At 46.6% G+C, this 141,604-nt stretch overlaps 7 protein-coding genes across 9 annotated transcripts; 3 read left to right on the top strand and 4 right to left on the bottom strand.

Annotated features, from left to right (window-relative positions):
- Positions 1–9,414: 9,414 nt before the first annotated feature.
- atp6v1f (ATPase H+ transporting V1 subunit F) lies at positions 9,415–10,971 on the bottom strand. Its single transcript, XM_075472398.1, has 2 exons — positions 10,727–10,971; positions 9,415–9,822 (listed from the first exon to the last, which is right to left on the bottom strand). Exons 1-2 carry the CDS (start codon positions 10,882–10,884, stop codon positions 9,621–9,623), a joined length of 360 nt encoding a protein of 119 aa, XP_075328513.1. The 5' UTR covers positions 10,885–10,971; the 3' UTR covers positions 9,415–9,620.
- Positions 10,972–12,052: 1,081 nt separating this feature from the next.
- lamtor4 (late endosomal/lysosomal adaptor, MAPK and MTOR activator 4) lies at positions 12,053–12,973 on the top strand. Its single transcript, XM_075472399.1, has 4 exons — positions 12,053–12,198; positions 12,312–12,395; positions 12,594–12,711; positions 12,786–12,973. Exons 1-4 carry the CDS (start codon positions 12,196–12,198, stop codon positions 12,881–12,883), a joined length of 303 nt encoding a protein of 100 aa, XP_075328514.1. The 5' UTR covers positions 12,053–12,195; the 3' UTR covers positions 12,884–12,973.
- A 476-nt stretch (positions 12,974–13,449) lies between these two features.
- On the bottom strand, positions 13,450–25,473 carry LOC142385676 (ADP-ribosylation factor 4). The gene is made up of 6 exons (XM_075472400.1): positions 25,226–25,473; positions 24,088–24,168; positions 22,280–22,389; positions 18,772–18,843; positions 18,563–18,688; positions 13,450–13,633 (listed from the first exon to the last, which is right to left on the bottom strand). The coding sequence occupies exons 1-6, from the start codon at positions 25,290–25,292 to the stop codon at positions 13,547–13,549; spliced, it is 543 nt and encodes a 180-aa protein (XP_075328515.1). The 5' UTR covers positions 25,293–25,473; the 3' UTR covers positions 13,450–13,546.
- A 587-nt stretch (positions 25,474–26,060) lies between these two features.
- gcc1 (GRIP and coiled-coil domain containing 1) lies at positions 26,061–29,913 on the top strand. 2 transcript variants are annotated; one of them, XM_075472395.1, is made up of 4 exons: positions 26,061–26,397; positions 26,727–27,127; positions 27,196–27,831; positions 27,964–29,913. In XM_075472395.1, exons 2-4 carry the CDS (start codon positions 26,786–26,788, stop codon positions 29,242–29,244), a joined length of 2,259 nt encoding a protein of 752 aa, XP_075328510.1. In that variant the 5' UTR covers positions 26,061–26,397; positions 26,727–26,785; the 3' UTR covers positions 29,245–29,913. The 2 variants fall into 2 exon arrangements, with proteins under 2 accessions (XP_075328510.1, XP_075328508.1); XM_075472393.1 differs by having other exon boundaries at positions 26,061–26,428; positions 27,964–29,912.
- Positions 29,439–48,343, bottom strand: dennd6b (DENN/MADD domain containing 6B). Its single transcript, XM_075472397.1, has 20 exons — positions 48,124–48,343; positions 47,663–47,701; positions 47,536–47,578; positions 47,340–47,449; positions 45,011–45,091; positions 44,818–44,923; positions 41,336–41,415; positions 40,880–40,942; positions 40,752–40,807; positions 40,546–40,668; positions 40,364–40,459; positions 40,051–40,145; positions 37,952–38,017; positions 37,784–37,848; positions 37,617–37,706; positions 35,920–35,973; positions 35,734–35,843; positions 35,506–35,608; positions 35,359–35,433; positions 29,439–29,679 (listed from the first exon to the last, which is right to left on the bottom strand). Exons 1-20 carry the CDS (start codon positions 48,259–48,261, stop codon positions 29,557–29,559), a joined length of 1,716 nt encoding a protein of 571 aa, XP_075328512.1. The 5' UTR covers positions 48,262–48,343; the 3' UTR covers positions 29,439–29,556.
- Positions 48,344–49,213: 870 nt separating this feature from the next.
- lta4h (leukotriene A4 hydrolase) lies at positions 49,214–64,874 on the top strand. The gene is made up of 19 exons (XM_075472396.1): positions 49,214–49,441; positions 50,408–50,538; positions 50,620–50,740; positions 51,148–51,216; positions 61,229–61,333; positions 61,426–61,478; positions 61,562–61,634; positions 61,730–61,870; positions 61,953–61,976; positions 62,049–62,119; positions 62,201–62,312; positions 62,412–62,556; positions 62,878–62,981; positions 63,171–63,241; positions 63,331–63,385; positions 63,462–63,557; positions 64,263–64,345; positions 64,433–64,537; positions 64,614–64,874. The coding sequence occupies exons 1-19, from the start codon at positions 49,256–49,258 to the stop codon at positions 64,750–64,752; spliced, it is 1,884 nt and encodes a 627-aa protein (XP_075328511.1). The 5' UTR covers positions 49,214–49,255; the 3' UTR covers positions 64,753–64,874.
- Positions 64,875–70,313: 5,439 nt separating this feature from the next.
- LOC142385670 (protein-methionine sulfoxide oxidase mical3b-like) lies at positions 70,314–141,262 on the bottom strand. 2 transcript variants are annotated; one of them, XM_075472391.1, is made up of 33 exons: positions 141,186–141,262; positions 136,789–137,164; positions 136,494–136,701; positions 136,303–136,416; positions 135,834–135,935; positions 134,886–135,041; positions 134,712–134,812; positions 133,781–134,038; positions 133,394–133,509; positions 132,914–133,040; positions 132,733–132,826; positions 129,509–129,656; positions 129,047–129,243; positions 127,657–127,757; positions 127,518–127,580; positions 126,934–127,089; positions 111,113–111,196; positions 110,406–110,483; positions 109,912–110,074; positions 103,159–103,253; positions 102,964–103,030; positions 102,666–102,816; positions 101,698–102,023; positions 78,553–79,155; positions 78,406–78,470; positions 73,666–73,746; positions 73,003–73,053; positions 72,678–72,914; positions 72,485–72,578; positions 72,349–72,399; positions 71,818–71,917; positions 71,637–71,710; positions 70,314–71,520 (listed from the first exon to the last, which is right to left on the bottom strand). In XM_075472391.1, the coding sequence occupies exons 2-33, from the start codon at positions 137,050–137,052 to the stop codon at positions 71,336–71,338; spliced, it is 4,710 nt and encodes a 1,569-aa protein (XP_075328506.1). In that variant the 5' UTR covers positions 137,053–137,164; positions 141,186–141,262; the 3' UTR covers positions 70,314–71,335. The 2 variants fall into 2 exon arrangements, with proteins under 2 accessions (XP_075328506.1, XP_075328507.1); XM_075472392.1 differs by lacking the exon at positions 111,113–111,196.
- Between the last annotated feature and the right edge of the window lie 342 nt (positions 141,263–141,604).

The raw sequence follows: 141,604 nt of genomic DNA, 5'->3' as shown, positions 1-141,604 counted from the left end.
AAATTTATGCCATGCTGTCTAATAATGTTACCTAATGGAAGCATGTATAAAGTGAAAAGAATCGGTCCAAGCACAGAACCCTGAGGAACTCCATGACTTACTCTGGTGTGTGAGGAAGATTCTTCATTTACAAGAACAAACTGAAATCTATCAGATAAATATGACATAAACCAGCCTAATGCAGTTCCTTTAATCCCAATAACATGTTCAAGTCTCTGTAATAAGATACTGTGATCGACCGTATCAAATGCAGCACTGAGATCCAAGTAACAAATCAACAAAATAAAAATCAATAGAAAGTAAATGTAAATTATAAATTAGTTTTCATAAACCTATTTATTTTGTCAAATATTTATAATATACATATATATTATAGATGGCCCTGTGATGGACTGGTGGCCTGTCCAGGGTGTACCCTGCCTCTCGCCCATTGACTGCTGGGATAGACTCCAGCCCCCCCGCGACCCGACTGACGGATTCAGCGGTATAGAAAATGGATGGATGGATAAATATTATAGATATATATGTAGAGATGTAGATATATCTGAGGGATCCAGGTCCAGACTTATCAACAGGTGATGGCTAACCAACGCATTGTGGTCAGAGGAGACCACCACAATGGGACGTAGTGATTCCAAGAGACAGCAACATCAAGAAGAAGGAACACGAGAAGACCAAAAGTACCACGGGCCGAAGGAGGAGGTTGATAAGATGTTGGAAGTGGTACCATTGGTGATTGGAGCACTCAGGAGCAACTAGGAGAGTTGCTCCAACAGATCCCAGGTACAGATCCCAGGTATAGATCCCAGGTACAGATCCCAGGTACAGATCCCAGGTACAGATCCCGGGTACAGATCCCGGGTACAACAGCAGAGTTCTGGGAACTGCTCAGATCCTGGGGAGAACCTTCAAGCTCCCAGGACACTGGTGATGGACCTGAACTCAGAAAGAGGGGCGTACCGCCCACCATGAGGGCCGAGTGAGGAGGTTTGGTTTGGTTTCACACACACACACACACACACACACACACACACACACACACACACACACACACATAGTTCACCTGCATCCACAGAGTGGGTGAGACAGAAACATGACGTCTGTGAGGTTTAAACTTTATTGATACAAACAAGCAAGTTTGAAGTACATTTAGATTATGTGTGGACCAAGAAACCAAAACCTGATTGGTCTGTCTGTGATTGGTCAGTCAGAAGTGGGCGTGTCTATGAGATCATTTCCCAGGTCCAAAGGGATCAGAAGAAGACTGCCCGGCTGTTTCATCTCCTCCAGACTGAAGATCGTGACCCAGATTCACCAGAGCACAGGTACCCAACCTGCAGGGGCCCGCATCTGCACGTGATCTGCAAAATCAAGACATCGGTCATTTAAATTACTGATCAGTGCTGGGAGGAAAGGCTGCATCCGATGTCGATGCATCAATACTTTGACTCGACGGGTAATCTGGTATCTATGACAGACACACTTTGGAGAATTGCAGCAGCTCTTCATCATGACTGTCACTCAGATTGTTTTGGGTCAGAGGGGAACTTTCCACACATTATCCAAGCAAACACTCAGTTTGAATGAGTGGGTTCATCATTTTTATTCATTTAGTTTGTCCAGAACTGGTTCATGAGGGTCAGAACACCTGGTTCTGGTCTGGAGACCAGATTTTACAGCCTCACGGTTTCATGATGTTGGTGTTTCAGATGAGATCTGAAAGTCATGTGACCTGTACAGCTGAAGCATCCACATCATCGTCAGTTACCATGGAGACAGGATTTGAAAGTCTCATTCACAGGAGCAGCAGCTGAGGCTCATGGGTAAGTAGTATGAGAGCCTGATGACGCCACGCTGCCACCTGGCGGCCTCTCTGAGTCACTGCATTCAGCTGCAGAAGATGAGGGAGTCCCCCAGGTGGCTCCCCCGGTGATGTGGAGGAGCAGCTGAAACTTTGGAACTTTGCAGACTCTGGGTATGGAAACATATCTCGGGAGTAATGGTCAGAATCTAGCTCAGGGTTGCTGCTGTGTTTTTTTAGTTTGAATCTCAGAGTCGTGCTGTGTTCATGTTTGGATTTAAACGTTTGGAGATGAAGAAAATAATCTGATTCCATGATGAAGATGAGGAGAATCATCTAAATTTCTTCCCGATGCCAAATGGGTCGGTTGTAGCCGGCTGTCTCATCTCCACGCTGCAGGTTGTCAAAGAGGATGTGCACCTGACAGGTGGACAGGAAGCAGCCTCCCCGCCGGGTGAAGCTGAAGATGGGACAGTGAGGAAGAGGAGCATAGGTGACGTCATGTAGGTAATGAGGATCAGAGTTGGGTCACTGATCTCAGAGCTGCTGGGTGGCACGTGTGCTACACCTGCTTCCACTTCCTGGTTGCGGTTAAAACAGAGCACGGACAGAAAGGAGGCACAAGGCACACACACCGCAATCAGTCACAAGATGTGATTGGCAGACAATTTCATGAACTTCATGACTGCTTCAAATGTTTCCCCACCCTCCCCCACCCCTGTAGTAAACATCAATGTGAGGAGTCTGAAGGATGAGTGGAGCCGGACGCCATGTTTACCCGACGACATGTTGGGTTGGGTTGGGTTGGGCTGGGCTGGGTTAAGGTTGGGTTGGGCTGGGCTGGGCTGGGTTAAGGTTGGGTTGGGTTGGGTTGGGCTGGGTTGGGCTGGGCTGGGTTAAGGTTGGGTTGGGTTGGGCTGGGCTGGGTTAAGGTTGGGTTGGGTTGGGCTGGGCTGGGTTAAGGTTGGGTTGGGCTGGGTTGGGCTGGGCTGGGTTAAGGTTGGGTTGGGTTGGGTTGGGTTGGGTTGGGCTGGGCTGGGTTGGGCTGGGTTGGGCTGGGTTGGGCTGGGCTGGGTTAAGGTTGGGTTGGGTTGGGCTGGGCTGGGTTAAGGTTGGGTTGGGTTGGGCTGGGCTGGGCTGGGTTGGGCTGGGCTGGGTTGGGTTGGGTTGGGCTGGGTTGGGCTGGGCTGGGTTAAGATTGGGTTGGGTTGGGCTGGGTTAAGGTTGGGTTGGGTTGGGCTGGGCTGGGTTGGGTTGGGTTGGGTTGGGTTGGGTTGGGTTGGGTTGGGTTGGGCTGGGCTGGGCTGGGTTGGGCTGGGTTGGGCTGGGCTGGGTTAAGGTTGGGTTGGGTTGGGCTGGGCAGGGTTAAGGTTGGGTTGGGTTGGGCTGGGTTAAGGTTGGGTTGGGTTGGGCTGGGCTGGGTTAAGGTTGGGTTGGGTTGGGTTGGGCTGGGCTGGGTTAAGGTTGGGTTGGGTTAGGCTGGGCTGGGTTAAGGTTGGGTTGGGTTGGGTTGGGTTGGGCTGGGCTGGGTTAAGGTTGGGTTGGGCTGGGTTGGGCTGGGCTGGGTTAAGGTTGGGTTGGGTTGGGCTGGGCTGGGTTAAGGTTCGGTTGGGTTGGGCTGGGCTGGGTTAAGGTCGGGTTGGGTTGGGTTGGGCTGGGCTGGGTTAAGGTTGGGTTGGGTTGGGTTGGGCTGGGTTGGGCTGGGCTGGGTTACGGTTGGGTTGGGTTGGGCTGGGCTGGGCTGGGTTAAGGTTGGGTTGGGTTGGGTTGGGTTGGGCTGGGTTGGGCTGGGCTGGGTTAAGGTTGGGTTGGGTTGGGCTGGGCTGGGTTAAGGTTGGGTTGGGTTGGGTTGGGCTGGGCTGGGTTAAGGTTGGGTTGGGTTGGGTTGGGTTGGGCTGGGCTGGGTTGGGCTGGGTTGGGCTGGGCTGGGTTAAGGTTGGGTTGGGTTGGGCTGGGCTGGGTTAAGGTTGGGTTGGGTTGGGTTGGGTTGGGCTGGGTTGGGCTGGGCTGGGTTAAGGTTGGGTTGGGTTGGGTTGGGCTGGGCTGGGTTAAGGTTGGGTTGGGTTGGGTTGGGCTGGGCTGGGTTAAGGTTGGGTTGGGTTGGGTTGGGTTGGGTTGGGCTGGGCTGGGTTAAGGTTGGGTTGGGTTAAGGTTGGGCTGGGTTGGGCTGGGCTGGGTTAAGGTTGGGTTGGGTTGGGCTGGGCTGGGTTAAGGTTGGGTTGGGTTGGGTTGGGTTGGGCTGGGTTGGGCTGGGCTGGGTTAAGGTTGGGTTGGGTTGGGTTGGGCTGGGCTGGGTTAAGGTTGGGTTGGGTTGGGTTGGGCTGGGCTGGGTTAAGGTTGGGTTGGGTTGGGTTGGGTTGGGTTGGGTTGGGCTGGGCTGGGTTAAGGTTGGGTTGGGTTGGGTTGGGCTGGGTTGGGCTGGGCTGGGTTAAGGTTGGGTTGGGTTGGGTTGGGCTGGGCTGGGTTAAGGTTGGGTTGGGTTGGGTTGGGCTGGGCTGGGTTAAGGTTGGGTTGGGTTGGGTTGGGTTGGGTTGGGCTGGGTTGGGCTGGGCTGGGTTAAGGTTGGGTTGGGTTGGGTTGGGCTGGGCTGGGTTAAGGTTGGGTTGGGCTGGGCTGGGCTGGGTTAAGGTTGGGTTGGGTTGGGTTGGGCTGGGTTGGGCTGGGCTGGGTTAAGGTTGGGTTGGGTTGGGCTGGGCTGGGTTAAGGTTGGGTTGGGTTGGGCTGGGCTGGGTTAAGGTTGGGTTGGGCTGGGTTGGGCTGGGCTGGGTTAAGGTTGGGTTGGGTTGGGTTGGGTTGGGTTGGGTTGGGCTGGGCTGGGTTGGGCTGGGTTGGGCTGGGTTGGGCTGGGCTGGGTTAAGGTTGGGTTGGGCTGGGCTGGGTTAAGGTTGGGTTGGGTTGGGCTGGGCTGGGCTGGGTTGGGCTGGGCTGGGCTGGGTTGGGTTGGGCTGGGTTGGGCTGGGCTGGGTTAAGATTGGGTTGGGTTGGGCTGGGTTAAGGTTGGGTTGGGTTGGGCTGGGCTGGGTTGGGTTGGGTTGGGTTGGGTTGGGTTGGGCTGGGCTGGGCTGGGTTGGGCTGGGTTGGGCTGGGCTGGGTTAAGGTTGGGTTGGGTTGGGCTGGGCAGGGTTAAGGTTGGGTTGGGTTGGGCTGGGTTAAGGTTGGGTTGGGTTGGGCTGGGCTGGGTTAAGGTTGGGTTGGGTTGGGTTGGGCTGGGCTGGGTTAAGGTTGGGTTGGGTTAGGCTGGGCTGGGTTAAGGTTGGGTTGGGTTGGGTTGGGTTGGGCTGGGCTGGGTTAAGGTTGGGTTGGGCTGGGTTGGGCTGGGCTGGGCTGGGTTAAGGTTGGGTTGGGTTGGGCTGGGCTGGGTTAAGGTTGGGTTGGGTTGGGCTGGGTTAAGGTTGGGTTGGGTTGGGCTGGGCTGGGTTAAGGTTGGGTTGGGTTGGGTTGGGCTGGGTTGGGCTGGGCTGGGTTACGGTTGGGTTGGGTTGGGCTGGGCTGGGCTGGGTTAAGGTTGGGTTGGGTTGGGTTGGGTTGGGCTGGGTTGGGCTGGGCTGGGTTAAGGTTGGGTTGGGTTGGGCTGGGCTGGGTTAAGGTTGGGTTGGGTTGGGTTGGGCTGGGCTGGGTTAAGGTTGGGTTGGGTTGGGTTGGGTTGGGCTGGGCTGGGTTGGGCTGGGTTGGGCTGGGCTGGGTTAAGGTTGGGTTGGGTTGGGCTGGGCTGGGTTAAGGTTGGGTTGGGTTGGGTTGGGCTGGGTTGGGCTGGGCTGGGTTAAGGTTGGGTTGGGTTGGGTTGGGCTGGGCTGGGTTAAGGTTGGGTTGGGTTGGGTTGGGCTGGGCTGGGTTAAGGTTGGGTTGGGTTGGGTTGTTTTGGGTTGGGTTGGGCTGGGCTGGGTTAAGGTTGGGTTGGGTTGGGTTGGGCTGGGTTGGGCTGGGCTGGGTTAAGGTTGGGTTGGGTTGGGTTGGGCTGGGCTGGGTTAAGGTTGGGTTGGGTTGGGTTGGGCTGGGCTGGGTTAAGGTTGGGTTGGGTTGGGTTGGGTTGGGCTGGGCTGGGTTGGGCTGGGCTGGGTTAAGGTTGGGTTGGGTTGGGTTGGGCTGGGCTGGGTTAAGGTTGGGTTGGGTTGGGTTGGGTTGGGTTGGGCTGGGCTGGGTTAAGGTTGGGTTGGGTTGGGTTGGGCTGGGTTGGGCTGGGCTGGGTTAAGGTTGGGTTGGGTTGGGTTGGGCTGGGTTGGGCTGGGCTGGGTTAAGGTTGGGTTGGGTTGGGTTGGGCTGGGCTGGGTTAAGGTTGGGTTGGGTTGGGTTGGGGTTGGGGTTGGTCGGTTCTGTTTGTTTCATTTTATCTTTAAACTGGTTTGTTATCTTTAGATTTTTATTGTTGTTGCTGTTATATTTTCCTGCTGTTGTGAGATCAGACAGAGCTCATAAGTCCCTGAAACACACAGGTGTGCAGCATACTCACATGAATATGGCAGCGGTTATGTTCTGGTCCTGTCTTTGTCCAAAGTCCCTGAGAAAACACAACTCACTTATCAAACTGGATTAATTTTTTCTGTCCTGAAACAGGTCAAATCAGTAACTTTTCTTATGAGCCTCTGTATTACTCAGGTTTACACACTGAACACCGACCTGGTGAAATTCGATGAGTTGTTGACGTTCTGATCAAACTGGACTGGGAAGCTGAAACCAGAACCAGAACAGGTTTGTAAACAGAATGGTGAAGCTGATCTGAGAACATGAATCTGACCCACACCTGAAGTTCTGGGTTCAAACATTGTGTTGTTCTGACACCTGAGACCAGCCCACTGTTCACATGTTGGTGTGTGCGTGCGATCATATCATTCAGTTGGATTAACAAGCTTTCAGAAAACAGAGCTCAGTCCATGATGCTCATGTGGTTTCACACATACAGCCTTTTGGGTCACCCATAGTCATGTGATCAGTCCGCAGCACACTGTAGAGGTGGGGATAACAGTGTTTAGCTCAAAACAAGCATCCTTATTGGTCCAGACACATGATGGGAAGCTTCGGAACAAGTGACCCAAAACATGAGCCTGTCACATAAGTGCTTCTGACTTCTTTTCTGTCCGAATGAAACATTCTAGATGTTTTTATGACTTCATGTGTTGTTCCATTCAAAGGTGAAATCTTTTGTTCTCATGGTTTAAGATTTATCTCTGAGCTGATTTAACAGTATCTCAGGATTGGACCTGCGTCCAACCAGTATTTTACAAGAAAAAACATCAAACTGATTAAAAACAAGCTGAAACCAAGAGACACCAGAACATGAAAGACCTGATGGGACTCAAGTTGAACTCAAATTGTTACAGGAATGTTGTTTTATTGTCTTATTGATCCAACGAAGACGTTTCAGCAGAGTAACCTCTGCTGTCTCTGACCTTTGATCACCTGAGGATGAGTCAGTGTTTTCATCATCTCACTGTTTTCAGTCAAAGATGGAGAATGTAAAGAGGTCAAATAAATCCTCTAAAAAAAGATTCCACCTGACTCACCTGGTGGCGTTTGTCAGGTTGTCACCAAGCAGGTCCACCTCGTCACGCCTGCAAACAGAACAACGTTTCAGTGATCAGAGGACTGGATCCTCTTCTGGGGAATTTATTGATCAGAACCACACAGAGACATGAACATTTCAGCATGCAGGGAAATTCCCAATGACCTCAGTCTGTGAGATCTTCTTCTACCTCCTGATATCATTCTGTGTGTATGTGGCCCAAACCCAATCTGTATCTGGGGCCTGCTGTCTGAGAATGCTGCTACATCTTAATCATGAACAGAGTTCATTTTGGTCCTAAACAACATGTGGTTCCAGCCGTGTCACGGCCCTGCTACTCCTACATAATCCCCCCTGAAATCACTTATCAGTGATTCAATAAAGAAATAACCTAAACTCTCACAACACATAGTTAACACCAAATTATTAAAACAAACTAAAACAATCCATTAAAACATGTTCACCTAGAACTGAAAATCATAGTGTGACCGTAAACCCTGAACCATAAAATAAACACTATCAAATCTCAGAATTAATACTATGTGAACCCAAAAAATGTTTAAGACCTTTAACATCACCATCAGGTTTGTCCACTGTTCTCTGCGCATAGAAGAAGGGTAAGGGTTAGGGTTAGGCTGGGTTAGGCTGGGCCGGCTGCTGCTTCTGTATCTCATGTTCATATTCACAGGGAAATTCTCCTATAACCATAACCCTAACCCCCCGACCAACCACTTAATTACCTTTCAGTGCCCGAGGTCCCGCTCTGAACAGTTGGCTCACACCAAGGGTAACCCTAACCCGGGACATATGTGTGATCGGCTATGATTGGTAACTGGTAAACTTAAAACGATAGAGAACCGAACAACACTCAGAGCATTGAGGAACGTCACAAACACTAAACACAACATTCAACCATGACATGAACGCATGTGACCCTGTGGTGAAATGAGACCCTGCAGGTCAGGCCTCACCTGGAGTGCTCAGGCAGAGCAGGAAGAGGACCAGCAGAGACGCACGCCATCACCACCATCATCAGCACGGCGGTCACCATCATGGCGGTCAGAAGCAGAGACCGAGCAGACTTCCTCCGACAGACGCAGCTCTGCTCTTATAGCGTCAGCAGCTGCTCTGAGGTCAGCTGGAATCAGTTTCCACATCACAACCCAAACAGCTCCGTGTTTTCTCTCCTTCACTGAAGGTCCCCGAGCTCTTTTTATCGCTCAGTCCATTTATCTGACCGGAAAGGTCCCTTTGAGAAGGAGACCTCCTCCTCCAGGGAGTTTAGATCCAGACTAAAATACAATTTTACACAAAAGTTTCACATCAATAGAAATTCTAAAAAATGAGCTGAATCGATGTTTCTCCTCCAGTTAAAAACTATGTGAAACAAGAACAGGTTTCATGTATAAGGAGCCAGAAGAGAAGAGTTTCATCAGGTCTGAGTGCAGCCCGGGACATTTAGAAGGATTCTAGCTGTAGATCTCCGGTGAGATGGAAGTGGAAGGTTATTCATCATTCTGCAGAGGCGTGTGGGCCCAGGCTTTATTAGATTCACTTACAGAGCAGACACTTTGTTCAGTGAGGTCACAGAGCAGTTTGTGGCAGCTTTGCATCAACCTGGTTCCGAGCGCATGGCGTCGCCTTCCCAAGACGGGACTTTTTCGGATGTGGCTGAAGGAGACTCAGTGCTGTTCTCAGCTCACATCTGCAGCTCCAACCTCGTCCGTCTGTTGTGATGTTTGCGTTGCTATGGAAACAGCTTCCAAACACGTCAATCAGAATAAATGGATGGTCTCTTAAAGGCACAACTTGTGCGCTTTGAGGCGTTTGTGTCCATCTCTGCATACAGCCATGAACCCTTTCCATTTCTCTAGAGTTCAAGAATAAAAAAGATTTCGTCGTGTTTTCTGTAGGTGAGTTTGTTCTTTTTTTATTGCTTCTGCTTTGGCTTTAGCTTACATTTATCTTATTTCCATTTTCTGTATTTCAGCCAAGCTGATTTGAGTTGAATTTAAAAGCTGGTTTCCTCCTGTTTTCTTTAGTTTTACCGACTCATTTAGAAGAACTCGGTTAGTTTAGACCAACCGTACCGACACAGCGAAGAAAACAACTTCACCACCAGGAACATTTTTATTTCATCCAACATCTTTTATAAGTTAACACATCTGGAACAAACACTGAAGAGAGCAAAAACAGCAGGTTTAATCTGAGAGGAAGGAAAACACAACGAGACCTAATCACATGAGCCTCCACTTCCTGGAAACAACACATCATGCAGAACACAACATCTGATCTCTGGAGGGGGCAGGGGGTCCCACAGCTCTAACGGAAGTCTTCGGCACAGAACATGCCCTTAGCGCGGCGCAGGATGGAGTCCTTGGACGCGTCGTAGGGATGCTCTTTGGACGGGATCTCCAGCACCGCCGGGATGGACTGCATATGCGCGTCGATGGCGTGGCGGATCATCTCAGCGATGAACTGGTTGATCAGGATGATGCCGATGTCGTTCCGTGCCAAGAAACTCCTGCAGAGAGGAAGAGGTTCAGTCAGCGACACCAGACTCCACTCAGATCCATTCATGCTGGTTCAGGTCATGATTCATTATCAGGAGATCAAAGCAAGACCGCTGGAAACCAGAAGTACTGATGCTCAAAAATAGAAACTCCATTAATATTCCTGTCAGCTGAACAACTAACTACCGTTTAATCACGAGAACAAAGGGTCTTTCCTATAAATGAAACATCTTTCAACTCAGACACTGAAATGCTCAGGACGGATTATTTTTATTCTTTAAAAACTAAAAAAAAAAGTATCTTTGTGTAGTTATATAGTGGTGTAATGACACTGCTAACAGGGATATGGTTCTTTCTCTTTACACCTGCAGTGCAGACGATGAATTCATGTTCACAGACCTGAGGACGGTCCTCATGTTGGAAAACCTTCAAGTCATTTCACACTAACACAGCACCAAACTGCCTTAAAGTTTTACCCAATTCACCATTACCTTCATGATTAAAGGCCTGCATTGGTGTAAAACTGATCAGAGATGAAGTTGCACCAGACATTAACGACCACTAAAATGTTTTTTTTTTTTATTGACTTTGGCAGAGTACAGAGAAGTGACAGAAAGAACTCAGAACAAATTCCTCTGAATCTCATGGATGAGTTCTTCTAAAAACACCACATTTCTGAATGGAGTCTGGTTGGAGATTCGGGCCGCTCACAGTTACACAGCAGAAGGACATGTTGGGTCCAAACAAACCAGACTCCATTCAGAATTTCATCAAAATAACGTGCTCGGTTCTGAAGACCACGGCAATGACGTCATCGTTCATGTTGATTATCAAGATTCTACAACACGTGACAGTCACTTTAAAATGAGATAAATAATCAGATGTGCGTGCGCGCGAGCATGTGAAGGGCCTCACTTGAACGTCTCCTCGATCTCCGTGATGCTCGTGTCCTTCTCCACCACCAGGAAGTTGGGTTTCCGGTTCTTGTTCAGTTCACCGATACCGCCGAGCAGGAAGCCCGTGCACGTGTCCTCGTCACCGATAACGGCGATCAGCTTCCCGCGACCCGCCATCACTCGCTGTTGTCCTGTGTCACGGAGCAGAGACGCTTCACTGTCCGACGGGCTGCGGTCATGTGAGCAGGTCAGCTGACCGTCACTTCCGCTGGTGGGAGGAGCTTATCTGTCATACGTCACTGATGTTAACTCATCACATGTTATTTTTAAATTGCTGATGAGTTTAATATTTAGTAACGCTTCATTCAAGTGCTGTATGTGAATCTGAGCTTCACAGCGTCACTCACCATGAAGGAGCACAGATTATAGATTACAGATTATATTTTATCTGTGTGAAGGAGGGGACCGTGAAACTCCGCCCACTTTGATAAACCAGCTCCAAACAAGCAGACCGCGCACACGCACGCGCACTCAGACTGAAGAATCTCCTGTTCGGAGCTGCTGTCACAGCCCTTTTACAGACAGCCGTTCCACTTCCTATTCGCCCCGTTATAAAAAAAATGGCTGCAGTTCAGTTGATTTTCTCTGGGGGCGCTGGCGAGCGAGTGCAGAATGACCATTTTCCATAGGGCTGGCGCTAATAACTCAAAAAATGTCCCCGCTAGCGGCTGAAACCTGAAAATAATACTGTGATTTCTGACAGAGGGATGTGGATTTATATCGAAAGTACAATAACCTGGGAGTTATGGCTTTCTGTTTTCTTACAGGTCTGGCATTTGCGAGTCAGTATCCGCTAGCATCTAGCTAACGGAATCTGAATAACGCACGGCTGATTACGACCGGCTGCTTTACGGCATTCGTCTACTGTGCCAGAGTGCTAACCTGGTGCTGCTAACAACAACCAAAGCTAAACCAGAGGCTAGTCAGAGAGTATGTAAAAGGGCTGTGCTGAAATCTGTAACTATTTGAGCTAACCCCTCTCTGCTAGCTCAGCGCTTAGGACTGACCATGCCGTAAAGTGATGCCACATGCGTGACGTCACTCGGGATGCAATACTGACAATAAATGTGTATTTTAAACAAATCTAGTGAGTCTAAAAAATCAAACCAAGTGCCGTTTGAAAGGATAATTTATCCTGCCTTTAGGAAAATTAAAATGAAAAAATATAAAAAATTCTATCAAAAGCAATGGCTGCATCTAAGGTGGATTTCATAGTATCACCAGAGAGTTCGGCGTGCTCTGCACTGCTTCGTTGGCGCCCCTAGAGTGCAGTACCACCCGGAAATAGCCGCCAGTTTTCCCTCTCCTCATAATAGAGACTCTCTGCTGCTGTGTTTAACAACGGCTCGTGAAGGCGTCAGCAGTCACGTGAGGATCACAGACGGAAATGCAGCAGAGCCGTTAGTTTGTAGGAACAACAGAAGAAAAATGGTGAGTTTGGAAAGTTTAGCGACATTTTCACAACATTTATCACTCTGAGGCGTTGACGGGACTCAGACTGCGTAATTAGCCTGTTAGCAGTTAGCTTCCTGTTGTGGTTCCAGGCGACGGCGGCGCTGACTGCGGGTCTGGAGCGGATTCCGGATCAGCTCGGCTACCTGGTCATCAGTGAGGACGGAGTTCTGGCTGTGAGTGTGAACATGACGTCACGTTCCGTCCGTTAACTGTCCGGTGACGCTTCCAGTGTTGGACAAAGTGATTATTGATGATTAATGAAGTATTTTCCTGAACACAGTTTGGTTGTTGAGCTCTGATTAAAGGCTCGAGGCTTAGCTGCGGCGTTTGGAGCGAAGTGGTCGCTGATTGGTCGCTACTCACCTGTGCAGTCTGCAGGTGAGCTGGAGAACGATGAACACACAGCAGGTGTGATGATGCAGATGGTTCGGACAGCCAGTCGCTTCAGGTTACCTGGATCAGCGGACCCGCCCTTCAAGCGCATGTCAGGTAGCGTAACCACCCTGTGACGTCAGTCAGGTGCGTCTCAGCTGACAGACCGTCTCACCTGTGTCTGTGTGCAGTGGTTCTGGAGGACTTCGTCTACACGGTGACGGTCTCGGGTCAGAAGGTGTTCGTGGTCAAACGTCACAACAGCCAGCACGAGCCAATCAGCGTGTAGAACCGTGTCAGGTGGTGATGAAGACGAGCCCAGCGGCTGATGTCATTTCTGTTTGTGTAAACTTTGTGTAAAATAAACAAGTTGAAACTCTGTAGTCTTCATCAGTTTAAGTTCAAACTGTTCAATTAATCAGAACCAGCAGAAACAGGATCAGAACCAGCTGAAGTCAGACTAAAGGCTCCATGGACCTCATGTGCACCCCCTTATGTGCAGCAGTTGGATTAAAACCATATCCAGCACCACAGAATAAGAAATCACACAAACACAGGTGAGAAGAAAAAAACCTTTATTGCATCATCAACGTCTCTGCGTTTCTTCTTCTTCACATTAATAAGGAATGACGAGGCCGTCAGGTGCGGCTCTGTGGAATGAGTCAAACTGTCACCTGCCATAAGCCCCGCCCCTCCTTCCCCACAACATCCCGTCACATGACCTGGAGCTAAAACATGCAAATTAAAAGAAAATAAAGTGATCTAACAAACATCTGCAGAAGAAGAAGACGATGGGAAACCAGGCGAGCTCCGAGTCCATGACGACATTTCCTCCTACAGACATAATTTAAAAAAACAACAAAAAAAACCAGGAACAGTCCTGTGAAACGCTCCTCTTCCTGTTTGTACACGGTGACATCACTCTGCTGCTTCCCGTTTCCTGTCAGGTGGTCTAACGTTTCGACAGCTCATTGGACAGCCAGTCCAGACCCTCGTACAGACCGGTACCCTGAGTGGCACAGGTGGCCTGGACGTGCCACTGAAACAACAAACAAACAACACGTTTGAGTCCTCCGGGTAAGCAACATAAAGACATGAGCTGCATTCGGACAGAAGTTCTAAGAACGCAGTTCTAATAATATAATAAATATATTATAAATAATATATATAAATATATAAGAATAAATAATATAAGAACTGCCCTCCCCAGGGGAACTGTTTCAGTTTGCATTCGCATGAGTCGGGACCCTGATGGACCTTGATGGGACGCTTTACTTTAGCGCCACACTCAACAACAAAACAAAACCCGCGAAAAGTAAGGAGAGAAGAAAACTCAGTAGCCGTCTTCGTAGCTGCAACAGTAGTTTTTAAAAATGACGGGGCCACAAGAAGCGGGAATAGGAGGGTTTCAGTTACGTCATCACGGGAGCGCGCAAATTTAAGTTGGTGGGCAGGAAGTTTGACTACAGCAGCACCAACATGGAGATGAGTGAATATTGTAGTGATTTGGAGCCGGCATATAGGGAAAGGTATTATGCGTTAGTTGAGAAATACATTGGGCGTGACCCATACTTAATGAAAATGTCCGAATTTTCGCAAGACCGGAACGATTTGCCAAATATAGAGGCTGTGGACATGACGAGCTACCTGGTTCTCCAGACGTCTTACTACACCAAGCAACAGATGAAGGCCCACAAAAGTTTGGAGGCATACAACTATTACCACAGCGGATGGATCAGCAAACTCGGAGTAAAACGTCTACAGAATGATTGTGTTTTGGTGTTGGCCAGGGTAAGTTTGTTTTCTGTGTTGTTTATGGTGCATTATCCCAATAGAAAATACAGTGTGTAGTGCAGGGCTGGGCAGTAAATCAGAACTTAACATGTTGAACGCCGAGCTGTGAATGTTGGTACTCAAATAACAATCAAAAATGATTTGATAAAATGCCGAGATCCAAATATCCAAATGCTGACATTGTGTCTTTGTTAGCCTAATGCACAAGAGAGAGAGAGCGAGCGATTCTGTTGTCATGAACCTGGGAGCTAATGTGCGCTGTTAGCACTTAAGCACTTCGTGGATACTACTGAAACGTGAAGATTGTGACGACGTGACAAATTTGTTTGGTTTAGATCAACCACTCTCAGAGATCGCATGAAACACCGATGGCGGTGTCTTAGCTCTGTGTTTGGGTAACCCAGCTTGACCGTCGGAGCCCAGTCCACTGACTCAGTAGCCAACAACGCGCTGGGGCAGCCTTCAAAACAAAGCCCAAACGTAGCCCGTATTACTTTACTGTTGACTGGCATTTAACAACATAATACTTTACTGCACTACTACTAAACATTTAGATTTCGCTCATACCTTTGACGAAGTGGTCACCGCAGACACGAGCATTTGCAGATTCAGCCCCTCCAGTCTGTAAACGTAGGTTAACTATCCACTTTTTGTGGGGTTGTTCTGTGAGTTTTTTTCCATTTCTCACCTCTATGGGCGATTACCTTAGGTACTCTATAGTAACCCTTTCCCTTCTCTCGGTTAGACCGATTGCTACATCCAAAAACGGCACAAAACTGAGGCATTTTGGGCAAAAAAGTGGCAGACAAAACACAGGGTTTTCAATGGGATCCAGCTCCAGTTGCCCACCACTTAGGTTCGCGCGCTTAGAAAATACAGATGTGTTCCAGATGTGGAACCTAGAACAGAGCCAGCTGAGGAGAAGGAGCTAAAATGGTTCCAGGAACTGAGGGCCGGGGTCCCTAGTTCCTGTGTGTTCGAATGAGGGAAAAAAAATGGCCCCGTTCCTGAAAAGGTTACAAGAACTGCCAAAGGTTCCTACAGTGGGAATGTGGCTTATCTCCACAGAGGAACCCTCAGCTCTTCTTCAGTTTTTATTGTTGGATTGGACAGACTGGACTCAGGCATAGGTCCTGGATCTTAACTAAATAGTTCTAGTGGGTCTCCATCGACCCGTGGTTCTTATCTGGAACCAGTTTCCTGCTCAAAGTTGGTTCTGAGGATTAGTTCTGTAGACCAGCAACTGGTTCCAAACCAGACCTGGACCAGCTTAGTCTAAGAGGGAACCAGCGGTTCCGGATAAAAATCTTACCAAGCTCTGGTAACCGGATGGTGTCGTGGTAAGATTTCATGTGGCAGGCATGAAAATGGGTCAGGGGTTAAAAAGGTGAGAAGAGCGCGCGCGGCCCAGGGGGCGGGGTATGACGAGCTTTGTTCACCAACACTGTTTCACAACCGGCACTGCCACCTTCCCTTGCAACTGCTGCCTGATTAGATCTGGGCCCTGAGTTGCCTGGCTCGGCCCTGCTTGTTCTGGGATCAAACTATGCAAACTATGTGTTGAAGCAATAGTTTCCAGCTTCTTTTTGTGGATGTCGGTCTGCACATGAGCCATCAAGGCATGGCTGCCCTTATTGCCATAGTTGATCTCCTTCTGGCAGAGGACACACCTGGCCAGTTTGTTTATTTTATGGAAAACATCCCCTATGTTGAAGGACACCTCCTGCCCCTTCACGCAAACCTTTCCCTCAAGTTTGACCCAAGCCCATCTCCAGCTGCACTTGATCCCTGAGTCTATCTGCTTCACAGCTGCAGCATCCTCCTCTGTTAATACACTCATCCTGCAAGAATATTTTGTGTTAGTTCAAATGGAACATCAGTATTAACTGTAAACAGGGCTCGAAATGAACTTTTTTCACCACCACCCAAAATGACAAGAAGATATTAATGTTACTAGCCAAACACAAAATGGCTAGTACGTTTTATTTTCTACCAGCCACACTGAGCTTAAATTTACCACCTTTGGGCCAGTGTTAAAAGAAGAGCTGGTTTCTGTAACATGGTTACCCAGATGTCAGAACAGTAATTGGTCGTAAGTAAATGTCACTCTTAATTTAGATTAGTGGTGTGGTGTCATAACACTAGCACTTTTGAGAGCAAATAGAATGGCCAATCACTGTTTCTCACATTTGGGTAGAACTAACCACTGGACTACCAGATATCATTTCACCCTGGTGTTTAATTTAGAGCGAGACGGGCGGTGTTCGCTATTTTTAGGCGGCTTGAAACCATTACATTTCAATGAATCAATAAATAACATTACTGGCGACCAGTGTTTCTGTTACGTAGCGTTAAAAACAAGCTTGACACTAACTGTATTAACAATCAGGGCCGTAGCCAGGATTTTGGAATAGGCGAGGTCCAATATATATATATATATATATATATATATTTTAAATTATATAGTTTTTAATATATAGCAGTGTTGCACATTGAGGCTAGTAGCAAAATAAACCATTATAATGTAACAAGAACCCATTGCTAAAAAGAACCTGATTATTTCCCAATGCAAGCCTATAGAAATGTTTGGTACAAGCAAAGGCCATTTGGCCAGGCATAGAGTAAGGCTAACTAACCAATATAAAAAATAGAGTTAAATATAGATGGATAGATGCATATTGTAGGCTATAGCTGTTGCTAAACAACCTATAAAGATTTATGGGCAATATTGAATTCATTACTAAATTGGATGTGAAAAATAGTCTCCAGCCTACATAAATGTGCATTGCTATAACAAGGTGCTCTTTCAAAAGCGCACCTATGCTTCTCTGCTTCTTTATTCACGAACCATACATGACACCGATATAACAATCATATCATTCTAAAGAGCTCGAGCTGAGCTTTCCGTCAGTATATAGCAATCGCCGCTGCACTGCAGAGTGGCCGAGGAAATCGTTCGTCAAATTCGTCTAATTTTTCTATTACTGATTACTGGTATGCAGCTACTATGTTGACGGTACTTTTCTCACCGAATACGGGGCGCACACGTGTTATACACACCGTTGGAAAGGGCAGAAACAGACCTTTCAAATGGTACCACGCACTCACACATTCACGAAAGTGATGTCAACACAAACGTCAATTGAAACGTGTATGCGAAAACCGAGATTAAAAAAAAAATAATTTAAAAAAATCCCTGAAAATTACCGAGGTCCAGACCTCGCTTTCCTCATAGCTGGCTACGGCCTTAACAATATCGAGCGAACAGGAGCTAATCATTTCTACCGGAGCTTTAGCTAGCTCTCACGGTGTTCAAGACAAGTTGTAGCGAACAGTGACTTAACCCATGTCAAGAGAGCTCCTCAGTTGAAAAAAAAACAAAAAAACAATCTCGGCTTTCTAACTATCAAAAAACGCCCAAATCAAGTCTGCTGTTTTTTAAAACCATCCAGCGTGAACAAGGAATTTCTCCATTCAACACCACTGAGCTTAGTTTCCATATGACTCGTCTCGCAAAAGCAGGCTAGCAGGTAACAACTAGTATTTATCATCTGCAGCAGTCATGAGCCAGATAACGTGTTGCCCTAAACTTGATTTTCAGCACGCATGTTAGAATAACATTTATGTGCACATGTTTGCCACAGTAAGCGAGTTACCTCAACACGTAACAGCAACACAACCGTGCGACTTTTCCATTTAGCAGCTTTCACCCTAAAACGTGTTGTTCAGATCCAGAGCCATTGCGGATTATTCCATCAGTCAGTTTAGATCCAGCGGGAAATGAGTTGCCATGTCAATCAATAAAAATGTGACTTTGCTGTCTGAATCAGTGGAATACTCGTAAGCGAGGACTGGCAACCAGGAGTGGGTTGTACCAGCTGATCAGAAAAGAACCGCTATATATAATAGCTATTAATCTCGATTGGCTGTAACCATTTGTAGCCTATACCCCCCCCCCCCAAAAAAAAAAAAAAAACTCTTCAGATCTACACGATTCACACAAGTCACCTATTTTGGGACCAAAACGGCGAATTTCGCCGAAAGGTGAGGAATTATCATGCCTGATGTGGGTGATCCCCCTACCTGTCCTTCACCTAGCCCTAGCCCTGGGATAAACGCGCCTGCCAAATGCATAAACATACATACAGATGATTGATTATCGATCAGTTCTTACGGTTCTGCTGCGCAGGCTGTGCAGGCCCAGTTTGTCGGTGAGTTCGCTGACCCCCATGGCGTTGGGAAGATCCTGTTTGTTAGCAAACACCAGAAGCACTGCCTCCTTCAGCTCATCCTCCTGGATCTGAGGAGTCATATGATTTCAGTGTGACTGAGCTGCTGATCAATGAAGCCATTGATCTGTTAAAATATCAATGTGGAACTTACCATCTTGGAGAGCTCCTCTGCTGACTCAGCAACTCTCTCTCTGTCGTTACTGTCCACCACGAAGATCAGACCCTGCAACGGAACCACACGCCGATTAATTCAGACCCGCAACAGTGTCCTGTCGCCACGGCCCGCCGGGTCTCACCTCGAGTGTCCTGTCGCCACGGCCCGCCGGGTCTCACCTCGAGTGTCCTATCGACACGGGGAGCCGGGTCTCACCTCGAGTGTCCTATCGACACGGGGAGCCGGGTCTCACCTCGAGTGTCCTATCGACACGGGGAGCCGGGTCTACCTCGAGTGTCCTATCGACACGGGGAGCCGGGTCTCCTGTCGAGTGTCCTATCGACACGGGGAGCCGGGTCTACCTCGAGTGTCCTATCGACACGGGGCGCCGGGTCTCCTGTCGAGTGTCCTATCGACACGGGGAGCCGGGTCTACCTCGAGTGTCCTATCGACACGGGGAGCTGGGTCTCCTGTCGAGTGTCCTATCGACACGGGGAGCCGGGTCTACCTCGAGTGTCCTATCGACACGGGGAGCCGGGTCTACCTCGAGTGTCCTATCGACACGGGGAGCCGGGTCTACCTCGAGTGTCCTATCGACACGGGGAGCCGGGTCTACCTCAAGTGTCCTATCGACACGGGGCGCCGGGTCTACCTCGAGTGTCCTATCGACACGGGGCGCCGGGTCTACCTCGAGTGTCCTATCGACACGGGGCGCCGGGTCTCCTGTCGAGTGTCCTATCGACACGGGGAGCCGGGTCTACCTCGAGTGTCCTATCGACACGGGGCGCCGGGTCTACCTCGAGTGTCCTATCGACACGGGGCGCCGGGTCTCCTGTCGAGTGTCCTATCGACACGGGGCGCCGGGTCTACCTCGAGTGTCCTATCGACACGGGGCGCCGGGTCTCCTGTCGAGTGTCCTATCGACACGGGGCGCCGGGTCTACCTCGAGTGTCCTATCGACACGGGGCGCCGGGTCTCCTGTCGAGTGTCCTATCGACACGGGGCGCCGGGTCTCACGTCGAGTGTCCTATCGACACGGGGCGCCGGGTCTCACGTCGAGTGTCCTATCGACACGGGGCGCCGGGTCTCCTGTCGAGTGTCCTATCGACACGGGGCGCCGGGTCTCCTGTCGAGTGTCCTATCGACACGGGGCGCCGGGTCTCACGTCGAGTGTCCTATCGACACGGGGCGCCGGGTCTCCTGTCGAGTGTCCTATCGACACGGGGCGCCGGGTCTCCTGTCGAGTGTCCTATCGACACGGGGCGCCGGGTCTCCTGTCGAGTGTCCTATCGACACGGGGCGCCGGGTCTCACGTCGAGTGTCCTATCGACACGGGGCGCCGGGTCTCCTGTCGAGTGTCCTATCGACACGGGGCGCCGGGTCTCACGTCGAGTGTCCTATCGACACGGGGCGCCGGGTCTCACGTCGAGTGTCCTATCGACACGGGGAGCCGGGTCTCCTGTCGAGTGTCCTATCGACACGGGGCGCCGGGTCTCCTGTCGAGTGTCCTATCGACACGGGGCGCCGGGTCTCCTGTCGAGTGTCCTATCGACACGGGGCGCCGGGTCTCACGTCGAGTGTCCTATCGACACGGGGCGCCGGGTCTCCTGTCGAGTGTCCTATCGACACGGGGCGCCGGGTCTCACGTCGAGTGTCCTATCGACACGGGGCGCCGGGTCTCCTGTCGAGTGTCCTATCGACACGGGGCGCCGGGTCTCACGTCGAGTGTCCTATCGACACGGGGCGCCGGGTCTCACGTCGAGTGTCCTATCGACACGGGGAGCCGGGTCTCCTGTCGAGTGTCCTATCGACACGGGGCGCCGGGTCTCCTGTCGAGTGTCCTATCGACACGGGGCGCCGGGTCTCCTGTCGAGTGTCCTATCGACACGGGGCGCCGGGTCTCACGTCGAGTGTCCTATCGACACGGGGCGCCGGGTCTCACGTCGAGTGTCCTATCGACACGGGGCGCCGGGTCTCACGTCGAGTGTCCTATCGACACGGGGCGCCGGGTCTCACGTCGAGTGTCCTATCGACACGGGGAGCCGGGTCTCCTGTCGAGTGTCCTATCGACACGGGGCGCCGGGTCTCCTGTCGAGTGTCCTATCGACACGGGGAGCCGGGTCTACCTCGAGTGTCCTATCGACACGGGGAGCCGGGTCTACCTCGAGTGTCCTATCGACACGGGGCGCCGGGTCTACCTCGAGTGTCCTATCGACACGGGGCGCCGGGTCTACCTCGAGTGTCCTATCGACACGGGGCGCCGGGTCTCCTGTCGAGTGTCCTATCGACACGGGGAGCCGGGTCTACCTCGAGTGTCCTATCGACACGGGGCGCCGGGTCTACCTCGAGTGTCCTATCGACACGGGGCGCCGGGTCTACCTCGAGTGTCCTATCGACACGGGGCGCCGGGTCTCCTGTCGAGTGTCCTATCGACACGGGGAGCCGGGTCTACCTCGAGTGTCCTATCGACACGGGGCGCCGGGTCTACCTCGAGTGTCCTATCGACACGGGGCGCCGGGTCTCCTGTCGAGTGTCCTATCGACACGGGGAGCCCGGTCTACCTCGAGTGTCCTATCGACACGGGGCGCCGGGTCTCCTGTCGAGTGTCCTATCGACACGGGGAGCCAGGTCTACCTCGAGTGTCCTATCGACATGGGGCGCCGGGTCTCCTGTCGAGTGTCCTATCGACACGGGGCGCCGGGTCTACCTCGAGTGTCCTATCGACACGGGGCGCCGGGTCTACCTCGAGTGTCCTATCGACACGGGGCGCCGGGTCTACCTCGAGTGTCCTATCGACACGGGGCGCCGGGTCTCCTGTCGAGTGTCCTATCGACACGGGGCGCCGGGTCTACCTCGAGTGTCCTATCGACACGGGGCGCCGGGTCTCCTGTCGAGTGTCCTATCGACACGGGGAGCCGGGTCTACCTCGAGTGTCCTATCGACACTGGGCGCCGGGTCTCCTGTCGAGTGTCCTATCGACACGGGGCGCCGGGTCTCCTGTCGAGTGTCCTATCGACACGGGGCGCCGGGTCTCCTGTCGAGTGTCCTATCGACACAGGGCGCCGGGTCTCACGTCGAGTGTCCTATCGACACGGGGCGCCGGGTCTCCTGTCGAGTGTCCTATCGACACGGGGCGCCGGGTCTCACGTCGAGTGTCCTATCGACACGGGGCGCCGGGTCTCACGTCGAGTGTCCTATCGACACGGGGAGCCGGGTCTCCTGTCGAGTGTCCTATCGACACGGGGCGCCGGGTCTCACGTCGAGTGTCGTATCGACACGGGGCGCCGGGTCTCACGTCGAGTGTCCTATCGACACGGGGTCTCTGGTTCAGTTTGTTCTCTTTTTGCAAACTCGGTGTGATGTTCCCAGTCGGCTGTTCGTCTCATTCATTGAGTGACGGCTGCTCCCAGTAACCAGCTCAAATATGAAGCTTGCACTCTGAACTCTTCACCCACCAAGTTCTGGTCATGTGACCGGATCAGGAGTGCACCTGAGTCTCACCTACCTGTGTGTTCTGGAAGTAGTGTCTCCACAGAGGTCTGATCTTGTCCTGACCGCCGACATCCCACACTGTGAAGCAGATGTTCTTGTACTCCACCGTCTCTACGTTGAAGCCTGAAACACACACACCAGGTGACATGTGAAACACCTACTGAGCATGTGCAGACCAGCAGCTGGCCTCTGACAGACTTTAAATCTGAGTTTACTTCTTCTCCTCCTCCTATAGTTTACAGAGAACTGAACACCGTTTCTGGGGTTCCACATGTTTCCACTCTGGGGCCACTTTCATCCTCAGAATTCCCGACACTCGATAGAATTTCCCTTGGAATCAATCAACCAACCACCCATCCCTGCAGGTGTTTTCCAGCTCAGTACCTATGCTGTTTCCGGGATGTGAAGAACGTAACGTAAATGTGAGGAGGCGAAACGAAATACAGAGATATCTGTAATTCAGTTGTGCCAAGTTAGGGCTGCACGATTATGGAAAAAAAAAAAATCATAATCACGATTATTTGGATCATAATTGAAATCACGATTATTAATCATGATTATGGAACAACGATAAACAACTGAATTTTATTGCACTTCTTTCCAAATAAAAAAAAAATTTCAGTGCAGAATGCAATTTAAAAAATCACGAAATGAAATCTAGCTAAGAATGTACTATGTAAGGAATAAACAAAATAAAACTGAAATGCAATTATTATTGCACAGTCTTTGCACAACACCTACTTTTGTTGGACATCACTTGACACCACTGCTGGCTGCACTAGTGACGAGCTGCGCGCTTAACTTGCTTGTGGATCAGTTAGGCGGCGTAACGAATAGGTCCATGTTCGCCCCCTGGTTGTTGGCGGACTACTGGTTAAATGCTTGCATGCTAGAGTATAATGCAACTGAACCCGCATTAAGAAAATAAATGAACGCATATTGTTTTGAGAAGCAAAACGCTTTATTTTTTAAACCCCAGCCAACTAGCCGGACTACCTTCATCAACGCCAAAGCGAGGCTGGAACTCTGCTCACAGGACGCAGCAGGGGGTAAGAAAATGTTCAGAAATGATGTTGCTGATATGGGATGTCATACAGCTTCATATCAAAAGAGGCGAACTATCCCTTTAAAGATATCTCAAACTGGAATTACTACGAGTCATAATTCAGGCAAACCCCTACACATGAATGGCAAAAGTGACGTCATTTGTCCGAGCAAGAACGTAGTTGTGGATATCAGTTCTGTTCTTCTTGACTTGGAAAACTGAATCACAGATATCTACAATACAGATAAAGTCTGGCTTTTAAATGTTGAAATGTGCGGCTGCCAGGCAGCAGGTGTGCAGCCAACACTGAGCATGACACATCCGTGCGAGTTAAACCAAGAAAATGATTTGCATGGAGTTGCTGGAGGAATCGTTCAGGCCCCCAGCAGGTAGAGAAATCCCACAACATCCCCCATGTGGAGTAAACAGAATCCTTCTCATAAACAACAACTTTAATCTCAGCAGCCTCCAAACTGCAACAGTCTCCATGGAAACGCTCCCCGCATCATTCAGAATCACATGACCTCAGAGTACCTGACGTTGGTTTTCATGTTTCCTGCATTGGGCTCCAAGTCATTTGTGCTTGAAAAGAACAAAGAGAGCTTGTGACTGAAGAGCAGTAGCCAATTACAGGGCTTCTGTGTAATCTACCTGGACTCCTGACCTCAGACTGATTCAGGTCACCCGTCCCTCTGCAATAAAGACACACCTGGAGGTGAGTCCATGCAGCTGTCCAGCCTGACAGGAAGCCCTGTCCTCATTCAGACATTACTCACCAATAGTTGGAATGGTGGTGACAATTTCTCCGAGCTTCAGCTTATAAAGGATTGTTGTTTTTCCAGCTGCGTCCAGACCAACTGAAACAAGAGGGAGACACACAGCTGGATTTAAACACAGAAAACAGCTGGGTTTATGCACAGAAAACAGCTGGATTTATGAGGAGAAAACAGCTGGGTTTATGCACAGAAAACAGCTGGATTTATGCAGAGAAAACAGCTGGATTTAAACACGGAAAATAACTGGATTTATGCATCAAAAACAGCTGGATTCAAACACGGAAAACAGCTGGATTTATGCATCAAAAACAGCTGGATTTAAACACAGAAAACAGCTGGATTTATGCAGAGAAAACAGCTGGATTTAAACACGGAAAATAACTGGATTTAAACACAGAAAACAGCTGGATTTATGCATCAAAAACAGCTGGATTCAAACACGGAAAACAGCTGGATTTATGCATAGAAAACAGCAGGATTTATGCAGAGAAAACAGCTGGATTTATGAGGAGAAAACAGCTGGATTTATGCACAGAAAACAGCTGGATTTAAGCACAGAAAACAGCAGGATTTATGCAGAGAAAACAGCTGGATTTATGAGGAGAAAACAGCTGGATTTATGCACAGAAAACAGCTGGATTTAAGCACAGAAAACAGCAGGATTTATGCAGAGAAAACAGCTGGATTTATGAGGAGAAAACAGCTGGATTTATGCACAGAAAACAGCTGGATTTAAACACGGAAAAGAACCAGATCCAAACCCAGAGGAAACTGGATCTGGATCTAAACCAGTTTCACAGTGATACACTCATTGTAAACAGTATTGTGATTAATGTCAATAAGAATAAAATATTAACATAATTGAGGTGAATGTAAACAAACTGCTTTTGACAGCTTTAACTGGCTGTCCTTCCGTTAGCTCGGACTGATAGCATCTTGTAAGTAGCCTAATTAGCTTCTATGTCTTTCCTATTTTCCCTTAAAAGCGGTTCAACTTTGACCGGTGGAGACTTCGTGACTCAAAACGGAATAAGTCGGTCCTCCTAAAACAACATTCGGGCAGCGGAGCGAGTTTTCAGCCGTTCGCCGGTGCCTGGTCGGTCGGTTCGGAGCTAGTTAGCCTAGCCGCGGTGCTCACCCATCAGTATCCTCATCTGCTTCTTCCCGAACAGCCTGGAGAACAGAGACGAGATGGTCAGACCCATGTTCACGGAGTCCCGGGAGCGGCGGGGGAGTAGAACCTGGCGGCGGGGACTGAGACCCGTGTAGTCCAGAGAAGCTGCTGTCAGAGCCGCGGGACGGGCGCAGGGCGGGCGGAGACGGGCGGACTGAGGGCGCAGCTCCTCCTCGGTGCCACGTTCAGGCCAACGCGGAATAATTGACGTCACTACTTTGAAACAACTTTATAAACAGCACAGATGACAATGCTGCGTTTGTGGTCCAAAGAAAATAGTGTAAATGTGGCTTTCAACAGATGTAAATATATACAATCACAGTGCATTTGAAAACAAAAAAAAAGGTTTATTCTCATAAATCTTCACAGTTTCGTTATAATCAGTAAAGAGACCCGTTTGCTTTAAGTTTGTATTTAAGTGCCCAAGCTGAATGATGTACATTTGAGCTGTACCGTTGTAGCATTCCTAGATCTCACCTGTCCTTATGTGCACCTGACAACGTTTTAAAGATGGACCTGGATCCGTCTAATTGTTCTACATCTTTATTTTTATTTGAGTCTGATTTCCTCGCAGGATGTTGTTTGTTTTTGGCTGGTTGTCTCTCCTTCTCAGCCAGTTTCAGGTGTTGGATAAAAATGTGTTGCAGCAACATTTCAACAGAAATTGGGAGGAGATGAGGAAACAATCTGCATGAGTGGGGTACTGACAGAAGCCGACAGAAGCAACAGGGCAAACAGGGCAGGAGGCAGGACGCCCCTCAGCTACTGATTGGTTGTGAAAAGTCACATGAGGAAAAATAAACAGAGGAACATGTTTTGTGTGCACACATCGTTTCTGAACGTTTGATCTTGAGGACAATGACAAGGTGGTATCGTTTTAGCTTATTCTCATAAAATAGCAGAACAAAGCTTTGTTTGTTGGCATCGAGTGGTAATTTCCTGACTTCCGCGAACACAGCCTTTAACTCACGCTCGTCCACTTCCGGTTTGGAGGAACATGGAGGCTGTTGACAACAGAATCTGGGTTTCTTTTGAATAATTGGAGGATTTCCATCGTCAGATGAGTTATTGATCGGTTTGTTATCGACACATTTTTGGGTTGTTTAGTTCTGCGTCAGATGTCAGCGCGTGAAGAGGTAAAGTGGGTGTGAAACGGCGAATTTTCCGGTAAGAACCGGAACAAACCGGCTAAAGTTTACACTCGGCTTCAGACTGTATGGACTGAATGTGTTCGTGGTGCTTTAAGCTCCGTTAGTCAGACGGGGAATTCCCGGACATGAAACACATGAAACAGGCTGAATGAAGCGGGCTGAGGGTGAAGCCGGGATGTTTGAGCTGTTGATCTGCTTGGTGTCTTTGATAAATATGATAAAGAATGATAAATAAATCCATTCTGATCTGATCATAGAGATGAGTCAAACTGCTGACGTGCAGTTTCTGAAGAATCTTTGCTCGTTTCTCTCAGGCCCAGTGACGCTGGTTCAGATTACGGCACCGGTCTGATCTGAGCCAGCTGGCAGAGAAATGGACAAGTTGGGGATGAGTTTCGGAGGCGGTCCCGGCAGGAAGGAGCTGCTGGACACCGTGGAGGCCCAGAAGAAGCAGCTGGTTCAGTACCAGACCCGCTTCAAGGACGTGGTCCGGGCCTACAAGAGTCTTCTGAAAGAGAAGGAGGCGCTGGAGGCCAGCCTGAAGGTTCTGACCGTGACCCAGGACATGGGTCTGACCCAGCGGGACCCCGGCGCGGGCCCGGAGCTGCCGGAGGACGGCTGCTCGCTGCACAGCGAGGACAGCGTGGACACGGCGGCGTCTGTGGACCAGAGCGAGGAGGACCAGGGAGACCCGGCTCAGAGGTCCAGCTCCACGGTACGTTGGGGCGTCAGAGAAACTCAGGTCACATGACCACCAGTTTAACGTGAGCTTTGTTTCCGCAGACGCTGAGCGCGGAGCCCGCCACCGAGGGGGCGGAGCACCTGCAGGCCACACCCACCCCCGGGACAGAGGCGGACCGCCGTGTGGCCCAATTAAAGAGCCAACTGAGCACGCTCACCGGCGCCCTGACCACGGTGGCGCAGGAGAAGTCCCGGATGGAGGCCAGTTTTCAGGCTGACAAGCGGCAGCTGAAGCAGGAAGTGGAGGAGCTGCAGGAGCGCTTGGACGCCGCGGCGACGCAGCAGGAGGCGGAGCTGCGCGCTCTGCAGCAGCAGCTGGCGGAGAGCCGCGCTCGCATCATCACGCAGCAGCACGAGCGCGAGCAGGAGCAGGGAGACCACGCCCAGCAGCTGCGGGAGCTGCAGAGGATCCTGCAGCAGGAGCGGGACCTGCGGCAGGACGCCGAGCGGCGCCGGCAGGACGCCGCCGTGCTCGCCTCCTCACAGGCCGTGGACCGGGGGCCGGAGTCTGAGGCCCACCTGAGCCAGGTGAAGGAGGAGAGAGATGAGCTGTGGAGGAGGCTGCGGGCCGCCGAGGAGGACCGGAAGAAGCCGGACCCCAGAGTGGACCACCTGCAGCAGGAAGTGCAGGAGCTGAAGAACTACATCCAGCGGCAGATCCACAGCGAAACCCGCAAGGTGAGACCAGAACCACCAGGAACAGTTTTAACCTGCTGTAACAGGCCCGGGTCAAAAACTGAACCCAGAGTCAGTGTAAAGCAGGAGGTTCAGATCCAGAACCAGACTCAGAGGTGTGTGTGTGTTTTGCAGGTGTGTGAGGCGGAGGAGCGCACCCGTGAGCGCGCCGAGGCGGCGGAGCTGCGGGGTGCCGGGCTGGAGCAGCGGGTGTCGGAGCTGTCGGAGCTGCTCGGGTCCTGCGAAAAGGCCCGGCAGCGGGACCAGCAGACGGCTCAGAGACTCCGAGACCGGGTCCTGCAGCTGGACACGGAGAACAAGACGCTGGCCATGGCCGCCTCCAGCAGAGCGGCCGGCGAGCTCGGCCTGGACGAGTCACAGCTGGACGTGACGGCGCTGAAGGACAAACTGCAGACGGTGAAGAAGCTGCTGCTGGCTGCTCAGAGGAACCCGGACCAGAACCTCCGGGACCAGAACATCCAGGACCTCGCCGACACGGAGGCGGAGCCGGGCGAGGACAAGGCCTCGGCGACGGCGTGCCAGCAGGAGCTGCGGCAGGTGAAGGAAGAGTTTGAGCGCTACAAGCTGCGTGCACAGGTGGTGCTGAAGAACAAAAACGCCAAAGATGGCTGCCAGGCCAAGGAGCTGGAGGAGGTCCGGGACCAGCTGTCCGAGCTGCGCGAGAAGTACATCAACCTGAGGATCCAGAGCGACGAGGCCGAGGTCCGCTGCCGCCGGCAGCTGGAGGAGCGGCAGCAGCAGGCGGGGGGGCTGCAGCACGCCCACCGCCAGGAGCTGGAGCGGGCGGAGGCGCTGCACCGTGACCAGCTGCTGCGCCTGGAGGCGGAGCTTCACAAGCACCGGGAGCGGACCATGGCGCTGCTGGAGGAGAAGGACCGGGACCTGGAGAGGCTGCGGGCCGCCATGCTCAGCTGCAGCCGCAGCTCCAACGAGCCGGCGTGCGACAGCGCGCAGGAGGCCGGCTCGGACGGCGAGGCCGACGGCATCGGCCAGGCCCTGCGGCGGGCCGCGCCCACCGAGTCCACGCTCCTGCTGTACGCCGAGCAGCTCGCCCGCAAGGAGGTGGACGTGGGCGGCCTGCGGCGGCAGAAGCACCGGCTGGAGGAGGACCTGCACCAGCTGCAGGCCAAGCTCCTCGCCAACGCCGAGCGGCACGACGAGGAGACGGCGGGGCTGCGGGCCCGGCTGGACAAAGTGGTCCGGGACCAGAACCGGGAGGGCGCCAACATGGAGTACCTGAAGAACGTCATCTACAGGTTCCTCACGCTGCAGGACGCCAGCGGCAGGAAGCAGACGCTCGGCGCCATCTTGACCATCCTGCACTTCAGTCCGCAGGAGAAGCACGACGTCATGAGGCTTCAGGGGCCCGCCTGGTGGGGCCACGGCCGCCGCTGAGACGGCTTCAGGGCCCGCCGGTGAGACGCCCCAGGAGGCGGCAGAGAGGAAGTCACCTGTGAGGACCTCAGACTTTTGGCCACCCATTAAAGGATGTTTGTGAACACTAAACTTTAAATAAAGCTGCACACCTGAAACTGTTGTGAGTTAATATCAGCGAGGGATCCATGAGTCAGGAGTGACATCACTTCCTGTCAGAAAACATGTGATTCACTTTTATTTACAAATAAATGTTTACAGAACAAGGTAAAGAAAAACAACGCGTTACATTCTGTGAGGTCCGATGATGGACCCGACCCGGGCATCATCAGGTTAGGGTGGGCCGAGGACCGCCTGCAGGTCCTGCGGCAGCGAGCTGATGATGGAGGCCACGAAAGCTTCCAGTTTGTTCAGAACGCCGTCTCTGACCTGCAGCTGCTGCCTGCGAGCTTTAATCTGAAAAACACAAACAGCAAGTGGGAAAACCACTTCTTCCACATTCAGAGCTTTTATTTTTTTTTAATCTTAAAGAGACAATCAGGAATATTTCCAACTAAAACTGAAATAAAGCTTTTAGCAGAATCCTTCAGTCCTTCAGAAACAGCTGGATCCAAACCCAGAAAACAGCTGGTGCCTTACTTATGGAACGAAATATTTAGGCAATAAGTCAAGTGTAAATAATTAAAGTTAAATGAGAAACTTTTTGTTGAGACATTAATTTACTTCGTTCAATCTTCATTTTACAGAAATGAGGCCCAACGTACTCCTCCCTCTTTCAGGTCTAAAGTTTTCCATTTCAGACATAAAAACATCATCTGCTCCTCAGCAGGTGATAAAACTCAGTGAATCCAACCTCAGATCAGCATATCACACCGTCTCATTATTTATGGAACAAAACCTGAGAGTGAAAAACTAAGTGAACCCTTCCTGCTTCCACAGGAACTCAGAGGGTAAGAAGCAGCTGCTGCTGATCAATGCTCTGATTCACTGATCAATGCTCTGATTCACTGATCAATGCTCTGATTCACTGATCAATGCTCTGATTAACTGATCAATGCTCTGATTAACTGATCATCAGTCAGTGTGAGCTGCTCTATAAAAGCAGAAGTTCTGAAGCATTCAGGTGTGTGTTAACATGATGCAAAGGAGGAAAGACATCAGCAACGATCTCAGAGAAGCTCAGAAACCCAAGAGCTACATCTCAGACTCTGCAGGCCTCAGTTAGCATGTTAAAGGTTAAAGGTCACCCCAAGGTCAGAAACCCAAGAGCTACATCTCAGACTCTGGAGGCCTCAGTTAGCATGTTAAAGGTTAAAGGTCACCCCAAGGTCAGAAACCCAAGAGCTACATCTCAGACTCTGCAGGCCTCAGTTAGCATGTTAAAGGTTAAAGGTCACCCCAAGGTCAGAAACCCAAGAGCTACATCTCAGACTCTGCAGGCCTCAGCATGTTAAAGGTTAAAGGTCACCCCAAGGTCAGAAACCCAAGAGCTACATCTCAGACTCTGCAGGCCTCAGTTAGCATGTTAAAGGTTAAAGGTCACCCCAAGGTCAGAAACCCAAGAGCTACATCTCAGACTCTGGAGGCCTCAGCATGTTAAAGGTTAAAGGTCACCCCAAGGTCAGAAACCCAAGAGCTACATCTCAGACTCTGCAGGCCTCAGTTAGCATGTTAAAGGTTAAAGGTCACCCCAAGGTCAGAAACCCAAGAGCTACATCTCAGACTCTGCAGGCCTCAGCATGTTAAAGGTTAAAGGTCACCCCAAGGTCAGAAACCCAAGAGCTACATCTCAGACTCTGCAGGCCTCAGTTAGCATGTTAAAGGTTAAAGGTCACCCCAAGGTCAGAAACCCAAGAGCTACATCTCAGACTCTGCAGGCCTCAGTTAGCATGTTAAAGGTTAAAGGTCACCCCAAGGTCAGAAACCCAAGAGCTACATCTCAGACTCTGCAGGCCTCAGTTAGCATGTTAAAGGTTAAAGGTCATGGCAGCACAGTTAGAAACAGGCTGAACAGGTGTGGCTTGTGTGGAAGGGCTGCAGGAGAAAGCCTCTTCTCTCTAAAAAGAACATGGCAGCACAGCTTAGGTTTGCAAAGCTGCATCTGAACAAACCACAAGACTTCTGGAACAATGGGCCTCATGCAACAACTGTTTATACGCACAGATTTGTTCTTAAATCATGCGTACTAGTGATTTAAGAGAATTTACGCATTCATCAATCTTTTCGTATTTTACGTTTTCTTTCAGGTACGAACAGAATTTACAGTGATCCAGACCTGTCGTAGGAGTTTCCTAAAATAGCCCGCTGTTATTCCAATCAAGTTAGCTTGACTAATGGCTTGAATATTTAATTACTTTGAAGCAAACATAAATAAATATATACGCTATACCCCATAATGATGCTGACATTATTCTGTTTGACTTCAATTATGCACTAATTGAAGGTTCATTTGACTCTGTATATAACAAGGTCAATGGGAAGCGTAACCAGCGGCTGACTTGCTGCTTTTGGATGCCTTAGGGCGTCAGGCTCAGACCGTGTAGTAGGGCTGCACAATTAATCGAATTTTAATCAAAATCGCGATTTTGGCCGCGACGATTATGAAAAATGAAAATCTTTTTTTACATTTATTTTCTTAATGCGGGTTCAGTTGCATTATACTCTAGCATTCAAGCATTTAACCAGTAGTCCGCCAACAACCAGGGGGCGAACATGGACCTATTCGTTACGCCGTCTAACTGATCCACAAGCAAGTTAATCGCGCAGCTCCTCACTAGTGCAGCCAGCAGTGGTGTCAAGTTCAAGTGGTGAGAGCAGAGTGGTAGTGATATAAGGGAAGACAAAACTGGTGGTGAGGATGATTGAAATGACCGAGAGCCAAGCTGAAGCTGCGGCAGAAGTTAAGCCCACAGCCGGTCTCTCTGGTGAGAAGGACGCGCTCGTCCCTCGAAGGGGCTCAATTTCGGCTGTGTGGAGCTACTTCGGATTCAGGGCTAGCGATGTCCAACAAAAGCAGGTGTTGTGCAAAGACTGTGGAAGAGTTGTGTCGGCACCGCAAGGCAACACAACTAATCTGTATAACCATTTAAAGAAGAACCATGTTGAAAAATACAACAAATGCATGAAAAGCAAAGTTTCACAAATGCCCCATCCCCATGCCACTGCCCAGATGCAGACAACCATAAATGCCACCCTGCACCGTGCAACACCATATGCGGCAACATCACAAAGACACGCGGAAATAACAAAAGAAATCGCAATTTATTTAGCCAAAGCCATGGCTCCAATAAACACCGTTGACAATGTGGCATTCAAACAAATGATCAAAACGCTGGACAAAAGATACGAGATCCCGTCCAGAAATTTCAGTTTTATTTTGTTTATTCCTTACATAGTACATTTGTAAGCCTGCCTAAGCGTCATGCTATTGCCTTTATGCAATAATAATTGCATTTCAGTTTTATTTTGTTTATTCCTTATATAGTACATTCTTAGCTAGATTTCATTTCGTGATTTTAAATTGCATTCTGCACTGAATTTTTTTTTTTTTTTAAAGAAGTGCAATAAAATTCAGTTGTTTATCGTTGTTCCATAATCGTGATTAATAATCGTGATTTCAATTATGATCCAAATAATCGTGATTATGATTTTTTCCATAATCGTGCAGCCCTACCGTGTAGATATCCTGGAGACAGACGAATGGCTGACATCACGATTTAGATTGCCAAGCACTGTGCTGCTACAAATATGCAGCTTGCTGGAGCCACGACTCCAGAGAGAAACACGCCGATCAAACCCAATTCCACCACACGTCCAGGTCCTCACCACCCTTGGATTTTTGGCCACGGGAACCTTTCAGAGGGAGATTGGAGACAGATCGGGGGTGTCCCAGTCCTCTGTGAGTCGTGCACTCCCCTTGGTCATCAAAGCTCTCATCAGTTTATCACCCATGATACATCAGATTCCCATACGCCGCTGTCCAACAAGTACAAATTAAGAGGGACTTTCATGCCGTGGCTGGACTGCCAAACGTAATCGGAGCAATAAGCCGCTTTCGGACAGAGTAGTTCTAAGAACGCAGTTATCAGAACTGTCCTACTCGAATTTGGTTCTGATAACTGTCCTTCCCCAGCGGAACTGTTTCAGTCTGCATTCGCACATGAGTCGGGACCTGATAGGGACTGATGCGGCGCGCGCAGCCGTCTGCGTCAGTGACGTGTTACTTTAGCCGTTTAGCGCCACATTCAACAACAAAACAAAACTAAACAAAACCTGGTAAAAGTAAGGAGAGAAGAAAAAACAGCACCAAGGAGCTAACATGGAGAGCGGGGAGGCCACCGTGTTCATGGTCTGCATGATGGTGATATTAATCATGGACAATCACATCAGGCGTCTAATATCGAGGCTGGAAAAGCTCACAGAGAGAGTCAGGAGATACTTTTTCATTTCATGAAGGAAGAAAGGAGAGCAGAGCGCTGCAGACAAATGAGACCAGTGTAAGTTTAACTTATTAAACACCCGCCGGTTGTGTCTGTGTGGTATGATGAAACATTTCAGCCGTGATAGCATGACATGGGGCGTAGCTACCGACCACCAAACACCTCCGTCAGATGCGTTCTATAGAACCATGAAAAGACCCGACCTCAGAGAAGGAGCTGAAATGGTGATAGGAACTAAGGGAGAAAGCCCCGAGTTCCTGTATGTCCGAACACGGGAGAAAACGGCCCCGCGGATTAAAAGGTTATTAGAACTGCCAAAGGTTCCTACAGTCCGAAAGCGGCTATTGACTGCACACATATACGCATCAAAGCCCCCGTGAGCTGAAGGCCAGGTCGGTGTGTCTCCATACAGCGGGGGGCAAACTGCTCTATAGCCCAGAGAAGGCATGCCAGATTTGCACAATACCGCCATGAACGAGGGTCTCCACCTGAACCAGCCCAGGCAGACCAGAAGGTGTGGTGCCAGAAGACCCCCCTCATGGACCCCCTATCAAAGTGCCATCATGATGAGGCAACAACTGATTGCACGGCTTTAGTTGCAGACATCGAGCACCTGCCCAGGGCGAGACCTTTTTTTTTAAAGCCATTTTCATATCAAACCATTTCCAGCGCACTGCAGCTGACAGCTGTGGACTGTAAGGACCCCGTGGTCCCGGTTCCTGCAGACCACTCCTAACCCCAGCAGGTGGTTAGGAGTGGTCCTCTACATTTACGGACGACAGTGAAAACCTCATCAGAACGTCTGTAAACAGCTGGAAACGTGTCCCTGCTGTGTTTGCATCCACATCACTGAGAACACTGCAGCAGAGTTAGTCTCTTCAGTGGTCGTTGTCAGCACACCGTGGGCCATCTCATTCAGGAGATCATGTGATTACCACCTGGCTCTCCTCAGAGGCGGCCATGACAACAACTGAGGGAAATCTGTTGACCGCAGTTTTAGCAGCTGGGGCAAAATGGACTCCTCGTCAGTTTGTCAAATGGCCAAGCACTGGCATACCAGACACTGGATAGAAGATAAAATGCCCAACCGAGCTCTTCTGGCATCTGACACAAGGTTACGAGCAGGAATGGTGGCCACAACATTTACATCGGTGGCAGCTCGGTGTAGATTTGACTTTGACTCTGCATGTGATCTGAATCGTTCTAACATGAAAAGCCTTCGTGTACAAAAGCTTTTAAAGATCTTGATGTGCTGTTGAAGGAAGTGGGGCACTCTGTTTTATCTGCAGTGCAAACCTCACAAAATACCTTGTTGTTCCATAAACCAGCCAGGGCAATTCCATTTTCCTCGTCGTCTTTGTCTTCAACGTTGCTGCAGCTCAGCGGGGCACAGCTGGGGGCACAGCTGGGGGCACAGCTGGGGGGCACAGCTGGGGCTACAGCTGGGGGCACAGCTGGGGGCACAGCTGGGGGCACAGCTGGGGGCTACAGCTGGGGGCACAGCTGGGAGCACAGCTGGGGGCACAGCTGGGGGCACAGCTGGGAGCACAGCTGGGAGCTTGAGCAGTGTATGCTCGGTCAGACAGACTTTGGCATCAATCCCACAGCGGTGCTCGGCATTGGGAGAATGGGCGCCTGTGCACTGTGTAATACATCTTGTGTTGTTAACTCGGCCCTTCTTCATCTCCCCACTCACCAGCTTCTCTTTGAGCTTCAGGATCAGATCCACATTCTCCACCTCAGACTTGTCTTTGGTCCAGCTCAGCAGGTCCTGCAGAGCACACGACAGGCTGTCAGAACTGATGCGGCCCACACTGACAGGTGTTACAGGGCAGCAACTTACAGCGTCGCAGATCACCTCCAGGTGGAGGCTCTCCAGCTTCTGCGTCATCTCTTTGTGTCGCTGGCGATACCAGCCGTCAAAGTTGGGCGACCTGAAGAACTTCCTGAGACCAGAGAAAGCAAGAAGAAACACGCAGATCACAGATGTGCGGTTAGCCGACACCTCCACTAAAGCAAAGCCACGGACATCAACAGAAGACGCCACCACATCTGAACCGGCGGGACTCACCTGTACAGACCTATCCAGTCACCTTTGAGCATGGAGGTGAGCTGAGGCCCGCTGTGGTCCAGAGTGGACATGAACTCGTCCTGACTGAAGGGACGAACCTGAGGAGGAGTCTGCCAAAGGAAAACATTCAGTCTACCGGGGATGACATCACTGTGACATCAGCACCACGATCCACTTCCTGTTTACCTTCCAGGGCGTCACAGATCTCTGCAGCGGCATCAAGCTCGCCATGTACCGCTCCTGTCAGACAACACACATGATCCACTGTGCGGTGATTGGATGAGAGTCTTTACATCATTACTTTATAAAAAGCATTAGCTCAGGTTCCACCCGAAAGCTCCACCTGTCCCAGTTCCACCCGAAAGCTTCACCTGTCCCAGTTCCACCCGAAAGCTCCACCTGTCCCAGTTCCACCCGAAAGCTTCACCTGTCCCAGTTCCACCCGAAAGCTTCACCTTTCCTGGTTCCACCTGAGCTGAAGGTTCTACCTCTCCTGGTTTACCTGAGCTGAAGGTTCTACCTTTCCTGGTTCCACCTGAGCTGAAGGTTCTACCTTTCCTGGTTCCACCTGAGCTGAAGGTTCTACCTTTCCTGGTTCCACCTGAGCTGAAGGTTCTACCTTTCCTGGTTCCACCTGAGCTGAAGGTTCTACCTGTCCTGGTTTACCTGAGCTGAAAGTTCTACCTGTCCTGGTTTACCTGAGCTGAAAGTTCTACCTGTCCTGGTTCCACCTGAGCTGAAGGTTCTACCTTTCCTGGTTTACCTGAGCTGAAGGTTCTACCTGTCCTGGTTTACCTGAGCTGAAGGTTCTACCTGTCCTGGTTCCACCTGAGCTGAAGGTTCTACCTGTCCTGGTTTACCTGAGCTGAAGGTTCTACCTTTCCTGGTTCCACCTGAGCTGAAGGTTCTACCTGTCCTGGTTTACCTGAGCTGAAGGTTCTACCTGTCCTGGTTCCACCTGAGCTGAAAGTTCTACCTGTCCTGGTTTACCTGAGCTGAAGGTTCTACCTGTCCTGGTTCCACCTGAGCTGAAGGTTCTACCTGTCCTGGTTTACCTGAGCTGAAGGTTCTACCTGTCCTGGTTTACCTGAGCTGAAGGTTCTACCTGTCCTGGTTTACCTGAGCTGAAAGTTCTACCTGTCCTGGTTTACCTGAGCTGAAGGTTCTACCTGTCCTGGTTTACCTGAGCTGAAGGTTCTACCTGTCCTGGTTTACCTGAGCTGAAAGTTCTACCTGTCCTGGTTTACCTGAGCTGAAGGTTCTACCTGTCCTGGTTTACCTGAGCTGAAGGTTCTACCTGTCCTGGTTTACCTGAGCTGAAAGTTCTACCTGTCCTGGTTTACCTGAGCTGAAGGTTCTACCTGTCCTGGTTTACCTGAGCTGAAGGTTCTACCTGTCCTGGTTTACCTGAGCTGAAGGTTCTACCTGTCCTGGTTTACCTGAGCTGAAGGTTCTACCTTTCCTGGTTCCACCTGAGCTGAAGGTTCTACCTGTCCTGGTTTACCTGAGCTGAAAGTTCTACCTGTCCTGGTTTACCTGAGCTGAAGGTTCTACCTGTCCTGGTTTACCTGAGCTGAAGGTTCTACCTGTCCTGGTTTACCTGAGCTGAAAGTTCTACCTGTCCTGGTTTACCTGAGCTGAAGGTTCTACCTGTCCTGGTTTACCTGAGCTGAAGGTTCTACCTGTCCTGGTTTACCTGAGCTGAAAGTTCTACCTGTCCTGGTTTACCTGAGCTGAAGGTTCTACCTGTCCTGGTTTACCTGAGCTGAAGGTTCTACCTGTCCTGGTTTACCTGAGCTGAAGGTTCTACCTGTCCTGGTTCCACCTGAGCTGAAAGCTTCACCTGTCCTGGTTCCACTCTTGCCACCTGTCTGGTTTCTCACCAGAGGGATGATGAAGCTCTGCGTCAGCTCCAACAGGTGTCTCCTCAGGATGGCGCTCTGCACCTCTGACGGTCTCTTCCTCTGGATCCCCTGCAGATCAACAGAAACAGCTCTGAGGTGCTGCATTCAGACCCCCCTCAGCTGTGTTTACCCAAACAATTGCTGACCTTTAACAGTCTCTTGATGAGGATCTTGTCTTTATGTAGAAACGTCTTGTAGGCCGTGTAGATCCCTACACACACACACACACACACACACACACACACAAAAACGTGCCATACAACAAGCTGCAGGTAAGAAGAGCTGCTGCAGAAAGATGTGTCAGGTGGTGTTACCTGGTTTGGTGTCGAGTGTCTTCAATTTGGACAGTTTCTTTACCTTCACCTGCTTTGGTAGATCACCTGAAAGTGGACAGACACACACATCCAGTTGTGTCTTTATCCAACAACCACAAAGACAACACAACTGCACCTGTTCTTCATACCTGGACAACTTAAAGTGTCCCCACTATGTTTATGTTTCTGCAGACGCTTTTATGCAAAGCGACTTAAAAATGAGGATATAACGTCAAAGCTTACATCAAAGCTAACAATAGGCTACATGGAAGGAAACCACCAGTCAGACTCTGTCAGAGGTGACAGAGATAGAGTGCAGGCATAGAGGGAAGTACAGGGTCAGTGCAGGGTAGGAGATGCTCTCTGAAGAGCTGGGTCTTCTATAGTTTCTTGAAGATATTCAGGGACGCCCCTGTTCTGGTAGCGCTCGGCAGGTCATTCCACCATCGTGGAACGACACATGAAAAGAGTCTGGATTGTCTTAAGCGTGATGTAGGCACTGCTGGACGACAATCCTGTGACAACTGGAGTGACCGAGCGTTACGTAAGCCTTGTGAGAGCATTCAAGTAGATGGTAGCCGTTCCATTAAGGACTCTGTATGATGCGGGCGGCTAAGGGTAGCCAGTGGAGCTCAACGAACAGAGGGGTGACATGTGATCTTTAAGGCTGATTGATGACCAGACGCGCCACTGCGTTCTGGACCATCTGCAGAGGTTCTATTTCATCCCTACTGACCGCCAGAGGGCGGTGCTGAAAGCACTGAATGTCCCCCGTTCGAGTAGTAATACCAACAGAGTCACACCTGTGACATGTCGGATGATCAATCAGAGGCTATATAGCCTGACGTCATCCGATGCTGTTGTTACCTTGTGGCCAAACACTGCATTCCTGCCTAAAGTGTTATCTCGTTCTCATTGCAAACGGCCTTTGAGATTGGTACGATTTCAGCCTGTCAGAGGGAACTGCCGATGGGTCTTAGTCATTGTGCCCAGTGAGGGCACTGGAGGCATAAATAGCAGCCACTGCTGCTATACGACGCTCAGACCAACTGTTCTTGTGTTATGGGGCCCTAGTTTAGGCTGTCCTCTTTCTAAGCCTTCTTTCTGCAACGCCTCTCCCTTTGGCACTCTACCAGGAGCGTCTCCGCTTCCTGGGCAGCGTTGAGAGGGGTTCCAATGGAAGCAATATGTGCTGCTGCATCATGGGCTTTCCCGAGCACATTCACCAGATTTTACAGGGTTAATGTGGCCTCCCCTCATCCTCTGGACCAGGTTCTGCTGCAAGGGTCCTCTGGGCTTTTTCAGCGAGGTCTTTGCTCTGGATTCCTTGTGACATTGCTGGTATTAGTCATTCAGTGCTTTCAGCACAAATTTCGTGTGTATGCATGTATGCATGACAATAAATCTGATCTTAATCTTAATATGTTGAATGACCGACCAGTGAGGTACAATTCAAACCAGGAGTGTGCTCTTCCTGTGATACCCATGCCAGAGAATATGGACAAAAGGATACAATGGTTGTCAAAGGCAGCCGATAAACTTACACTAGCAGACACACAAGGCTCTTCCGTGCAGTTTCATTATCTTTCAGTGTGCCGTAGTGAGTTTTTGAAGCTTTTGCTTTAGTGAGAGGACCGCCCACCGAGAGGACCGCCCACCCAGTGTTAACCAAGGACTGGTTTCAGAGAGGGGAGTGACCAGCCGTTCACAGCCCGATTACTCCGATTGATTTCTGATGACCAAACCGAGGCTACTAGACAAGAGGTTTCATGCACGGATGGGTTTCACTCACTTGCTCAACAGCAAAGATTGAATGAGCAAAAAAGCTTAGAAAAACTTAGACTAGCAGCTACTCAAGGCTCTTCCGTGTAGTTTCCATTAAGGGGCAGACGGCAGTTTAACGTGTTCTGACAAAGGGTTAGGGTTAGGGTCAGGGTCAAAGGTTGCCTGGAGCAGGTCTGACCTGCTGTAACTGGTGAACTGAAGAGGTAAAACATCGCAACAGATGGAAAGATTTAAACAAGTAAGGAGTGAATGGCAGGAAGCCTGAAGAAGAAAAACAAATAAGGTGAAGAAGAAGAAGAGGAAGAGCCCTTTACCTGCCATCTTTATCTCTCCCAGTCTGACGATGTGAGGCCAGTTCTGGAACGTCTTGATGAAGAACGGGTTGGTGACGCCCAGAACCACGTTCGGCCTGAAAAAGAAGTCCAGGTGTGGACATGTGAGATAAATGTGTGTGTTGTGCAGGTGTGTGTTGTACAGGTGTGTGTCGTGCAGGTGTGTGTCGTGCAGGTGTGTGTCGTACAGGTGTGTGTCGTGCAGGTGTGTGTCGTGCAGGTGTGTGTCGTACAGGTGTGTGTCGTGCAGGTGTGTGTCGTGCAGGTGTGTGTCGTGCAGGTGTGTGAGGCTTACGGAGCCTGAGTCCTGGTCGTGTACTCCCTGAACTCGCTGTCATGGATGGTGAAATAAGGACGAAAGTCGCAGCAGAACTTCAGAGGACTGATGGAGCTGCGGGTGGGAACACTCACAAAGTAACCATAGAAAGAAACGCTGCTCTCTGATTGGTTGCTAAAGGCAGATTAAACTCATGTTACCTGATGAGAGCCAGCACGGTTTCTGAGGACAAGGTTGGAGACGGCGCCATGACTACCAGCGGTTCACCGAGCAGCGTGAGCTCCCAGAGCATCTGCAGGTGGATCAGAACCGACTGGAAACACCTGCGCAGGACACAGGTGAGACTGAGAGCCACCTGCGACACTAATCACATGACAACCAATCAGAAGCAGGAAGCAGCACTGACCTGAAGAGGTCCAGCTCGTGGATGGAGGGCAGCAATGTGGGAGCCAGCAGGAGGTTCTGAGGAGAGAAGAACTCATGAGCAACAGAACCCAAAGAGACAGAACAAGAGGGTGAGGTAACAGTTCTGACCTCTGGGGTCATCTGTCTGACCGGACTTCCTCCTGGTTTGTCTGTTTTTGAAGGAATCATCACCTGAAACAATGAAAAACAAACCTTAAACAGTGTGTCATTCACACTCACATCTTTACACTCTATGCCGTGCTTTGTCATAGGAACACTTCCACATCACTGGGGATCGAACCGCCACACAACTGGTTGGTGACGACCGCTCTACCAGCTGAGCACAACGGCTCCCATCTGAGCTCGTCTGAACGTGGTTACTCTGAACTTTACTTTGTTGGTGTGGTCTCAGATCTATTTATTATCTAAAGTCCTGAAACACCTGGCTGCATGATTACCTGTTCACCTGCCAATCAAACTGAACGTTTCCTCAGGTATTTGAGGTGTGCAATGGGGATGTTATTTCCAACACACCTTCTGTAGTGGTCGTATGTCCTCACCTGTAAACCACACCCACTCTCTCACCTGTAGGATGACACCCATCACAGGTAGGTTGAGGGTGGATCCCGGTGTGGGCGCAGGCCACTGGTCGATCTCATTACACACTGAGGAAGAGTGGAGTAAAAATACTGATGTAACATCAGCAACACCAGGGGGGTATTCCTCGAAAGTAGCTAAAGAAAGCCAGGCTATAGCCTTTATTTGAAATATTACTGTCATACAATTATGTTTGGACGAATAGTAAATTGTTGTTTAGGTTGAGTACAGGGCGATTGCCCTAAGATGGGACGTGGCCTTTGGTTTTTTTTATGCCCCTACCTGCTCTGCATCCAACAGGCTAATTCGATAAAGTGAATATAAAAGGAATATGAAAGGAAAACAGCAGCATATCAATCAAAATCAACACTTTATTTATCCCAAGTAAGGAAAGAAAAGGCACAAAGTGTAGGGAGCCATAGTCTGTACAGGCACACACACACAAACACACACACACACGGCTACTCCACCTCTACGTTGCTTTACATTTAGGCCCAACTATAGCCTTGAAAGACGGTCAATTTTGTATTGCATTTGGTAGGCCTATTGCATGATATATGCCTACACCAAGAACATAATCCCTACAGTAAGTAGGCCTATTCATTATAGCGATCAGGAGATTCAGTAGGCAACAGCCAACGGTGAAGATACAGTTGTGACGAGAATGTGAGGGGGGAAATGCATTAATGCCATGTCAGATAAGTAACTTTTAGCTTAAAAAAATAAAGTCTATTATTTCCTTCATAGCTGCAAAATGTAGGTGAAGGCAATTCCATATTTGTGTCAGGTGTGTTAGGATGCAAATGGTTTCACACCTAAGCCATCCCCCCACCCTCCGCCACAGCCCCCACGACAATGGCTTTAAAAGCACCCTTGGTCAAAGAATTACTTCATTCATTCGACAATGGTTTCCTGCGTAGTGTGCGACTCTGCAGTAACGAGCAGACAACAGACTATGGCTCCCTACACTTTGTGCCTTTTCTTTCCTTACTTGGGATAAATAAAGTGTTGATTTTGATTGATATGCTGCTTTTTTCCTTTCATATTCCTTTTATATTCACTTTATCGAATTAGCCTGTTGGATGCAGAGCAGGTAGGGGCATAAAAAAAAGCCTATTGTCCAACGAATGTGGTGGTTTCAGATCAGTCACCCTTTCGATGACAATGCATGCTTATCTTATAAATCACTATTTTAATTCTCACAAACCGCGCGAATCTAACGGGCTTCTAAATAATTACAGTATTATTGTCCAATGAATGTGGCAATGCGGATGATTATTTCCACAATTTTATGAATTTATAAATCACCATTTATTAAATAAAAAAAACGTTTCCACACTAAAGTTGGTTATTAAATAATTTACCATAGTTATGTAGGCTACCCAGACAGACCAGTAGAGCTGACTTATATCTTATAATAACGAATGTACAGTAATAAAGATTTCAGCTGCTCAGGTAGCCTGGCCTAAACGACTGCAGGGGGGCCTAAACGACTGCTCCCTGTGGCCTAAACGACTCCTCTGTCGGCCTAAACAACTGCGGCCTAAACGCCAATGGCCTAAACGACCTGTATCCCTTCTTACACTTGCTCTGACTTAAACTGCTACTGTGTCAATGCTAAATTATGAAAAGAAGTTCTAATATAAAGGTCACAACAATAAGGATCAAAGGAAATATGTGTCCCTGTACAGGTCCCTCACTGTGTCAGGACAAACTGAGTCCTTTCAGGCACTGGAACCTCCAGGGACTCAAGGAAGAAAAGACTTCAGCCTGAAAAGTTGTCCACAAGACAAAATGTATAAAATATTAACTATCAAATTTAAGGTGGCTCTGTCAGAAATCAGCCATGGTGCCTGAGAACTTTAAGCAATGAACCTGTATTTAATTTGGCCAAAGGTCATTTCTATCCGTGCCCTTGTTTTAGCATGTGCATGTGCATGTGCATGCCCTTGTTCCTGGATCAGGATATGGCGTGAGGAGGTACGGCCAGCATGCATAGCCTCTGTCCCCAAGCAGGACACCATTGAACTCTCCTGCAGAATAAGAGAAATGTTGGATGGATATACATGTGTTCAGACTTGGCAATTTGATGCAATATGTGCCTTATATGGCTATCTATAATAAAGTATGACGAGCACTTTAAATTCCTTAAGATGACCTCTACACCTGACCTCTCATTACATTACCAAAATTCTGCCTATGCTACACCTTACTTGAAAAGTACACTCCTTCAGGTAAGTAAAATTCTCGCGCCTTGTGCAAACCTCTGTGCCAGTGAGGATGCTCGGAAGATCCTAGAATCATGAACTGATCCCGGCCATTTAGCCTCAATGTAGGAAATGAAATGAGCTCCATTACAGATCATCTGTATGCACGGAGGATAGGAGTCAATGATGAGCTTTCACAGGGCATAAATGTAACATTGCTCAGCATTACTCAAAGGGGTTGATGTGACAATGTTTAAATCCAGCCTGAAAACAGTTCTATTTAGATGTGCATATGACACCTGAAAGTATTTTCACTGCACTCTTCACTTTTAAATTAATGAATTAATGATTTTTTTGTTTTTTGGAATGATTTTATTGCCTTCTTGTGATTTTATGTAGCTGTAAAGCACTTTGAATTGCCTTGTGTACGAATTGTGCTCTACAAATTGCCTTGCCTTGGATGCATACATGGGTACATTGTAGTGCACCGATAACATTAGGGAAGCCTGAGGGAGATGATGAACTTAATGCAAATACTTCAGCCAGTAGGTTGTTTTACATTATCAGCTACTGTAAATGTGGAGCAGCAGCCTGAAAGGACAGAGGTCATATTTTTAATATGGTATGATGTTTTAATTCCTGCGTTTTATCTGATATCTTGTTTGTACAGTGTCCTTGACTGTTTTGAAAGGAGCTGTCAATAATTTGTATCATTAACATTATTACCTGTCCCCCATTTTTCTGAGTCTGGTCCTACGTGGGTGTAGATCGGATGTTTGTTAGGTATTGATTAGTTTTAATGAATAGCCTACCATGTTCTCTCTCATTTAACTTCATGTTCAATACGTGTGTATAGTTGCGTTTCTTTAGCTGCACTGGCACCGACTGATTGATTTTTCGAGACAGTGAAGGTGGTGATATGATAACCACAGTTTTTGTTTCGTTTTTTAGACAAGACATGAGTTGCGGGAGCGCAGAATTCTAGGTGAACATTTCTTTCCGGAGTCCGTTTCAGCCGGTCGGACATTTTTTGAGTTGCAGCTAAGTTAAGCTTCAACTTTAGCCTGCCCGCGACCAGGCTAGTTCAGCAGCATAAACTACCATGGTTACTCAGCGGGCGTTCAAATAAGCCACCTTTATGGAACGGAACTCTCGCTAAATTTAGCCAGAAGTAGCGAAATAGGCCAGGCTTTCCGCTAAGCCAGCTTCTAGGAATACCCCCCTGGTTGGTTTACAGTTATGATGTAATTATGACATCGTCACCTGCTTCCAGACACGGCTCAAGCTTCTCAAAGAACTCAGGTGCGATGATCTGCAGCAGCGAGTGAAACAGGTGAGTGTACGGCAACCTGGACACTAAGACCAGGGACTGAAACACAGACAGGAACACATGACCATCACATGATCAGAGCCAACAAAAAAAACATTACATCTCAGGTGTGAACAGGTTAGTTACCTTCTGGAAGTAGCCTCTCTTCACTGAGACGTCCTTCACCTGTCTGAAGTAGACGTAACCGAAGAAATGAGCAGTTTCTCTCTAAGGAGACAAGAGGAGACACACCTGAAGAAAAACACCAGAGAGGACCATCCCACCTGCTTTAACTTCCTGTTTACAGACGAGGACCATCACACCTGCTTTAACTTCCTGTTTAGAGACGAGAGGACCATCCCACCTGCTTTAACTTCCTGTTTAGAGACGAGAGGACCATCCCACCTGCTTTAACTTCCTGTTTACAGACGAGGACCATCACACCTGCTTTCACTTCCTGTTTAGAGATGAGAGGACCATCACACCTGCTTTAACTTCCTGTTTACAGACGAGGACCATCACACCTGCTTTAACTTCCTGTTTACAGACGAGAGGACCATCACACCTGCTTTAACTTCCTGTTTACAGACGAGGACCATCACACCTGCTTTAACTTCCTGTTTACAGACGAGGACCATCACACCTGCTTTAACTTCCTGTTTACAGACGAGAGGACCATCACACCTGCTTTAACTTCCTGTTTACAGACGAGGACCATCACACCTGCTTTAACTTCCTGTTTACAGACGAGAGGACCATCACACCTGCTTTAACTTCCTGTTTACAGACGAGAGGACCATCACACCTGCTTTAACTTCCTGTTTAGAGATGAGAGGACCATCACCTGCTTTAACTTCCTGTTTACAGACGAGGACCATCACACCTGCTTTAACTTCCTGTTTACAGACGAGAGGACCATCACACCTGCTTTAACTTCCCGTTTACAGACGAGAGGACCATCACACCTGCTTTAACTTCCCGTTTACAGACGAGAGGACCATCACACCTGCTTTAACTTCCTGTTTACAGACGAGGACCATCACACCTGCTTTAACTTCCTGTTTACAGACGAGAGGACCATCACACCTGCTTTAACTTCCTGTTTACAGACGAGGACCATCACACCTGCTTTAACTTCCCGTTTACAGACGAGAGGACCATCACACCTGCTTTAACTTCCCGTTTACAGACGAGAGGACCATCACACCTGCTTTAACTTCCCGTTTACAGACGAGAGGACCATCACACCTGCTTTAACTTCCCGTTTAGAGACGAGGACCATCACACCTGCTTTAACTTCCCGTTTACAGACGAGAGGACCATCACATCTGCTTTAACTTCCCGTTTACAGACGAGGACCATCACACCTGCTTTAACTTCCCGTTTACAGACGAGAGGACCATCACACCTGCTTTAACTTCCCGTTTACAGACGAGGACCATCACACCTGCTTTAACTTCCCGTTTACAGACGAGGACCATCACACCTGCTTTAACTTCCCGTTTAGAGACGAGGACCATCACACCTGCTTTAACTTCCCGTTTACAGACGAGAGGACCATCACATCTGCTTTAACTTCCCGTTTACAGACGAGGACCATCACACCTGCTTTAACTTCCCGTTTACAGACGAGAGGACCATCACACCTGCTTTAACTTCCTGTTTAGAGACGAGGACCATCACACCTGCTTTAACTTCCTGTTTACAGACGAGGACCATCACACCTGCTTTAACTCCCTTTTTACAGACGAGAGGACCATCACACCTGCTTTAACTTCCTGTTTAGAGACGAGAGGACCATCACACCTGCTTTAACTTCCTGTTTACAGACGAGAGGACCATCACATCTGCTTTAACTTCCTGTTTACAGACGAGGACCATCACACCTGGTTTAACTTCCTGTTTACAGACGAGAGGACCATCACACCTAGTTTAACTTCCTGTTCACAGACGAGGACCATCACACCTGCTTTAACTTCCCGTTTACAGACGAGAGGACCATCACACCTGCTTTAACTTCCTGTTTACAGACGAGAGGACCATCACACCTGCTTTAACTTCCCGTTTACAGACGAGGACCATCACACCTGCTTTAACTTCCCGTTTACAGACGAGAGAACCATCACACCTGCTTTAACTTCCTGTTTACAGACGAGAGGACCATCACACCTGCTTTAACTTCCCGTTTACAGACGAGGACCATCACACCTGCTTTAACTTCCCGTTTACAGACGAGAGAACCATCACACCTGCTTTAACTTCCTGTTTACAGACGAGGACCATCACACCTGCTTTAACTTCCTGTTTACAGACGAGAGGACCATCACACCTGCTTTAACTTCCTGTTTACAGATGAGGACCATCACACCTGCTTTAACTTCCTGTTTACACCTGTGATGATGCGATGCCACCATCTTCAGGTAAGTCTGAACTTTACAACACTGCAGATTCTGAGTGAGTCTCAGGTTTGTCTTACCTGCAAGGTGATGGGGGCATCTCTGTCGTATACGTTGTCTCTGAATCTGGACACTCTGCGACCGACCGACTGACGAAACCTAAAGGTGAACTGAGTGTCCCCGAGGCATCCTAGGAAGAAAATTTAAAATCACTCCCAGACTATGTGACCTCTGACCTCTCACCTCAAGGACACATTGAATGTTATCTGATTTTACCTGAGTATGAGTCAGGAAAGGACAGGTAGCAGATGCTGGTTTTCTAACAACAGACAAAGGAAATATAATCTGTGAATCTGAGATTAATAACATGAGCACCACAAATGATAAGATTTTTGATAATCACCTCTTTCTCTGTGAGTTTCACGTCCTGAGGATAAACCAGCTGAAAACACAGAGAGAGCGAAGACTTCAACCAAACTTCATTCATAATTCTGCTGATTCAACTCTTCTCAGTCTCACATTTCAAACTGGAAAAAGCTGGAAAATCACCAATATCAGGTGAGGAGATTATTACATTTTGAATTGATTTTGCTGCCTGCATTAATGCCGAAGTCCAGAGCAGACGTGCTGCCTGTTTACAGTTTCATGAGTCTTTTCTGAACCCAAGCACATTTGTTTAAAGGGCGACTGCATCTAAAATCGGCCTGAGGATCAGCAGTGATTCGGTTGTCCTGTGCTGAATGATGAAACCTCCGCATCGTCTCCTTGGATTAAGTGATTGATTATCTGATTTATCTGCTCTCTGATATCTGCTGATCCATAACCTTATTGATGACTGATGCTAAATGTGCTAAGCTAACGTACCTCGATAGCTTGTCCGAGCTCCAGGTCGAAGGTAACGACACACAAGCACTCCAGCCAGGACGAGAAGCGCGCCCACGCGCCCCAACTGTCCGCCTCCTCCTCGAGGTGGGAAGAACCGGAACCGTCCAACGGGTTCATCACAGCCGGCTGTAAGGTGCTGCACCGCCGGGGGGCCAGCTCCGTTCCTCCATCAGCAGCACCAGAGGAGGCAGAGAGGGAGCGGGCCCCCCCTGCTGGAGGGCCGCGGAACAACAGCCAGGTTCTGCTGGGTTCTGCAGGGTTCTACTGGCTTCTCCTGGGTTCTGCAGGGTTCTGCTGGGTTCTGCAGGGTTCTACTGGGTTCTACTGGCTTCTGCTGGGTTCTACTGGGTTCTACTGGCTTCTACTGGCTTCTGCTGGGTTTACTTCAGATTATAAAGTTATTTTTCTCAGTTTTGGTTAATTATTTTTCTATTCTCTTTTAAAGCAATACAATGTAACTTCTCAAAAAGCCCATTATGGAGCTCCCCCTACAGGCTTGGAGGTAATGTACGGTTACGGTCTCTTGCTTTGTCGGCCTCTCTCTTTCTCTTCCTTGCTTCATCAGTCAACGTCTTCGTCTGTTTCTTCGGTGCCTCTGCCATGATGATCGTACTGACAATGTTGCGCTAGCTTAGCCTTATACCTGGGAGCGTGAGAGGGGTCTATTTGTTTTTGCGGTAGGTGTGCCAGAAAGCAAGTCGAAGTACTTCCGCTCAGCTCCCGGGCCGGTCCAGCAAAGTTACATAGCGCAGTTATTCCAACTCAGACCCCCGAAGGGCATAGGAGACAGGCCAATCGTAATATTAAAACTCATTCTAGCCACACAATTTTTTTCAAGCTGTTATTTTAAGGTAGAAATGTTACATAGTATTGCTTTAAGCAAACTAACATTTGGGTGTTGTTTGTTTTATTATTTAATTATTCATATTTATTATTATTATCATGAATAATAGGATGAATTATCTGCAGCTGATGTCAGACACAGACTCACAGATCATATCTTCCACACATGAACCCTGGGCCGTTTTATTGTGAAAAGGCCGATCCGGATGTGTGAGCAGCGGCTTCCGGTAGTTAAGCGGGCGGTGTGTTCGTGTGTCTGTGCGCGTGTATGCCGCCTCAGTCTCTCCGCGGTTACCGGACGATCAACATGTCGGACCCCTGCTCCTTCTCCTCGTGCTCCAGCTGTCTCACCAGACACCTGAACCTGCTCCTGCACGTGGACTTGGACAGGCACGTGATCAGGGGGAAGGTGGCGCTGACGGTGGAGGCACTGGAGGACCGCTTCTCTGCTCTGGTAACGTAAACCGGTGCACCGGCCTGGGAGCTTTCCCGTTCCCTGTGCGGCCCGCGAAGTGCTCAGTAGGTCAGAGCGATGAGGCTAAAACCCGCTGAAATCTACATGGAGTCTGGCGTGTGTTGGAACAGCAACACACAGGTTCTGTTGTCGAACTTTAGTCCGGTTCTGAGCTTCATTCTGCGGCTGATGAGCGCAGGTTCGGCTGTGATTATAAAGTCTCCCCATCCCTCAGGTGTCTCTCAGATTTTACATTTGATTTCATCTGATTTAATAACTGAAGTCTTGAGTGAAATTGTACATTAGGACACATTAAAATGCTGCTTTTTAGAATGGAGTTTGGTGGATTGTGTGATGTTGGACTTTGACTTGAAGGCTGAGCTGTCAGAAATGAAAACTGGTCAGGACGTCTTAAGAGATTCATAAAGATAAGGACCCTTCAACTGCTGTGTTTCTTAAACGGGAGTTTTGAATGTAATGAGTTGATAACAGTTTGGCTGATATATGTTATAAACGTTCATCTTTTATAAATGACAAACTATCACAAAGTTTATCTTTGGTGTCGGCATGGAAACAGAGAAAGAAATGTTAAACCGTCTTGCTTTTGCAGGACATTTGGCTCCAGAAGTATATATTCCTGCTGGATGAGTGGATTTGGTGTTGGGGTTAACATGTTAGGGCAGGTGTGTTCACCTGGATCTGAGAGCAGACTGATGTGTCACCTGAGAAAAGCACAAAATAACATTAACTCTCCATAACATGTATAAATGAGGTATGTTTGACAAAAATACATCAAATAAAGAAATATTTTCACTGAAGTTTGATGTGGTGGAGAAAGAAGAAGGCTGGGCTGTCTGCCTTGACCTGGACTTTGTTCTGCTCAGACAGGTGTTCACACAGGTGGCAGGTCAGCTGACTCAGCAGGTGTGACGCTCATTAATGAAAGTTTCTTATTATCTGCTGCAGACTTTGGACACCAAAGACCTCAGCGTCGTCTCAGTGTCGGCCAACCAGCAGGCAGCCCGCTTCAGTTTGGGCCCCAAACACAGCTTCAAGGGGACGCCGCTGAAAATCACGCTGCCCTTCGAGCTGTCCAGGTGAGCCTGCCATCCTGCCGCTCTGTTCTCTCATATTTGTTCGAGTAAACTCTAACCTGTGTGTCTGTCTGGACCAATCAGGGGGCAGCATGTTATCGTGGAGGTGGCCTACGAGACATCTCCGTCGGCGTCGGCGCTGCAGTGGCTCACACCGGAGCAGACTGCGGGGAAGAAAAAACCCTACCTGTTCAGCCAGTGTCAGGTGAGACTTTGACTCACCTCTCAGACCACATTCATGGTTTGTTGCAGAGTGGTTTACTGTAACAGACTGATGGGAAAGTGCTAGAATTACAGACAGTAAAGAGATCAAATTGGGACAGTTGGATGTAAAAATAAAGATCTTTAAGTGCTTCATCAGTCTGGTAAGAAAGTGGAAGGAAGTAAGCTCAACTTCCTCTCTACGGTTTCCCTCCTCAATTGTTGACACACAAAACTTTGTGAAACTACAACGTTGGTCAACAAACTGTTAATTTCCACAGAATTCTGTTTCTTCTTGTTCTAAACCGGTTTGAAGCGGTTTCTCCATCACAGGTCATCCTGCAGTTTGTCTGAACTGAACAAGAACCTCTCCATGAAAACACTGAGTTGTGTCTTTGTTCTGTCTGACAGGCTCATCACTGCAGGAGTATGATCCCCTGTCAGGACAGCCCGTCAATCAAACACACCTACTACTCTCAGGTAACACACACACACACACAGCTACTCAGGTAACACACGTTTTGTTGACCAGTGAATCAAGTTGATTTTTGTAGAACCAACCTGGACAGAAACATTCCCCATCCTGAAAGTCTGGAGTTAGACTACCTGTCTCTCAGGTGTATGTATCTCTCAGGTGTGTGTATCTCTTTCAAGCGTGTGTATCTGTGTACCTCTCTCGGGCGAGTGTACCTGTCTCTCGCTTGCGTGTGTATCTCTCTCACTGGCGTGTGTACCTCTCTCACTGGCGTGTGTACCTGTCTCTCGGGCGTGTGTATCTGTGTACATGTCTCTCGGGCGTGTGTATCTCTTTCAAGCGTGTGTATTTCTCTCAAGCGTGTGTATCTCTCTCAGGTGTGTGTATCTCTCAAGCGTGTGTATCTCTCTCAAGCATGTGTATCTCTCTCAAGCGTGTGTATTTCTCTCAAGCGTGTGTACCTCTCTCACTGGCGTGTGTACCTCTCTCGGGCGTGTGTATCTGTGTACATGTCTCTCGGGCGTGTGTACCTCTCTCACTGGCGTGTGTACTTGTCTCTCGGGCGTGTGTACCTCTCTCACTGGCGTGTGTACCTCTCTCGGGCGTGTGTATCTGTGTACATGTCTCTCGGGCGTGTGTACCTCTCTCACTGGCGTGTGTACTTGTCTCTCGGGCGTGTGTACCTCTCTCACTGGCGTGTGTACCTGTCTCTCGGGCGTGTGTATCTGTGTACATGTCTCTCGGGCGTGTGTATCTCTTTCAAGCGTGTGTATCTCTCTCAGGTGTGTGTATCTCTTTCAAGCGTGTGTATCTGTGTACCTCTCTCGGGCGAGTGTACCTCTCTCACTGGCGTGTGTACCTCTCTCTCGGGCGTGTGTATCTGTGTACCCATCTCTCGGGCGAGTGTACCTCTCTCACTGGCGTGTGTACCTCTCTCTCGGGCGTGTGTATCTGTGTACCTGTCTCTCGGGCGTGTGTACCTCTCTCACTGGCGTGTGTATCTGTCTCTCACTGGCGTGTGTACCTGTCTCTCGGGTGTGTGTATCTGTCTCTCACTGGCGTGTGTATCTGTCTCTCAGGCGTGTGTATCTGTGTACATGTCTCTCGGGTGTGTGTACCCGTCTCTCACTGGCGTGTGTATCCGTCTCTCAGGCGTGTGTATCTGTGTACATGTCTCTCGGGTGTGTGTACCCATCTCTCACTGGCGTGTGTATCCGTCTCTCAGGCGTGTGTATCTGTGTACATGTCTCTCGGGTGTGTGTACCCGTCTCTCACTGGCTTGTGTATCTCTCTCACTGGCGTGTGTATCTCTCTCACTGGCGTGTGTATCCGTCTCTAAGGCGTGTGTATCTGTGTACATGTGTCTCGGGTGTGTGTACCCGTCTCTCACTGGCGTGTGTATCTCTCTCACTGGCGTGTGTATCTCTCTCTCTGGCATGTGTACCCGTCTCTCAGGCGTGTGTATCTGTGAACCCGTCTCTCAGGCGTGTGTATCTGTGTACATGTCTCTCACTGGCGTGTGTATCTCTCTCACTGGCGTGTGTATCCGTCTCTCAGGCGTGTGTATCTGTGTACATGTCTCTCACTGGCGTGTGTATCTCTCTCACTGGCGTGTGTATCCGTCTCTCAGGCGTGTGTATCTGTGTACATGTCTCTCGGGCGTGTGTACCCGTCTCTCACTGGCTATTATCTCTCTCACTGGCATGTGTACCCGTCTCTCAGGCGTGTGTATCTGTGTACCCGTCTCTCAGGCGTGTGTATCTGTGTACCCGTCTCTCAGGTGTGTGTATATGTGTACCCGTCTCTCAGGTGTGTGTATATGTGTACATGTCTCTCGGGTGTGTGTACCTGTCTCTCACTGGCGTGTGTATCTCTCTCACTGGCGTGTGTATCCGTCTCTCACTGGCGTGTGTATCCGTCTCTCAGGCGTGTGTATCTGTGCACCCGTCTCTCACTGGCGTGTGTATCTGTGTACCCGTCTCTCAGGCGTGTGTATCTGTGTACATGTCTCTCGGGTGTGTGTACCCGTCTCTCACTGGCGTGTGTATCCGTCTCTCAGGCGTGTGTATCTGTGTACATGTCTCTCGGGCGTGTGTACCCGTCTCTCACTGGCGTGTGTATCCGTCTCTCAGGCGTGTGTATCTGTGTACATGTCTCTCGGGTGTGTGTACCCATCTCTCACTGGCGTGTGTATCCGTCTCTCAGGCGTGTGTATCTGTGTACATGTCTCTCGGGTGTGTGTACCCGTCTCTCACTGGCTTGTGTATCTCTCTCACTGGCGTGTGTATCTCTCTCACTGGCGTGTGTATCCGTCTCTAAGGCGTGTGTATCTGTGTACATGTGTCTCGGGTGTGTGTACCCGTCTCTCACTGGCGTGTGTATCTCTCTCACTGGCGTGTGTATCTCTCTCTCTGGCATGTGTACCCGTCTCTCAGGCGTGTGTATCTGTGAACCCGTCTCTCAGGCGTGTGTATCTGTGTACATGTCTCTCACTGGCGTGTGTATCTCTCTCACTGGCGTGTGTATCCGTCTCTCAGGCGTGTGTATCTGTGTACATGTCTCTCACTGGCGTGTGTATCTCTCTCACTGGCGTGTGTATCCGTCTCTCAGGCGTGTGTATCTGTGTACATGTCTCTCGGGCGTGTGTACCCGTCTCTCACTGGCTATTATCTCTCTCACTGGCATGTGTACCCGTCTCTCAGGCGTGTGTATCTGTGTACCCGTCTCTCAGGCGTGTGTATCTGTGTACCCGTCTCTCAGGTGTGTGTATATGTGTACCCGTCTCTCAGGTGTGTGTATATGTGTACATGTCTCTCGGGTGTGTGTACCTGTCTCTCACTGGCGTGTGTATCTCTCTCACTGGCGTGTGTATCCGTCTCTCACTGGCGTGTGTATCCGTCTCTCAGGCGTGTGTATCTGTGCACCCGTCTCTCACTGGCGTGTGTATCTGTGTACCCGTCTCTCAGGTGTGTGTATATGTGTACCCGTCTCTCAGGTGTGTGTATATGTGTACATGTCTCTCGGGTGTGTGTACCTGTCTCTCACTGGCGTGTGTACCTCTCTCACTGGCGTGTGTATCTGTCTCTCACTGGCGTGTGTACCTGTCTCTCGGGTGTGTGTATCTGTCTCTCACTGGCGTGTGTATCTGTCTCTCAGGCGTGTGTATCTGTGTACATGTCTCTCGGGTGTGTGTACCCGTCTCTCACTGGCGTGTGTATCCGTCTCTCAGGCGTGTGTATCTGTGTACATGTCTCTCGGGTGTGTGTACCCATCTCTCACTGGCGTGTGTATCCGTCTCTCAGGCGTGTGTATCTGTGTACATGTCTCTCGGGTGTGTGTACCCGTCTCTCACTGGCTTGTGTATCTCTCTCACTGGCGTGTGTATCTCTCTCACTGGCGTGTGTATCCGTCTCTAAGGCGTGTGTATCTGTGTACATGTGTCTCGGGTGTGTGTACCCGTCTCTCACTGGCGTGTGTATCTCTCTCACTGGCGTGTGTATCTCTCTCTCTGGCATGTGTACCCGTCTCTCAGGCGTGTGTATCTGTGAACCCGTCTCTCAGGCGTGTGTATCTGTGTACATGTCTCTCACTGGCGTGTGTATCTCTCTCACTGGCGTGTGTATCCGTCTCTCAGGCGTGTGTATCTGTGTACATGTCTCTCACTGGCGTGTGTATCTCTCTCACTGGCGTGTGTATCCGTCTCTCAGGCGTGTGTATCTGTGTACATGTCTCTCGGGCGTGTGTACCCGTCTCTCACTGGCTATTATCTCTCTCACTGGCATGTGTACCCGTCTCTCAGGCGTGTGTATCTGTGTACCCGTCTCTCAGGCGTGTGTATCTGTGTACCCGTCTCTCAGGTGTGTGTATATGTGTACCCGTCTCTCAGGTGTGTGTATATGTGTACATGTCTCTCGGGTGTGTGTACCTGTCTCTCACTGGCGTGTGTATCTCTCTCACTGGCGTGTGTATCCGTCTCTCACTGGCGTGTGTATCCGTCTCTCAGGCGTGTGTATCTGTGCACCCGTCTCTCACTGGCGTGTGTATCTGTGTACCCGTCTCTCAGGCGTGTGTATCTGTGTACATGTCTCTCGGGTGTGTGTACCCGTCTCTCACTGGCGTGTGTATCCGTCTCTCAGGCGTGTGTATCTGTGTACATGTCTCTCGGGCGTGTGTACCCGTCTCTCACTGGCGTGTGTACCCGTCTCTCAGGCGTGTGTATCTGTGTACATGTCTCTCGGGCGTGTGTGTATCTCTTACTGGCGTGTGTATCTGTGTACATGTCTCTCGGGTGTGTGTACCCGTCTCTCGGGCGTGTGTACCCGTCTCTCACTGGCGTGTGTATCCATCTCTCACTGGCGTGTGTATCCGTCTCTCAGGCGTGTGTATCTGTGTACATGTCTCTCGGGTGTGTGTACCCGTCTCTCACTGGCGTGTGTATCTGTGTACCCGTCTCTCAGGCGTGTGTATCTGTGTACATGTCTCTCACTGGCGTGTGTATCTCTCTCACTGGCGTGTGTATCCGTCTCTCAGGCGTGTGTATCTGTGTACATGTCTCTCGGGCGTGTGTACCCATCTCTCGGGCGTGTGTACCCGTCTCTCATTGGCGTGTGTATCTCTCTCACTGGCATGTGTACCCGTCTCTCAGGCGTGTGTATCTGTGTACCCGTCTCTCAGGCGTGTGTATCTGTGTACATGTCTCTCAGGCGTGTGTATCTGTGTACATGTCTCTCACTGGCGTGTGTATCTCTCTCACTGGCGTGTGTATCCGTCTCTCAGGCGTGTGTATCTGTGTACATGTCTCTCGGGCGTGTGTACCCGTCTCTCGGGCGTGTGTACCCATCTCTCGGGCGTGTGTACCTCTCTCTCGGGCGTGTGTATCTGTGTACCTGTCTCTCGGGCGTGTGTACCTCTCTCACTGGCGTGTGTACCTGTCTCTCGGGTGTGTGTATCTGTCTCTCACTGGCGTGTGTACCTGTCTCTCGGGTGTGTGTATCTGTCTCTCACTGGCGTGTGTATCTGTCTCTCAGGCGTGTGTATCTGTGTACATGTCTCTCGGGTGTGTGTACCCGTCTCTCACTGGCGTGTGTATCCGTCTCTCAGGCGTGTGTATCTGTGTACATGTCTCTCGGGTGTGTGTACCCGTCTCTCACTGGCGTGTGTATCCGTCTCTCAGGCGTGTGTATCTGTGTACATGTCTCTCGGGTGTGTGTACCCGTCTCTCACTGGCTTGTGTATCTCTCTCACTGGCGTGTGTATCTCTCTCACTGGCGTGTGTATCCGTCTCTAAGGCGTGTGTATCTGTGTACATGTGTCTCGGGTGTGTGTACCCGTCTCTCACTGGCGTGTGTATCTCTCTCACTGGCGTGTGTATCTCTCTCTCTGGCATGTGTACCCGTCTCTCAGGCGTGTGTATCTGTGAACCCGTCTCTCAGGCGTGTGTATCTGTGTACATGTCTCTCACTGGCGTGTGTATCTCTCTCACTGGCGTGTGTATCCGTCTCTCAGGCGTGTGTATCTGTGTACATGTCTCTCACTGGCGTGTGTATCTCTCTCACTGGCGTGTGTATCCGTCTCTCAGGCGTGTGTATCTGTGTACATGTCTCTCGGGCGTGTGTACCCGTCTCTCACTGGCTATTATCTCTCTCACTGGCATGTGTACCCGTCTCTCAGGCGTGTGTATCTGTGTACCCGTCTCTCAGGCGTGTGTATCTGTGTACCCGTCTCTCAGGCGTGTGTATCTGTGTACCCGTCTCTCAGGCGTGTGTATCTGTGTACCCGTCTCTCAGGTGTGTGTATATGTGTACCCGTCTCTCAGGTGTGTGTATATGTGTACATGTCTCTCGGGTGTGTGTACCTGTCTCTCACTGGCGTGTGTATCTCTCTCACTGGCGTGTGTATCCGTCTCTCACTGGCGTGTGTATCCGTCTCTCAGGCGTGTGTATCTGTGCACCCGTCTCTCACTGGCGTGTGTATCTGTGTACCCGTCTCTCAGGCGTGTGTATCTGTGTACATGTCTCTCGGGTGTGTGTACCCGTCTCTCACTGGCGTGTGTATCCGTCTCTCAGGCGTGTGTATCTGTGTACATGTCTCTCGGGCGTGTGTACCCGTCTCTCACTGGCGTGTGTACCCGTCTCTCAGGCGTGTGTATCTGTGTACATGTCTCTCGGGCGTGTGTGTATCTCTTACTGGCGTGTGTATCTGTGTACATGTCTCTCGGGTGTGTGTACCCGTCTCTTGGGCGTGTGTACCCGTCTCTCACTGGCGTGTGTATCCATCTCTCACTGGCGTGTGTATCCGTCTCTCAGGCGTGTGTATCTGTGTACATCACTCTCGGGTGTGTGTACCCGTCTCTCACTGGCGTGTGTATCTGTGTACCCGTCTCTCAGGCGTGTGTATCTGTGTACATGTCTCTCACTGGCGTGTGTATCTCTCTCACTGGCGTGTGTATCCGTCTCTCAGGCGTGTGTATCTGTGTACATGTCTCTCGGGCGTGTGTACCCATCTCTCGGGCGTGTGTACCCGTCTCTCATTGGCGTGTGTATCTCTCTCACTGGCATGTGTACCCGTCTCTCAGGCGTGTGTATCTGTGTACCCGTCTCTCAGGCGTGTGTATCTGTGTACATGTCTCTCAGGCGTGTGTATCTGTGTACATGTCTCTCACTGGCGTGTGTATCTCTCTCACTGGCGTGTGTATCCGTCTCTCAGGCGTGTGTATCTGTGTACATGTCTCTCGGGCGTGTGTACCCGTCTCTCGGGCGTGTGTACCCATCTCTCGGGCGTGTGTACCCGTCTCTCACTGGCGTGTGTATCTCTCTCACTGGCGTGTGTATCCGTCTCTCAGGCGTGTGTATCTGTGTACATGTCTCTCGGGCGTGTGTACCCGTCTCTCACTGGCGTGTGTATCCATCTCTCACTGGCGTGTGTATCCGTCTCTCAGGCGTGTGTATCTGTGTACATGTCTCTCGGGCGTGTGTACCCGTCTCTCGGGCGTGTGTACCCGTCTCTCACTGGCGTTTGTATCTCTCTCACTGGCATGTGTACCCGTCTCTCAGGCGTGTGTATCTGTGTACCCGTCTCTCAGGCGTGTGTATCTGTGTACATGTCTCTCACTGGCGTGTGTATCTCTCTCACTGGCGTGTGTATCCGTCTCTCAGGCGTGTGTATCTGTGTACATGTCTCTCGGGCGTGTGTGTATCTCTTACTGGCGTGTGTATCTGTGTACATGTCTCTCGGGTGTGTGTACCCGTCTCTCACTGGCGTGTGTATCTCTCTCACTGGCATGTGTACCCGTCTCTCAGGCGTGTGTATCTGTGTACTCGTCTCTCAGGCGTGTGTATCTGTGTACATGTCTCTCACTGGCGTGTGTATCTCTCTCACTGGCGTGTGTATCCGTCTCTCAGGCGTGTGTATCTGTGTACATGTCTCTCGGGCGTGTGTACCCATCTCTCGGGCGTGTGTACCCGTCTCTCATTGGCGTGTGTATCTCTCTCACTGGCATGTGTACCCGTCTCTCAGGCGTGTGTATCTGTGTACCCGTCTCTCAGGCGTGTGTATCTGTGTACCCGTCTCTCAGGCGTGTGTATCTGTGTACATGTCTCTCACTGGCGTGTGTATCTCTCTCACTGGCGTGTGTATCCATCTCTCAGGCGTGTGTATCTGTGTACATGTCTCTCGGGCGTGTGTACCCGTCTCTCACTGGCGTGTGTATCTCTCTCACTGGCGTGTGTATCCGTCTCTCAGGCGTGTGTATCTGTGTACATGTCTCTCGGGTGTGTGTACCCGTCTCTCGGGCGTGTGTACCCGTCTCTCACTGGCGTGTGTATCCATCTCTCACTGGCGTGTGTATCCGTCTCTCAGGCGTGTGTATCTGTGTACATGTCTCTCGGGCGTGTGTACCCATCTCTCGGGCGTGTGTACCCGTCTCTCACTGGCGTGTGTATCTCTCTCACTGGCATGTGTACCCGTCTCTCAGGCGTGTGTATCTGTGTACCCGTCTCTCAGGCGTGTGTATCTGTGTACCCGTCTCTCAGGCGTGTGTATCTGTGTACATGTCTCTCACTGGCGTGTGTATCTCTCTCACTGGCGTGTGTATCCGTCTCTCAGGCGTGTGTATCTGTGTACATGTCTCTCGGGCGTGTGTACCCGTCTCTCACTGGCGTGTGTATCTCTCTCACTGGCGTGTGTATCCGTCTCTCAGGCGTGTGTATCTGTGTACATGTCTCTCGGGTGTGTGTACCCGTCTCTCGGGCGTGTGTACCCGTCTCTCACTGGCGTGTGTATCCATCTCTCACTGGCGTGTGTATCCGTCTCTCAGGCGTGTGTATCTGTGTACATGTCTCTCCGGTGTGTGTACCTGTCTCTCACTGGCGTGTGTATCCGTCTCTCAGGCGTGTGTATCTGTGTACATGTCTCTCGGGTGTGTGTACCTGTCTCTCACTGGCGTGTGTATCCGTCTCTCAGGCGTGTGTATCTGTGTACATGTCTCTCGGGTGTGTGTACCTGTCTCTCAGGCGTGTGTATCTGTATACATGTCTCTCGGGTGTGTGTACCTGTCTCTCACTGGCGTGTGTATCTCTCTCACTGGCGTGTGTATCCGTCTCTCAGACGTGTGCATCTGTGTACCTCTCTCTCAGGTGTGTGTATCTGTGTACCCGTCTCTCAGGCGTGTGTATCTGTATACATGTCTCTCGGGTGTGTGTACCCGTCTCTCACTGGCGTGTGTATCTCTCTCACTGGCGTGTGTATCCGTCTCTCAGGCGTGTGTATCTGTGTACATGTCTCTCGGGTGTGTGTACCCGTCTCTCGGGCGTGTGTACCCGTCTCTCACTGGCGTGTGTATCCGTCTCTCAGGCGTGTGTATCTGTGTACATGTCTCTCGGGCGTGTGTACCCGTCTCTCACTGGCGTGTGTATCTCTCTCACTGGCATGTGTACCCGTCTCTCAGGCGTGTGTATCTGTGTACCCGTCTCTCAGGCGTGTGTATCTGTGTACATGTCTCTCACTGGCGTGTGTATCTCTCTCACTGGCGTGTGTATCCGTCTCTCAGGCGTGTGTATCTGTGTACATGTCTCTCGGGCGTGTGTACCCGTCTCTCACTGGCGCGTGTATCTCTCTCACTGGCGTGTGTATCCGTCTCTCAGGCGTGTGTATCTGTGTACATGTCTCTCGGGTGTGTGTACCCGTCTCTCGGGCGTGTGTACCCGTCTCTCACTGGCGTGTGTATCCATCTCTCACTGGTGTGTGTATCCGTCTCTCAGGCGTGTGTATCTGTGTACATGTCTCTCCGGTGTGTGTACCTGTCTCTCACTGGCGTGTGTATCCGTCTCTCAGGCGTGTGTATCTGTGTACATGTCTCTCGGGTGTGTGTACCCGTCTCTCACTGGCGTGTGTATCCGTCTCTCAGGCGTGTGTATCTGTATACATGTCTCTCGGGTGTGTGTACCCGTCTCTCACTGGCGTGTGTATCTCTCTCACTGGCGTGTGTATCCGTCTCTCAGACGTGTGCATCTGTGTACCTCTCTCTCAGGTGTGTGTATCTGTGTACCCGTCTCTCAGGCGTGTGTATCTGTATACATGTCTCTCGGGTGTGTGTACCCGTCTCTCACTGGCGTGTGTATCTCTCTCACTGGCGTGTGTATCCGTCTCTCAGGCGTGTGTATCTGTGTACATGTCTCTCGGGTGTGTCTACCCGTCTCTCACTGCCGTGTGTACCCGTCTCTCACTGGCGTGTGTATCTCTCTCACTGGCTATTATCTCTCTCACTGGCATGTGTACCCATCTCTCAGGTGTGTGTATCTGTGTACCCGTCTCTCAGACGTGTGCATCTGTGTACCCGTCTCTCAGACGTGTGCATCTGTGTACCCGTCTCTCAGGCGTGTGCATCTGTGTACCCGTCTCTCAGACGTGTGCATCTGTGTACCCGTCTCTCAGACGTGTGCATCTGTGTACCCGTCTCTCAGACGTGTGCATCTGTGTACCCGTCTCTCAGGCGTGTGCATCTGTGTACCCGTCTCTCAGGTGTCTGTCCCTAAGGATCTGGTGGCCGTGATGAGCGCTGTGAGAGATGGACAGGAGACTGATCCTCAGGATGCCACTCGCATCATCTACAGGTTCAGACAGCCAGTAGGTGTCGTCCTCTTCTTCTTCACTTCATATACACAACATCATCGTCACCTGAGCTCAGGTATAAATGTCCCTTCCTCCCCCGCTTTCAGGTGCCCATGCCTTCCTACCTGATAGCCATTGTGGTTGGAGCACTGGAGAGCAGGTAGTGTCTGTTTAACCTGTTTAGTGATGTCATTGTGTTACCTGTGCAGGTAACAGTATTTCTTTGTTCTGACTGGTTGACAGGCAGATCGGTCCAAGGTCCAGAGTCTGGTCGGAGAAGGAGTTTGTGGATAAAGCAGCATTTGAGTTCTCAGAGGTAAGTCACCATGGCAACTGGGCCAGGCAGCTTAACTCGGCTAATGCAGCGATAGCTCATAAACTCATCTGAGCTGGTGTCCACCTGTCCATCAGACTGAGACAATGCTGAAGACGGCTGAGGACCTGGCTGGACCATATGTGTGGGGTCAGTACGACATCCTGGTTCTTCCTCCTTCCTTCCCGTACGGCGGCATGGAGAACCCTTGTCTCACCTTTGCCACGCCCACCCTGCTGGTAAACATAAACGAATCGGCTGACTTCTCACTGCATCATGTGACCATTGTGTTGATCAGGCGTATCCTGTCTCTTTTTCCAGGCTGGAGACAAATCTCTGTCTAACGTGAGTAAATGATCACCTGATGCCACACCTGTTGCTTCTCATGTTGCACAGTCTCATTTTTCTTCCACTTAGGTGATCGCCCACGAGATCTCTCACAGCTGGACCGGTAACCTGGTGACCAACAAGACCTGGGAACACTTTTGGTAAACAAGCAAACAAATGAAAATGAGTTTGGATCCTGATTTTGGGCTCAGTGTTTCACATTCAGGTGGTTGTGTCTTCAGGCTGAACGAAGGTCACACGGTCTACCTGGAGAGGATGATTGGCAGGTCTATGCAGAGTGAACAGTTCCGACAGTTTAAAGCCATGGGTGGCTGGAAGGACCTGCAGGACTCTGTGAGGACCTGAACTCTGCCTTCACCTGTTTGTACACAACATGTACCAACTTTGTACTGTTACCTTTTCCTGCTCTCACCTGTGCATTTCATCCCTTAGGTGAAGACCTTTGGAGCCAACAACCCTCTGACTAACCTGGTCCCCAGTCTGCAGGACGTTGACCCTGACGACGCCTTCTCCTCCGTGCCCTATGAGAAGGGCTTCGCTCTTCTGTATCACCTTGAAGAGCTGATGGGAGGGCCAGGTAACACCTGTACACCCACCTGTGCTGTACGCACCCACCTGTGCTGTACGCACCCACCTGTGCTGTACGCACCCACCTGTGCTGTGCACACACGCCTGTACACACACCTGTGCTGTACACCCACCTGTGCTGTGCACACACACCTGTACACACACGTGCTGTGCACACACACCTGTGCTGTACACACACACCTGTACACACCTGTGCTGTGCGCACACACCTGTGCTGTGCGCACACACCTGTGCTGTGCGCACACACCTGTGCTGTGCGCACACCTGATATGTGCTCCTGCGCTGATACACCTCTGTTCGTTTCCCTCAGAGGTGTTCATGGGTTTCGTGAAGTCGTACATTCAGCTCTTTGCCTACAGCAGTGTCACCACAGATGAGTGGAAAAACTACCTGTTCACCTACTTCAAAGACAAGGTGAGGAACGCACTCAGGTGAGATCACAGCAACCCTGTTTTCCATGATGAGGTGTTGTGTAGCAGTTAGAAAACAGACCACCATGTTTCTGTTACAACCAGCAGAAACCTTGTAGAACGCTCCAGAACAAGTAGGCGTTATAAAGTGAGCATGTGGCGTTCAGGAATCAAACAAGCTGTCGTTTCTCAGGTTGACATCCTGAACAAGGTGGACTGGAACAGCTGGATGTTCACACCTGGGATGCCTCCTGTCAAACCTCAGTAAGTGGATCCAGTCAGACCTCATCTGGTCTCTGAGTCCTCATTTAATCCTGATCTGCCTGTTCTGATTGGTCATCATCATGTTTCAGGTACGATACTACTTTGGCTGATGCCTGCATCGCTTTGTGTCAGAGGTGGATTAAGGTAAGACCTGCACCGGCGATGGACCTGTTCCTGTTGATTTATGATCTGTTTAAAACTTTCAGTCCGTCCCCCTTAGGCCAAAGACCAGGACCTAAACAGCTTTAACGAGTCCGATGTGAAGATGCTGTCATCCCACCAGGTCGTAGAGTTCCTGTCACTGTTGCTTCAGGAGGTACAACACCCCAGCTCATCACAGTCTACTCCGTGCTCCTGTAAACTAAACTGCTTCCTGTCCCTGTAAACTAAACTACTTCCTGTCCCTGTAAACTAAACTACTTCCTGTCCCTGTAAACTACACTGCTTCCTGTCCCTGTAAACTAAACTACTTCCTGTCCCTGTAAACTACACTGCTTCCTGTCCCTGTAAACTAAACTACTTCCTGTCCCTGTAAACTACACTGCTTCCTGTCCCTGTAAACTACACTGCTTCCTGTCCCTGTAAACTAAACTACTTCCTGTCCCTGTAAACTAAACTACTTCCTGTCCCTGTAAACTACACTGCTTCCTGTCCCTGTAAACTAAACTACTTCCTGTCCCTGTAAACTACACTGCTTCCTGTCCCTGTAAACTAAACTACTTCCTGTCCCTGTAAACTAAACTACTTCCTGTCCCTGTAAACTACACTGCTTCCTGTCCCTGTAAACTAAACTACTTCCTGTCCCTGTAAACTAAACTACTTCCTGTCCCTGTAAACTACACTGCTTCCTGTCCCTGTAAACTACACTGCTTCCTGTCCCTGTAAACTACACTGCTTCCTGTCCCTGTAAACTACACTGCTTCCTGTCCCTGTAAACTAAACTGCTTCCTGTCCCTGCGGTCCACTTCAGTTCTCCACAGTCCACTCTGACTCACCAAGGCTTTTGTCCTTTGTTCTTTAGGATCCGCTGCCTCTGACTCATGTGAAGAAGATGCAGGAGGTTTATCAGCTGAATGCCTCCACAAACTCAGAGATCCGCTTCAGGTGAATCTTTCGACAGCCAATGGTTTCCCTTAATTTAAGCCCCTCCTCCTCATGAAGCCTCTTGGTGATCGGTTGTTCTCATTCCAGGTGGCTAAAGCTGTGTGTTCGGTCCAAGTGGGAGGAAGCGGTTCCGCTCGCGCTGAAGATGGCCACCGAGCAGGGAAGGATGAAGTTCACCCGACCACTCTTCAGGTATTCAGACTGAACCCAACATTGGTGACTCTTCATATTACCCATCCAGTGACTCATGATTCTTGTTTCCCTTCAGGGAGGTTTGTAACTTTGATAAGTATCATGATGAGGGTCTTCGAGTCTTTGTTGCTCATCGAGCTGAGATGCATCCCGTCACGGCTGGACTGGTCGCCAAGGACCTGAAGGTGGACGCTACCGGCACTGCCAGTCAGTAAGACCTGGCACCGGTCTGCGAGACCAGTATTAAACTAGATCCAATAGGCAGTCACAGGTTTCAGTATGAAATGTTTAATCTGACAGAAAAATGATTTTATACAGAAATAAACTTGGACCTGAACTCTGTGTGGTGTCATTTATTCAGAACTCAGAAGTTTATTAAAGGGGAACTGCGGTATTTTCAACATTAAGCCTCTTTTCTGAGTCGTCTGCAATGTTTTAGAACCCCCCTCACCGCTTTTTTGATGTTTACTGCTGTCTCCGGTATTTGCCTAATTTTGATTCATCTCAACCTGCTTCAGAATGGCAAGTCATATGCATGTCCATAAAGGTCCGTTTTCAAAATCATCAACTCACCGGAGTGGTTACTGGTGTGCACTGGTAATCCATATCACATTTCGTTGCGAAAAGTTGCTTCTGTCGTGTTTTATTTGGCAGCTCGTTCATGCTCGCACTATTTTCTTAGCGGTGGCGGAGTAATATCAACGAACATCCAGTACAAAATGTCAAATAAAACACGACAGAAGCAACTTTTCGCAACGAAATGTGATATGTATTACCAGTGCACACCAGTAACCACTCCGGTGAGTTGATGATTTTGAAAACGGACCTTTATGGACATGCATATGACTTGCCATTCTGAAGCAGGTTGAGATGAATCAAAATTAGGCAAATACCGGAGACAGCAGTAAATATCAAAAAATCTTTTTCACGTTTTTGGTGTTAGTTCTGAGTCTCCCCGCTGTGGGGAGTACACACTAAGTGCCAGCAAGTGTCAGAACCTCTGTTTCAAGTACTCCCCTTTTTTGAATATCCCCCAGAAAAAGTGCCAATCCGTTTTTGTGAAAAAGTGATGTCACTTTTTCAGCAATCGCCCCCCACACCCAAATCCACAGCCACTCCGTTTCAGACACGCCCCTTCGGCGAGAAACAGGAACTGGTGAGCCTTCCAAGGCTGATAAAGCGGACTACGATCCCGGAAAGCAATGTTCGCGATCAATGGCTTTTATTTATTTTTAACAGCATCCCCAGTACATACAACCGCCGACTTTCCCTTTGCTCTGCGCATTTCACGGAGTACAGTTTCACAAAGCTTGCACGATTCCGAGCAGGCTTCAGTCGGAATTTAATGCTCAGTAGAGGGTCAGTTCTAACAGGGACAGACAGACTGCAGCGAGCTGTGCACTCCGCTGAGAAGCTGATCGGCTGCAGCCTCCCATCTATCCATGACCTGCACGTCTCCAGGACTGTGGGGCGAGCAGGTCGGATCACAGCTGACCCTTCTCTATTTGCACCGCTCCCCTCGGGCAGGAGGCTTCGGTCCATTCGGACCAGAACCTCCCGTCACAAAAACAGTTTTTTCCCCTTGCAGTTGGACTTATGAACACTTCATAATCACCTCATAACCTGCCCCAGTCACTTTACCATCATTAAAATTGCACTAATGAAGCTGCACTGTTGTTGCTCTGTATATTGGATACTGTGTATTGTTGTACACACCTTGTACATTTTATATTCATATATTTTTATTGTTTATTTTTTATTATTATATCCTATGTTACATGTTTGCACCTTACGCCGCAGCAAATTCCTAGTTAGTGAACACTGTTCACTAACAATGGCAATAAAACGAATTCTGATTCTGATTCTGATGAGCTTTCTTTTCAGTCAGTGTATTACTCTATAGCTCTGTTTTCAGTGAGAGCAAGGGCAGCCAATCAAGCAACGGCAACCGAATAGCGCCAACACCTACCTGCATTTCATAATGAGGTTGCCAGATAAGCTCTGAAACGACGCCAATAAGGGCAAACGACGCATTCTAAACCCAGCATAGTAACAGCTGTTTCAGAGAGCCTTTTAGGGAGGTTCTGAGCCATTACAAACCTAACCAATTTTTTTTGGGCTACATATCACATCACAGAACAAGGATTAATGCCCCTTTCTCTATCACCTTTAATGTTGAAAATACCGCAGTTATCCTTTAAACGACTGAAGTGAGAACATTCACAGATTGAAATATATAGGAATATTCTCTTTTAGATTTGTGCTTTACCCGAGTGCTTCCATTATCTGCCAGCATCATATTGAGACTGCACACAAAAAGAGAGAATTTCAGTTTCAATGGGTAAAGCAGTGAATAAAACGGTGATCCACAGCAAAATTTCTGCCAAACTGTCAAACAAACAGTAATTTCTGCAGATGTAACAACTTCATTCAATTCAAACGAGGATTAAAAACATCCATCAGGTAGTTTTAGTTGTAAATGTTCACGAAACGAGCCAAAGTCGATCTGAAGCCATTTTTCCTGCATTGATCCTCAGACAGCTGAGGGTCAGCGTTCCCAGAATCAATAAATAATCTGTGGAAAACTTCACATTAAAGATGTCAAAAAACAAAGTTTCTTTTATCATTTTTAACTTTTCTACACTAAACGAGTAAAAACATCTTTCAATGTGTTGATTTTATGTATAAAACACAAGTTTGATCAATAAGCCGAACATATCAAAGTAAGACTGGATAACATCAAGATGTCAAGTTTGTTCAGATCAAATACCAACGAGAAAAAAGGGACCCTAAATATGATTTTAAACGTTTCTAAAGTCTGAGCAGATCTTAGACGAATCAGTAAGTTGCTTTCCAGATTGGGAGCAGCCTCTGGATCTGAGAACAACTAATGGCAGCTGGTTGGTCAACATCAGAGTTCCAGCTGCCAAAAACCTCTGAAAGAAGCTAGTTTTACCAGCTGGTAGTGTTTGTCAAACAAATGTAAAAGAGCTGTCAAAAAGATGATTGTCAGGGTCATCCTCATGCCATGATGTCACTTTGGTTTTGGGATAAAGGAAATTCAAATCTGTCCGTTCTTTGATTTAATCTCAACTGTCCAATGCAGCTGACATTAAAACTTTTCTTTTAGTTTTTATAGGCAGATTAGTTTGTTTCTAAATGAGATGAGACTAACCACAGAACCTGTGAGGATGCTGTGAAACTAAAAGCTGCATCAGTGTAAAATGTGAGACTGAGGAGGGGAGTATGTTTTTCTGTTCTTCTGATAAAAGCTGCAGCGTGTTTAAAAGCAGCCTGAATGATCAATGAGAGGATTTACAGAGTGATCAGGAGGCGACTCGGACATCACAGAGAGAGGAAGATCCAAACAGGAAGTTACCATCGACCTTCAGTTCAGCCTGACAGGACGCTGATCGTTCCTCTTTCTGCCTTCGGCTCAATCTTTCATCACCCAAAAGTCTGTTAGTATGAAACAACAGGGGAGTTGGGAAATGTGTTGGATAGCAAGAACAAGAAAAAACCCAGAGGTCAAAGGTCACTGCCAAGAAGAGGCAGTTCAAGATGGATTTTATGGGGGAGAGGAGAGAAAGGAAACAGACGATGGTTAGAGACTCTCCACATGTGGAACTTTGGTCAGATGAGACAAAAACGGAAGTTTTTAACATCAGCGTGATTAAAAAAAACAAAACAAGCACAGTGAAGCATGGTGGTGGCAGCATCATGCTGCAGGGATGTTTTCCATCAGCAGGGAAACTGTTCAGAACTGAGGGGACAAAAAAAAAGCTGTTTCAGTCTTCCAGAGATGTGAGACTGGGACGGAGGCTCAGCTTCCAGCAGCACGAGGACCCTCAGCACTGAGGCCTCAGGGGGAAACCTTTCAATGTTTCAGTCTGAGCTCAAAGAATCCGGGACTCACAGACTGCTGAACACCAGCAGAACTCACATGTATTCAGCTGTGACACTTACACAGAGTCAAGTTTTCTTCATTTTTTTTACACCTAAAACATGCTGCGGTTGGCGTGTCGTGTTGATGAAATCCACCAAAAGTCCACTTAAGTCCCAGTAAAACAAAGTAACAAATAAAACCACTGTATGAGCTTCTTTTAAAACACTGACAGTTTAAGATGGACACTCCAGAAGAAGTTATTTATTACACAACATAAGAAGTCAGAGTTTCATGACAATACATCACACAGGTTATTGATCACATGGCAGGTGAGGCAGAGGAGGTAAGGCAGACAGCAGCAGGTCACATGATGTTCCTGGTCAGCTGACACATAAAAAAAGAGTCCTGCTGCTGTGGTTACGTTGTTGTACCATGTTACAAAAAATGTTTGTTTAATCAACAAAATACACTTAAAGTTGTTGCAGAAAGTTTCACTTTTCCTGATATTTTTCATGTTACAACATGAAAATGTGTCACCAAACCACTGGTTCTCATAAATGCCTTTGCACCCCAAGTTTATAGATTTGGTCAGGGTTTCTTTACCCTTTATGCAACAATTGTTATACCCAGAGGGTTTACAGACCGAGCTTCAAGCATTTTATGAATCTATGTAATCATCTATCCATTTTAAATTAGATCCCAAGCAAAGTAAATACTGGGCCCACAGAGGGGAGGTTCAGTAGCTGATAAAAGAGCAGTAAACTCATCCTGATTCAATCAAAGTTTATCTCAGAATGCCAGTGGTCCAGTTTGATTCCCAGCACCAGTTTGCATGATCCATTTAACCCTGAATCCTTTACACGGTTTGTCATAAAGGCCTTGGTGCTGAGAAACTAAGTGAATCAGACTGTTAGATGTCATTATGGATGATGCTTGTATATATATACGGTGGCTCTGAGAGGTCAAACAACTGTGAAAAAAAGAAAATGAAGCCTGTTCTGAGGACTTTAAAACTGGATGTCAGTGTATAAATGTGAAATGATGTGACTTTGTACATATTGTTGAACATTCAACAATTTCAGACTACAACAACAAGCTTGTGTGCAAAGACTTTCCCTGTTCATCAAACTTTGAACGTCAAATTACCACCACAAATAAACCGTTCTCTTTTCCTGTGGACACTATGTGATTATTGATTGGCTGGTGGATCTTCAGAGAAATCTAATCAATCAGAACTGCACAGATCAGGCAGAATATTTAATTCAAGGAACATCAGGTATAAAAGGATGAGTAAGGTGAATTTTATCAGCTTCTGTCTCTTTAAGGCCCCCTCCCTAAAAGCCCACTGTTTTTATTGGCTGCCTAAGCCTATAGAGGGCCAGCATCCAATGTGTGAAGCTCTCAATCAACTGACAAAAAGGGAAAAGCTTAACCCGCGTTTGTGAAATCAACTAAAAGACTCCCAATTTATTAGAAACCAATTAATTAAATTGGTTCCCCAGCTGCTGGAGGCAGTATTCCACAAACAGCTGACAACACAATAAATGTCTCTGTCATTAATTTTACAACAAAGCTAGCTTGGAGGTGTTACTGTAGCTGTTAGCATTAGCATCCTGACTTGCATCATGTTAGCATTTCGCTCTCCATGTCAGTGTTAGTCCGAACTGCAGTGTTATATCCATCAACGTTACATTGATAAAGATAAAGATTCCTTTATTGTTGCTATACGTAGGCATAGAACAGTGAAATAGGGGTGTGTGCTGGTCTGTGGCTGTTTCCAAGGTCCGACTCCTCCCCTTCTGGTCCATTTCAGCCAATCATGGTTCATACCTAGGCAAAAAAGGACCAGTGATCTGCACTTCTGTGCCTATTGGTCACTTGGTTACCACTAACACCCTGTCTTTGTGTAGGTCATAGACTTTTGCTATGTTGGTTGAAGACATTTTTATGTAAATCATTGTTTAAGTTTTTTTCTTTGTTTTTTAATTATTAGTTCAGATTGGCCTTGTTGGGGAGGGCTGTCACTTTTGTTGATTGCACCTGTGTTCTCCTGTTTACGTTGAATTTAGGGAGTTCAGTTGGAGGTTTGTATATTTTCCATTCCTTTATGGCTTAGTCAGTAATGCTTTTAATTTACAGTTAGCTACTTTTGTTTGTTGTGTTGACCTCAGCTCTCCCTGAAGACGTGGAAACTTTCTGTTTTAAAGTACGAAGTGAAAAGAACTGTCTTTGAAAAGAATATAACAAAATAAAGGTAAACTGCAAGGCTGTCTCCTTATGTTCCCTGTAAAGGATGAAGTTACTCCTTTCCCCCCTGTACACTAGCCTGAGGATGTTACATAATCCTAGACAAGGAACATAAGGGATAAAGTTCTTACTTGGGGTACGAGAGGTCTTGGGTTCATATCCCGGACGAGACCCCAATCACTTGACATCCCCAGGAGAAATCTCCTCTTTTAAACATATTTTAAATATTAACAGCCAAGACAAACTTAATAAAAAAGTCTATGGGCTACACAAAGACAGGCTGTAAGTGGTAACAAAGTGGCTAAAAGGTGCAGAAGTACAGATCCCTGGTTCTTTCATTGTCAAGTCATGAGCCATGATTGGCTGGAAAGGACCAGGAGGGGAGGAGTTGAACCTAGCAACAGCACAGCACACATCAGTGTAATACTGATGGGATGTAACATAGCAACGTGACGTTTCAAACCTGAACCGCAGATGCACTGCTGATGGAGCCAAACCTCCACCGAATGCAATGCCGAATGCAAATCATACATTTACCAAACAAGAAGCAGTAACATACCACCTCTATCAGGTCCACGTTTTGTTCTGGTTCTAACTGTCCAGGAGTCTGTTTTTCATCCACATGAGTCAGGTTCGGCTGGGTTTCAGTCCAGTTCAGACCAGTTTCAGGCCCAGCTGAGCGTCAGTCCATCGCCTATCATGACCTGCTCAAGGTCCTGGTCTTCCTGGCACTCCTGTAGCCGTTGCTCCTCCAGCAGGGACACCAGAGCATCCCTCTGCTCCACCACATCCAACATCTCCTCCAGGATCAGACGCTCCTCGGCCAGCTGCTCCTCCCCCTTCAGGTGGTCTGCACACATAGCAGGAGGACAGCTTCATTTTCAACACACACACACACACACACACACACACACACAGGTGTTTTAACATCTTTAAAGATGGCCAATAAAGCTGAAGTCCCATTACCATCCACAGCCATCCTCTCTCTGAGCTCCTGCTGCAGCCGACTCTGTCTGTCCTCCAGCTCCAGCTCACGAGCACTGAAACAAAGACACAACCATGTCCAGATCCACAAGTCCGATTCATCTAAACATATCGCAGGAGCTTCTTCCCGGTCTGAGCCGCAGATAAAAGGCCAAATACTCACAATATGATGAGTTCAGACTCATATCGAACCAGAGAGTTCTTCTGCTGGACCAGCCGGAACCACTGCTGCATCAAAGCCGGATTATCCAGTTTGCCCAGTCCTGCGCAGACAGGCACACGTGCTTTCACGTTATTATGACAAGACACCCGGTACCTTACGGTGACATGGAAACAGCACAAACGCCACTCTTCTTTGTCCCATGAAGTCGTTTAAAGCTCGGCGGACCGTTTACAACATAAATCAGACTGTGGTCATTACGAATGAACACATGAACGTGTTTATGAACCGGGTTCACAGATCAAGTCATTTCTCTGCAGACTCAGGTAGTAATGATCTCTCCTAAAGAAAAACAAAAAAAACTAAAAGAGGCCGTGGCAGACTGATTCAGGGCAGGAACTCCTGACCTGTACGGGTCAGATCAGTCATGTGATAAACGCACAGAGAAGCTGCGCAGCACAGACGCTGTGATGTTAAACACCTGATCCGCCCACAAAGACTGTCTATAATGGTAAACAGGACAGGTGAACTCACCTCCCAGGTGAAGCTCCACATCTGGACTGGAGCTGGAGTCCTCCCAGTAGTCTGACAGAAACAGAAACTCAGGTGGGTTCAGGTGGACACAGTTACTCTCAGCTGGTCTCTCTGCCTCCATATTGTGTGTTTGTACCTGCTTCTCCCCGAAGAGCTTTCTCCACCATCACTCCTCTCTCCTCCAGCTGTCTCTGCTTCTCCTCCACCTGCTGCAGCTGCCTCTGGATCAGCTGAGACAAACAAGACACAAGATCACAGAACTTCCTCTGAACCGGACTCTGTCCTATCTGATCCTGGACTGGACTCTGTCTGTCCTCAGGTAAACTCACCTGAGCCTTATGCAGTCTCTTCAACTGTTCTTGTTTGGCTTGTCTTCGAGCAGCTCTTTGAACCCTTCTTGTGATTTTGGCGTCCAGATCTTCTTCCTCTTGCTCCTTTTGGAACATGGTCTCCCTCACACTCAGACTGGATGGCTCCTTTGGCGGGACCAGGATGCCCACCACCTCTGTGGGACAGGAGGACTGTCCGTCAGAGTCCCAGACCTTTTTTTTTTTTAGGGGCTGCCTCTGGAAACGACAGTGTGAAGATGTTCCATTATATAACCTCCCAGACAGGACCACCACACCCCTCAAAGAGGACCAGGGCTATCTGTACCTTGATGGCGTATGATCGTCTAAAAGCCAGAGCGTGAGGAACATATGCCGGCTGAGAGACGTGAAGAAGACACATGGAGGAGAAAAAACAGTGAGTGAGCTACAGGAATAAGATGTGTGCAGCTTTAATTATTTTTATTTATTTATTTTATTTATTTATTTATTTATTTTACTTTGGAAGTTCAGGGGCCATGTGACTGTGGTTCAGGGAGCAGGTGAGGCACACGTGTGGATCTATAATCTATAATCATTGTTTCTGCCTTCAGCCACAGTAGTGTGGACAGAAGACGACTGTAGACCAGCCAGCTCGGGCTGGCGTCACAGAAAGTGTGAATAAAGTCTGCATCGAGCTTAAGCTGGATCTGTTGCCTTTTAAAGAGAGTAACTGGGCCGCTAAAACATCCAAGACTGGAAGTAAGAAACTTAGGGTCCAGAGTCCAACTTGAACCTTGAAGTCAGTAGAGACAGTAGAGAACATGTCAGGTTTGAATGTTCGAATGTCTTGAATTGTTGGGTTGAGACAAATGAAATTAAAATCTTAAGTGATAACAGATAACAGATTTCATCTGAAGTCGGAAGTCTTGATTCCAAGAGTCAAGATCATCTGAAAACCCAACAACCACCACAACATGAAACCCCGCTATGTTGATCAGTCAGCTGGTACCTCTTGGTTCTCCTCCTGTTCGTCCTCCTTCACAGAGACTTTCTGGATTTCAGACACGAGGTCAAACAGCTCCAACTGCAGCTGCAAACATCAAAGGACACTTCAGTTCACACAAACTGCCTCCCCCTGAGTCTACATCCAGGTCTGATGCCTCTGATAACACCGAGATACAAGCCGGAGATACGCGATGATGAGGGATGAGCATCGCTCTTCAGAGTAGACTTCACATAAAGCATTGATTGAAGGTAATTTGTTTTTTTAAGAGAAAAAAGAGTATATCGCTGTTATCACCTGCTGGGTGAACAACAGCCAGCAGAGTGTCAGCACAAACATCAATTATCCATTAAAACGATGATATGAAACCCACATGTTCTGAGTGTGCTGGTGTGCCCCCCGGTGGTAGAAAAGTAGTACTGAAACCTTCTTTGTGAGCACGAAGTGGAAATGTTGGATTGACAACCCAACCCTGGTTGGTTAGTGATGACTTACTTATGCTGCAATATGTGCAATACAGTCATACAATCTGATTGCTCTGTAACCTTTACCTTTAACTTTTACTATTTCTATATCATTTAGTTATCTTTAGCCTTGTGTCTTTTTGGGTACTCTAAGCAAGAGCTCCTGAACAAAATTTCATTCTTGATTCATGAGACCAAGGTGGGTGTAAACATGGCAGCTGGACCCAGTTGAGACCATCTGGGGTGTGTGCTTGGTGATGTGCTGTTTGAATGATCATGACATTAGCCGCTTTCGGACAGACCGTTCTAAGAAAGTAGTTATCAGAACTACCCTCCTCGAATTTCGTTCTGATGACTATCCTTCCCCAGCGGAACTGTTTCAGTCTGCATTCGCACGTGAGTCGGGACCTGATAGGGACTGATGCGCCGCGCGCAGCCGTCTGCTTCAGTGACGTGTTAGCCGTTAGCCATTTAGCGCTACATTCAAACACAAAACAAAACGGTAAAAGTAAGGAGAGTTGAAAAAACACCACCAAGAAGCTAATATGGAGACCGGGGAGGCCCCCGTGTTTATGGTCTGCATGATGGTGATATTAATCATGGACGATCACATCAGGCGTCTAATATCGAGGCTGGAAAAGCTCACAGAGAGAGTCAGGAGACGATACTTTTTTATTTCATGAAGGAAGAAAGGAGAGCAGAGCGCTGGAGACAAATGAGACCAGTGTAAGTTTAACTTATTAAACACCCGCCGGTTGTGTCTGTGTATGAGTAAACATTTCTGCCGTGATAGCATGACATGGGGCGTAGCTACCGACCACCACACACCTCCGTTAGATTCGTTCTATAGAACCATGAAAAGACCCGACCTCGGAGAAGGAGCTAAATAGTTATAGGAACTAAGGGAGAAAGCCCCGAGTTCCTGTATGTCCGAACACGGGAGAAACCGGCCCCGCGGATTAAAAGGTTATTAGAACTGCCAAAGGTTCCTCCAGTCCGAAAGCGGCTATTGACCTTCTGGACCAGTACCTGGTACTCTTTTTTTTCTTTTTTTCTCTTTCTCTTATTTCTCTTTTTTTCACGCCCTCTTGAACTCTCTCTTCAAAGTTCTTTTCAACTTTCCCTTAAGGTACTAAGGGAAAGTACTATCGGTCTCGTGCCGGTATTTAGCCTTAGATGGAGTTTACCACCCACTTTGGGCTGCATTCCCAAACAACCCGATTCCGAGAAGACCGGACCCCGGCGCGACGGGGGCCGTTACCGGCCTCACACCGTCCACGGGCTGAGCCTCGATCAGAAGGACTCAGGCCCCCGAGTGACAACGGGCAAGCGGTCTTCCATACGCCACATTTCCCACGCCCGCCAGTCGGACGGGGATTCGGCACTGGGCTCTTCCTTCTTCGCTCGCTGCTACTGAGGGAATCCTTGTTAGTTTATTTTCCTCCGCTTAGTAATATGCTTAAATTCAGCGGGTCGTCTCGTCTGATCTTAGGTCGTAGTCGAATGGGTCCTCCCCCGCCTCCGGAGAGGCAGAGGGGAGGTTTGGCGTGGCTCCCGAGGAGGGAGGCTCACGGAGCTCTGGGTAGAGTCGGGATTCCCCGACGCGCCGGGGGGGTGCCCGGAGGGAGCGTCCCCGCGTCGCCCCGGACCGACCCCCCGCTCCCCAATCCCCCACTGGAGCGGCCCGAGCCCCTGAGCGCACGCGTCGTACCTGGTAATCTTATTGATGGCATCGACCTTTTGGACCAGTACCTGGTACTCTAATGCCCCTTTTCCACCGCCGAGCTAGCCCTACTCTACTCGGTTCGATATAGCACGACACTACACTACACGACACGGCACCAGTACCATTTCCTTTTCCACCCAAACTGTGACCTGGAAGTGGGCGGAGTCGGCCCGGTCACCACTAACGTGACGTCGGTTTCAGGCGACTACAAAGTGTCACGCCGCGGTTAGTCAAAAGTAAACACAATGATGGAGTGTAATGTGTAATGCAGTTGACAATTCATATTGTTTAGTTAAACCAAGCTCTTTATTAAAAAGACCGTACAAAAGTAAACAGCAGGAGTTGTCTCAGGAATGCAGATAGCAGCTGTTGCCTCAGCTGCAGATTGCGATGCCAGTGTCGGTTCTGAAGCCTGCGGGATTGGAGGATCTTCGCTGACCTCAGCAACCGAACACTCATCGGTTGCACAAACCGAGTCTTGAGGGAAAAAAAAGAAAAAGTGTGAACATACAAAATGCATACACGTAACCGCATAGGTGAGACACTGTGCTAGCCTTCCAAAACAGCGTTGTTTGCTAGCTCACTCAGAACAACTTACATGAGACACCTGTGTAACTTTTTACACAAGTTAAAGACTGAACATGTATTTGTTACGATATAAAACATGCATTTGTTAAGATATAAGCGTTGCACCGAGGGGATAAGAACAACACTTACCATTTTCCATCGCCTCCAACAAAGACGTCGCCGTATCCACGCCACCGTAAATGCCGTCCATTTGGTCGAACCACTTCCATGTCTTTCGGTTTGACCCACTCCGGCTGTTGTGGTCCTCTACCTGCCGGTAATCACTCTTCAGCTTATCTCGGCACTGCTGAGAATTCCGGTGATAGCCATGGTTAGCCATCAGCTTGGCTATATCCTGGAACACCTTCTCATTTCGTGTCACTCCGTCCAGTTCCTTCTGTATGCGGTCCTCGGCCACCACACTCAGAGAGGTCTGCACCTCGCTCATCGTCCATGGGTTGGCTTTCCTTCTCTGGTCTTCCATCTTCGCAATTCTGTTTATTCTCTGTTGCTCTCGCAGGTGTGTTTTCATAAATGGCGGGTGATTATTTAAAGCTCCCCAAGCTTCGTAGCGTGTATGACGTAATTTCAACTGACCAATCAGTGGACAGCACTGATCACGTGACGTTTTAGTATCGGCTAGTACCGACTAGACCCACCTCTGAAGCAGGTACTAGCCGGTACTAAAAATCGGAACGGGTCCCACCTTCAACCCGCGATGGAAAAGCTCCCAATCAGGGTAGAGCTGTACCGTTACAAAAATGTTCGGTGGAAAAGGGGCATTATTGATGGCATCAACCTTCTGGACCAGTACCTGGTACCAGTGCCGGCTCCTGACATTTTTTTTTAGGTAGTGCAATCTCCAGTCTGTGAAAGCTGCATCAGAGTGTGCTGCGTGAAGCTGAACCGATTGCACTGATGAAAACCTGTTATGTTCCCACGCAGGAAATAAAATGTCCAATCGTCCAGAAACTCCTTGTCTTCCTTAAATAAACACGACGCAGAGTCACTTTGGTTATTTGGTCTTCCAAATAACCAAAGTGACTCTGCAATTTCCCCCCGTTATGTCCATAAGTACCATAAAAGTCCATAGGACTGAGGTATATTTGTCTAGGTAGCATAATTTATAGTAATAATTTTTAATAATTTTTTGTTATTTTTGCATAATTTGCCAATCAGTTAATATTACACCTTAACATTTATTTATTTATTTTCCTCATATTGTTCCAGGATTCTATGAATTAAGTAAACACATAAGCTCTTAATGATAAGATTCATTAAATTTTCATTCTAAAGAATCATCAGATACTACCTGGAAAAATAGCAGGGTTGGTGGAGCCCTCGGTTTCATCTTTGCCTCGCAAGGCTAGCTCGAAAATCCCGCAAAATTCTTCCAAACTTCCTTCTCCGCATTAGTACGATGACTAAAGGGTACTTCTTTCAGAAACACTACCGTATTGTTGCACTCGACACTCACCATCTTCTTCGTAGAATGTTCATGGTCCCGCGCAACAGACATATGACGAAAGCACGTTGTGCGTCATTTGTGCGAGCACATAACCCCTCATAGAAAATGTATTGGGAGCATAATTTCTGAAAAAAACTGACGTACCATTCATGTCAATGGGAGATTTCTGGTGCAAATTCGACCCTGACAGAAATCGCCCCAAATGGGCGTGGCAACACCAGGCGCGACCTTAATCTGATTGGTCAATGACATATACAACCAGTTTGCCTACAGTAGATCAGTCCCGCCTTAGCAACTAGATAAAAAAAACCAAACCTCTGCGTTTGGTAGTCCGTCGCACAAATCGCCCCTATGAAGGAACCGCCGCTGCCTGGTACTCTTATTGATGGCATCGACCTTCTGGACCAGTACCTGGTACTCTTATTGATGGCATCGACCTTCTGGACCAGTACCTGGTACTCTTATTGACGGGTTCAGGTCACATAAAATCTGTTTGGCTGGTTTGTGTCAGGTGGACTTACGTTGTTTCTGGGCCTCAGTGAACATCTCTGCAGCAGTGTTGACGTGTCCAGATCAGACTCCTCTCCTGTCACATCGGATACAGGAAATACTGTTATTACATGGTCATGACAGCGCACGGTCTGGCTAGTTTGTCATGACTTCGTCACCTGTAACTCTCCTCTGACTGGCTGTTCCCCTCTTCAGCGGTTCTGCAGGTAAAGTTCTGCCCCTCTTCTTCTGCTCCTTCCAATTTCCAGGAAACACCGTCTTCCACAGGGCTCTGGCTCCGCCCCCTCCAGGAGGAGGAGCCTCTCTGAGCCCTTTGAGGCTGAGAAGGAGAGCCCCGCCCCCAGTCTGCAGAGGAGTTGGGAGGAGGTGAGGGGGGAGACCGCATGCTTCTCTATGCTTTCTTCTCTTCCTCATGCTCTCTGACCACTCCTCCACCGGCCCTGCCTCCTGATCCTCTGACTCCTCCCCCCCTTCCAGCAGGAGGAGGGGCTTCTTCTGAGTCAGTTCAGGGGTGATGTCATCCAATGAGCCCCGCCCTCCGGCAGCAGGTCCACGAGTAAGTCTCTGGGCAGCTCTCTCCATGATGATGACAGGTGAGAGTGGAGTTCTGGTGAACTCAAGGTCGGGGGCGGAGTCAGAGGAGGTGACAAAGGAAGCGGTGGAGGGCGTAGCTGCGTCGGTCAGAGTCACAGAGGAAGGTGTAAAGGAGGTGGAGTCAGAATCTACAGGTGTGCCAGAGGTGTGAGGAGGAAACTCCTCTTCTGAGGGGAGACAAAGAGAAAAGGAGGAAGGAAAGGGAGTTAATAGGAGTAAATTAAAAAAGTTAAAAAGGAACAAATACTCTGAGACACACGAAAAATACAACCCATGAAGTTAGAAAGCTGTGACAGAATTAAAAACTAATAAATTGAAAACCCAGAAGGATTCTTGCATTTAGCATTTTACTGCAGACAGAATAAATTCAACATCCTTCATGTTCTGTCTGCATTTCATCTGTTAACAAACATCATTTCTACATCTCAGACCTGCAACATGTCCCATAAAAGTCAGGACAGAGAACCTTCTCCCACTCTGTAACGTTTCCTTCTCTCGCTCTGTGACGTTTCCTTCTCCCGCTCTGTGACGTTTCCTTCTCCCGCTCTGTGACGTTTCCTTCTCCCGCTCTAACGTTTCCTTCTCCCGCTCTGTAACGTTTCCTTCTCCCGCTCTGTGGCGTTTCCTTCTCCCGCTCTGTAACGTTTCCTTCTCCCGCTCTGTGACGTTTCCTTCTCCCGCTCTGTAACGTTTCCTTCTCCCGCTCTGTAACGTTTCCTTCTCCCGCTCTGTGACGTTTCCTTCTCCCGCTCTGTGACGTTTCCTTCTCCCGCTCTGTGACGTTTCCTTCTCCCGCTCTGTGACGTTTCCTTCTCCCGCTCTGTGACCTTTCCTTCTCCCACTCTGTGACGTTTCCTTCTCCCGCTCTGTAACGTTTCCTTCTCCCGCTCTGTGACGTTTCCTTCTCCCGCTCTGTGACGTTTCCTTCTCCCGCTCTGTGACCTTTCCTTCTCCCGCTCTGTGGCGTTTCCTTCTCCCGCTCTGTGGCGTTTCCTTCTCCCGCTCTGTAACGTTTCCTTCTCCCGCTCTGTGACCTTTCCTTCTCCCGCTCTGTAACGTTTCCTTCTCCCGCTCTGTGACCTTTCCTTCTCCCGCTCTGTGACGTTTCCTTCTCCCACTCTGTAACGTTTCCTTCTCCCGCTCTGTGACGTTTCCTTCTCCCACTCTGTAACGTTTCCTTCTCCCGCTCTGTGACGTTTCCTTCTCCCGCTCTGTGACCTTTCCTTCTCCCGCTCTGTGACGTTTCCTTCTCCCGCTCTGTGACGTTTCCTTCTCCCGCTCTGTAACGTTTCCTTCTCCCGCTCTGTGACCTTTCCTTCTCCCGCTCTGTGGCGTTTCCTTCTCCCGCTCTGTGACGTTTCCTTCTCCCGCTCTGTGACGCTTCCTTCTCCCGCTCTGTGACGTTTCCTTCTCCCGCTCTGTGGCGTTTCCTTCTCCCGCTCTGTGGCGTTTCCTTCTCCCGCTCTGTAACGTTTCCTTCTCCCGCTCTGTGACGCTTCCTTCTCCCGCTCTGTGACGTTTCCTTCTCCCGCTCTGTGACGTTTCCTTCTCTCGTTCTCCCGCTCTGTAACGTTTCCTTCTCCCGCTCTGTAACGTTTCCTTCTCCCGCTCTGTGACCTTTCCTTCTCCCGCTCTGTGGCGTTTCCTTCTCCCGCTCTGTGACGTTTCCTTCTCCCGCTCTGTGACCTTTCCTTCTCCCGCTCTGTGACGTTTCCTTCTCCCGCTCTGTGACGTTTCCTTCTCCCGCTCTGTGGCGTTTCCTTCTCCCGCTCTGTGACGTTTCCTTCTCCCGCTCTGTGACGTTTCCTTCTCCCGCTCTGTGACGTTTCCTTCTCCCGCTCTGTGGCGTTTCCTTCTCCCGCTCTGTGACGTTTCCTTCTCCCGCTCTGTGGCGTTTCCTTCTCCCGCTCTGTGACGTTTCCTTCTCCCGCTCTGTGACCTTTCCTTCTCCCGCTCTGTGACCTTTCCTTCTCCCGCTCTGTGGCGTTTCCTTCTCCCGCTCTGTAAGGTTTCCTTCTCCCGCTCTGTGACGTTTCCTTCTCCCGCTCTGTAACGTTTCCTTCTCCCGCTCTGTAACGTTTCCTTCTCCCGCTCTGTGACGTTTCCTTCTCCCGCTCTGTGACGTTTCCTTCTCCCGCTCTGTGACGTTTCCTTCTCCCGCTCTGTAACGTTTCCTTCTCCCGCTCTGTGACCTTTCCTTCTCCCGCTCTGTGGCGTTTCCTTCTCCCGCTCTGTGACGTTTCCTTCTCCCGCTCTGTGACGCTTCCTTCTCCCGCTCTGTGACGTTTCCTTCTCCCGCTCTGTGGCGTTTCCTTCTCCCGCTCTGTGGCGTTTCCTTCTCCCGCTCTGTAACGTTTCCTTCTCCCGCTCTGTGACGCTTCCTTCTCCCGCTCTGTGACGTTTCCTTCTCCCGCTCTGTGACGTTTCCTTCTCTCGTTCTCCCGCTCTGTAACGTTTCCTTCTCCCGCTCTGTAACGTTTCCTTCTCCCGCTCTGTGACCTTTCCTTCTCCCGCTCTGTGGCGTTTCCTTCTCCCGCTCTGTGACGTTTCCTTCTCCCGCTCTGTGACCTTTCCTTCTCCCGCTCTGTGACGTTTCCTTCTCCCGCTCTGTGACGTTTCCTTCTCCCGCTCTGTGGCGTTTCCTTCTCCCGCTCTGTGACGTTTCCTTCTCCCGCTCTGTGACGTTTCCTTCTCCCGCTCTGTGACGTTTCCTTCTCCCGCTCTGTGGCGTTTCCTTCTCCCGCTCTGTGACGTTTCCTTCTCCCGCTCTGTGGCGTTTCCTTCTCCCGCTCTGTGACGTTTCCTTCTCCCGCTCTGTGACCTTTCCTTCTCCCGCTCTGTGGCATTTCCTTCTCCCGCTCTGTGGCGTTTCCTTCTCCCGCTCTGTAAGGTTTCCTTCTCCCGCTCTGTGACGTTTCCTTCTCCCGCTCTGTGGCGTTTCCTTCTCCCGCTCTGTAAGGTTTCCTTCTCCCGCTCTGTAACGTTTCCTTCTCCCGCTCTGTGACGTTTCCTTCTCCCGCTCTGTGACGTTTTCTCCCGCTCTGTGACGTTTCCTTCTCCCACTCTAACGTTTCCTTCTCCCGCTCTGTGACCTTTCCTTCTCCCGCTCTGTGACGTTTCCTTCTCCCGCTCTGTGACGTTTCCTTCTCCCGCTCTGTGACGTTTCCTTCTCCCGCTCTGTAACGTTTCCTTCTCCCGCTCTAACGTTTCCTTCTCCCGCTCTGTGACCTTTCCTTCTCCCGCTCTGTGACGTTTCCTTCTCCCACTCTGTGACGTTTCCTTCTCCCGCTCTGTGACCTTTCCTTCTCCCGCTCTGTGACGTTTCCTTCTCCCGCTCTGTGACGTTTCCTTCTCCCGCTCTGTGACCTTTCCTTCTCCCGCTCTAACGTTTCCTTCTCCCGCTCTGTGACGTTTCCTTCTCCCGCTCTGTGACGTTTCCTTCTCCCACTCTGTAACGTTTCCTTCTCCCGCTCTGTAACGTTTCCTTCTCCCGCTCTGTAACGTTTCCTTCTCCCGCTCTGTGACGTTTCCTTCTCCCGCTCTGTAACGTTTCCTTCTCCCGCTCTGTAACGTTTCCTTCTCCCGCTCTGTGAGCTTTTCTGCATCAATGCTGCCAACCCAGAAGTGGAAATGAATCCAAGCCCATCCCATCCCAGAGCCTGGCTGCAGGGACTGCTTGCTGACAGCAGGCTGGATGCTCCTTTGGCTCTTTGCTCCATTTCTTCCAACAAAGATCTGGAACACTGATGGCTCTGACCACAGCACACGTTTCCACCATGTGACGCTCCATCCCAGACGCCTCCGAGCCCAGAGAAGTGGAGGCTCCATCCCAGACGCCTCCGAGCCCAGAGAAGTGGAGGCTCCATCCCAGACGCCTCCGAGCCCAGAGAAGTGGACGCCGCCTCTGGACCAGGCTAATATCAGGCTTCTTCTCTGCACAGTAAAGTCTGTGAATGGAACTCTGGATCGTAGTGCTGGACAAAGGTTTCCCACAGTAATCCCTTGTCCGTGTGCTTCTATCAGCTGCTGATGAATGAGGGTTCTTGATGCGGCGCCGTCTGAGGGGTCAGAGATTTTTATATCTTTTATGTCAACATTAGCTCTAAATTTCCCTGTACCAACTTTTTGGGAACGTCCCAGCCAGCATAATGTTTAAATTTGGGCTGCAGATAAGGGTCCCAAGTGGGTTTGTCCGAAGTTTCCACGGTGGCCCCACCTGTGTTTGTCCATATGGGTTTCAAGTTGCTGTGTGGCTTTAGTTGGACATGTGAACATTCTTTTACTTTGTGTGATGTTTTTATCTGTATTGCCTTTGGAATAATTTAAGGCTTAGGGTTACCCTAACCCTTCAAGTTGCACTTTGAAACCCATATGGGCAAACACAGGTGAGGTCACCGTGGAAACTGCGGACAAACCCACTTGGGACCCTTATCTGCAGCCCTAATTGAAACCTTATGGGCCCCACATGGACATGCTGGTTGGGGTGTTGCAGGTGTAAAAAGTCACGAGACAAAACATGAAATATCCTCAGTTTATACTGTCTGACATGAAATATAAGTAAAAGGAAATGGAAGGATCACTGTGGTATTATCATCATCATTATTAATATTATTATTCGTTTTTCTGATTTGGAGTTATACATTTCTTATAATAATTCATAAAACTGAACTGATAAACTAATGTAGAAACAGTCGGGAAGTAAAAAATGTGATGATAATGTGATAAAACATTAAAAACATCAATCAAACCAACAGAAAAGACTGATATAAATAAATAGTGAGCCTTGAAACATCTCAGGAAACTGCAAATCAGATTATATTCAATCGACTCTCATTTCTTGTTTCTCTCAGCTTTGATTGATTGAATGTGAGGCGACTAATGAACTAATGTGAAATGCAAAGTCTGCAGACCTTCTACGATTAGATCTGTAACACTCTGAAAGAGACTGAAAACCCCAAAATACGAGCTCTGTAAAGATCTTTTTCAAAAAATGTTATACTTTAAAAAGTGATGAATGTGGGAAAAGTGATAAATATTGAATAATATTTATTACTTGTGAATGTGGAATAAAAAGCTATAAATGTGGAATATAGTGGGATAAATGTGGAATAAAAAGTTATAAATGTGGAATAAAATGGGATGAATGTGGAGGAGGAGCATGCGCGTGGCAGGTTGATAGAGTGGTGCGAGACGCTGTCCATGACAATTGCATAGTTTAAATTGCATATCATATAATATCATACTGGCGGAGTTAGAGGAGTTGGAAAGTTTTATCGACAAGTATTACAAAGAAATGTCAACAAGGAAAGAACCCGAAAACAAAAGAGTGCGTGCTGAATTTTCAGTGAACCAGAAATGGCAGAGATAACTTCAGCTGACCGCCTCCTGCTGAACAACATTCACGAGCAACTTGATCAACTTAAAAAACTCGATTTGCTACAAGATATGAGTAAAGACATTCACGAACTGAAAACATCAGTGGAATTCACAAACAAACTAACTGAGGATCTAAAGTCGGAAAACGCTACTCTGAAGTCCAACGTGGATGTATGACAGGTGGAGGTTGGTAGGCTGTCAAATGAAAACAGGGCTCTGAAAGAAGATATCCTTGACATACAATGCAGAAGCATGAAGAACAATATTATCATTATGGGCCTGAAAGAACAAGAAAACGAAACATATGCGGTGACTGAAAATATTGTCAAGGCTTTCATGAACGAAGATTTGAAGATGGCCGAGGATCAATTAGCTGAAGTCACAATTGAAACCACCCATCGTGTTGGCCAGGTGAGAGACGATGGAAAACCTAGGGCAGTGGTGGTGAAGTTTGCGACTTTCCAAAAGAAACAGGAGGTGTTAGGCCAGGGTAACAAGCTCAAAGGGTCACACTATTCCATGTTTGAACAATTCCCTCGGGAAATCGTGGACAGAAGACGAGTGTTGGTGCCAATCATGAAGAAACACAAAGCCCGCAGAGAAAAGACGCGCCTGGTCGTGGACAAACTATACATCAATAACCAGCTGTTCAGAGATCCCGAAGTCACGCCATGGTTGTTGTGAGTAGCCTACTCTAAAGCTTCTGCGTCATAACAGCGCTGGTAAGTGACATTTACAAATTATTCTGGATGATGAAGGCCACAAGAATAAAAAGTGAACTGTGGAACTGATTCTAACCCATTACAACCTAACATAGCCTATGTGATGGGTTTATTTAAAAAATGGATATGGCTCAGCGTCGAGCGGCTTTTTCTTTCTCTTTTCTATTTTCCTTTTGCTGTTTTGTTCTTTAATTTCTCTTACTTTATTTTTTATTACTCTCTTTTTTTCCTTTCGATTGAATAGACTTCTTTTCTCTTTTTGCGATTTTTTTTCTGTTTCCTACTTTTATTCTTCTATTTCTCTCTTTTCTGTTTTGATAGATATGTGTTTGTGTATGATGATGAAATTGTTTGGGTGGGGGGTGGTTAAGGAAAGGGGTGGGGGTGGGGGAGGCCAAAGACATGTGGTTGCAGAAAGAAAATCAGTATTCCTGGTATCTATTTTTCCTTTTTGTATTTTTTCTTTTTACTTGGAATCTTTAAAAAAATCAATCTATCTAGATAGATATGGGAACTAACATACAAATAGCTAGCTATAATGTTAACGGATTAGCAAACAAGAGTTTGCCAAATCTGACCAGTGATGACATGTTTAGCCGCATGTCGTCCTACAATCGCTGGTTGTCTAGATGGTGTCCAGCAAACAACGTGGGCTACATAGATAATTGGCAATCTTTCTGGAGAAAACCTGGTCTGATGAGGAGAGACGGCATCCATCCCACTTTGGAAGGAGCAGCTCTCATTTCTAGAAATATGGATGAATTTATTTGCCACCCTAAAACATGACAACCCAGGGCTCAGACCAGGATGCAGAGTTGTAGTCTTACACACTTCTCTGCAGCTTCCCACCTGCTGCTACCCCCCCAATCGATTAACACAAAAGGAGCAAATCCTCTTGTGCAAAAAGAAATTATTAAAACAAAAACTTTAACTGAACAAAAACATCAAACTATTAAATGTGGTTTGCTGAATATCAGATCTCTCCTTTCGAAGTCTCTGTTAGTGAATGAGTTGATTTGTGATCATCATATTGATATATTTAGTCTTACAGAAACCTGGCTGCAGCAGGAGGATCATGTTAGCATCATGTTAGCATCATGTTAGCATTAATGAAGCAACTCCCTCTGACTGTTTAAATGTTCACGTTCCTGGAACCACAGGCAGAGGAGGAGGAGTGGCAGCTATTTTCAGATCAGGGTTACTAATCAGTCCCAGACCCAAGATTAGTTTGAGCTCTTTTGAATCTCTGATTCTCAGTTTTTCCCACGCAAAGTGGAAATCCCAGAAACCTCTTGTGTTTGTTGTTGTGTATCGTCCACCTGGCCCTTATTCTGAGTTTCTGTCTGAATTCTCAGAGTTTTTATCCCAGTTAGTGCTGAGTACAGATAAAGTCATTGTAGTGGGTGACTTTAATATTCATGTAGATGTTGAAAATGACAGCCTGAATATGAACTTTAATTCTATATTGGACTCTATTGGATTTTCTCAGAGTGTTCACAGACCGACTCACTGCCTTAATCACACCCTTGATCTTGTGCTGACTTATGGCATTGAGAGTGAACAGTTAACAGTGTTCCCTCATAACTCTGTCTTATCTGACCATTTTCTGATAACCTTTGAGTTTACATTACTTGACTATACAGTTTCTGAGAAGAAATGTACGTATAGAAGGTGTCTATCAGAGGATGCTGTAACCAGATTTAAAGAATTAATTCCATCATCCTTTTCTTCACTGCCATGTGCAGATATGACAGAGGACGACTACCTAAACTTTACTCCAGCAACACTTGACTCTCTTGTTGACAGCACTATAGTTTCAATGCGTACAGCACTGGACAATGTTGCCCCTCTGAAAAGGAAGGTAATCAGTCAGAAGAGGTTGGCTCCTTGGTATAATTCACAGCTGCGTGCTTTAAAGCAGACTGCAAGAAAGCTGGAGAGACAGTGGCGTTCCTCTAATTTAGAAGAGTCTCAGTTAGTCTGGAAAGATAGTTTAACAATGTATAAGAAAGCCCTTCGTAAAGCTAGAACTGCTTATTATTCATCATTGATAGAAGAGAATAAGAATAATCCCAGGTTTCTTTTCAGCACTGTAGCCAGTCTGACTAAGAGTCCGAGCTCTGCTGAGCCAGTTATTCCTTTAACTCTCAGCAGTGATGATTTCATGAGCTTCTTTATTAATAAAATTGTTTCTATCAGAGAGAAGATTGATGGAGTCCTTCCCACTATTATCAGTGATGTATCATCAAGTACAGCAGCTTTAGAAGTATCTTTAGAACCTGATTTGTATTTAGACGGCTTCTGCCCAGTTGATCTCTCTGAGCTAACAACAGCAATAGTCTCTTCTAAACCATCAACTTGTGTTTTAGACCCAATCCCAACCAGACTGTTCAAGGAGGTTTTCCCATTAATTGACACTTCCATATTGGATTTGATCAATCTGTCTTTGTTGACAGGATATGTACCTCAGACTTTTAAGGTTGCTGTAATTAAACCTTTACTTAAAAAACCTACTCTTGATTCAGAAGTGTTGGCTCATTATAGACCTATATCCAATCTCCCTTTTATGTCTAAAGTTCTTGAAAAAATAGTTGCAGCTCAGCTTTGTGATCATTTACACAGAAATAATCTGTTTGAAGAGTTTCAGTCAGGATTCAGAGTGCATCATAGCACAGAAACAGCACTGCTGAAAGTTACCAATGATCTCCTCTTAGCCTCTGATAGCGGACTTGTGTCTGTGCTTGTCCTGTTGGATCTCAGTGCTGCATTTGATACGGTCGATCACAGTATCTTATTACACAGACTTGAACATGTTATTGGGATTAAAGGAACTGCATTAGGCTGGTTTAAGTCATATTTATCTGATAGATTTCAGTTTGTTCTTGTAAATGAAGAATCTTCCTCACACACCAGAGTAAGTCATGGAGTTCCCCAGGGTTCTGTGCTTGGACCGATTCTTTTCACTTTATACATGCTTCCATTAGGTAACATTATTAGACAGCATGGCATAAATTTCCATTGCTATGCTGATGATACTCAGCTGTACTTATCTATAAAACCAGATGAAACCAATAGGTTGGTCAGACTACAAGCATGTCTTAAAGACATAAAGACCTGGATGACTCAGAACTGTCTGCTGCTAAATTCAGACAAAACTGAAGTCGTTATCTTTGGACCTGAGCGTTTCAGGGAGAAATTGTCTAGCTATATAGTTACTCTAGATGGTATTTCCTTGGCTTCTAGTTCTACAGTGAGGAACCTTGGAGTTATTTTTGACCAGAATTTATCATTTGACTCGCATATAAAACAGGTTTCTAGGACTGCCTTCTTTCACCTTCGTAATATTGTTAAAATCAGGAACATCTTGTCTCAGAGTGATGCAGAAAAACTAATTCATGCATTTGTTACTTCAAGATTGGACTACTGTAATTCTTTATTATTGGGCTGTCCCACATATTCTCTGAAAAGCCTTCAGCTGATCCAAAATGCTGCAGCCAGAGTTTTGACGAGAACTAACAGGAGAGATCATATTTCTCCAGTTTTAGCTTCTCTTCATTGGCTCCCTGTTAAATTCAGAATAGAATTTAAGATTCTTCTCCTTACATATAAAGCTCTTAATGACCGAGCTCCCTCATATCTTAAAGATCTCATTGTAAGATATTTTCCTAACAGAGCACTTCGTTCCCAAACTGCAGGTTTACTTGAGGTTCCCAGAGTTTCTAAAAGTAGAATGGGAGGCAGAGCCTTCAGTTATCAGGCCCCTCTCTTGTGGAATAAGCTGCCAGTAAATGTCCGGGAAGCAGACACCCTTTCCACTTTTAAGACCAGGCTTAAAACTTTCCTTTTTGATAAAGCTTATAGTTAGGGATGGCTCAGGTGATCCTGAAACATCCCATAGTTAAGCTGCTATAGGCCTAGACTGCTGGGGGGCCTCATCTGACACACCTTTCCTCACTTTACTCTCTTTATGTATATGTGATATTATTATGGTCATTAACTCGTGTTTCCCTGTTCCAACAGATATCCTTTGAATGGTGTTACAGTGCCGCCGTCGCGGTGGCCCCCTCCCCCCCCCTTTCTGTCTTCTCAAACCCCAGCTGGTGGAGGCGGATGGCCACCCTTCCTGAGTCTGGTTCTGCCAGAGGTTTCTTCCTGTTAAAAGGGAGTCGTTTCTCTCCACAGTCGCCTCAGGCACGCTCAGGCCGGGAGATTGGACCGAAAAACTAAAAGTTTTCAGTGCAATCTGTTGGTTTTCTTAGCTAGGAAATTGTTTTTGAATTGGCTCTATATGAACGAATTGGATTATTTTATGAATTATGATTATTATTAATTAATTGAATTCCAATTGGCTTGAATTGGACTTACTATCTAAGTGCCTTGAGATGACATTTGTTGTATTTGGCGCTATATAAATAAAAATGAATTGAATTGAATTGAAGAGTAAAAGATTACAAATATTTATGTGGCTTAAGGAAAAAAACATACTATAATTTGCTTGCAAGAAACTCACTCAGTTCCCCTTGATGAAGATCTCTGCAGAGAAGAGTGGGGTGGTTCAATTTTGTTTTCCCATGGCCTTAAAAACACACGAGGAGTGATGATTTTACTGAAAAACGATTATAATTTGAAGATAGAGAATGTAGAAGTGCATCCTCAGGGAAGATGGATTATTTTAAAGTTTAAAATTGAAGATAAAAGTTTGTATTTGATTAATCTTTACGGGCCAAATGGCGATGAACCTTCCTTTTTTGTGGATATTAATAAGGCTATAAATGGTACAGAGTCTGTAAGTGACGGGTACATAATGGTAGGGGATTACAATATAGTCCAGAACAATGAAATGGATCGTAAAGGATCAAATGTAATTAATTATCACCCACGTGCACTTAAAGAACTTAGAACAATAATGGATGAGAAGGATCTGGTGGACATATGGAGATTAAAAAACCCAAAATCGAAAAGGTATACATGGAGAAGGCAGAATCAGGCTAGCCGAATAGATTATTTTCTTACTTCCTTTTCACTGGTAGGTAAAGTTAAACGAATAATGATTGAAGATCAATTAAGATCCGATCACCAACTAATTTCCCTACATCTTGACGTGACAGAATTTCCCAGAGGTAGGGGGTACTGGAAATTTAATCAAAAGTTGCTAGAAGATCAGACATTCGTGGAGAAAACAAATGAATTTATTAAGGAGTTTTTTTTCTATAATATAGGTACTGCTAACCCGCATATAGTTTGGGAAGCCTTTAAATGTGCTTTAAGAGGTCACACAATTGAGATGGCATCTTACAGACAAAAAAGATTTAAATCTATGGAACAGGAATTAAAAACAGAAATTGAAGTCTTGACAGAGTTTGTGGAGAAACAAGACGCTAGCCAGGATACTCTCGATAAACTTGAGCAAAAACAAAAAGAATTTGAACAGTTAATTCATGAAAGGTCAAACATTTCATACTATAAACACAAAGCACAGTGGATGGAAATGGGCGAGAGATGTAACAAGTAACAGTTCAAAAAAGAATATACAAAGATTAAAACTTAATGATGGGAAAATACTAATTACACCAGATGAAATTATGAACGAAATAGAAAATTATTATACACAAATGTATACAGAGGAAGATCATGAAGAGGTTGATGAAAATGTCTTTTTCCCCAGTAAACATGTAAAGTTAACAGAGGGCCAGAAACAATCTTGTGAGGGCCTAATAACAGAGGATGAGCTTTATACATCAATAATGTCTTTTAAAAAAGGGAAAACACCTGGCCTGGATGGCCTTCCTTTTGAAGTGTATCAGGTATTTTATGAACATCTTAAAAAGCCTCTTCTTGATTGTCTAAACTTCTCATATGAGGAAGGTATTCTTACAAGAACTCAAAGAGAAAGTGCAATTTCGGTACTGTTAAAACAAGATTCCTGTGGAAAAAGTAAAGATCCTGTTCACATAAAGAATTGGAGACCACTGACACTTCAGGGTTATGATTCAAAGATTTTAGCTTAGTGTATAGCAAAAAGGATTAAAAAGGTGCTACCAACATTGATACATCATGATCAAACCGGGTTTTTAGAAGGCAGAAATATATCTAACAGCATTAGGCAGTTACTGGAGACTATGGAGCACTATGACACAAAAGAAAAGGAAGGTCTTATTTTTGTTGCTGACTTTGAGAAGGGTTTTGATAAAATTTATTGGACTTTTATCATCAGATGCTTACAATATTTTGGCTTTGGGGAGTCCTTTATAAATTGGTTTAAAGTCATGTACAGGGGAGCTTCCAGTAAAGTTATTAATAATGGACACCTTTCAAAACCAATTAAGTTGGAGAGAGGAGTGAAACAAGGTTGTCCTCTTTCTCCATATCTGTTTATTTTATCCATTGAAATATTGGCAGAAAGAATACGATCTAACGGAAACATAAGAGGATTGGGACTAAACGGTATTTACTTGAAAATATTAATGTATGCGGATGATACAACATTTATGATCAAACCAAACATACTATCCTTGAAAAATCTCATAGACGATCTGGACCAATTTACCAAAATATCAGGCTTGAAACCCAACTATGAAAAATGTCACATTATGAGACTAGGTTCACTCAAACACACAAATTTTACTCTTCCATGCCAAATGCCAGTGAAATGGACGGATGGTGGCATCGACGTTTTAGGAATCCATATACCAGAGAACGTTAAAGAAATATCGACTTTGAATTTTAACATCAAATTAAAACGGCTCAGCAAAGTATTACAACCTTGGCAAGGAAATAAACTCACTATTTTTGGCAAAACAACACTTGTAAATACACTGGTCGTGTCACAGTTTACATATCTAATGCTCTCCCTTCCAACACCTGCAGAATCCTTCTATAAGGAATACGAACAACAGATATTTAAATTTATATGGAATGGAAAGAAAGATAAAATTAAACGCATATACTTATATAATGATTATAATGTAGGAGGCACGAAACTGCTGAACTTAAAAGCTATGAACTTATCTATAAAAGCATCTCTTATTCCAAAATTCTACTTCAACAAGGAATGGTTCTCTAGTAGGCTGGTGGGAAAGATACACCCTTTGTTTAAAAAAAACCTATTCCCCTTTATTCAAATACACTCATCACAACTTTTCTCAATGAAGGATATCTTCTCTCAACTCTCGGCTTTCTTGACTGAAGCACTGCAAAGCTGGCTCCACTATCAGTTTCACCCACCAGAAAGAAATGATGAAATACTGCAACAAATGTTATGGTTCAACTCCAATATAATGCTGAAAGGTAGCACCATTTTTTTAGAACATATGTTCACAAAAGGAATACTTTTTTTCAACGACATTGTGGAGAAAGGTGAAGTATTGTTATATGTACAGATAAAACAAAAATATGGTGATGTAGGCACACTGCATCAGTATAATCAGCTGGTAGGATCGATACCTCGAACTTGGAAAATAAAAATAAAAAGTTTCTCTGTATCACAATGGGTATGCAGGCCCTATATAAAATTGGGTAAGTGGATCACAAAAAAATAAAAAAATAAAGAGATGTATAACTTCAATTTGGTGAACAGTAAACTCATAGATATTCCTTATAAATATATTGACTACTGGGAACGTCAGCTGGATACTCCAATACCATGGAAATATGTTTTTAAAACACTATACAAAGCAACACTAGATAATAAAATAAGATATTTCCAATACAAAATGTTTTATAAATTTTTGGAAACAAAAAAAATGTTTTATGTGTGGGAAATAGAACCATCCCCGAACTGTCAATTCTGTCAAGAAGAGGAGGAGACAGTGGAACATCTTTTTTGGTACTGTGCAACCTCTGGGGTGTTTTGGTTTGATGTTGAAAATTGGTTGTCTGTACACGGCATCCAACTATATACAGGTCTGTTTACGGTGCTATTTGGTAACCTGGCAGAGGCAGAAGGCATACAAAATATAATCCTTTTACTTGGGAAAATGTTTATTTTTGGTTCAAAATGTAAGAATAGATTAAATATCAAAAGGTTTATGAATTATGTTAAACTATATTGTAAAATTCAATGTGGGATGACATATGGAGGTAATAATGAAATGTATGGAAAACGATGGATTAAACTTATAGAAGGGGAACATTGGGAAAACTGAGACAAAGAAAAAATAATAAACTAGCCTAAAAGGTAACTCAAAAAAGATAGATTTGCTATAAAATGTTTTTTTTTGTTATAGTGATCATTTATTCTTTTGCTTTAATGTTTTTTTATATTTTTATTTATTGTTTTGTATTATTATTATCATTATCATGAGTGTAACAGCCTGTGTAAATTGTGTTTTGATCTATGTTATAGACTTAATTAAATAGGAAAAAAAAAAAAAAAAAAGGATAAAGAAGAAAAAAGGTCCTCCATTAGGGGGGGGGGGGGGGTGGATGGGTTAGAAGAAAAAAAAAAAAAAAAAGTGGGATAAATGTGGAATAAAGTGGGATGAATGTGGAATAAAGTGGGATGAATGTGGAATAAATTGTGATAAATGTGGAATAAAATGGGATGAATGTGGAATAAAGTGGGATAAATGTGGAATAAAATGGGATAAATGTGGAATAAAATGGGATGAATGTGGAATAAAGTGGGATGAATGTGGAATAAAATGGGATAAATGTGGAATAAAATGGGATGAATGTGGAATAAAGTGGGATAAATGTGGAATAAAGTGGGATGAATGTGGAATAAAGTGGGATAAATGTGGAATAAAGTGGGATGAATGTGGAATGAAGTGGGATGAATGTGGAATAAAGTGGGATAAATGTGGAATAAAATGGGATGAATGTGGAATGAATTGTGATAAATGTGGAATAAAATGGGATGAATGTGGAATAAAGTGGGATAAATGTGGAATAAAATGGGATAAATGTGGAATAAAATGGGATGAATGTGGAATAAAGTGGGATAAATGTGGAATAAAATGGGATAAATGTGGAATAAAATGGGATGAATGTGGAATAAAGTGGGATAAATGTGGAATAAAGTGGGATGAATGTGGAATAAAGTGGGATGAATGTGGAATAAATTGTGATAAATGTGGAATAAATTGTGATACATGTGGAATAATTTGTGATAAATGTGGAATAAAATGGGATGAATGTGGAATAAATTGTGATAAATGTGGAATAAAATGGGATAAATGTGGAATAAAATGGGATGAATGTGGAATAAAGTGGGATAAATGTGGAATAAAATGGGATAAATGTGGAATAAAATGGGATGAATGTGGAATAAAGTGGGATAAATGTGGAATAAAGTGGGATGAATGTGGAATAAAGTGGGATGAATGTGGAATAAAGTGGGATGAATGTGGAATAAATTGTGATAAATGTGGAATAAATTGTGATACATGTGGAATAAAATGGGATGAATGTGGAATAAATTGTGATAAATGTGGAATAAAATGGGATGAATGTGGAATAAAGTGGGATAAATGTGGAATAAAATGGGATAAATGTGGAATAAAATGGGATGAATGTGGAATAAATTGTGATAAATGTGGAATAAAATGGGATGAATGTGGAATAAAGTGGGATAAATGTGGAATAAAATGGGATGAATGTGGAATAAATTGTGATAAATGTGGAATAAAATGGGATGAATGTGGAATAAAGTGGGATAAATGTGGAATAAAATGGGATAAATGTGGAATAAAATGGGATGAATGTGGAATAAAGTGGGATAAATGTGGAATAAAATGGGATAAATGTGGAATAAAATGGGATGAATGTGGAATAAAGTGGGATAAATGTGGAATAAAGTGGGATGAATGTGGAATAAAGTGGGATGAATGTGGAATAAATTGTGATAAATGTGGAATAAATTGTGATAAATGTGGAATAATTTGTGATAAATGTGGAATGAAATGGGATGAATGTGGAATAAATTGTGATAAATGTGGAATAAAATGGGATAAATGTGGAATAAAATGGGATGAATGTGGAATAAAGTGGGATAAATGTGGAATAAAATGGGATGAATGTGGAATAAAGTGGGATAAATGTGGAATAAAGTGGGATGAATGTGGAATAAAGTGGGATGAATGTGGAATAAAGTGGGATAAATGTGGAATAAAGTGGGATGAATGTGGAATAAAGTGGGATGAATGTGGAATAAAGTGGGATGAATGTGGAATAAAGTGGGATGAATGTGGAATAAATTGTGATAAATGTGGAATAAAATGGGATGAATGTGGAATAAAGTGGGATAAATGTGGAATAAAATGGGATGAATGTGGAATGAATTGTGATAAATGTGGAATAAAATGGGATGAATGTGGAATAAAGTGGGATAAATGTGGAATAAAGTGGGATAAATGTGGAATAAAGTGGGATGAATGTGGAATAAAGTGGGATGAATGTGGAATAAAATGTGATAAGTGTGGAATAAATTGTGATACATGTGGAATGAATTGTGATAAATGTGGAATAAAATGGGATGAATGTGGAATAAAGTGGGATAAATGTGGAATAAAATGGGATAAATGTGGAATAAAATGGGATGAATGTGGAATAAAATGGGATGAATGTGGAATAAAGTGGGATAAATGTGGAATAAAGTGGGATGAATGTGGAATAAAGTGGGATGAATGTGGAATAAAGTGGGATGAATGTGGAATAAATTGTGATAAATGTGGAATAAAATGGGATGAATGTGGAATAAAGTGGGATAAATGTGGAATAAAATGGGATGAATGTGGAATGAATTGTGCAAAATGTGGAATAAAATGGGATGAATGTGGAATAAAGTGGGATGAATGTGGAATAAAGTGGGATGAATGTGGAATAAAGTGGGATAAATGTGGAATAAAATGGGATAAATGTGGAATAAAATGGGATGAATGTTGAATAAAGTGGGATAAATGTGGAATAAAATGGGATAAATGTGGAATAAAATGGGATGAATGTGGAATAAAGTGGGATAAATGTGGAATAAAGTGGGATGAATGTGGAATAAAGTGGGATGAATGTGGAATAAAGTGGGATAAATGTGGAATAAAATGGGATGAATGTGGAATGAATTGTGATAAATGTGGAATAAAATGGGATGAATGTGGAATAAAGTGGGATAAATGTGGAATAAAATGGGATAAATGTGGAATAAAATGGGATGAATGTGGAATAAAGTGGGATAAATGTGGAATAAAATGGGATAAATGTGGAATAAAATGGGCTGAATGTGAAATAAAGTGGGATAAATGTGGAATAAAGTGGGATGAATGTGGAATAAAGTGGGATAAATGTGGAATAAAATGGGATGAATGTGGAATAAAGTGGGATAAATGTGGAATAAATTGTGATAAATGTGGAATAAAATGGGATGAATGTGGAATAAAGTGGGATAAATGTGGAATAAATTGTGATAAATGTGGAATGAAATGGGATGAATGTGGAATAAAGTGGGATAAATGTGGAATAAAATGGGATAAATGTGGAATAAAATGGGATGAATGTGGAATAAAGTGGGATGAATGTGGAATAAAATGGGATAAATGTGGAATAAAATGGGATGAATGTGGAATAAAGTGGGATAAATGTGGAATAAAATGGGATAAATGTGGAATAAAATGGGATGAATGTGGAATAAAGTGGGATAAATGTGGAATAAAATGGGATGAATGTGGAATAAATTGTGATAAATGTGGAATAAAATGGGATGAATGTGGAATAAATTGTGATAAATGTGGAATAAAATGGGATAAATGTGGAATAAAATGGGATAAATGTGGAATAAAATGGGATGAATGTGGAATAAAGTTGGATAAATGTGGAATAAAGTGGGATGAATGTGGAATAAAGTGGGATGAATGTGGAATAAAGTGGGATGAATGTGGAATAAAGTGGGATAAATGTGGAATAAAATGGGATGAATGTGGAATAAAGTGGGATAAATGTGGAATAAAATGGGATAAATGTGGAATAAAATGGGATGAATGTTGAATAAAGTGGGATAAATGTGGAATAAAATGGGATAAATGTGGAATAAAATGGGATGAATGTGGAATAAAGGGGGATAAATGTGGAATAAAGTGCGATGAATGTGGAATAAAGTGGGATGAATGTGGAATAAAGTGGGATAAATGTGGAATAAAATGGGATGAATGTGGAATGAATTGTGATAAATGTGGAATAAAATGGGATGAATGTGGAATAAAGTGGGATAAATGTGGAATAAAATGGGATAAATGTGGAATAAAATGGGATGAATGTGGAATAAAGTGGGATAAATGTGGAATAAAATGGGATAAATGTGGAATAAAATGGGCTGAATGTGGAATAAAGTGGGATAAATGTGGAATAAAGTGGGATGAATGTGGAATAAAGTGGGATAAATGTGGAATAAAATGGGATGAATGTGGAATAAATTGTGATAAATGTGGAATAAAATGGGATGAATGTGGAATAAAGTGGGATAAATGTGGAATAAATTGTGATAAATGTGGAATGAAATGGGATGAATGTGGAATAAAGTGGGATAAATGTGGAATAAAATGGGATAAATGTGGAATAAAATGGGATGAATGTGGAATAAAGTGGGATGAATGTGGAATAAAATGGGATAAATGTGGAATAAAATGGGATGAATGTGGAATAAAGTGGGATAAATGTGGAATAAAATGGGATAAATGTGGAATAAAATGGGATGAATGTGGAATAAAGTGGGATAAATGTGGAATAAAGTGGGATGAATGTGGAATAAAGTGGGATAAATGTGGAATAAAGTGGGATGAATGTGGAATAAAGTGGGATGAATGTGGAATGAAGTGGGATAAATGTGGAATAAAATGGGATGAATGTGGAATAAATTGTGATAAATGTGGAATAAAATGGGATGAACGTGGAATAAATTGTGATAAATGTGGAATAAAATGGGATAAATGTGGAATAAAATGGGATAAATGTGGAATAAAATGGGATGAATGTGGAATAAAGTGGGATAAATGTGGAATAAAGTGGGATGAATGTGGAATAAAGTGGGATGAATGTGGAATAAAGTGGGATGAATGTGGAATAAAGTGGGATAAATGTGGAATAAAATGGGATGAATGTGGAATAAATTGTGATAAATGTGGAATAAAATGGGATGAATGTGGAATAAAGTGGGATAAATGTGGAATAAAATGGGATAAATGTGGAATAAAATGGGATAAATGTGGAATAAAATGGGATGAATGTGGAATAAAGTGGGATAAATGTGGAATAAAATGGGATAAATGTGGAATAAAATGGGATAAATGTGGAATAAAATGGGATGAATGTGGAATAAAGTGGGATAAATGTGGAATAAAGTGGGATGAATGTGGAATAAAGTGGGATGAATGTGGAATAAAGTGGGATAAATGTGGAATAAAGTGGGATAAATGTGGAATAAAATGGGATAAATGTGGAATAAAATGGGATGAATGTGGAATAAAGTGGGATAAATGTGGAATAAAGTGGGATGAATGTGGAATAAAGTGGGATGAATGTGGAATAAAGTGGGATGAATGTGGAATAAAGTGGGATAAATGTGGAATAAAATGGGATAATGTGGAATAAAATGGGATGAATGTGGAATAAAGTGGGATAAATGTGGAATAAAGTGGGATGAATGTGGAATAAAGTGGGATAAATGTGGAATAAAATGGGATAATGTGGAATAAAATGGGATGAATGTGGAATAAAGTGGGATAAATGTGGAATAAAGTGGGATGAATGTGGAATAAAGTGGGATGAATGTGGAATAAAGTGGGATAAATGTGGAATAAAGTGGGATGAATGTGGAATAAAGTGGGATGAATGTGGAATAAAGTGGGATGAATGTGGAATAAAGTGGGATAAATGTGGAATAAAGTGGGATGAATGTGGAATAAAGTGGGATGAATGTGGAATAAAGTGGGATGAATGTGGAATAAATTGTGATAAATGTGGAATAAAATGGGATGAATGTGGAATAAAGTGGGATAAATGTGGAATAAAATGGGATAAATGTGGAATAAAATGGGATAAATGTGGAATAAAACGGGATGAATGTGGAATAAAGTGGGATAAATGTGGAATAAAATGGGATAAATGTGGAATAAAGTGGGATGAATGTGGAATAAAGTGGGATAAATGTGGAATAAAATGGGATAAATGTGGAATAAAGTGGGATGAATGTGGAATAAAGTGGGATAAATGTGGAATAAAATGGGATAAATGTGGAATAAAATGGGATGAATGTGGAATAAAGTGGGATGAATGTGGAATAAAGTGGGATAAATGTGGAATAAAAAGGGATAAATGTGGAATAAAATGGGATAAATGTGGAATAAAATGGGATGAATGTGGAATAAAGTGGGATAAATGTGGAATAAAGTGGGATGAATATGGAATAAAGTGGGATGAATGTGGAATAAATTGTGATAAATGTGGAATAAATTGTGATAAATGTGGAATAATTTGTGATAAATGTGGAATAAAATGGGATGAATGTGGAATAAAGTGGGATGAATGTGGAATAAAGTGGGATAAATGTGGAATAAAGAGGGATGAATGTGGAATAAAGTGGGATGAATGTGGAATAAAGTGGGATGAATGTGGAATAAATTGTGATAAATGTGGAATAAAATGGGATGAATGTGGAATAAAGTGGGATAAATGTGGAATAAAATGGGATAAATGTGGAATAAAATGGGATAAATGTGGAATAAAACGGGATGAATGTGGAATAAAGTGGGATAAATGTGGAATAAAATGGGATAAATGTGGAATAAAGTGGGATGAATGTGGAATAAAGTGGGATAAATGTGGAATAAAATGGGATAAATGTGGAATAAAATGGGATAAATGTGGAATAAAATGGGATGAATGTGGAATAAAGTGGGATAAATCTGGAATAAAGTGGGATGAATGTGGAATAAAGTGGGATGAATGTGGAATAAAGTGGGATGAATGTGGAATAAAGTGGGATGAATGTGGAATAAAGTGGGATAAATGTGGAATAAAGTGGGATGAATGTGGAATAAAGTGGGAAAAATGTGGAATAAAATGGGATGAATGTGGAATAAATTGTGATAAATGTGGAATAAAATGGGATGAATGTGGAATAAAGTGGGATAAATGTGGAATAAAATGGGATAAATGTGGAATAAAATGGGATGAATGTGGAATAAAGTGGGATAAATGTGGAATAAAGTGGGATGAATGTGGAATAAAGTGGGATGAATGTGGAATAAAGTGGGATAAATGTGGAATAAAATGGGATGAATGTGGAATAAAGTGGGATAAATGTGGAATAAAGTGTGATGAATGTGGAATAAAGTGGGATGAATGTGGAATAAAGTGGGATGAATGTGGAATAAAGTGGGATAAATGTGGAATAAAATGGGATGAATGTGGAATAAATTGTGATAAATGTGGAATAAAATGGGATGAATGTGGAATAAAGTAGGATAAATGTGGAATAAAATGGGATAAATGTGGAATAAAATGGGATGAATGTGGAATAAAATGGGATGAATGTGGAATAAAGTGGGATGAATGTGGAATAAAGTGGGATGAATGTGGAATAAAGTGGGATGAATGTGGAATAAAATGGGATAAATGTGGAATAAAATGGGATAAATGTGGAATAAAATGGGATGAATGTGGAATAAAGTGGGATAAATGTGGAATAAAGTGGGATGAATGTGGAATAAAGTGGGATGAATGTGGAATAAAGTGGGATAAATGTGGAATAAAATGGGATGAATGTGGAATAAATTGTGATAAATGTGGAATAAAATGGGATGAATGTGGAATAAAGTGGGATAAATGTGGAATAAAATGGGATAAATGTGGAATAAAATGGGATGAATGTGGAATAAAGTGGGATGAATGTGGAATAAAGTGGGATAAATGTGGAATAAAATGGGATCAATGTGGAATAAAGTGGGATAAATGTGGAATAAAATGGGATGAATGTGGAATAAAGTGGGATAAATGTGGAATAAAGTGGGATGAATATGGAATAAAGTGGGATGAATGTGGAATAAATTGTGATAAATGTGGAATAAATTGTGATAAATGTGGAATAATTTGTGATAAATGTGGAATAAAATGGGATGAATGTGGAATAAAATGGGATTAATGTGGAATAAAATGGGATTAATGTGGAATAAAATGGGATTAATGTGGAATAAATTGTGATAAATATGGAATAAATTGTGAGAAATGTGGAATAAATTGTGATAAATGTGGAATAAATTGTGATAAATGTGGAATAAAATGGGATAAATGTGGAATAAAATGGGATAAATCTGGAATAAAATGGGATGAATGTGGAATAAAGTGGGATGAATGTATGTGAACACTTGTAACTTTGATTCTGTTGGGATGAAAGAAACACAGCTTGGTCTTAATAAGGTGTTTTTGAATGAAGTCTGGTTTGTCAGGATACCTGTGTCCTCCTCTAACAGGAGCCAAAAGCCCGAGCGACGCTCCGTCTCCCAGGGGCTGTACTCCCCTTCTACCAGCAGGGGGAGACACAACATAACACACAGGAACACGACAGGAAGAGGATTTAAACTACAGACCTCACAAAACACACACACACGAAATCACAGTTCAACGCACCCTCACTGGACTGCTCCTCATCATCACCCTCCTCTTCCTCCTCCTCTTCCTCCTGCTCTTCCTCCTGCTCTTCCTTCTCCCTCAGCTGGAGCAGAGTTTCCTTCAGAGAAGCTGTTACCTCCTCCTCCTCATCACCCTCCTCTTCCTCCTGCTCTTCCTCCTCCCTCAGCTGGAGCAGAGTTGCCTTCAGAGAAGCTGTTACCTCCTCCTCCTCATCACCCTCCTCTTCCTCCTGCTCTTCCTCCTCCCTCAGCTGGAGCAGAGTTGCCTTCAGTGAAGCTGTTGCCTCCTCTGAGGTCACACCCTCCTCCTCTGCAGATTCAGGCCTGAAAACAGGAAACACAAATAGAAGAGAAGTCAGCCAGAGACTCTCGTGTTACCTCGGGAACATGTTTGACTCGGTTATTTTCCTTCTTCAATAATAACTATGAAACGAGGCGTTAACGGGCTGAGACGGAGAGCTTAAACCAACAGGTATTTAGACCAAAGTCCGTCTCATAAATCTTAGTAAGACATAGAAAATTGTTAAAATCGATGTGGAACACACTTATTGTAAGTCGCTTTGGATAAAAGCGTCTGCACCGTAATGGAATGTAAAAGTAGGCAGAACATGTCACCTTTAAAGATGGGCTTCTATCATTTGGACAGTGATGTGTTTGAAATGAAACAACAATTTGAATGAGAAAAGTTTGCAGTTAAATGATGAATCTGAAAAAAAGTTTTGTATTTGACATTCTTACCAGAGAAATCTCTTTGAGCAGCTGAAGCTCCACGTTGCATAAAAAGTCACATTTGTGACGTAAAAGACTTTTTATGGAATAAAAAGTTTAAAACTGATGACATGTTTTACATTCTGTTCATAAACTTATTTTTGGCCTTTATCTTTATCTTTAGTTTGGACCTCATCCATCCCGGGTTAGGGTTAGGGTTTCGGGGTTAGGGTTAGGGATTCGGGCCCCCGTCTGCACCTGATGTGGACCTGGTTGTCCAGGTTCAGGTTGAATCGGGTCAGGACCTCCTCTGACACCTCCTCGGGCTCCTCCTGAAGCTCAGCCTTTGAGCTGCGTCTGTAGTTCTCGAGCTCGATCCTCTCCGGCGTGGCAGCCATCACAGAAGCAGCTGCAAACACACCAACGCAGCCACACACACACACAGACACACACAGAAACACACACACACTAAAGCCCACAGTGATTGGCGTTTAAGGAGCACGCTCAGTGGGAACACGTATGCAGACTGAAAGGACAGACGGCGAGGGGAGCTCACCTGAGGAGCGACGGCGGTCACTGGTGATCAGAGAGTCTGAGAGCGATGGCGCCGAACACAGAGACGCCTTCGATGACAAAAAGAACCGTCAGACACAAGAAATGAAACGCAGTCAGCACTTGATAAATACTTCCACAAACCCTGTTCACAGCCACAACCAGAAGGATCTCAGCCTGAACCTGAAGCTTTTCTTACCGTTGATGATTGATGTGACGCAAACGGAGTTGGCCTCTTCCTCGCCGTCAGAGCACAAGGTCCACACTCAGGGTGGCGGGAACAGAAGAACCTGCCTGAGAAGGAAAACAGAACCAAAAGTAGAAATGAGGATAAGGAGGGAGGGTGAAGACTGAGGATGAGGAGTAAACAGAGGATGAAGAGTAAACAGAGGATGAGGAGTAAACAGAGGATGAGGAGTAAACAGAGGATGAGGAGTAAACAGAGGATGAAGAGTAAACAGAGGATGAGGAGTAAACAGAGGATGAAGAGTAAACAGAGGATGAGGAGTAAACAGAGGATGAAGAGTAAACAGAGGATGAAGAGTAAACAGAGGATGAAGAGTAAACAGAGGATGAGGAGTAAACAGAGGATGAAGAGTAAACAGAGGATGAAGAGTAAACAGAGGATGAAGAGTAAACAGAGGATGAGGAGTAAACAGAGGATGAAGAGTAAACAGAGGATGAGGAGTAAACAGAGGATGAAGAGTAAACAGAGGATGAAGAGTAAACAGAGGATGAGGAGTAAACAGAGGATGAGGAGTAAACAGAGGATGAAGAGTAAACAGAGGATGAGGAGTAAACAGAGGATGAAGAGTAAACAGAGGATGAGGAGTAAACAGAGGATGAGGAGTAAACAGAGGATGAAGAGTAAACAGAGGATGAGGAGTAAACAGAGGATGAGGAGTAAACAGAGGATGAAGAGTAAACAGAGGATGAGGAGTAAACAGAGGATGAGGAGTAAACAGAGGATGAGGAGTAAACAGAGGATGAAGAGTAAACAGAGGATGAAGAGTAAACAGAGGATGAGGAGTAAACAGAGGATGAGGAGTAAACAGAGGATGAGGAGTAAACAGAGGATGAAGAGTAAACAGAGGATGAGGAGTAAACAGAGGATGAGGAGTAAACAGAGGATGAAGAGTAAACAGAGGATGAGGAGTAAACAGAGGATGAGGAGTAAACAGAGGATGAAGAGTAAACAGAGGATGAGGAGTAAACAGAGGATGAGGAGTAAACAGAGGATGAAGAGTTAACAGAGGATGAGGAGTAAACAGAGGATGAGGAGTAAACAGAGGATGAAGAGTTAACAGAGGATGAGGAGTAAACAGAGGATGAGGAGTAAACAGAGGATGAAGAGTAAACAGAGGATGAAGAGTTAACAGAGGATGAGGAGTAAACAGAGGATGAGGAGTAAACAGAGGATGAAGAGTAAACAGAGGATGAAGAGTAAACAGAGGATGAGGAGTAAACAGAGGATGAAGAGTAAACAGAGGATGAGGAGTAAACAGAGGATGAAGAGTAAACAGAGGATGAAGAGTAAACAGAGGATGAAGAGTAAACAGAGGATGAGGAGTAAACAGAGGATGAGGAGTAAACAGAGGATGAAGAGTAAACAGAGGATGAGGAGTAAACAGAGGATGAAGAGTAAACAGAGGATGAAGAGTAAACAGAGGATGAGGAGTAAACAGAGGATGAAGAGTAAACAGAGGATGAGGAGTAAACAGAGGATGAAGAGTAAACAGAGGATGAAGAGTAAACAGAGGATGAAGAGTAAACAGAGGATGAGGAGTAAACAGAGGATGAGGAGTAAACAGAGGATGAAGAGTAAACAGAGGATGAGGAGTAAACAGAGGATGAAGAGTAAACAGAGGATGAAGAGTAAACAGAGGATGAGGAGTAAACAGAGGATGAAGAGTAAACAGAGGATGAGGAGTAAACAGAGGATGAGGAGTAAACAGAGGATGAGGAGTAAACAGAGGATGAAGAGTAAACAGAGGATGAAGAGTAAACAGAGGATGAGGAGTAAACAGAGGATGAAGAGTAAACAGAGGATGAGGAGTAAACAGAGGATGAAGAGTAAACAGAGGATGAGGAGTAAACAGAGGATGAAGAGTAAACAGAGGATGAGGAGTAAACAGAGGATGAGGAGTAAACAGAGGATGAGGAGTAAACAGAGGATGAAGAGTAAACAGAGGATGAAGAGTAAACAGAGGATGAGGAGTAAACAGAGGATGAGGAGTAAACAGAGGATGAAGAGTAAACAGAGGATGAGGAGTAAACAGAGGATGAGGAGTAAACAGAGGATGAGGAGTAAACAGAGGATGAGGAGTAAACAGAGGATGAAGGTCCTGGTTCTTACGGCGTCTCCTGGCTGTCGACCGTGTGACTGAACACTGACTGAACGTTTTGTTTTTATAGCGACCGCCAAAGCTTCAAACTGTGGTCATGTGACTGCTGCACTCTGATTGGCTCGGAGCCTTCAGAGACGTCAGACACAATGAAAGCTGTGTGTGGTTAACTTGTGAAGAAGAGATAAAGAACTTCAGAGATGTGGTGGCGAGGCTCGAGGCCGAGCTGAGCCGGCTGGTCACATGTCGGCATCATGTAACTGCAGTCCGACGGCTGAGCTGAAGGGCGTGAAATCAGGCTGCAGAGACGGGCCCTGTCAGGACACATCACCCCATCTGACAGGCTGTCCTTCACTTGGTCACATGGTTCCTGACGGTTCCTGTTCAGGCCCAGAGACGGGCGTCCGTCCCTGAAGTATCAGGGGACATCTCACTCCCACACACAGACTCTTCTATGCGGAATGTCCCACTTTTTCTTTGACAGTGAACTCAACATCTTTCAGCTGTTGGTCAGAGTAAACGAAGTTCTGCAGGTGAAAAATCCTTAAATGATCAATCAATCGTTATTCTGAGAGAGAGACCAAGATTATATCCCAGTTCTTCAGTCAGTGGGGTCACATGGCTGTAAAAATCAGATTATTGGCTAAATTCCAATCAGACTGAGTTATTAAGTGCATGTAGACACCTTAATCTGACTAAGAACTGGATCGGATGGGACTCAGACCCCGAGATAACTGGGTTGAAAGTCACTCTAAACCTGCTTGTAGACGCTGAAGCACGTGGTGAATCAGACTTTGCGTTCTGCGCATGCTCCAGATGTTTTCCCGGGGTCGTGACCCTGAAGTCAAAGGAGACGATATTCCTGTTGTTGTCGCTGTCAGAAAGAAACAAACAACGCGATGGAGAATGCTCCGTTGGGCATCGAGTTTGTGCAACAAGCAGCTCATCACAGCCCAAATGTAGAGGGACGTAGCTTCATCTGGCTCTGCGTTCTCCATCTTTCTCCAATGCCTGAGTTTGCTGTTGTTGTTGGTGGTGAAGAGGTCAACAGGAAGTGGCTCTCTTAGCAACAGTTGGAATGGGTACAGCGCCACCTATCATACCGGGGTATGACACGCTTTGTGCCTCTGATCCCATTCATTCACCGCCATATATCCAAGGAGAATTACCCTCGCTCAGATAAGGACCATAACCCAACTATAGCTGTAATCACATTAATCTCATCATGTAGACCCACTGAGGGATGTTGAGTTGACTCCAGCCTTCCTCTGAACAGAAACAGCAAGCTGCTGCTAACAGAGTCCAGACTGGGCCTGTCAGGCTGGTTTAAGTCATATTTATCTGATAGATTTCAGTTTGTTCTTGTAAATGAAGAATCTTCCTCACACACCAGAGTAAGTCATGGAGTTCCCCAGGGTTCTGTGCTTGGACCGATTCTTTTTACTTTATACATGCTTCCATTAGGTAACATTATTAGACAGCATGGCATAAATTTCCATTGCTATGCTGATGATACTCAGCTGTACTTATCTATAAAACCAGATGAACCCAATAGGTTGGTCAGACTACAAGCATGTCTTAAAGACATAAAGACCTGGATGACTCAGAACTGTCTGCTTCTAAATTCAGACAAAACTGAAGTCGTTATCTTTGGACCGGAGCGTTTCAGGGAGAAATTGTCTAGCTATATAGTTACTCTAGATGGTATTTCCTTGGCTTCTAGTTCTACAGTGAGGAACCTTGGAGTTATTTTTGACCAGAACTTATCATTTGACTCGCATATAAAACAGGTTTCTAGGACTGCCTTCTTTCATCTTCGTAATATTGTTAAAATCAGGAACATCTTGTCTCAGAGTGATGCAGAAAAACTAATTCATGCATCTGTTACTTCAGGACTGGACTACTGTAATTCTTTATTATTGGGCTGTCCCACATATTCTCTGAAAAGCCTTCAGCTGATCCAAAATGCTGCAGCCAGAGTTCTGATGAGAACTAACAGGAGAGATCATATTTCTCCAGTTTTAGCTTCTCTTCATTGGCTCCCTGTTAAATTCAGAATAGAATTTAAGATTCTTCTCCTTACATATAAAGCTCTTAATGACCGAGCTCCATCATATCTTAAAGATCTCATTGTAAGATATTTTCCTAACAGAGCACTTCGTTCCCAAACTGCAGGTTTACTTGAGGTTCCCAGAGTTTCTAAAAGTAGAATGGGAGGCAGAGCCTTCAGTTATCAGGCCCCTCTCTGTGGAACCAGCTGCCAGTTTGGGAGGCAGAGCCTTCAGTTATCAGGCCCCTCTATTGTGGAACCAGCTGCCAGTTTGGGAGGCAGAGCCTTCAGTTATCAGGCCCCTCTATTGTGGAACCAGCTGCCAGTTTGGGAGGCAGAGCCTTCAATTATCAGGCCCCTCTCTGTGGAACCAGCTGCCAGTTTGGGAGGCAGAGCCTTCAGTTATCAGGCCCCTCTATTGTGGAACCAGCTGCCAGTTTGGGAGGCAGAGCCTTCAATTATTAGGCCCCTCTCTGTGGAACCAGCTGCCAGTTTGGGAGGCAGAGCCTTCAGTTATCAGGCCCCTCTCTGTGGAAGCAGCTGCCAGTTTGGGAGGCAGAGCCTTCAGTTATCAGGCCCCTCTCTGTGGAACCAGCTGCCAGTTTGGGAGGCAGAGCCTTCAGTTATCAGGCGCCTCTCTGTGGAAGCAGCTGCCAGTTTGGGAGGCAGAGCCTTCAGTTATCAGGCCCCTCTCTATGGAACCAGCTGCCAGTTTGGGAGGCAGAGCCTTCAGTTATCAGGCCCGTCTTTGTGGAACCAGCTGCCAGTTTGGGAGGCAGAGCCTTCAGTTATCAGGCCCCTCTCTGTGGAACCAGCTGCCAGTTTGGGAGGCAGAGCCTTCAGTTATCAGGCCCCTCTCTGTGGAACCAGATGCCAGTTTGGGAGGCAGAGCCTTCAGTTATCAGGCCCCTCTCTGTGGAACCAGCTGCCAGTTTGGGAGGCAGAGCCTTCAGTTATCAGGCCCCTCTCTGTGGAACCAGCTGCCAGTTTGGGAGGCAGAGCCTTCAGTTATCAGGCCCCTCTCTATGGAACCAGCTGCCAGTTTGGGAGGCAGAGCCTTCAGTTATCAGGCCCCTCTCTATGGAACCAGCTGCCAGTTTGGGAGGCAGAGCCTTCAGTTATCAGGCCCCTCTCTGTGGAAGCAGCTGCCAGTTTGGGAGGCAGAGCCTTCAGTTATCAGGCCCCTCTCTGTGGGACCAGCTGCCAGTTTGGCTTCAGGAAGCAGACACCCTCTCTGCCTCTAAGATCAGGCTTAAAACTTTCCTTTTTGTTAGCCTACAGCTTAAAGATAACTGAAATATTTAGACCCAACAGGGTGTTTTCCCATCTGAGCTGTTCAAACCAACTGTTTGTCCTCTGAGATCTGAGAGTTTAAGGGTGTACATTAAACCGAAACTATGTGGTGGTTATTACGTTGTTATCTTTGGCTGTGGTGTTGTCTGGTTTCTCATATCTTTATTTTTTATTTTATTTGCACAGGGGGTTTCTTGTTCCTTGGTGTCATCAGATAAATGTGGGTGTTTTATTACTTCATTTAACATGGTGGTACACATAAAGAGGCTCCACCCTCCGGCTGGTGTTTGTATGAAGGCAGCAGACCATAGTCATGAGTCCTCTGATAACAAAGAGCTGAATGTTTCTGTGTGTCGGAAGGGCCTCAAACTGCCAACGGCTGCTGCTTCATCGCACATTTCAGTGAGAGAAGAGGAGGCATAACAAAAAAGAGTCCACCTTAACTGTAATTAAAAATGAAGTTTAAGAGCTTCACTGAAAAGAAGTTCAAATCTGTTCTTTGTTCTGCCACCCAGGCCTGATACTTTTATCTTTTAAACCATTTGAAAACACGATGAAAGAAGCTTTTAGAAAAATATGATGATGAACAAAGTGAATTATTTTCAATAAAATCTGGAGGCTGAACGCCTCAATTTCATGCTTTGTTTGTAGTTTCTGCAGAGGCTGAGAAATGCAGGTTTCAAGAAGTTTTTCTGGATAATTTAAAGAGTGGTTTCATCTCAAGAACAAAACAGCCTGTTTGTTCTTCAAAAGTCTGACTGTTCGTGTGCTTTCCAACCTCAGCTAAAAGTTTCCTTTGACTTCTCAAGTAAAGAGGAAAATATCGGCTGAAGTCAAACTTTGGTCTCATTCTTCAGCTCTGAGCTCCGACTTAAAGGCTTACTCTGGTGTGTCATCTTTCAAAGAAAGTCTCAATTTAAACTCTTTAATGAAACTGTTTGAATACAGTCCGGCTCCTCTGGGATGTAACAACCCTCACTTTATCTCAGGCTCTTTGTTTCTGTTCTCCAGGTGGATGTCTGGAGGTTTACTGTGGACCAACACCAGATATGATGAGTCTGAACATGAGCATCAATGTTTGCGTTCAGATCTCACCGATTCTGATTCGGACTGGGACGACACACTTCACCATAAACTGTCCTCATCTCAGACACCTTATGCTTCAGTGCCTGTTAAACACCACATCGACTGATAAGAAAAAGCTTCAGCAGCACAAGCCAAACCCAAACTGTGAGGCAGAAAGTGTCCGAGGCCGGCGACTCACCGCTGGGCTGGTCGTAGTTGTAGGAGGCCGGCCTGAGGGAGGCGCTGCAGGAGTCGCACTGAAAGCAGCTGCGATGGAAGAAGAAACCCTCAGCGCTGAGACGCTCCATCACATAAACCCTCTGCTTACAGAAGTAACAGACATCACTGCAGCTGCTGAACACCTGAGGGGCAAAAGCACAAGGACACTGAAGGGAGTGAGGAGAGAGGAAGGGAGCACTGAAGGAAGCACTGAAGGGAGTGAGGAGAGAGGAAGGGAGCACTGAAGGAAGCACTGAAGGGAGTGCGGAGAGAGGAAGGGAGCACTGAAGGGAGCACTGAAGGGAGCACTGAAGGAAGTGAGGAATCAGAAGAATAAATCAGAGGAAGTGAAAGGCAGCTGGAGATCCAACACATTTCAGCTCAGACTGATAAACATGAACTGTTTGAACAGCTGATCCTGAATTCTTGCAACAGTCACTTCCCTTGATCCGCCCTAAAAGAAGAAACTCTTACCACTTCCTGCTGACTCTTAATACGATTGGTTATCTGCTCAGCCAATGAGCTCACTCCACCAGTGTACATCCGAAGACACTTTGGACACAGACACATGGACAGACAGACGGGAGGTAAAGACAAAGTACAGCTACTAAACAGACGTCCTCCATTTCCCACCGCTGAGGCTGATGGGAAATGAAGTGTTTTCAGACAACAGCACAGTCAGTGTTTCAGTGATGAAGATCCAGAAACAAAACAACCAAATGAGCTTTTAAGATTAGACGACATAACTGCGGTTATTCTTTGATCCAAAAATGTAATCTGATTTCTTCTTCAGGTGTTTTTCTGTCTACGCTCATGTTTATGTTGTTAAGGACAGGGTCAATTCTGTGTGGAAACTCGTGGAAACATTTCATTTTACCAGCTATACAAAGTGCTCAGTCAGCAAACCATCAGCAGGGCCCTCGACAGCGCTGCAGGCAGGTCTTCCACCAGCCCCCACTTTGATAGAAACCATTCATTACAGTCTGTCATCGGTCACATGAAACACTGAGACGCTGCAGGCAGATACTGAGGATAAGGACAAGTGCAGCTGGGGGACACAACTACCACTGAGTCCTCACTTAGGTTTCTTAAAGACACAGAGGGACCGAACCTTAGACCAGGACAGAGCAGAAAACAAAGGTCCGATGGGTCTGACAGGGTCTACAGAAAAAATTCAGTACCTGCTTGTCCCTGCTGGAAACATCCTGAGACTTGATCCTCTCCTTGAACCGAAAACTCATCTGCTCCTGTTGAAGAGTTCGTTTCTTTGACAAAGAAAGGTGACAGTTATACTTTGAGTTCAGTCCGGACTCTGGAAGGTTCAAAAAGATGCAGGAGACTCAAGTAAAGATGGAGGAGACTCGACTAAAGATGGAGGAGACTCGACTAAAGATGGAGGAGACTCGACTAAAGATGGAGGAGACTCGAGTAAAGATGGAGGAGACTCGACTAAAGATGGAGGAGATTCGACTAAAGATGCAGGAGACTCAAGTAAAGATGCAGGAGACTCAAGTAAAGATGGAGGAGATTCGACTAAAGATGGAGGAGACTCGACTAAAGATGCAGGAGACTCAAGTAAAGATGGAGGAGACTCAAGTAAAGATGCAGGAGACTCAAGTAAAGATGGAGGAGACTCGACTAAAGATGCAGGAGACTCAAGTAAAGATGGAGGAGATTCGACTAAAGATGCAGGAGACTCAACTAAAGATGGAGGAGATTCGACTAAAGATGCAGGAGATTCGACTAAAGATGCAGGAGACTCAACTAAAGATGCAGGAGACTCAAGTAAAGATGGAGGAGACTCAAGTAAAGATGCAGGAGATTCGACTAAAGATGCAGGAGACTCAAGTAAAGATGGAGGAGACTCAAGTAAAGATGCAGGAGACTCAAATAAAGATGGAGGAGACTCGACTAAAGATGCAGGAGATTCAAGTAAAGATGGAGGAGACTCAAGTAAAGATGGAGGAGATTCGACTAAAGATGCAGGAGACTCAAGTAAAGATGGAGGAGACTCGACTAAAGATGGAGGAGACTCAAGTAAAGATGCAGGAGATTCAAGTAAAAATGGAGGAGATTCGACTAAAGATGCAGGAGACTCAACTAAAGATGCAGGAGACTCAAGTAAAGATGGAAGAGACTCAAGTAAAGATGCAGGAGACTCAACTAAAGATGCAGGAGATTCGACTAAAAATGCAGGACACTCAACTAAAGATGCAGGAGACTCAACTAAAGATGCAGGAGATTCGACTAAAGATGCAGGAGACTCAAGTAAAGATGGAGGAGACTCGACTAAAGATGGAGGAGACTCAAGTAAAGATGGAGGAGATTCGACTAAAGATGCAGGTGATTCAAGTAAAGATGGAGGAGACTCAAGTAAAGATGGAGGAGATTCGACTAAAGATGCAGGAGACTAAAGTAAAGATGGAGGAGACTCGACTAAAGATGGAGGAGACTCAAGTAAAGATGGAAGAGATTCAAGTAAAGATGGAGGAGATTCGACTAAAGATGCAGGACACTCAACTAAAGATGCAGGAGATTCGACTAAAAATGCAGGACACTCTACTAAAGATGCAGGAGATTTGACTAAAGATGCAGGAGACTCAACTAAAGATGCAGGAGATTCGACTAAAGATGCAAGAGACTCAAGTAAAGATGCAGGAGATTCGACTAAAGATGCAAGAGACTCAAGTAAAGATGGAGGAGATTCAAGTAAAAATGGAGGAGATTCGACTAAAGATGCAGGAGACTCAACTAAAGATGCAGGAGATTCGACAAAAGATGCGGGACACTCAACTAAAGATGCAGGAGACTCGACTAAAGATGCAGGAGATTCGACTAAAGAAGCGGGAGACTCAACTAAAGATGCAGGAGACTCAACTAAAGATGCACGAGACTCGACTAAAGATGCAGGAGACTCAAGTAAAGATGGAGGAGACTCAAGTAAAGATGCAGGAGACTCAACTAGAGATGCAGGAGATTCGACAAAAGATGAGGGACACTCAACTAAAGATGCAGGAGACTCAACTAAAGATGCAGGAGACTCGACTAAAGATGCAGGAGACTCACGTAAAGATGGAGGAGACTCAAGTAAAGATGCAGGAGACTCAAATAAAGATGGAGGAGACTCGACTAAAGATGCAGGAGACTCAAGTAAAGATGGAGGAGACTCAAGTAAAGATGGAGGAGATTCGACTAAAGATGCAGGACACTCAACTAAAGATGCAGGAGATTCGACTAAAAATGCAGGACACTCAACTAAAGATGCAGGAGACTCAAGTAAAGATGGAGGAGACTCGACTAAAGATGGAGGAGACTCAAGTAAAGATGCAGGAGATTCAAGTAAAAATGGAGGAGATTCGACTAAAGATGCAGGAGATTCGACAAAAGATGCGGGACACTCAACTAAAGATGCAGGAGACTCAACTAAAGATGCAGGAGATTCGACTAAAGATGCGGGAGACTCAACTAAAGATGCAGGAGACTCAACTAAAGATGCAGGAGACTCGACTAAAGATGCAGGAGATTCAACTAAAGATGCGGGAGACTCAACTAAAGATGCAGGAGACTCAACTAAAGATGCAGGAGACTCGACTAAAGATGCAGGAGACTCAAGTAAAGATGGAAGAGACTCAAGTAAAGATGCAGGAGACTCAACTAAAGATGCAGGAGATTCGACTAAAAATGCAGGACACTCAACTAAAGATGCAGGAGACTCAACTAAAGATGCAGGAGATTCGACTAAAGATGCAGGAGACTCAAGTAAAGATGGAGGAGACTCGACTAAAGATGGAGGAGACTCAAGTAAAGATGGAGGAGATTCAAGTAAAAATGGAGGAGATTCAACTAAAGATGCAGGAGACTCAACTAGAGATGCAGGAGATTCGACAAAAGATGAGGGACACTCAACTAAAGATGCAGGAGACTCAACTAAAGATGCAGGAGACTCGACTAAAGATGCAGGAGACTCACGTAAAGATGGAGGAGACTCAAGTAAAGATGCAGGAGACTCAAATAAAGATGGAGGAGACTCGACTAAAGATGCAGGAGACTCAAGTAAAGATGGAGGAGACTCAAGTAAAGATGGAGGAGATTCGACTAAAGATGCAGGAGTCTCAAGTAAAGATGGAGGAGACTCGACTAAAGATGGAAGAGACTCAAGTAAAGATGGAGGAGATTCAAGTAAAGATGGAGGAGATTCGACTAAAGATGCAGGAGACTCAACTAAAGATGCAGGAGATTCAACTAAAAATGCAGGACACTCAACTAAAGATGCAGGAGATTCGACTAAAGATGCAGGAGACTCAAGTAAAGATGGAGGAGACTCGACTAAAGATGGACGAGACTCAAGTAAAGATGGAGGAGATTCAAGTAAAAATGGAGGAGATTCGACTAAAGATGCAGGAGACTCAACTAAAGATGCAGGAGATTCGACTAAAGATGCAGGAGACTCAAGTAAAGATGGAGGAGACTCGACTAAAGATGGACGAGACTCAAGTAAAGATGGAGGAGATTCAAGTAAAAATGGAGGAGACTCGACTAAAGATGGACGAGACTCAAGTAAAGATGGAGGAGATTCGACTAAAGATGCAGGTGATTCAAGTAAAGATGGAGGAGACTCAAGTAAAGATGGAGGAGATTCGACTAAAGATGCAGGAGACTAAAGTAAAGATGGAGGAGACTCGACTAAAGATGGAGGAGACTCAAGTAAAGATGGAAGAGATTCAAGTAAAGATGGAGGAGATTCGACTAAAGATGCAGGACACTCAACTAAAGATGCAGGAGATTCGACTAAAAATGCAGGACACTCTACTAAAGATGCAGGAGATTTGACTAAAGATGCAGGAGACTCAACTAAAGATGCAGGAGATTCGACTAAAGATGCAAGAGACTCAAGTAAAGATGCAGGAGATTCGACTAAAGATGCAAGAGACTCAAGTAAAGATGGAGGAGATTCAAGTAAAAATGGAGGAGATTCGACTAAAGATGCAGGAGACTCAACTAAAGATGCAGGAGATTCGACAAAAGATGCGGGACACTCAACTAAAGATGCAGGAGACTCGACTAAAGATGCAGGAGATTCGACTAAAGAAGCGGGAGACTCAACTAAAGATGCAGGAGACTCAACTAAAGATGCACGAGACTCGACTAAAGATGCAGGAGACTCAAGTAAAGATGGAGGAGACTCAAGTAAAGATGCAGGAGACTCAACTAAAGATGCAGGAGATTCGACTAAAAATGCAGGACACTCAACTAAAGATGCAGGAGACTCAACTAAAGATGCAGGAGATTCGACTAAAGATGCAGGAGACTCAAGTAAAGATGGAGGAGACTCGACTAAAGATGGAGGAGACTCAAGTAAAGATGGAGGAGATTCAAGTAAAAATGGAGGAGATTCGACTAAAGATGCAGGAGACTCAACTAGAGATGCAGGAGATTCGACCAAAGATGCGGGACACTCAACTAAAGATGCAGGAGACTCAACTAAAGATGCAGGAGACTCGACTAAAGATGCAGGAGACTCACGTAAAGATGGAGGAGACTCAAGTAAAGATGCAGGAGACTCAAATAAAGATGGAGGAGACTCGACTAAAGATGCAGGAGACTCAAGTAAAGATGGAGGAGACTCAAGTAAAGATGGAGGAGATTCGACTAAAGATGCAGGAGACTCAAGTAAAGATGGAGGAGACTCGACTAAAGATGGAAGAGACTCAAGTAAAGATGGAGGAGATTCAAGTAAAGATGGAGGAGATTCGACTAAAGATGCAGGAGATTCGACTAAAGATGCAGGAGACTCAAGTAAAGATGGAGGAGACTCGACTAAAGATGGACGAGACTCAAGTAAAGATGGAGGAGATTCAAGTAAAAATGGAGGAGACTCGACTAAAGATGGACGAGACTCAAGTAAAGATGGAGGAGATTCGACTAAAGATGCAGGAGACTCAAGTAAAGATGGAGGAGACTCGACTAAAGATGGAGGAGACTCAAGTAAAGATGGAAGAGATTCAAGTAAAGATGGAGGAGATTCGACTAAAGATGCAGGACACTCAACTAAAGATGCAGGAGATTCGACTAAAAATGCAGGACACTCTACTAAAGATGCAGGAGATTTGACTAAAGATGCAGGAGACTCAACTAAAGATGCAGGAGATTCGACTAAAGATGCAAGAGACTCAAGTAAAGATGGAGGAGACTCGACTAAAGATGGAGGACACTCAAGTAAAGATGGAGGAGATTCAAGTAAAAATGGAGGAGATTCGACTAAAGATGCAGGAGACTCAACTAAAGATGCAGGAGATTCGACAAAAGATGCGGGACACTCAACTAAAGATGCAGGAGACTCAACTAAAGATGCAGGAGATTCGACTAAAGATGCGGGAGACTCAACTAAAGATGCAGGAGACTCAACTAAAGCTGCAGGAGACTCGACTAAAGATGCAGGAGACTCAAGTAAAGATGGAGGAGACTCAAGTAAAGATGCAGGAGACTCAACTAAAGATGCAGGAGATTCGACTAAAAATGCAGGACACTCAACTAAAGATGCAGGAGACTCAACTAAAGATGCAGGAGATTCGACTAAAGATGCAGGAGACTCAAGTAAAGATGGAGGAGACTCGACTAAAGATGGAGGAGACTCAAGTAAAGATGCAGGAGATTCAAGTAAAAATGGAGGAGATTCGACTAAAGATGCAGGAGACTCAACTAAAGATGCAGGAGATTCGACAAAAGATGCGGGACACTCAACTAAAGATGCAGGAGACTCAACTAAAGATGCAGGAGATTCGACTAAAGATGCGGGAGACTCAACTAAAGATGCAGGAGACTCAACTAAAGATGCAGGAGATTCAACTAAAGATGCGGGAGACTCAACTAAAGATGCAGGAGACTCAACTAAAGATGCAGGAGACTCAACTAAAGATGCAGGAGATTCGACTAAAGATGCGGGAGACTCAACTAAAGATGCAGGAGACTCGACTAAAGATGCAGGAGATTCAACTAAAGATGCGGGAGACTCAACTAAAGATGCAGGAGACTCAACTAAAGATGCAGGAGACTCGACTAAAGATGCAGGAGACTCAAGTAAAGATGGAGGAGACTCAAGTAAAGATGCAGGAGACTCAACTAAAGATGCAGGAGATTCGACTAAAAATGCAGGACACTCAACTAAAGATGCAGGAGACTCAACTAAAGATGCAGGAGATTCGACTAAAAATGCAGGACACTCTACTAAAGATGCAGGAGATTTGACTAAAGATGCAGGAGACTCAACTAAAGATGCAGGAGATTCGACTAAAGATGCAAGAGACTCAAGTAAAGATGGAGGAGACTCGACTAAAGATGGAGGACACTCAAGTAAAGATGGAGGAGACTCGACTAAAGATGGAGGAGACTCAAGTAAAGATGCAGGAGATTCAAGTAAAAATGGAGGAGATTCGACTAAAGATGCAGGAGACTCAACTAAAGATGCAGGAGACTCAAGTAAAGATGGAAGAGACTCAAGTAAAGATGCAGGAGACTCAACTAAAGATGCAGGAGATTCGACTAAAAATGCAGGACACTCAACTAAAGATGCAGGAGACTCAACTAAAGATGCAGGAGATTCGACTAAAGATGCAGGAGACTCAAGTAAAGATGGAGGAGACTCGACTAAAGATGGAGGAGACTCAAGTAAAGATGGAGGAGATTCAAGTAAAAATGGAGGAGATTCAACTAAAGATGCAGGAGACTCAACTAGAGATGCAGGAGATTCGACAAAAGATGAGGGACACTCAACTAAAGATGCAGGAGACTCAACTAAAGATGCAGGAGACTCGACTAAAGATGCAGGAGACTCACGTAAAGATGGAGGAGACTCAAGTAAAGATGCAGGAGACTCAAATAAAGATGGAGGAGACTCGACTAAAGATGCAGGAGACTCAAGTAAAGATGGAGGAGACTCAAGTAAAGATGGAGGAGATTCGACTAAAGATGCAGGACACTCAACTAAAGATGCAGGAGATTCGACTAAAAATGCAGGACACTCAACTAAAGATGCAGGAGACTCAAGTAAAGATGGAGGAGACTCGACTAAAGATGGAGGAGACTCAAGTAAAGATGCAGGAGATTCAAGTAAAAATGGAGGAGATTCGACTAAAGATGCAGGAGACTCAACTAAAGATGCAGGAGACTCAAGTAAAGATGGAGGAGACTCAAGTAAAGATGGAGGAGACTCGACTAAAGATGCAGGAGACTCGACTAAAGATGCAGGAGACTCAAGTAAAGATGGAGGAGACTCGACCAAAGATGCAGGAGACTCAAGTAAAGATGGAGGAGACTCAACTAAAGATGCAGGAGACTCAAGTAAAGATGGAGGAGACTCTACTAAAGATGCAGGAGACTCAAGTAAAGATGGAGGAGACTCGACTAAAGATGCAGGAGACTCGACTAAAGATGCAGGAGACTCAAGTAAAGATGGAGGAGACTCGACTAAAGATGCAGGAGACTCAAGTAAAGATGCAGGAGACTCAAGTAAAGATGGAGGAGACTCAACTAAAGATGCAGGAGACTCAAGTAAAGATGGAGGAGACTCGACTAAAGATGCAGGAGACTCGACTAAAGATGCAGGAGACTCAAGTAAAGATGGAGGAGACTCGACTAAAGATGCAGGAGATTCGACTAAAGATGCGGGACATTCCACTAAAGATGCAGGACACTCAACTAAAGATGGAGGAGACTCGACTAAAGATGCAGGACACTCAACTAAAGATGCAGGAGATTCGACTAAAGATGCAGGACACTCAACTAAAGATGCAGGAGATTCGACTAAAGATGCGGGACACTCAACTAAAGATGCAGGAGATTCGACTAAAGATGCGGGACACTCAACTAAAGATGCAGGAGATTCGACTAAAGATGCAGGAGACACAACTAAAGATGCAGGAGATTCAACTAAAGATGCAGGAGACTCAACTAGAGATGCAGGAGATTCGACAAAAGATGAGGGACACTCAACTAAAGATGCAGGAGACTCAACTAAAGATGCAGGAGACTCGACTAAAGATGCAGGAGACTCACGTAAAGATGGAGGAGACTCAAGTAAAGATGCAGGAGACTCAAATAAAGATGGAGGAGACTCGACTAAAGATGCAGGAGACTCAAGTAAAGATGGAGGAGACTCAAGTAAAGATGGAGGAGATTCGACTAAAGATGCAGGACACTCAACTAAAGATGCAGGAGATTCGACTAAAAATGCAGGACACTCAACTAAAGATGCAGGAGACTCAAGTAAAGATGGAGGAGACTCGACTAAAGATGGAGGAGACTCAAGTAAAGATGCAGGAGATTCAAGTAAAAATGGAGGAGATTCGACTAAAGATGCAGGAGACTCAACTAAAGATGCAGGAGATTCGACAAAAGATGCGGGACACTCAACTAAAGATGCAGGAGACTCAACTAAAGATGCAGGAGATTCGACTAAAGATGCGGGAGACTCAACTAAAGATGCAGGAGACTCAACTAAAGATGCAGGAGACTCGACTAAAGATGCAGGAGATTCAACTAAAGATGCGGGAGACTCAACTAAAGATGCAGGAGACTCAACTAAAGATGCAGGAGACTCGACTAAAGATGCAGGAGACTCAAGTAAAGATGGAAGAGACTCAAGTAAAGATGCAGGAGACTCAACTAAAGATGCAGGAGATTCGACTAAAAATGCAGGACACTCAACTAAAGATGCAGGAGACTCAACTAAAGATGCAGGAGATTCGACTAAAGATGCAGGAGACTCAAGTAAAGATGGAGGAGACTCGACTAAAGATGGAGGAGACTCAAGTAAAGATGGAGGAGATTCAAGTAAAAATGGAGGAGATTCAACTAAAGATGCAGGAGACTCAACTAGAGATGCAGGAGATTCGACAAAAGATGAGGGACACTCAACTAAAGATGCAGGAGACTCAACTAAAGATGCAGGAGACTCGACTAAAGATGCAGGAGACTCACGTAAAGATGGAGGAGACTCAAGTAAAGATGCAGGAGACTCAAATAAAGATGGAGGAGACTCGACTAAAGATGCAGGAGACTCAAGTAAAGATGGAGGAGACTCAAGTAAAGATGGAGGAGATTCGACTAAAGATGCAGGAGTCTCAAGTAAAGATGGAGGAGACTCGACTAAAGATGGAAGAGACTCAAGTAAAGATGGAGGAGATTCAAGTAAAGATGGAGGAGATTCGACTAAAGATGCAGGAGACTCAACTAAAGATGCAGGAGATTCAACTAAAAATGCAGGACACTCAACTAAAGATGCAGGAGATTCGACTAAAGATGCAGGAGACTCAAGTAAAGATGGAGGAGACTCGACTAAAGATGGACGAGACTCAAGTAAAGATGGAGGAGATTCAAGTAAAAATGGAGGAGATTCGACTAAAGATGCAGGAGACTCAACTAAAGATGCAGGAGATTCGACTAAAGATGCAGGAGACTCAAGTAAAGATGGAGGAGACTCGACTAAAGATGGACGAGACTCAAGTAAAGATGGAGGAGATTCAAGTAAAAATGGAGGAGACTCGACTAAAGATGGACGAGACTCAAGTAAAGATGGAGGAGATTCGACTAAAGATGCAGGTGATTCAAGTAAAGATGGAGGAGACTCAAGTAAAGATGGAGGAGATTCGACTAAAGATGCAGGAGACTAAAGTAAAGATGGAGGAGACTCGACTAAAGATGGAGGAGACTCAAGTAAAGATGGAAGAGATTCAAGTAAAGATGGAGGAGATTCGACTAAAGATGCAGGACACTCAACTAAAGATGCAGGAGATTCGACTAAAAATGCAGGACACTCTACTAAAGATGCAGGAGATTTGACTAAAGATGCAGGAGACTCAACTAAAGATGCAGGAGATTCGACTAAAGATGCAAGAGACTCAAGTAAAGATGCAGGAGATTCGACTAAAGATGCAAGAGACTCAAGTAAAGATGGAGGAGATTCAAGTAAAAATGGAGGAGATTCGACTAAAGATGCAGGAGACTCAACTAAAGATGCAGGAGATTCGACAAAAGATGCGGGACACTCAACTAAAGATGCAGGAGACTCGACTAAAGATGCAGGAGATTCGACTAAAGAAGCGGGAGACTCAACTAAAGATGCAGGAGACTCAACTAAAGATGCACGAGACTCGACTAAAGATGCAGGAGACTCAAGTAAAGATGGAGGAGACTCAAGTAAAGATGCAGGAGACTCAACTAAAGATGCAGGAGATTCGACTAAAAATGCAGGACACTCAACTAAAGATGCAGGAGACTCAACTAAAGATGCAGGAGATTCGACTAAAGATGCAGGAGACTCAAGTAAAGATGGAGGAGACTCGACTAAAGATGGAGGAGACTCAAGTAAAGATGGAGGAGATTCAAGTAAAAATGGAGGAGATTCGACTAAAGATGCAGGAGACTCAACTAGAGATGCAGGAGATTCGACCAAAGATGCGGGACACTCAACTAAAGATGCAGGAGACTCAACTAAAGATGCAGGAGACTCGACTAAAGATGCAGGAGACTCACGTAAAGATGGAGGAGACTCAAGTAAAGATGCAGGAGACTCAAATAAAGATGGAGGAGACTCGACTAAAGATGCAGGAGACTCAAGTAAAGATGGAGGAGACTCAAGTAAAGATGGAGGAGATTCGACTAAAGATGCAGGAGACTCAAGTAAAGATGGAGGAGACTCGACTAAAGATGGAAGAGACTCAAGTAAAGATGGAGGAGATTCAAGTAAAGATGGAGGAGATTCGACTAAAGATGCAGGAGATTCGACTAAAGATGCAGGAGACTCAAGTAAAGATGGAGGAGACTCGACTAAAGATGGACGAGACTCAAGTAAAGATGGAGGAGATTCAAGTAAAAATGGAGGAGACTCGACTAAAGATGGACGAGACTCAAGTAAAGATGGAGGAGATTCGACTAAAGATGCAGGAGACTCAAGTAAAGATGGAGGAGACTCGACTAAAGATGGAGGAGACTCAAGTAAAGATGGAAGAGATTCAAGTAAAGATGGAGGAGATTCGACTAAAGATGCAGGACACTCAACTAAAGATGCAGGAGATTCGACTAAAAATGCAGGACACTCTACTAAAGATGCAGGAGATTTGACTAAAGATGCAGGAGACTCAACTAAAGATGCAGGAGATTCGACTAAAGATGCAAGAGACTCAAGTAAAGATGGAGGAGACTCGACTAAAGATGGAGGACACTCAAGTAAAGATGGAGGAGATTCAAGTAAAAATGGAGGAGATTCGACTAAAGATGCAGGAGACTCAACTAAAGATGCAGGAGATTCGACAAAAGATGCGGGACACTCAACTAAAGATGCAGGAGACTCAACTAAAGATGCAGGAGATTCGACTAAAGATGCGGGAGACTCAACTAAAGATGCAGGAGACTCAACTAAAGCTGCAGGAGACTCGACTAAAGATGCAGGAGACTCAAGTAAAGATGGAGGAGACTCAAGTAAAGATGCAGGAGACTCAACTAAAGATGCAGGAGATTCGACTAAAAATGCAGGACACTCAACTAAAGATGCAGGAGACTCAACTAAAGATGCAGGAGATTCGACTAAAGATGCAGGAGACTCAAGTAAAGATGGAGGAGACTCGACTAAAGATGGAGGAGACTCAAGTAAAGATGCAGGAGATTCAAGTAAAAATGGAGGAGATTCGACTAAAGATGCAGGAGACTCAACTAAAGATGCAGGAGATTCGACAAAAGATGCGGGACACTCAACTAAAGATGCAGGAGACTCAACTAAAGATGCAGGAGATTCGACTAAAGATGCGGGAGACTCAACTAAAGATGCAGGAGACTCAACTAAAGATGCAGGAGACTCGACTAAAGATGCAGGAGATTCAACTAAAGATGCGGGAGACTCAACTAAAGATGCAGGAGACTCAACTAAAGATGCAGGAGACTCGACTAAAGATGCAGGAGACTCAAGTAAAGATGGAGGAGACTCAAGTAAAGATGCAGGAGACTCAACTAAAGATGCAGGAGATTCGACTAAAAATGCAGGACACTCAACTAAAGATGCAGGAGACTCAACTAAAGATGCAGGAGATTCGACTAAAAATGCAGGACACTCTACTAAAGATGCAGGAGATTTGACTAAAGATGCAGGAGACTCAACTAAAGATGCAGGAGATTCGACTAAAGATGCAAGAGACTCAAGTAAAGATGGAGGAGACTCGACTAAAGATGGAGGACACTCAAGTAAAGATGGAGGAGACTCGACTAAAGATGGAGGAGACTCAAGTAAAGATGCAGGAGATTCAAGTAAAAATGGAGGAGATTCGACTAAAGATGCAGGAGACTCAACTAAAGATGCAGGAGACTCAAGTAAAGATGGAAGAGACTCAAGTAAAGATGCAGGAGACTCAACTAAAGATGCAGGAGATTCGACTAAAAATGCAGGACACTCAACTAAAGATGCAGGAGACTCAACTAAAGATGCAGGAGATTCGACTAAAGATGCAGGAGACTCAAGTAAAGATGGAGGAGACTCGACTAAAGATGGAGGAGACTCAAGTAAAGATGGAGGAGATTCAAGTAAAAATGGAGGAGATTCAACTAAAGATGCAGGAGACTCAACTAGAGATGCAGGAGATTCGACAAAAGATGAGGGACACTCAACTAAAGATGCAGGAGACTCAACTAAAGATGCAGGAGACTCGACTAAAGATGCAGGAGACTCACGTAAAGATGGAGGAGACTCAAGTAAAGATGCAGGAGACTCAAATAAAGATGGAGGAGACTCGACTAAAGATGCAGGAGACTCAAGTAAAGATGGAGGAGACTCAAGTAAAGATGGAGGAGATTCGACTAAAGATGCAGGACACTCAACTAAAGATGCAGGAGATTCGACTAAAAATGCAGGACACTCAACTAAAGATGCAGGAGACTCAAGTAAAGATGGAGGAGACTCGACTAAAGATGGAGGAGACTCAAGTAAAGATGCAGGAGATTCAAGTAAAAATGGAGGAGATTCGACTAAAGATGCAGGAGACTCAACTAAAGATGCAGGAGACTCAAGTAAAGATGGAGGAGACTCAAGTAAAGATGGAGGAGACTCGACTAAAGATGCAGGAGACTCGACTAAAGATGCAGGAGACTCAAGTAAAGATGGAGGAGACTCGACCAAAGATGCAGGAGACTCAAGTAAAGATGGAGGAGACTCAACTAAAGATGCAGGAGACTCAAGTAAAGATGGAGGAGACTCTACTAAAGATGCAGGAGACTCAAGTAAAGATGGAGGAGACTCGACTAAAGATGCAGGAGACTCGACTAAAGATGCAGGAGACTCAAGTAAAGATGGAGGAGACTCGACTAAAGATGCAGGAGACTCAAGTAAAGATGCAGGAGACTCAAGTAAAGATGGAGGAGACTCAACTAAAGATGCAGGAGACTCAAGTAAAGATGGAGGAGACTCGACTAAAGATGCAGGAGACTCGACTAAAGATGCAGGAGACTCAAGTAAAGATGGAGGAGACTCGACTAAAGATGCAGGAGATTCGACTAAAGATGCGGGACATTCCACTAAAGATGCAGGACACTCAACTAAAGATGGAGGAGACTCGACTAAAGATGCAGGACACTCAACTAAAGATGCAGGAGATTCGACTAAAGATGCAGGACACTCAACTAAAGATGCAGGAGATTCGACTAAAGATGCGGGACACTCAACTAAAGATGCAGGAGATTCGACTAAAGATGCGGGACACTCAACTAAAGATGCAGGAGATTCGACTAAAGATGCAGGAGACACAACTAAAGATGCAGGAGATTCAACTAAAGATGCAGGAGACTCAAGTAAAGATGCAGGAGACTCAACTAAAGATGCAGGAGATTCGACTAAAGATGCAGGACACTCAACTAAAGATGCAGGAGATTCGACTTAAGATGCAGGACACTCAACTAAAGATGCAGGAGACTCAACTAAAGATGGAGGAGACTCGACTAAAGATGCAGGAGACTCAAGTAAAGATGGAGGAGACTCAACTAAAGATGCAGGAGATTCGACTAAAGATGCGGGACACTCAACTAAAGATGCAGGACACTCAACTAAAGATGCAGGAGATTCGACTAAAGATGCGGGAGACTCAAGTAAAGATGGAGGAGACTCAACTAAAGATGCAGGAGACTCAAGTAAAGATGGAGGAAACTCAACTAAAGATGCAAGAGACTCAAGTAAAGAGGCAGGAGACTCAACTAAAGATGGAGGAGACTCGACTAAAGATGCAGGAGACTCAACTAAAGATGCAGGAGACTCAAGTAAAGATGGAGGAGACTCAAGTAAAGATGGAGGAGACTCAACTAAAGATGGAGGAGACTCGACTAAAGATGCAGGAGACTCAACTAAAGATGCAGGAGACTCAAGTAAAGATGGAGGAGACTCAAGTAAAGATGGAGGAGACTCTACTAAAGATGCAGGAGACTCGACTAAAGATGCAGGAGACTCAAGTAAAGATGGAGGAGACTCGACTAAAGATGCAGGAGACTCAAGTAAAGATGGAGGAGACTCAAGTAAAGATGGAGGAGATTCGACTAAAGATGCATGAGACTCAAGTAAAGATGGAGGAGACTCAACTAAAGATGCAGGAGACTCAAGTAAAGATGGAGGAAACTCAACTAAAGATGCAAGAGACTCAAGTAAAGATGGAGGAGACTCGACTAAAGATGCAGGAGACTCGACTAAAGATGCAGGAGACTCAAGTAAAGATGGAGGAGACTCAAGTAAAGATGGAGGAGATTTGACAAAAGATGCAGGAGACTCAAGTAAAGATGGAGGAGACTCAAGTAAAGATGCAGGAGACTCAAGTAAAGATGGAGGAAACTCAACTAAAGATGCAAGAGACTCAAGTAAAGATGGAGGAGACTCGACTAAAGATGCAGGAGACTCACGTAAAGATGGAGGAGACTCAAGTAAAGATGGAGGAGACTCGACTAAAGATGCAGGAGACTCGACTAAAGATGCAGGAGACTCAAGTAAAGATGGAGGAGACTCAACTAAAGATGCAAGAGATTCGACTAAAGCTGCGAGAGACTCGACTAAAGCTGCAGGAGACTCGACTAAAGCTGCGGGAGACTCGACTAAAGATGCGGGAGACTCGACTAAAGCTGCAGGAGACTCGACTAAAGCTGCGGGAGACTCAACTAAAGATGCAGGAGATTCAACTAAAGCTGCGGGAGACTCGACTAAAGCTGCAGGAGACTCAACTAAAGATGCAGGAGAGTCGACTAAAGCTGCAGGAGACTCGACTAAAGCTGCAGGAGACTCGACTAAAGCTGCAGGAGACTCGACTAAAGATGCAGGAGACTCGACTAAAGATGCGGGAGACTCGACTAAAGCTCCAGGAGACTCGACTAAAGCTGCAGGAGACTCGACTAAAGCTGCAGGAGACTCGACTAAAGCTGCAGGAGACTCGACTAAAGATGCGGGACACTCGACTAAAGATGCGGGACACTCGACTAAAGCTGCAGGAGACTCGACTAAAGATGCAGGAGACTCGACTAAAGATGCAGGAGACTCGACTAAAGATGCAGGACACTCGACTAAAGATGCGGGACACTCGACTAAAGATGCGGGACACTCGACTAAAGCTGCAGGAGACTCGACTAAAGATGCAGGAGACTCGACTAAAGATGCAGGAGACTCGACTAAAGATGCGGGACACTCGACTAAAGATGCAGGATATTAGGCTTATCTCTACTGAGTTCTACTGTCTTCACCGGCCTCCATGGTGACGACTGAGCCGGAACAGAGGCCAGCTGACTGTCTGCACTCGCTGATGGTGGAGGGAGGCTGGACAACAGCTCCCCCTGCTGGGTGATGCCAGGTTGCATCGTTGAAATCTAATGAGAGAACTTTTTAATCTTAACTGTAAGAACCAAACTAATTCTGTGTCTGAATATTCTCTAAATCATGTCACGTTCACTTGATTGACAGGACATTGATATTATTGATCAGAAATCAGTCTGCTCCCACCTGCTGACGAAAAGCTGCAGCAGAGGGAGAAGAAGACCTGCATGTCGCTGAGCTCTCAGCTAACTTTGCCTGCAGCTGATTGGCCATCATACGGACTCTGGACCGACTTGCCCTGCCCACAACTGCATCATCGGAATCGTTGTTGGGGTCACTTGTCTGGAAAACGAAACATGAAGATGACAATGAAGACCACAGTCTTCTGTTTTTAGCATCTTTAGCATCTAGCATTATTATTTTACAAGAATTTGTCTTCATCAGAAAGTCTTTTGTTCATCTTCATTTTTGAGTCTTTGTCTTGTGTTGCAAATCTTTGTCTTCACCAGTGAGTCCGTGTCTTTATCAGCGAGTCTTTGTCCTCATTTATGAGTGTTTGTCCTTGTCAGATATATATTCTGAGTCTTATTTGTTTTTCCATACGTTGTTATCATTCCTAAGTAAGAGTTCCTTATCAGTGTGATGTTTAGCTGTGTTTCACACTTTCTTTTATCATTAATATTTTTATGTGTAATAATCTATTTTTGTTACAGGTCATAAAACATATTATTGTTCTTTAGGAGACAGACAGATATTGTGGAAACACCAACCTGCTGGTGTTCTCCACCCGGCTCACTCGTCTTCCTCCTTTTACCCAGAGCTCTGCTGTGCTCCTGCAGATGAAACATCAACACCACCTGAGATCTCTGACAGAATGCTGTAGATGTGAAGAGGTGGAGCTGCAGGTACCTTTGGGTTCCTCTTCCTGGACGGACTGCTTCCCAGTCTGCTGAGGAGGGAGGCTGGAGTGATGAGAGCTGATCTCAGGTCAGAGCTGTGACTGAGGCAGCCTGAAACAAACACCAACATCAGCTGATTCACTGACCTGCGAACATGGCCGACGGTCCAGCTCAGGTTTATCTACAGAGCCATTTAAACCCACAACTCTGAGCAAAGTGCTGTGCAGCTGGATAAACTATAAATCCAGTCAAACTTGCTGAAGCTAATACTAACTGAGACTAAAACAAATAACTAAGAACAGACAATAAAGCAAATAAAGGCAGAATGCGATCAGCATGTCAGACAGGAGCCGAATGCCAAGGAGCAGAGGCGTGAGCTGAAAGTGATTAATGCCAGAGTTGTACGGCTGTGGAGAGGTAAACTGTTCCACAGATGGTGCCACCATCACCTCGCTGTTTCACTTAGTTTTTGGGATGTCTCAGGACATCTGACTGGGCTGTGAATGTGGAGCAATGGTGTCCAGTCCCTTTAAAACCTTCAAAGTGAGCAATAATTTTGCATAAAATCAAGAGAATTATGGACAACCCTGAACATCCTCTCCATGAGACTGTTATCAGAAAACAGAGTCTCTTCAGTCAAAGGCTTCTTCAGTTTGGATGCAAAACGGACCGCTACAGGAAATCTTTCCTGCCCACAGCCATCAGCATCTATAATAACTCCTTGATTTAATTGAGCTACATCAACATTTAATTTCCCTCTGGGATAAATAAAGTATTTTTGAATTTGAATTTGAATTGAATAAAATGTTAAAATCAATCTGAACACAGACTGAGAGCCAATGAAGACAAGAGCAGAGTTAAGTGATCAGGCTTTGTAATCCCAGTTAAAGAGGAGCTCAGTTTGGACCAACAGCAGACTGATTCAGATCCAGAATCCCAGCGGTCCAGGAACCGGGTGAGGAAACACTGAAGGACAGTTTCCTTTGGGGGGACAGAAGGTTTCACCTCGGTAATAACTCACTGATAAAATCTAGTTTTAGTGGCGGCACTGATCAGTTTATCCATTTAAAAACTATTCCCAGATTTGTCAGTGCATCGTGACAACAAAGAGCTGAATGAGTGGCTGTAAATAGAAAACATCTGTCTCCACATGATGAGCAGCCTCTCTGCTCATGCCTCAGGTCAGCCAGTTAAGGAACTGCTTTTATCTATTCATCACTTTCTACTGGAGACTCGCCCTAAATCCACGGGTTTTCTGTTGACTTTCTCTTCTTAGTTTCACTTTAATTTAGTTCATCTTTCTTTGGCTGTCCCTGATTGTTTCATTATTGTTTCTGTTGTTTTTCTTTACTTTCCAAAATTCAATAAAAATCTGATTTGGGAGCAGTCCGCAGTCTCACCAGCAGGGGGCGTTGCTTCTTTGAGGAGCTGGTAAAACTGACTCAGGTACATCACCATGGACAGAGAGTCGGGTGCTCCAACGGAGGACATTTCTTCCACCGTCATCAGAGGAGAAATGGCAAACTGTTGCTCAGCCACATCGAAGGCAAGTCGAATATTTTCCTCCATCAAAGACTCGTCCAGAGAGTCAAAGTCTCTGAGGGGAAACAGGAAGTCAACACAAACACGAACAAAATACGCCTAACTTTCATCAAAGTTAAGGAGGAAGTGAACACTAAATCATCACATTTACATGTGATTCTCATGTGTTCGCAGCTTAAATGCCAGAACTTTAATGTCTCTCTGAATGGACAGCTGCTGATGCACAGTGTTACTGATGGTTTGTGTTGGATTCATCAGGTTTCTATGTGTCACAGTAAACAAAGGGATTCAATTAAAGAAATGGATGAAAACGTGTTTACATCAGATCGGGTCGGTATCGGTGGATAAGAGCACACAAGGCAAGGCCACTCTTCCAGGAAGTAGTCAGGTCATTGACAGCAGCGCCATGGTAACCACGAGTCTGCTCCTGACACCAAGTCAGCAGCTGATTGGACTGAGAGAAGGGCTCTGAGGGAGAAAATAGACCAATTAGAGCTGTGACTCACGCAGCTGTAACCTTCTTTAAAGGAAGGAATCGTTCATTAGACCTTCCAGCCCGAATGAATACGCTTCATGTTTCTGCAGTAAGCTGCGACACCTCACTGATGACATCACATGCCTGTGTGGGAAGCTATCTGGCTGTGGCCTAGAGCTGCTGATGCGCTGTTTTCTGATCAGAACCTCAGGGATGGATTCTGTTGTTCATCCTCCTCAGAGCTAGAGAAACCTTCTGGACATATGAATGGGAGTAATACCAGTAATTAGTTTTTTTTAATGGGCTGATCACATGTTATAAGATGTCCTGAAGTTTTCCATCAAGGTTTGTGAGATATTTTGGTTTCAAAAGCTGGAAAATTACCCAAAATCTACTTTGAGTCAGCCGAGGGAATAACAGGAGATTCATTAGTCCCTGTTCTGGTCCAGCTTTTAAATGATGAACGGAACCAAAACTAACCCTGGTTCTCACAATCAGCCTCAGATTCATCTTCTTCTGGAAGCTACAGTCACCAAATCATGGAAGCTTCTCTGAACCGAACCTGAAAGGTGTGTCCCTGTGAGAGTGGAGCAACACTGCCCCCATCAGGCCACACCGTAGCCAGGATTTTGTAAATATATATATATATTTTAAATTATATAGTTTTCAATATATAGCAGTGTTGCACATTGAGGCTAGTAGCAAAATAAACCATTATAATGTAACAAGAACCCATAGCTAAAAAGAACCTGATTATTTCCCAATGCAAGCCTATAGAAATGTTTGGTACAAGCAAAGGCCATTTGGCCAGGCATAGAGTAAGGCTAACTAACCAATATAAAAAATAGAGTTAAATATAGATGGATAGATGCATATTGTAGGCTATAGCTGTTGCTAAACAACCTATAAAGATTTATGGGCAATATTGAATTCATTACTAAATTGGATGTGAAAAATAGTCTCCAGCCTACATAAATGTGCATTGCTATAACAAGGTGCTCTTTCAAAAGCGCACCTATGCTTCTCTGCTTCTTTATTCACGAACCATACATGACACCGATATAACAATCATATCATTCTAAAGAGCTCGAGCTGAGCTTTCCGTCAGTATATAGCAATCGCCGCTGCACTGCAGAGTGGCCGAGGAAATCGTTCGTCAAATTCGTCTAATTTTTCTATTACCGATTACTGGTATGCAGCTACTATGTTGACGGTACTTTTCTCACTGACTACACGTGTTATACACACCGTTGGAAAGGGCAGAAACAGACCTTTCAAATAGTACCACGCACTCACACATTCACGAAAGTGATGTCAACACAAACGTCAATTGAAACGTGTATGCGAAAACCGAGATTAAAAAATAAATAAATAAATAAATCCCTGAAAATTACCGAGGTCCAGACCTCGCTTTCCTCATAGCTGGCTACGGCCATGGCTGCAGTGCAACTACACCTGCAGTGAAACTACACCTGCAGTGAAACTACAGCTGCAGTGCAACTACAGCTGCAGTGCAACTACACCTGCAGTGAAACTACACCTGCAGTGAAACTACAGCTGCAGTGCAACTACAGCTGCAGTGAAACTACACCTGCAGTGAAACTACAGCTGCAGTGCAACTACACCTGCAGTTAAACTACAACTGCAGTGAAACTACACCTGCAGTGCAACTACAGCTGCAGTGAAACTACAGCTGCAGTTAAACTACACCTGCAGTGCAACTACACTTGCAGTGAAACTACAGCTGCAGTGCAACTACACCTGCAGTTAAACTACAACTGCAGTGAAACTACAGCTGCAGTGAAACTACACCTGCAGTGAAACTACACCTGCAGTTAAACTACACCTGCAGTGCAACTACACCTGCAGTTAAACTACACCTACAGTGAAACTACAGCTGCAGTGAAACTACATCTGCAGTGCAACTACAGCTGCAGTTAAACTACACCTGCAGTGCAACTACACCTGCAGTGAAACTACAGCTGCAGTGCAACTACACCTGCTGTGAAACTACAGCTGTAGTGAAACTACACCTGCAGTTAAACTACAGCTGCAGTGAAACTACACCAGCAGTGAAACTACACCTGCAGTGCAACTACACCTGCAGTTAAACTACATCTGCAGTGAAACTACACCTGCAGTGCAACTACAGCTGTAGTGAAACTACACCTGCAGTTAAACTACACCTGCAGTGCAACTACAGCTGCAGTGAAACTACACCTGCAGTTAAACTACACCTGCAGTGAAACTACACCTGCAGTGCAACTACAGCTGCAGTTAAACTACATCTGCAGTGCAACTACACCTGCAGTGAAACTACAGCTGTAGTGAAACTACACCTGCAGTTAAACTACAGCTGCAGTGAAACTACAGCTGCAGTGAAACTACACCAGCAGTGAAACTACACCTGCAGTGCAACTGCACCTGCAGTTAAACTACACCTGCAGTGAAACTACACCTGCAGTGCAACTACAGCTGTAGTGAAACTACACCTGCAATTAAACTACAGCTGCAGTGAAACTACACTTGCAGTGAAACTACACCTGCAGTGCAACTGCACCTGCAGTTAAACTACACCTGCAGTGAAACTACACCTGCAGTGCAACTACAGCTGTAGTGAAACTACACCTGCAATTAAACTACAGCTGCAGTGAAACTACACCAGCAGTGCAACTACACCTGCAGTGAAACTACACCTGCAGTGAAACTACACCAGCAGTTAAACTACACCTGCAGTGAAACTACACCTGCAGTGCAACTACACCTGCAGTGAAACTACACCTGCAGTGAAACTACACCTGCAGTGCAACTACAGCTGCAGTTAAACTACACCTGCAGTGCACCTACAGCTGCAGTGAAACTACACCTGCAGATAAACTACAGCTGCAGTGAAACTACACCTGCAGTGAAACTACAGCTGCAGTGCAACTACAGCTGCCGTGAAACTACAGCTGCAGTGAAACTACACCTGCAGTGAAACTACAGCTGCAGTGAAATTACACCTGCAGTGAAACTACACCTGCAGTGCAACTACACCTGCAGTGAAACTACACCTGCAGTGAAAGTCACCTGGTTGGAGGTGTCCGGGGGAAGGCAGCTGCATTATGTCACTGAGGTCTGTGTTTGGCCCCGCCTCCTGTCCTGTGTCCACCAGGTGTCTCACCTGGAGACAAGAACAGAATCATGAGTCCATGAACAGGAGCAGTTAAAGGCTCCCTGTTAGTCTGCCTCTCAGAGACTCAGGACTTACCTGGGCAGGTGTGATGGACAGAGGGGTGATGTTCAGGTATCTTGTTGCTGGATCGACTGAGAACAGGCTGATGTTCTTCTGCATGTTCTCTGGAGTCGTCTGAGCCAGGTGGCGGTACAAACTCTCCCTGTAGGACAGAAGGACGGGACGTTAAAGGATGAGAGACAGCAGCAGGTCAGTCCTGTCCAGGTGAGTCCAGGTCAGTCCAGGTCAGTCCTCTCCAGGTGAGTCCAGGTGAGTCCTGTCGAGGTCAGTCCAGGTGAGTCCAGGTCAGTCCTGTCCAGGTCAGTCCAGGTCAGTCCAGGTCAGTCCTCTCCAGGTGAGTCCAGGTGAGTCCTGTCCAGGTGAGTCCTGTCCAGGTGAGTCCAGGTCAGTCCTGTCCAGTCAGTCCGGTCCAGGTGAGTCCTGTCCAGGTGAGTCCAGGTGAATCTAGGTGAATCCAGGTCAGTCCTGTCCAGGTGAGTCCAGGTGTGTCCTCACCTCTCAGCCAGCACATCCAGAGGAGTTCTTCCTTGAGCCCAACTTCGTATCATCCAAGCACAATCCAGAGCTGCCAGAAACCCCCGAGCTACACCCGTTCCCATCGGCCAGAAGGGCTGCAGACACACATATGGAAGAGTCATCCACCTGTCTCACCTGCACCACCCTCTCTGTCTCCACCTGTCTCACCTGCACCACCCTCTCTGTCTCCACCTGTCTCACCTGCACCACCCTCTCTGTCTCCACCTGTCTCACCTTCACCACCCTCTCTGTCTCCACCTGTGTCACCTTCACCACCCTCTCTGTCTCCACCTGTCTCACCTGCACCACCCTCTCTGTCTCCACCTGTCTCACCTGCACCACCCTCTCTGTCTCCACCTGTCTCACCTCCAGAAGGCTGTCTCCCACCAGGGTGACCAGAAGTTGGTGTCCGTGGCGTTGGCGGACCATGGCGGCGTTCTCTGATGCATACATGCAGGTGAAGTCGAACATGGCGACATCCGGCTGGCCGTAGTGATTAATGGCAAAGTCGAGTAACGGCAGCTGGTGATTGGTGGAGAAGTCTGCAGCTTCACGGGCGTATGCCTGCAATGCATCCTGGTCCACGTTGTCTCGAGAGAGAAGCAGCTCAGTGTCTGCGAAGTCCTGAAGGAGGAACAAAAGATTTCTTACAACTTGTTCCAGGAGCGTTACCACCCGCGAGCCGACTCCAGGCGCGTTACCACCCGCGAGCCGACTCCAGGAGCGTTACCACCCGCGAGCCGACTCCAGGAGCGTTACCACCCGCGAGCCGACTCCGGGCGCGTTACTACCCGCGAGCCGACTCCGGGCGCGTTACCACCCGTCAGCCGACTCCAGGAGCGTTACCACCCGCGAGCCGACTCCAGGAGCGTTACCACCCGCGGGCCGACTCCAGGCGCGTTACCACCCGCGGGCCGACTCCAGGCGCGTTACCACCCGCGAGCCGACTCCAGGCGCGTTACCACCCACGAGCCGACTCCAGGCGCGTTACCACCCGCGAGCCGACTCCAGGCGCGTTACCACCCACGAGCCGACTCCAGGAGCGTTACCACCCGCGAGCCGACTCCGGGCGCGTTACTACCCGTGAGCCGACTCCAGGAGCGTTACCACCCGCGAGCCGACTCCGGGCGCGTTACTACCCGTGAGCCGACTCCAGGAGCGTTACCACCCGTGAGCCGACTCTGGGCGCGTTACTACCCGCGAGCCGACTCCGGGCGCGTTACCACCCGTCAGCCGACTCCAGGAGCGTTACCACCCGCGAGCCGACTCCAGGAGCGTTACCACCTGCCTTAGTTACCTTTAGAATCACCTCCTTCTCCAACAGACTCTGTTTCTTTGCCGTCATAACGAAGTAGTGGGTGTCGTCCTTGTAGTACACGATGTTCTCCAGGTCAATCCCTGGAACAGGTGCGCATGTCAGCACGACATTCAGAACAGGTGTTTGTGAATGGAGACAGGTTAAAGGACTCACCAGTTTTCTGTCGCAGCTCCTGGAAGAACCTTTGGTTGAAGATGAAAGCCACTCCACTGATCTCCTCCACTTTGGCCTCAGCTGAAGTGTTTCTATTTTTAAAGTTGGCTGTGATGGCGATGGCCAGCTTCCCCCTGAACTCTTTACGCCTGAAACCTGTTCGTACAGGTAAACACGACACAGGTGAACAAACGTGGACAGAAATGGTGTCAGTCACTTCAGCTGGAGGTCCTTCTTACTGCTGGTCGGCTTCAAATCACAACTCGTAGATTAGGGTTTAAACATGTAAAGGTCACAAGAGGAACATATCCTTAAAAATAGCAGGAGAACAACAATAATCCTCAACACTTTTCAAGGAACCATAATAATATCACACTAATAACGTTCAGGTCTAGCTAATATCTAGTTCAGGTCAGATTCTAACAAAATGAAATCTGCACAATCACCGCGCTGATAACAATAACCAGATAAAACGGATCTCACCTTTGATTTAAAACAACCTGCCGAGTCTCATGGAACTCAGACTCTGATGGTATGTGTGGGCTGGACTCTTGTATTGTTCAGTGTTTGTACAGTACCGAACCCTCTTTCTTTAAGGAGTCTTCAGGAATAGTTCTCCAGGCTTCTTGAAGCCTATCCACTGAACACGTCCCTAACATCCTTAAACAACGTCTCCAGCTCTTGGTTGATTCTAATTTTCTCCTTGGTATCTCCCTGAACTCCGCAGTCTTTTTCTGCCTCCACCTGTCCATGATGGGGTTCAGAGCCTTCAGCCACTGTTAAACCTCCCTAAAAGCCCCCGTGTTCAGACTCACCTGTCCCAGGTACTTTTTGTTTCATGTTTAATAAATCTTTAGTTGGAATTTAACCGACATCTGCTTGTTCCATCTGTAGTAGGAGACTTCAGGGTCTGCAGGACATGTCTCTGAAACAGTGAGGCGGTCGTACCTGGCAGCGTGTTCCTGCGTCCGTCTGCTCCGATGATGACGTCGAACTCCAGCTGATTGACGGGATGAGACTTGGGCCTCACCTCCACCCTCCAGCCCACCTCTGGACAGGGAGATGATGACAGATCCAGTCAGTTTCATTCACTCCTCACACATGAGCTGTTAAAATCACACATTTTACACTTTGTTCCAGTATCTCTGAACACTCGTATGTCCTCTCCTCTTCTACTCTTCAACCCTTCCCCGTCTCGTCCCCACCTAGGAATCATCATTCTGCTTCTGCCTCCAGCACCTACACATCAGCTGATACAAACACCTCAAGCTGAACTCCTCTCCTCTAACTTCAGATATCTGCATCACTTTATTTCATGACTTTCTCTCCATCCTCACAGACTGAGCAGTGGTTTCTGACTCAAACACAAGTTTAAACACACAGAGGGTCCCATGTTCTGCTTCAACTGTTGTCTCACTGTGTCGCTGGTCCTCCGGCGGCTCCAGCAGCTCCTTAAACTCCACGTTGGCGTGGACCTCGGCCCCCAGCAGCAGGGCCACCTTCAGCAGGACCAGCTGCAGCTGGCGGATACCTGCACACAGGAGACAGGTGGTGCTGACGGAGCGTCCGGCGGCTGTGATCACACACAGTAACGGCTCACACACTCACTGATGTGGTCGATGGAGCCGGCCGAGAACTTTCCATGGAACTTTTTGGCCCCGAGGCCACGGAGGTCGTGAATGGTAAAGGGCCACAGGTGGAGCACGTTGTTCCTGGAGAATGAGTCCCTCTTCTCCAGCACCACCACCCGAGCCCCCATGAAGCTCAGCTCCACCGCCGTTCTCAGACCACAGGGCCCCGCCCCGATGACCACACACTGACCAATCAGAGAGACACCAGCGGACCAATCAGAGACGGTTCTTCCCCTACAGGGTGATGTTTGTGCTGGTTCTGCAGAACTCACCGTCATGTTGGTGCAGACTCGGGCCCTCTGGTACTCCTGCTGGGCGGCCCGTCGGTCCAGCTTGGCCCAAAGCCCGTTCGCCCTCCAGTAGTTGAGGCGGCGTTTGATTAGTCGGTACAGCGGCCTCTCGCCGGCGCTGCGGTCGAGCTGAAGATGTTCGCACAGCTGGCTGAAGCAGCTCAGCACCGCCCTGCAGGTGGGCGCTGACACAAACTCGTCAAACAGCTCCTGAGCTCGGCCTTCTGGGTAAGGCTGGTCTCCCATGGCGACCCGCGGGGCTGCAGGACACCATGGGAAGGGCGTCACCTGCTGATGATGTCACTGATGGACTCCAGCTCACCCTCTGAGGCCAGCTGGAAGGACAGGAAGTGGAAACCTGTAAGAGAGGGGAGATTTATGAATCCAGAGGCCACGCCCACGGAGGCCAACAGTGGAGACGGGTGAGTAAATGTGATAAATGTATGTAGGATCTTTTGAGGCTTTTAAATCCTCCTTAAAAACCCACTTTTTCTCCCTGGCTTTTAAGTAGACTCTTGGCTGATAACCTTGATTTGTTTTATATCTTTATTTTATTTATTTTAAAGTATTTTATTTGAACTTAAACAGCTGAGAGGGGCCCAACAAACAGCTGAGAGGAGACCAACAAACAGCTGAGAGGGGCCCAACAAACAGCTGAGAGGAGAGCAACAAACAGCTGAGAAGAGACCAACAAACAGCTGAGAGGAGCCCAACAAACAGCTGAGAGGAGCCCAACAAACAGCTGAGAGGGGCCCAACAAACAGCTGAGAGGGGCCCAACAAACAGCTGAGAGGAGACCAACAAACAGCTGAGAGGGGCCCAACAAACAGCTGAGAGGAGCCCAACAAACAGCTGAGAGGAGACCAACAAACAGCTGAGAGGGGCCCAACAAACAGCTGAGAGGGGCCCAACAAACAGCTGAGAGGGGCCCAACAAACAGCTGAGAGGAGACCAACAAACAGCTGAGAGGAGACCAACAAACAGCTGAGAGGAGACCAACAAACAGCTGAGAGGGGCCCAACAAACAGCTGAGAGGAGCCCAACAAACAGCTGAGAGGAGACCAACAAACAGCTGAGAGGGGCCCAACAAACAGCTGAGAGGGGCCCAACAAACAGCTGAGAGGAGCCCAACAAACAGCTGAGAGGAGACCAACAAACAGCTGAGAGGGGCCCAACAAACAGCTGAGAGGAGACCAACAAACAGCTGAGAGGGGCCAAACAAACAGCTGAGAGGAACCCAACAAACAGCTGAGAGGAGCCCAACAAACAGCTGAGAGGAGCCCAACAAACAGCTGAGAGGGGCCCAACAAACAGCTGAGAGGAGCCCAACAAACAGCTGAGAGGGGCCCAACAAACAGCTGAGAGGAGCCCAACAAACAGCTGAGAGGAGACCAACAAACAGCTGAGAGGAGACCAACAAACAGCTGAGAGGGGCCCAACAAACAGCTGAGAGGGGCCCAACAAACAGCTGAGAGGAGACCAACAAACAACTGAGAGGAGACCAACAAACAGCTGAGAGGAGACCAACAAACAGCTGAGAGGAGCCCAACAAACAGCTGAGAGGAGCCCAACAAACAGCTGAGAGGAGCCCAACAAACAGCTGAGAGGGGCCCAACAAACAGCTGAGAGGAGCCCAACAAACAGCTGAGAGGAGCCCAACAAACAGCTGAGAGGGGCCCAACAAACAGCTGAGAGGGGCCCAACAAACAGCTGAAAGGGGCCCAACAAACATCTGAGAGGAGACCAACAAACAGCTGAGAGGAGCCCAACAAACAGCTGAGAGGAGCCCAACAAACAGCTGAGAGGGGCCCAACAAACAGCTGAGAGGAGACCAACAAACAGCTGAGAGGAGACCAACAAACAGCTGAGAGGAGCCCAACAAACAGCTGAGAGGGGCCCAACAAACAGCTGAGAGGAGACCAACAAACAGCTGAGAGGAGACCAACAAACAGCTGAGAGGAGCCCAACAAACAGCTGAGAGGGGCCCAACAAACAGCTGAGAGGAGCCCAACAAACAGCTGAGAGGAGCCCAACAAACAGCTGAGAGGGGCCCAACAAACAGCTGAGAGGGGCCCAACAAACAGCTGAGAGGAGACCAACAAACAGCTGAGAGGAGACCAACAAACAGCTGAGAGGAGCCCAACAAACAGCTGAGAGGAGCCCAACAAACAGCTGAGAGGGGCCCAACAAACAGCTGAGAGGAGACCAACAAACAGCTGAGAGGGGCCCAACAAACAGCTGAGAGGGGCCCAACAAACAGCTGAGAGGAGAGCAACAAACATCTGAGAGGGGCCCAACAAACAGCTGAGAGGGGCCCAACAAACAGCTGAGAGGAGACCAACAAACAGCTGAGAGGAGCCCAACAAACAGCTGAGAGGGGCCCAACAAACAGCTGAGAGGGGCCCAACAAACAGCTGAGAGGAGACCAACAAACAGCTGAGAGGAGACCAACAAACAGCTGAGAGGAGACCAACAAACAGCTGAGAGGGGCCCAACAAACAGCTGAGAGGGGCCCAACAAACAGCTGAGAGGAGACCAACAAACAGCTGAGAGGAGCCCAACAAACAGCTGAGAGGGGCCCAACAAACAGCTGAGAGGGGCCCAACAAACAGCTGAGAGGAGACCAACAAACAGCTGAGAGGAGCCCAACAAACAGCTGAGAGGGGCCCAACAAACAGCTGAGAGGAGCCCAACAAACAGCTGAGAGGAGACCAACAAACAGCTGAGAGGAGCCCAACAAACAGCTGAGAGGGGCCCAACAAACAGCTGAGAGGGGCCCAACAAACAGCTGAGAGGAGCCCAACAAACAGCTGAGAGGAGACCAACAAACAGCTGAGAGGAGAGCAACAAACAGCTGAGAGGAGACCAACAAACAGCTGAGAGGGGCCCAACAAACAGCTGAGAGGAGACCAACAAACAGCTGAGAGGAGACCAACAAACAGCTGAGAGGAGAGCAACAAACAGCTGAGAGGAGAGCAACAAACAGCTGAGAGGAGACCAACAGCTGGAAGCTTTCAGCGGGAAGAAGAACATTTCTCACCAAACTCAGCTGATCCGGCTCATCAGAGACCCGAACCCAGAGTTGTGGCTTCCCTTTCCAGCAGACATTTTTTTACCTTTACAGCCGTCTTTCTATTTAAAGTTAACTGAAGTCAGAAGAAACTTTTCATAAAAAGTAGACGATCAACAAAAGAAAGAGTCTTACTGATGAATTTTGCCACCTTTGAGCTGCCGGACATTCCAGTTCTGTAAACCTTTCTTTGACTGGTGCTTGAGGCGTGTTTAAGGTGAACAAATGTAACTTCAGCCACTGGTGATGTCTGTTTCAATGAAACATCTGCAGATATTCACTTTAAAGGTGCTCAGAACTGAACTAACTCTGCTTCTGACTCAGATTCTGGGTTTATGTTCATGTTGGAACATATTTCAGTGAATCTCTGCAGCTGTTACCATGGAAACATCTGCAGATATTCACTTTAAAGCTGCTCAGAACTGAACTAACTCTGGTTCTGACTCAGATTCTGGGTTTATGTTCATGTTGGAACATGTTTCAGTGAATCTCTGCAGCTGTTACCATGGAAACATCTGCAGATATTCACTTTAAAGCTGCTCAGAACTGAACTAACTCTGCTTCTGACTCTGATGTCCTGCTGCCCCTCTGTTCTAACTGAAACTGTTCAGGTTCAGTTAAAACAGTTTCACACAAACTCTGCTCAGAACCATTAAACCTTATTTAATAAATAAAATCCAAACTGTTAAAGTTTCCCTTCAGCTGAGAAGAAGTCACATGATCCGTGTGTGTGTGTGTGTGTGTGAGAGAACAGAAACAAAGACGCTCACACAGAGCAGATCCATCTGTACCAAGCACAAACACACACTCATCTCTGTGTTTGTGAGGATCTCATGATTCACCACCAGGATTCAGAACCAGAACCAGAACCAGAACCATGCTCTGAAACCAGCTACAGCTGGAAGTCCTCACAATGATAGACAAACACATTAAAGAGGAACACGAAACTCAATAGAGATTCAGCAGTGATCGATCAGCTGATGGATTGATGGGTTAGGGCCTGAGCTCCTTTAACTGGATCTTTGTGGTTTTTGTTCATTTTACAGAAGCAGCTGCTGATTCTGTGTTTTCATGCTGGATGAAGCAGCTTTTCTGCTGTTCAGCTCACAGAAAACATCACGAACACACTCTCATGGGTTTATCTTCAGAGTGAAAGACTTTAAACTCACGACATGTGTTGGACATCTGTCACTTCCTGTCAGAGTGAGAACAGAGCTGAACCATAAAGAGTGAAGTCAGGGAAAAGTACTCACATCTCAGAGAGAACAGAGCTGAACCATAAAGAGTGAAATCAGGGAAAAGTACTCACATCTCAGAGCTCCGACTGCTGACTGCCGCCGGCTAATCCACACTAATCACACCCACGCACACTCTGAAGGCTCAGTTACAGCCCCACAAGGTCTGAGACTGGCAGCAGTCCTCATAGAAATAAACAAGCCCACTGACACACAGTGTGGGGCTGAGGTCAGGGGGCGTGGCCAAACAGGACGCGCCCCGCCCACCAGTGTCAGACAGACAGAGCTGATCCTGATCTGTGGTAATCTCAGAGTTAATGAGCTTAAGGAGAGCCAAGCAGATCATCTTCATCAGAGTAGTGAGGAAGACGACATGTTCATGTGCAAGGCGCCACCCAGAGGCCGCCGGGTTCATTCCGCGGGCTGGGGCGGGTTCATTACTCGGGCCCGTTCATTACGCGGGCCGGGACTGGTTCATTACTCGGGCCCTTTC

The sequence above is a fragment of the Odontesthes bonariensis genome, chromosome 8 (genome assembly GCF_027942865.1).
Source record: "Odontesthes bonariensis isolate fOdoBon6 chromosome 8, fOdoBon6.hap1, whole genome shotgun sequence".
Lineage (NCBI taxonomy): Eukaryota > Metazoa > Chordata > Actinopteri > Atheriniformes > Atherinopsidae > Odontesthes > Odontesthes bonariensis.
The sequence above is the reverse complement of the archived record's forward strand: the minus strand, read 5'-3'. Positions and strand labels throughout refer to the sequence as shown.

Coding starts and splice junctions, on each gene's coding strand:
- lta4h (XM_075472396.1), top strand. CDS start 49,256: ATGCCGCCTCAGTCTCTCCGCGGTTACCGGACGATCAACATGTCGGAC. Junction 62,120..62,200: donor AAGACCTGGGAACACTTTTG/GTAAACAAGCAA, acceptor TTGTGTCTTCAG/GCTGAACGAAGGTCACACGG. Junction 63,558..64,262: donor TGTCACTGTTGCTTCAGGAG/GTACAACACCCC, acceptor TTTGTTCTTTAG/GATCCGCTGCCTCTGACTCA.
- gcc1 (XM_075472395.1), top strand. CDS start 26,786: ATGGACAAGTTGGGGATGAGTTTCGGAGGCGGTCCCGGCAGGAAGGAG. Junction 27,128..27,195: donor CTCAGAGGTCCAGCTCCACG/GTACGTTGGGGC, acceptor TTGTTTCCGCAG/ACGCTGAGCGCGGAGCCCGC. Junction 27,832..27,963: donor TCCACAGCGAAACCCGCAAG/GTGAGACCAGAA, acceptor TGTGTTTTGCAG/GTGTGTGAGGCGGAGGAGCG.
- LOC142385676 (XM_075472400.1), bottom strand. CDS start 25,292: ATGGGTCTGACCATCTCGTCTCTGTTCTCCAGGCTGTTCGGGAAGAAG. Junction 18,844..22,279: donor ACTACTTCCAGAACACACAG/GTAGGTGAGACT, acceptor GTTCCGTTGCAG/GGTCTGATCTTCGTGGTGGA. Junction 13,634..18,562: donor ACAGCCTGCGCAGCAGAACC/GTAAGAACTGAT, acceptor TTGTTGTTTCAG/TGGCACGTCCAGGCCACCTG.
- atp6v1f (XM_075472398.1), bottom strand. CDS start 10,884: ATGGCGGGTCGCGGGAAGCTGATCGCCGTTATCGGTGACGAGGACACG. Junction 9,823..10,726: donor GAGATCGAGGAGACGTTCAA/GTGAGGCCCTTC, acceptor TCCTCTCTGCAG/GAGTTTCTTGGCACGGAACG.
- LOC142385670 (XM_075472391.1), bottom strand. CDS start 137,052: ATGGGAGACCAGCCTTACCCAGAAGGCCGAGCTCAGGAGCTGTTTGAC. Junction 134,039..134,711: donor AGAAGGAGGTGATTCTAAAG/GTAACTAAGGCA, acceptor TTCCTCCTTCAG/GACTTCGCAGACACTGAGCT. Junction 129,244..129,508: donor CGATACCGACCCGATCTGAT/GTAAACACGTTT, acceptor GTTTCCCCTCAG/AGACTTTGACTCTCTGGACG.
- lamtor4 (XM_075472399.1), top strand. Junction 12,396..12,593: donor GTGAGGACGGAGTTCTGGCT/GTGAGTGTGAAC, acceptor TCACCTGTGCAG/TCTGCAGGTGAGCTGGAGAA. Junction 12,712..12,785: donor GCCCTTCAAGCGCATGTCAG/GTAGCGTAACCA, acceptor GTCTGTGTGCAG/TGGTTCTGGAGGACTTCGTC.
- dennd6b (XM_075472397.1), bottom strand. CDS start 48,261: ATGAACCCGTTGGACGGTTCCGGTTCTTCCCACCTCGAGGAGGAGGCG. Junction 40,146..40,363: donor ACGACCAGGACTCAGGCTCC/GTAAGCCTCACA, acceptor CTTCTTTTTCAG/GCCGAACGTGGTTCTGGGCG. Junction 37,849..37,951: donor GACACTCGACACCAAACCAG/GTAACACCACCT, acceptor GTGTGTGTGTAG/GGATCTACACGGCCTACAAG.